General features: G+C 47.9%; 1 protein-coding gene and 1 long non-coding RNA gene across 4 annotated transcripts; both read left to right on the top strand.

Moving 5' to 3' along the window:
• Positions 1-17,642: 17,642 nt before the first annotated feature.
• Positions 17,643-21,519, top strand: MYC (MYC proto-oncogene, bHLH transcription factor). Its single transcript, XM_068396638.1, has 3 exons — positions 17,643-17,721; positions 18,626-19,328; positions 20,395-21,519. Exons 2-3 carry the CDS (start codon positions 18,641-18,643, stop codon positions 20,955-20,957), a joined length of 1,251 nt encoding a protein of 416 aa, XP_068252739.1. The 5' UTR covers positions 17,643-17,721; positions 18,626-18,640; the 3' UTR covers positions 20,958-21,519.
• Positions 21,520-38,512: 16,993 nt separating this feature from the next.
• LOC137661569 (uncharacterized) lies at positions 38,513-105,670 on the top strand. 3 transcript variants are annotated; one of them, XR_011047880.1, is made up of 6 exons: positions 38,513-38,640; positions 45,696-45,876; positions 77,837-78,206; positions 100,833-100,913; positions 101,057-101,396; positions 104,886-105,670. It is a non-coding gene; the product is annotated as an uncharacterized lncRNA (long non-coding RNA). The 3 variants fall into 3 exon arrangements; XR_011047882.1 differs by having other exon boundaries at positions 45,696-45,831; XR_011047881.1 differs by lacking the exon at positions 45,696-45,876.
• Positions 105,671-142,551: the final 36,881 nt, after the last annotated feature.

Here is a 142,551-nt window from a genome sequence, read left to right on the forward strand (position 1 = left end):
AGTCTCTTCTAAGTAACTGCACTTTCTGAAAGTAACTGCATGTTTTGCAGACAGTGTCTGCTTCTAGGACTGATAACGCTCGAAGTTTGTAGTTATCACTGAGGCACAGTAGGGATGTTGTGCAGAAAGGCTCTTGCTGTACTTATTCTTAGAGAAACCAAGGTCACTGCTAAATTCCTCACTGCTTACGAGTGAAGAGCCGAAGGGGGGTCGCACCTGCAGGGAGGAGCGGACAGGGCAGGTGACCCAAAATTGACCAACGAAGGTATTCCATCCCATACACGTCATTCTCAGTATAAAGCGGACAGATCACGAGGGTCTCGGCCCCTTCCCTTGCTTCTTCTGCTGGTTTTTGGGTGCCTCTGCCTGCTTGGGCTGTTTCTGCTGCTTCGGGCTGCTTCTGCAGCTTGAGCCTTTGGCCAGTGCCCAAGGAGGACTCTGTCCGTTTTCCTGCTGCCCCCGATCCCGATCCGTGCATCCCTGAATCCAGCTCTCGACCGTCACTGGGCCCAGCCTGGGCCTTCCCGGAGCCTGCCCTGCAGTGCCGGTGGTGACGTGGCCGACTTCGGGGGAGCTCGATCTTGGTTTTGTATATATATTTGTACATATTTGTATATATTTGTATATATTTGATTATTCCAATATTATTATTATACTCTTTTTCATTATTATAGTTTATTAAACTGTTTTAACTTTCCAACCCGTAAGTCTCTCTCCCTTTTCCCTTTCTCTTTCCCTTCGGGTGGGGGGGGAGGGTTAACAGAGAGCGTCTGCCACAGGTTTAATAACCTGCCCAGCTTTAAACCGTGACATCCCTCACACAACTTCACTATCCCTTCCCTCATTTCTCAGATTTTCACTTTCTTTCTTCATAGGTTGAAAAGGACAGAAGACAATTTATATATCTATATAATATTGGGTTTATGTAGAGTGCAGAACATTTTCAGACCACCCAACTGGGGTGTGAGAGACAAGGATTTATATGTTTTCATTTTTTCACAACTAAAACATTTCTTTTTTGTATTTGATGTGTTGCAGAGACTCAGTGAAACCTCAGAAATAAATAGTGATATAGTTGTTACTAATTCTTCTAAAATTAAGCGACCTACTTGGGAAAGCATTTTCCCTGTAACTTGATGCAAGAGTACAAATGGATATAATTATATAGGCATAACTTCCTATTCTGCCTTGGTTTCATTTATGTCATTTGGGAAGGGATTTAAGTTCAGCCAAAGCATTCCAATTTCTATTGAGAAAAAAAAGGTGAGATCCTTAAGATAAATGATAGTTATAATATGCAGTCTAATACATTGATATTAATGGTAACAGTATAATGCACCATATAAAAAAATTAAAATTCCTGTGTCTTCCATTACAGCTTACATCCTGATTTCATGCAAAATTGGAGTAAGCTATTAATAGCAGTGGACTTCCTAAAGATTTACTCTAAATTAAAAGATCTTCCTCTGCTCTTAGTGTGCAAACTGCAAATACTACTCTAGTACAAACACAACTGAACTGTAAATGAGCTCATTACATCTAGGATCTGTGCTAAATAGTGAGCATAGAATCATAGAATCACAGAATCATTCTGGTTGGAAAAGACCTTTAAGACCATCGAGTCCAACCATTAACCTAATACTGCCAAGTCCACCACTAAACCATGTCACTAAGTACCACATCTACACATCTTTTAAATACCTCCAGGGATGGTGACTCCACCACTTCCCTGGGCAGCCTGTTCCAACGTTTGACAACCCTTTCAGTGAAGAAATTTTTCCTGATATCCAATCTAAACCTCCCCTGGCACAGCTTGAGGCTGTTTCCTCTCGTCCTATCACTTGTTACTTATCACATGCTACGCTAAAAACATCAGTACAGGTAAGTTTTCCTTTAACAAGATTTCCTCAAGACTGGCCAGATAATGAATGGGGTTAAATCATGATACTGAAGCATTTTCCAGGAATTATTGAGATCTGCACTCAGGTACAGAAAGCATACATCAGACATAAGTCCCATGTGTCCCTACAGTTCACCAGGTCTTTGTGGTCCATATCCCCGTGAGATACCATGTTTATAACATATCTACTATAGTTGTATCTACTGGTGAAACCTAAACTATCTCCCTGTGACACAGCCTGGTGACAACACATTTGTAAGGACATTTCTGCTCAGCAATCCAAGCACAACATAGGTTCTCTGCTAAGATAACACTTTCCCTACCCCTGAAGCTAACTATAAATTATTGTACTGTGGCCCTTGTTTGTTCAATGCCAGTTGCTGTTGAGGCCAGGCCCAAATACAGCCCAAATTTAACCCTCCCTGACAGCTAAAGCAATGCCGCAGGGTCCTGATTGCTGCGCTGCTGGGACTGCTGTGCCCTGGTGGCACTGAGATGCCACCCATTGCCAGCTTGGTATTGACAGCCACCCTGTATGAAGTGCTGTGGGTGGGAGAGGAGTCCCAGCTCCTCCTTTGCTTGTGCTTTCATCCTGCAGAGATTGTGCATTTCACAGCTCAGTTATTAAGGCAGATGGCTGCCTGTAGAGCCCAAGGCAAATGGACAGATGGACTCTTCTCCCCTCAGAATTATGAGCAAGAACTTGCTGACCTTGCCTGTTTTCTTGGCTGGAATCAGACAAAAAAGCTTTACCGTAGCTGCCATTCTTGCTTCCAATTGGGGTAAACTGGGACCAATCCAAATCTTATATCTCCTTGTCTGCATGCAGAGACTCTACACCAGGTTGGGACTTGCCACTCGTAGATGAACATGAACTATTCCTAAACTCGATGGTGCTTCATCTTCTTCTGAACTCATATTGCTCCCCTGTTGCATTTGTTCCAGATCTGATCAGGGAAGGAAACATTCAGCACTTCACCTCTGTATACTCCAAGCAGCACATTACCTTTGTTCATATTAATGATTAGATGCACTGACGATACCATAAATACTTAGAAGAGCCTTCAGGATCTGTGTGGCTTGGCAGGAGGAAAGAAGAGGTAGTAGGGAATATAAAGGAAAAATTGATATGAGAACATGTTGACCTCAGAACAAATTTAAAGTGCTGTTGGTACAAGATCTCACATGGAAATAACTCTGACCCATCACCTGGTGACCAGCTCCATCTGATGCTGTTCCTCTGGAGGCAGACATGAGAAACTATGGAGGGCAGAAAAAATAAGGGTAATACAATAGTGCTGCAAAGCACTGAGAAGTTTCAACCCTTACCCTCCAAAGTCAAGATGGGTATACCTGTGTGGAAAGACAATATAGAGAAGTTCAGGGAAGGCTAGCTGACTTCTGGCTGTCCCTTCTGACCTAAACTTTTCTATAATTCAACTCATGAAAGCCGCAGGATGGGGAAAAAAAATCCCAAAATATCCTTAATGGTGAGAGATAAAGAATCAGTTTGATCCATTTGCAACCCATACAATCCCTTCCCCAACCTCTGCAACACAATTTCAAATGTTGATGCTGTGGGAGCCACAGCCAGAGCAAGGAGACAAACAGGTACATGGTGGGACATTGACGCCTTTGCATTTGGACCAGAAAGTGTTGCAACAATCTTAAAATTGCACCAGAGTTGCTGAAAAGAAGCCTGTAGAAACTTACTGAATATGACAGGCCTGCCCCAAAGGCTTGTGAGCTTTAGCAAACCCCTCAAGAAGCCTGGTTTGAAACAGGAATTCGTGACAGAATTCCAAGTCAACAGCTTTACTGTAAATATTTTACACTGAAGTTGATCTGCTTTGCTTCCCTCTCTTATAGTAATGTTGCCTCGTGTTCTTTCCCAAAAATCTGTTCTTTGCATTGCTTTGTTGTCCTATAATGTTCCACTCAAAGATGTCAAACCACCAAAAAGCAAGGAATATTGCATCCGGCAGAAACAGGAATGGAGGAGACAGGTGACCACATGGAGTGTAATTGCCCAGCAATACATTTTGGTGTCATGAAGCTGATGTTATGATTTCTCAGTAACGACAGGGCAGGGCTGCTGAGGTGAAAAGGAAAACTGATGGCTTTTAGCTCACAGAGCTCTTGACTCACTGTTGAGCAAAAATCCCGCACCTACTTGCTGAAGTCAATCCTGCCTCACTCCAGCTACAGGAATCACACAAGTGGTCTGTTACAAAGTGAAAGTTCTTCTCCAACTGCCTATTTGGTCTCCGTATCAGGAGATTGTAGGTGAAAATGGAATGCAGCCTTGCCTACAGGGCTTGCTCTAAAAAAGGGATTACTTTGGGAGTGGAAATCCAGCACAGAGACTGGGAACTTAAGAACCCCTCTTTAGCTCCCCATCAAGAGTAGAATCAACAGGTTGGACCGACAATGACATCAGTGTCCTTGCAGAGCTTACAAGCACCCTCAGGCATGCCTCTGAGCTCCCAGCTACCCACACTTCTATCTTATTCCCAGCAGACTCTGCTTAACGCAATGAGGGGGCACCAAAGTTTGCCCTCAGGAAGAATATCAAACCATTCCCGTGCCCCAAAATTTTCCCTTCCTGCTCCCCTTTGGACACTGGTCTAGCCCACAACCTTTCACCCTGCAACCTATTTTCATATTCTCTCCAGAGGAAGCAGCATTTACACCAGTCCAAACCCTCCAGCTCGCTCGTGTGCAGGCTGCTGGCCTCTATTTACACATCACCAAAGCTTTCATTTGGCAGGCAGTCAGGAAAATGCCAGCGTGCTACATTAACCTGCATTTCTCTCTTCATTCACCATTCTTAATCAGTGTTTGGGAATACATTAACATGGGGCTAAGCCACAAAGTTTGCATCTGGGCTTTTCTCATGTGCAGAGGAGCTGAGTTAGCATCAGAGCCTGGTGAAGAGTCACCCCTTCCTCACGTAGCACCTGAAAGCCAATGTATGGCAGTGACATCCTTTCACAGAATTCCCTCTTCTGCTTGAATATACAATCATTGTGATATTTTTCCCCTGCTTTCCAAACTCTAAGCCACTAATCATTTGGTCCAGATACTGAAGCTGTTCAGAAACTACCAGGATTTCTAGCTTAACCAAAGCCTTTGCCTTCAGGCAAAGATGTAACAAAAAGGGAGCAGTGATAGGGGATGAGTTGAGTTAAACAACATTGAATCTCTCTGTAGCCACTTTAGGAATGAATATATGAGCTCGTTATTACTGAGTTTCATGTGTATGTGTGATGGATAAAGCCTAAGTTTGAAGCAAGATAGTTATTCTGATACCACAGACTCTGAAATAGCTGCAAGGTCTAAGAGAGATGGCCGAGGAGACAAGATGACCTCCTCTGCTCTTCCTCAGGTGGCCTATCTCACCAGCAAGGTTCTAGGAGGCAAGCTGGGGTCTGAACTTCCAGTGTGTCTGCTTCCATGGTCCAGTCTCTCCTACATGCTGCTACGCTTGGGAGACAGATACGTTCATTACCACCTGTGGTTATGAAGGTGTAAAGGGGACACTGAGGTTCCTGGGGCAGTTGGAAGGGACACTGAGAAATCCATCCTAACCACTGCCCTCTCCCAGGGTCTTTGTGTGGCCATCAAAACATCCCCCCCCACACACACACAATGGCACAGGGAAACCTGTGAGTAACAGTCAGCATTGCCAAGCAAACAACCCTGCTAAGGATAACTACCAGAGGCAGCACTGTGCCAGGGAGAGAAGTTACTCAGACGAACTACCAGCACACATCTGTAGATGACCACCTCTCTTCTTCCCTCAGATCTTTCCCTTAGGTTTTCAGTAGTACCAACACTGTAGCTGTTGTGAAAACCATTGATGCACTGACTTATCTGAGGCATCTCAGAGCTACCCGGCTTATGGTACAGGCTCTCCTCCACCAACTGCAGATCTCAGAAGAGGCAGTAAAACCTGTATGGGCAAAGCAAGGTAAATGAATTTTGTCTAAGCTCTGAGCTGCCATGGGTATTGAGGTCTGCTGGTTTAAAGCTGCTCAGTATCTGTCTCGACCATAATATTGCAGGCATGTCACACACCTACACCCCTTCGGTTGTATCATCGTTTTAATTGAGTGAACTACAAATGTGTTCTCCAATTTTCCAAGTACAGAAAAGCTAAGGGCAGTTGGGAATCATGCAAAATAATCGAGGAGATTTTGAATTTTTGAACTTCTGGAGAGCCCTGTCTACTCAGTGTTTAGCAGACAGCAGCTTCTGGGACTCTGGGGTAGGTGTATAACATCTCTCACTTTGCCAGCAGAAGAGAATGACAGAGCATGTAAATATAAGAATGTAAGGATGATCTTGCATCTTCCGATTAGAAATATCATGACTAAATTCCACTGCCCACACACACAAAGCCTTTGGCTTCATAGACATAATATCATCAGGGATCGTTCTCTTTTTGTTTGGGGGGAAAAAATAAAAAGGGAAGCTGAGAAAAGCATAAACTGAAGGCAAAGATACCTTCTGGTTAAACATCAGAGCACTAAGAACATATTAGCTGTAGATACTAGCACATTGTTTGAGGGGGCTGGCATACATACCCACCTAAACTTCTGATCACATGTGTAGGTATAACTTGATATTCTGAAGCATTCAGTAGTCTCAGCTATTAACTCATATAATTTTTGTGGTGGTCTGCTAAAAAGAAAAGCAAAGAATGCAGTCCTTATTAAGCACAACTAGATGGTCCTAAAGGGTTATATTCTTATTTTTAATTTCTGTTCTCACCAAAAGCAGGATTCATCTCTCATCGCCCTTTCCCATGACACTCATGGGAGGGTACAGCTACAGTAGAACTAGACCAGAGCTGTATTGATACAGGAGGATTATCCTAGATCCTTTTAGGCGGTATGGTTTGGATCTGCAGATAAGTCCTAATGGAAGTGGATAAGAAGCAGAATGTTCCCTGCTTCCCAAACACACAGGCTGCAATAGGTTAGAGAAAATCTGGGGCTTCCCAGATTCCCTTGCTCTATTCCTATATGCAGTGTTGGACGTTGCACTTTGGTCCTCTAAATCTCCCTCCCCACTCCCTATTGCACATATTGCAAGCCCTTTCAGAGCTAAGGCAAGCAGCTCGGTCAGTAAAACATACTTGGCCCTACAAGATTGGGCCTGAACATGGTTAAGTGCCTTTGCAATACAAATGATAACAGTAACAATAGTGGTTGTAGCTCACTCAAGACCTCTTCTTTCCTTTCTAAGGCTGGGTGTAATTAATGTTCTTATCTTCTAAGAAATACCTCTGGCATCTCTGACTAGGTGATAAGTAGAAAGAAGAGAGACACTCTTAACTGCTGATGAAGAGGGAGGAGAATGATTAGCATCCTCTGGGGAACACCTTGTTGATGATGGCTGCTTTGCATTGTTGAGGGTGTAAGAAGCACCTAAATTCCTCCTCCACAGAGCTCTCAGCTGCTGATGAAGTCAGTTCTGCATTAATCCCTCAGCACACTTCTTGTCAGGCCGATTTCTGATCAAAGCTTGTCTTGCCACTGCAGTCATAATTGCAACCTTCTGTAACCATCCCCAGCTGGAGAAAGGGACATAGCCTGAATGTCAGTAGGAGACAGGACTGGACTTAGGCAACACCAAGAATCTTCTGAAGTAAGAAAATAAAACAAAAACACCCTGCAGAGGGACCAATTAGTAGCAAGGCTGAATCAATTTTTGGAGTTTTTACATCAAGGGTTATGGCCCTAGTTCCTTGGAGCTGGGTTTGATAGGCTGGGTCTCAGCAGTCCCTTGGAATTGCCCATCAATGCACAGTGCACAACCACTTCTGGAGATTTAGCCCAGTTTCTGCCATGCACAAACTTAACCAAGGCAAGGAGAAACATCTACAGTGAAGCAGAATTGTTCCTACAAGGTCAAAGCCTGGACTAGCAGCCAAGCTTTCTGAAGCTCAGACTTAAACTTGAGGAGCGGATCAATGCAGATGTGTGGGTACAACACACTGCATTGATTTGCATTGGTGAGTACCAACAGATCCAGGCTGTCTCTGTCCTCGTCACCCTCAGCAGTGGAAGTAAATGGTGTTCATGTGGCTCTGCGCCCACGCCGGGATCCTGTATTGACAGTCTGGCTCTGCTGCCAGACCTGAGATGGTTAGTCTGGGTAGTGCTGCAATGTTCCAACATCTCCTTGCTGAGGCTTCCCCAGCCTGGGCAACAAAATGCAGATATAAGCACATGCACATTTAAGGTCTTTCTGCACTGCAGGATCAAACTATGCTTTAAACATCTCAGAAAACAGCTGTGACAGAAGGTCCCTCTCTCCCAGACATGCTTGCACTCCTGGCAAATGTGGGCCCTAATGTTACAGAATCATAGAATGGTTTGGATTGGAAGGGACCTTAAAGATCATCTAGTTCCAACCCCCCTGCCATGGGCAGGGACACCTTCCACTAGACCAGGTTGCTCAAAGCCTCATCCAACCTGGCACTGAACACTGCCAGGGAGGGGGCATCCACAGCTTCTCTGGGCAACCTGTTCCAGTGTCTCACCACCCTCACAGGAAAAAATTTCTTCCTAATATCTAATCTAAATCTACCCTCTTGCAGTTTAAAACCATTCCCCCTCATCCTATCACTACTTGCCCTTGTAAAAAGGCCCTCTCCCGCTTTCCTGTAGGCCTCCTTCAGGTACTGGCAGGCTGCTATGAGGTCTCCCTGGAGCCTTCTCTTCTTCAGGCTGGAGAGCCCCAACTCGCTCAGCCTGTCTTCACAGGAGAGGTGCTCCAGCCCTCTCATCATCTTCATGGCCCTCCTCTGGACTTGCTCCAACAGCTCCATGACCTTCTTCTGTTGGGTTCCCCAGAGCTGGACGCAGCACTGCAGGTGGGATCTTACGATAGCGGAGTAGAGGGGCAGAATCACCTCCCTCAACCTGCTGACCACGCTGCTTTTGATGCAGCCCAGATCTTGTTACACAACGTGAAAAAATTGCCAACCAGACCAGAAATACATCTATATCTATCAACAGCCTGTGTTTGGATAGCATAGGAAAAAAATACAACCTCACACTTTCGATTACAGCCCACTTCTTAAAGTAAGCAATCCTAGCCCATAGCAATGATGTCCTTTCTCCCCTCTTTTTAAACTTTTTATCTCCCCATATTATTGCTCACAGGAAACATTCATTTTCAAGCATGGTATTTCCCTTTCTAATAAAATGCAGCAGGAGGTTCCACAGGTTAATTATAAATTGGTTTAAAAAGGATTTACCAAGAAGTGCTTTAAACCCATTTCCCGTAATTTCATTTGATGCAGCATATGACTTGCAGTGCAAAGGGGAGATGCGGCTTTATTGCCACTATCTGCCAGATGAACATGTTCATCATCAACAACGCAGGGAGTGATAACTCCCTTATCTGATACAGAGAGACAAAACACTCCCTCTTTCTTATCAACAAATTGAGTTATCAGTGAAGTGAAGTAGCCTTTCTGACTGCGTTGTTTTGCTTTTAAATCCACACTGGCAGCAAATGTTCATGGATGTATTTCCCTCTCTTATGCTCATTTCAAAATGCAGCAGCAGCCACAGATAAGAATGCTTCATCTCCCCAAGACGTCTGGTCTAAGCGTTGTTAAACAGTTCTCAATTTGCTCTGATTGCTGCTAAACTAAACTACACTGAAAGTAACCAAAATGATGCTAAAGCAGTCGTACAAAGAGCTTGGAAGAGCACAGAGGCTGTAACACTGCATAAGGAAGCCTGCTGATGCGACTATCACTGATGGCTTAGGCCACGCTTCTCAGTGTTACCCCTTACTTCTGGGTGCATGACTAGATGATTAGAATCCAGCAACCTTGGAAAGTGCAAGCTCTGATCTAACGAAGGTAATGGTTTTGCTATACCTGGCTACATATGCCCCAAATCATTCAGAATTTACTGCACAGTATAATAAAACTAGAGAGAAGTTAGGGTTATCAGCCATGTGTCATTATTAGGAGACTCTAACAGCTGAATGTATGAAAAAATTTTCAGGTGTGAAGAGTTAGAAACCATCTGATGCCTTTTAGGACTCAGTTGGGTGGTATGTTCCCCACGGGCGTGCTCTGTGCTGTGGGCAGCTACTCTGAAAGGCTTTGCGCAGAGTGCTACCCATGAGAAAGGTGTCAGCATCACACTGACAGGTGATGAATGCGCTGTGTCAACATCACACTAACTTGAGCAGAGGACAAAGGTGCTCACTTCTTAGTTTGTATTTTTCAGTGCTGGAGTCAGTATCATCTTGGTTGAGTACAGCTGGAAAGTTAACTTCATCGGGATAGCACTGAAAAGGATTTGTCCTTGACTGTAGAGGCCAACTATGCGCAGTTGTAGATCACCAACATAATTTTTAAATGTGACTCTTCTCTTCCATAAATCAGCCCTGAGAAAACATGGCTTGATAGAGGAAATTCATGGAGGGCAGGCACCTCAAGTCAGAAACATTTCTTGTTAATACCTACGAACTCCCAGCTGCAAGCTCATCTTCCTCCCTCCCGTAAAGACATGGTCAAACAGGAGCTCCGGGATTAATACAGGGGTTGACGACAAGAACATCATCATTTCACCTGCTGAGCAAGACAAGCAAAACTCATGAGTGTTCCTCAGCTTGCTCAGCACGGAGCCAGACAAGGGAGCTCAGACAATCTTCACTAACAGCTTGAACCAGAGCTTTGTATTGGTTCAGATGAGTAAATTGCATACATCCTTCCACCTGCCCAAAAAATCAAATACAACCACCTTAAGAGCTGCAACAATACCAGTAACACCTCCAATCTCCAGTGTTTTCCACAGCCCATACATATCTACTTTTTTAGAGGCTCCCCCTCTATGGGGCTACTTTCTTTCCCAGAACGTTTTCCTGTGGCTAAACCTGTTAATTTGGTGGCAGTCAGATGCCTCGCCTTTAAAGCAGCTATTCTGCAACCAACTGCATTATTCCTGGAAGGGTGATATACTCTCATCCGTTTGTAGATGGGACAGAATTGTTGAATACTAATTCTCGAAGAGAGAAGAGATAATTATAATAATGGCCCAGCTGACAATAGTTTCAATAGTTTCCAGCCTCGCTGTCAGCTGACACATTCCTTCCTCCTGATAACATCTGACACACTCAGATATTTCTGAAGCCGTGCCTCCGCAGGACGTGCCGTAAGAACTACAGCAAGCTCTGTGCTCCTCTGCTTTCATACCAAACCTGCAAGGAAGTTGCTACAGGAGGGTTTGTTTATTTTTTCTTGAACATTAGTAGGAAACCTGCCTAATAACTTCCAATCCTTCCCTCCCTTCCAGCTGCACTGGTGCTGTGGAGCTCCTTTCCACTGGGTGCACAGACTGCAGATCCCCTCGGCGTGCCAAGCAGAGGGGACCTTCTGCACTTGCAGGTGCAACATGAAAGTGGCTCCACATGCATGGGTAGGCAGAAAGACTCGTTCCTGTTGCCTCAGAAAGACTCATTCCTGCTGCCTCACGTGTGATGTTCAGTCCTGCATAGGGTGGAGAACCGGGAGCTTCATTCAGAAACTCTCTTGCCCACCAATGTGGAAGGGCTGGAGCAAGGCGGTGGGATGGGAGAGGCTTAAGATCCCGTTTTAGCTCTAAAGATCAAGGCTTTTAAAATTAAAGAAAGTTTTGACAGTGTTGGTACCTGAAAGATTCATTAAGTAGTTGTAAATAGCCTTAATACTTTAAAGAGGACTTAATCGAGCAGAGCTGAGACGTCTTGACAATCTGATAATTGCAGCATAAAATGCAGAGAATGCGGAGGCCGTGGGGATGCATGACCGGCCTTTCGGGGCCAATTGTTCTGAAACAGCTCTTCCTTTTCTTTTTGAAGAGAAATTTAAATTACTAAGACTTTCAAAAATAACTGTTTATCTTTCACAAGAGCCTTGAAGATCTTCTCATTTATCACGTACTTAAATCAGTGCAGATTTCCTGTAATTCACCTGTAATCCACGGCTGGACAAAACTCTCTTCTATCAAGGAATGCCAAAACTACTGGTATTAGCTTGGTCCCTCCCAGTTATCCATGTCAAAAGGTGATAATTTGTGTAGGAAGGGTATTTTTGGGGGTTGTTCAATGGGACTTAGATTAGTTTACAAGTAGTGTATTTAAACAGCAAAAATAGCTCCCATCACCTATCTGCTAAAAGTTGTATACACGTCTGAATATTTTTATTCTATATAGTTAAGAATAAACTAATCAAGGGCTGCCCTGTTTGAAAGCAAACTGAAATTCGATACCCAAGTAACTGAAGCAAAAAAGGTAAAGGCTGCACATGATCAAAAGACCAAAACTGGTAAAAAGGATTTTATTCTCTGTATTCAAAAAAGTTAGTTACATTACGATGAAGATATTTTCCTGTGTTTCACTCCTGATGCCGTCTTCTATTTCACAATCACATAGAATAGTATAAAGAAGGACAAAAATATACCGATACATACCTGTACGATGCCGGACTGCCTTTAAAAACAGCTAAGGTTTTAGTTTCACTAAAGACCTGATTTCATATGCACTGTCAGATTAAAAAATCAACAATGAAGCAGGTTCAACATCTAAATTGGTTTTAAGAATCAAAAAATGAAAAAAAAAAAAGGCCTCACTCTGGATCCTGGGCAGGATGGTTTCAAATTTCCTCAGGTTTGTGTTGAGGACTGGTGTTTGCAGCTCAAGCCAGAGGAGAAGTTCAGGCTTTGTCCTAATTCCCTTGATGACAAAGCTTACTTCTCTGGGATTTCAGTGGGTTTCTGTGAGGGATGTGGTACTCACTGCAGTGCTGGGGGAGTAATTTAATGTCAATACAACTCTTTCCCCAGCCCTCTCCCCATTTAGTTCTATTCTGTTTCCTTCTGTGCGTTTTCGTTTTCCTGTTGCGAATAAATGGTCTGAATTTTTCCGTAGCGAGTATCACAGGCTGGCAGATTACGAGAAGCATGGCGCAGAGGAAGAAGCTGCCATGTTTGCTGCAAGTACTCTTGGGCATGTAGCTGAAATCATGTGGGAAAGTGAAATAAATAAATTACACCAGAAGCCACTTTCACTGACCCCATGAAATCACTGTCTGAAGGTGGACATCCACAAGGTGAGGATGAAAACAGCCTTGGCTTCCAGCAGCGGGTGAGAGTTTAGTATTTGACACGTGCTACTTTGGTTTAAAACTAGCATTAATTATTTTTTATTTTATTTTATTTTATTTTATTTTATTTTACATTACGATACCATCGTGATCCTCTCATTCATATTTACTAATGCAAACCATCCACAAAACCCATCGCTTTCTTCTGCAAACTGTATTATTATTCTAAAGACTTGTAGCCCATGGCTGGGGCTGCTATACTGGGCTAGCAGTGATGGAACCTGCAGTGATACTCCTGCCTCTACATCTTCGAATGGAGGTGTATTTTGGTCTCTATTTTCACCACGGCACACAAACAAGGGGCAGTGGCCCTCCCAGACATCTGTATTTCTCCTTCTTGCTGGGGAAGTCCGTTGAGAAGGTGCTTGTTAGTGCAGAGGATGAGTCTTTCTCAGCCTGGAAGAGGGAGGTAGGAAGATGTTACTAATTTAGTCAATACCGTGCAGCTTGCAGAAACACTGTCGGCTTCTGCCTACACACATCTCACCTCCTATTGTTAAAGAGACTACAGTCACTGAAAGAGATGAAAAAGTAACACGTTTCTTTTCTGGCTTTTGTAGTAATAAGGTAAATTCGATTCTTCTTGACTCCGTAGTGTGGGCCTGCTTTTTGGACTGGGGTCATCTGGGGTAGCAGTGCAGGCGTGATTCCCTGCACAGGTACTATCAGCTATGCAAAGGTGTGCTAACCTCTTTTAACGGCTCTGAGTGCAAGGACCACATCTGTTTGGGCAAAGCTCTCATACAGGGAGTTAGGACTTTCCAGGACTAATTAATATCTAGTTAGTAATTTCCTGTTTCTCATTGGTGGAAGACCAGCAACCTGCAAAGCTGTGGAGAGCTCAAGTGAAAATTTCAGCAAAAATTTCTGAAGAAAGCTATGAGTTCATGGTGACCCTACAATTATTAGATGGCTTATTGTCCACTGAAAACGAAACTGCAGATGTCTCCTGACAATAAAGCATGCAGTAGGTGGCATAGGCACGCATGACATTACGATTTCTCTCAGGGGTTTGCAGAGAGGTGTGAGAGCTTTTTCCACCATCTCCACTTCTCTCTCAGATTTTGCTTTCGTTTCTGCTTCTCACAGGTTCCCACTCTGCCATCACACACAAATTCCACCCAGGCTCCCGGCTCAGCCCCCTCCCATTTCCTATTTATCACTAAACCCCTCGTGTCAAAACAATCACGCTGACTCTGCTGTCTCCTCAATGTTATATTTGTGTATTTATTCTTTCCATATAACAGCTATTTTGTCAAAATGGCCTTTTTACTGGAGATTTATACTTACTGATTTCTTACCTTGTTTGTGTTCTTTTACAGCTGAGGCTGGACATAAGAAATCAGAGCGAAATATCTTTCTTTATCCACGCTATAATGGCCACATAAGAGCTGTGTGGGTACACCCCAGAGTTGGCTCCCCAAGAAAGAGCGAACTTAAAGTCTGCATGAGACCTGAAGAAATCCTATAGAATATTGTAAAGACTGTTTCCTCTGAAGGCCATATTGTTTCAACAGCACATTTCTTCCAATCCTCCTTTCCTGTTTTTCCATTCACGTGAACACAGGGTATTTTAAGAGTCCATCTGCTCGTGTTACTTATTCCTCACTTCAAGTCATAATCCTCTGTGATACTACAGTTAATTGCTCTGCCTACGATTATATTGCAATTATGAATGGGAATATGATTTTCAACCCTATCTGTAGTAGAGTAATTTCAAAATATTTCTACTGTTACCAGCTCCAGCTGAACTTCAATGGCTTTTGCAATTTTGAGGACATTTATTGTGTATCTGGCTATTCTGATGCTGTTCTTAAATAGATAAAAGTGCCTCACTGTGTTTTACGCTAGTTGTAACTAGATTAATTCGGATCTTGCACCTTTCTTGCTAAGTTCAGGCCTGCCTTTAGTCACGTTATTTCCATTCACAGCAGCAAGGTCTACTATAGACAGAGTGTGATGTTATTTAAAAATAGCACAATGTATTTTAAGCCATCTCTGAGCTAGGGTAAATCCGATTCTGAAAATGTCAGTGGGTGAAGCATCTACATCATGACTATACAACGGTTCCTGGTTGTTTTATCTTCCTTTCTGCGTAAAATTGTCCCTCCTTTACCAACAGGACACAGGATGGGAGAAAATGGTCCAACTTTCTTCACCAGCCTCGAGGGAGGTGATTCTGCCCCTTTACTCTGCTCTCGTGAGACCCCACCTGCAGTACTGAGTCCAGCTCTGGGGCCCCCAACAGAAGAAGGACATGGAGCTGCTGGAACGAGTCCAGAGGAGGGCCACGAAGATGATGAGAGGGCTGGAGCACCTCTCCTATGGAGAGAGGCTGAGATAGTTGGGGCTGTTCAGCCTGAAGAAGAGAAGGCTCCAGGGAGACCTCATAGCAGCCTGCCAGTACCTGAAGGGGGCCTACAGGAAAGCGGGAGAGGGCCTTTTTACAAGAGCAAGTAGTGATAGGATGAGGGGGAATGGTTTTAAACTGCAAGAGGGTAGATTTAGATTAGATATTAGGAAGAAATTTTTTCCTGTGAGGGTGGTGAGACACTGGAACAGGTTGCCCAGAGAAGCTGTGGATGACCCCTCCCTGGCAGTGTTCAATGCCAGGTTGGACGGGGCTTTGAGCAACCTGGTCTAGTGGAAAGTGTCCCTGCCTGTGGCAGGGGGGCTGGAACTGGATGGTCTTTGAGGTCCCTTCCAACCCAAACCATTCTATGATTCTATGAACTCTCTCTCACCGCCCTCCGCTCCGTGAGGCCTTTGGTGTTTGGAAATGTTCTGCTTGGGACACGCTGCCCATCAGAAATGGTCGCCAAAACAAAAGGGGGGTGTTTTGGGGGGCGGTGTGCAGCCCACGGCGCCGCGGGGGAGCCGGGGGAGCCGCAGGTGCCCGGGGCGACGGGTGCGGGCGCGGTCCGGCCGCCAGGGGGCGCGATGGCCCCGCGGTAGCGGCGGCGGCGGCCGTGGGAACCCGGGGCCGCCCCTCCGCGCCGGCGGGCGCCTCCGGGGGGGGGGAGGTCCTCCCCCGCGCCCCCCATCAACCCCCGGGGCTTGTGCTTGCCGTGTGCTTCCCGGGTGGGGGGAATAAATAAATATAGGTATAGGAATAAAAAACCCCAGCGGGGATGCCCGCGGGGGGGGGGACGGGACAGCCACCTGAACGCGTTTGAGGGGGGGGGACACCCCGGGGTGTCCCTCAGTCTGCCGCGGGTGCGGAGCCCAGCGCGGCAGGGCGGGGCGGTAGGATGCGCGGGGCTCAGCTCGGCCGGGGCTGGCGGCGGCCCCAAGGGGCGGTGGAGGAACCGCAGGTGCGTGAGCTGCGCCTGCCCGGGCGGCGAGAGGGGGTCGGGGGTGTCCGTGCGGGTCACCGGCAGATAACGGTTTGGCGGGGCCGCGGTCCCGGTGGGACCCGATGGGGGGGCTGCCCCATCGGGGCTCTGCAGCCGCCGCGGCTCCGCGCCCCCTCGAGGATGGCCGAAAGGAAGGGGGTCACCCCGGGGCGGGGAAGGGGCCGTCGGGGGGGGTCAGAGCGGGGTCGGCACAAGCCGGGGTGGGGCACACCCGTGGATCCGTCAAAGGGAGCACGGCTGCAAGGTGACCCCCGTGGGGCTCTGCCTCCGCCCCCCCGCAGCCTCCTTCTCCCGCTTTAATCCTCTGCAGGCGCCGGCAGAGGCGGGATAATCAAGCGGCGACCGGGGCGGGGGGTGCCCAAGCCACACACGCTCCTTTGTGCCGGGAGCCAGCGCCTCCCCCGCCGCTCCTGGCCACCCCTCTCCCCCCGCGGGGCCAGCTCGCCCTCGGTGAAGCCTCTCTGAGGGGGCTGGAGAAGGTGGTGAAGCCCCTTCCCCTGCCGCTGCCATCGGGGGGCACCGCGCTCTGCCTGCTGGCAAGGCGGCGGGAGGAGGGGAACGGCGCGGAGCTGCCGTTTCATCCCTACTAGTATTTTTTTTTTTTTACTATGTTTACTTCCGACCTCTCCTTGCGCGGCTCGTAGTAAAAAGCGAAAACAAAAAAAATAGTAAAATAAATAGAAAGGGCCGCGGAGCGCTGCATCGCCTCCCCCCGCGGCTCCTCTCCCTCCCGGCGGAGCCAGGGAGAACAAGCGCCGGCGCGGATCCCCCCGCAATCGGGCGGAGGGGAGGGGGCCGGGGGGTAGTAAAGAAGCGCGGAGCAGCGCGGAGCAGCGCGGCCGCCCCCTGGCGGGGGGCGCGTATCCTGCGCGGCTGCCAGGGGAGGGCGGGCGGCGGCACGCACGGCCCCGCGGTGCTGCCCCCGCCCCCGCGGCACCTCCCGCCCGCCCCTCGCCGGCGCTTTAAAGGAGGAAAGCAACTAAACTTCTATTGTACCGGACAGAGCGCGCCGCGCCGCCTTGGACCCTACAATCTGCTGCACGCCGCGGACGCGGCTTCTCTCCGCTGCTCCCTGTGTGATATTATTTTTTCTAACCGTGGTGGGAAGAAGAGATCTACATTCTCCCGGCGTTTTGTCTTTTTTTTTTTTTCCTCGTCCTTTCCGGCGGTTCTTTTTTATTATTTTTTATTATATATATATTATTTTTTCCCTTGTTTCGTTGTTCCCCGCACCGCCCGCAGTAATTGCCTCTCTACGTTTCGCAGCTGGCGCGTTGGAGAAGCCGGTGAGTTGCGGGGCTCTGCTTTTCCCATCACTCGGTCTCCCGCGGTTGTGGCGTTTGGACTGACACGGGCTGGTGACACCCGGGCTGCCGGCGGGGCTGCGCTCCGCGGACGTGGATACCGACGGTCCCTCCCGAGGGACGCTCTCCTCTGCCGGGGCACCGGCCTTCCCCATCCTTTTTCTTGCGCTCGGATTTTAATTTTTTTTTTGGGGGGGAGGGGGGGGAGAGGATTTGCTTCTCCCGCGTATGCGCGGGCAGGTTATGGTTATTGCACGTATTGCTTATATACGTATATATACGCGTATATATATGTATGTATGACAAGATTTGGCAGAGTTTGCCAAGGTCCCTGCCCGCGCATTGCCAGCACGCCCAGGTGCGTGGCTGGGGAGCAGCCCTGGCTCTCGGCTGGAGGCTGCCGGCCGCCCGCCGTCCCTTCCCGCCCGGCTCCCGGGACGCGGGATGGGGATGGCGCTGCGGCCCCGGGAGGGAAGGGGCTCCGTGCCGGCGCCGTGCCCCGTGTGAGCGCGGCGGCTGCGGAGGGGCGACGGGCGGGGAGCCGAGCCGAGCCGGGCGGCCGAGCTGGGGGAGCCCCTCCGGGGGAGCCGCCGGGAGGGTGGTCCGGGAGCCGGCAGCCGACGCCCTCGGTAGATCAGGTCGCGCCGCCCGGTTGCCCTGCCGAGCTTGGAAGGGCGTGAAGGGAGCTCGTGCATTTATTATTACTATTATATTTTTTTAATAACTAAACGCCACTGCGCGTTTCCCCGCCAGCCCGGCGCGGGGAGCCGGGAGGGAGCGCTGCGCGCCGGGGGGGCCGGCGGCCCCGCCGAGGCCGGGGGGAGCCGATCCCCGCGGCGGAGCGCAGCTCACCCGGGCGCCCCCCTCTCCCCACTCCCGCCCGCAGGCACCAGCCGCCGCGATGCCGCTCAGCGCCGGCTTCCCCAGCAAGAACTACGACTACGACTACGACTCGGTGCAGCCTTACTTCTACTTCGAGGAGGAGGAGGAGAACTTCTACCTGGCGGCGCAGCAGCGAGGCAGCGAGCTGCAGCCCCCTGCCCCGTCCGAGGACATCTGGAAGAAGTTTGAATTGCTGCCCACGCCGCCCCTCTCCCCCAGCCGCCGCTCCAGCCTGGCCGCCGCCTCCTGCTTCCCCTCCACCGCCGACCAGCTGGAGATAGTGACCGAGCTCCTCGGGGGGGACATGGTCAACCAGAGCTTCATCTGCGACCCGGACGACGAGTCCTTCGTCAAGTCCATCATCATCCAGGACTGCATGTGGAGCGGCTTCTCCGCCGCCGCCAAGCTGGAGAAGGTGGTCTCCGAGAAGCTGGCTTCCTACCAGGCGGCCCGCCGGGAGGGGGGCCCGGCCGCCCGCCCCGGCCCGCCGCCCGCGGGGCCGCCGCCGCCCGGCCTCGCTGCCTCCCCCGCCGCCTCGGCCGGTCTCTACCTGCACGACCTGGGCGCCGCCGCCGCCGATTGCATCGACCCCTCGGTGGTCTTCCCCTACCCGCTCAGCGAGCGGGCCCCGCGGGCCGGACCGCCCGGCGCCAGCCCCGCGTCCCTGCTGGGAGACGACACGCCGCCCACCACCAGCAGCGACTCGGGTGAGCGGGGCCCACGCGTGTCCGGGGCAGGGCGTGGAAATCCGCGAGGCGCCGGGGGATGTGGGGGGAGCGGGGCCGGGACCCCCTCTCCAAGTATCCCTCCTCACCACACACCCCCCCCCCCCCCGCTCCCCGCGTGGGCTTTTTTAAATGCCACGTTAGCGAGGCACGGAGAGACTCCCAACCAGTTTATTTCCTGGAAAACCGGCCCAGTTTTCCCTCCAGGGGTGGAGGGAGGAAAGGGAGAGTAAAAAAAGAAAGGGGGGAGGGTGGAGAACGGGAGGGAGAAACTTTCATAACGGGGTCAGAGCCGGTCTGCGGCGCGGTGTCCGGGGAAGCCGGCTCCCGGTGCCAGCCGTGGGCCGGGAAGGGGTTAACCCCCGCCCGAGGGCCGCGGGGGGAATGTGCAGGCAGGGAGGTGCTAGCGAAAGTGACTGCAGAGGAGTGAATGGGGCTGGGAAAGTTTCAGAAAATGCTTCCTTGGGTATGTGACAGCGTGTGCCGCTCCCTCATAAATTTGGTTCGAAAGTGAGTTTCTGCTCCAAGCGCTACAGCCCTCCCTTTTTTTTTTTTTTTTTTTTTTAATTCCCTCCGCCTTGGATTTTCCACAAATTAGCAGATCAAGAGAGATTCAGAAAATGTCTCTGAATACACATGTGTGTTAAGTAAGCTTGCTTTTGAGGCGTGGCCAAAGCCTTCTAAATCCTTAATTAAGGGCAGCTTGAGTCTGGGAGCTTTATTGCGCTGTACTGCTGACAACCGAGGTTAAACTTCCCTATCTTTCATGCGCTCCTCGGAATTGCGCAAGATCTTTGCAACTTTTGAAATCAGGGAGCCCGGGTTTGGAGCGCGGTCCGTGTGTCCTATTGCACTTGAAGTGTTGCTTCCTTAAAGGAAAGGCTCTTGGGGAAAGTCCAGCAGCATCAAATGGGTTTAAGAAGGGTTTTTCAATGGGTTCCTTGCTGTGCAGCTCAGAGTAACCTTCCCTTATAATTACACTGATCTTGAGAGTATTTGCACAGATCAGCTTATAAATGTTTTGTTTGTTTTTTTTTTCTCCTTGCAGAAGAAGAACAAGAGGAAGATGAGGAAATTGATGTTGTTACATTAGCTGAGGCAAATGAATCTGAATCCAGCACAGAGTCCAGCACAGACACATCAGAAGAGCACAGTAAGCCCCACCACAGCCCGCTGGTTCTCAAACGGTGTCACGTCAACATCCATCAGCACAATTATGCCGCTCCTCCTTCCACCAAGGTCGAATACCCAGCTGCAAAAAGGCTAAAGTTGGACAGTGGCAGAGTTCTCAAACAGATCAGCAACAACCGAAAATGCTTGAGTCCCCGCACGTCAGATTCGGAAGAGAACGACAAGAGGCGAACGCACAATGTCTTGGAGCGCCAGAGGAGAAATGAGCTGAAGCTCAGTTTCTTTGCCTTGCGTGACCAGATACCTGAGGTGGCCAACAATGAAAAGGCGCCCAAGGTTGTCATCCTGAAAAAAGCAACAGAGTACGTTCTTTCCATCCAGTCAGATGAACACAGACTGATCGCAGAGAAAGAGCAGTTGAGGCGGAGGAGAGAACAGTTGAAACACAAACTCGAGCAGCTAAGGAACTCTTGTGCATAGGAAACTCTTGGGCATCGCTTAGAATCACCCAAACTAGACTGAAACTATGAGAAAATATTAATGTTTCTAATATCACTCATGAACTACACCAGTCCATCGAGTATGGAACAGTTGCAACTGCATGCTGTGCGATTTAACTTGAGACTACACAACCTTGGCTGAATCTCTCAAGGGTTTGGCCAGAACCTCAAAACTGCCTCATAATTGATACTTTGGGCATAAGGGATGATGGGACATTCTTCATGCTTGGGGATGAACTCGAATTCAACTTTTTTTCTTTTAAAATTTTGTATTTAAGGCATTTTTTCATATGAGAATCCAAAAAAAAGTTGTCCCCAGATCACTGTATATATTTACACATCTTATTGCCATGTAAATACCTTTAATAAAGTCTTTATAGAAAAATGTGCAACATTAATACACAACAGTGTGGCAACTGGATTTATACTTGTCTTGAACTTCTGTGCCATAGCATTTCACAATTTTGTTTTTTATTTAAATACAATTTTCTTTTAAAAATGATTTTTATTTTGTTTTTAGATAAATAAATATTTGCCCAAAATATAATTAGCTAAATCCTGTGTAAAGACTTTGCTTTGTCTCCCACTGTTGTCATTAGATGCTTATTTCTATGACCTTCTTTTTCCCGTCATCATGGCAGTGACCCAACAAAAGTCAAAGGGGAGTTAAGTGAGAGGAAATTATAATCGTTTTGCAGCTTAGTAGGGAGTTGGGTTTCTTCCTCCCCCCTTCTATTAATTCAAGTAGGTAAAAACGTTGGTCTAATGTGTTTTGTCATTCAACCACTGTTGCCACCAGTGCCTCCATGAAGGTGCTGGTAGCAACATCTTGGCCCTGGTCATCTGCTTGCTGAAAGTAAAGTTGAGGCATGGTGGTTTTACACCTGTTGCCCTAGAGTATGGGCTCTGTGTTCCTTCCACATACGTTTAACTACATTTTTGGGTCATGACCTTCATTCTGCTCTTGGGACCCAGCTATGTATTTTGAGGGCTGCTTTGTAGTAGGCTCATCTTAATTGCTTAGTGCTTGATTTTGAACAGAAGTTGAATGGGATAAAAAAATAAACTGAGATGGTGAGTGTTGAAGTGGTTAAAACAACAGAGCGGTTTCCCTTTTTAAGTGAAATCAGAGCCACTCTTCCTGGTCAAATACTTTAACACTTTATTAATGTGAACAGTTACTTGGGATTTCAAGGAATACAAAGTTCAAGGACATGAAAAAGCACAAGAGCTATTTCTCACCTGGAAAATACACTCAGACAGATTCCTAACATTTGCCAGACACATTAAATCATATTTACATTCAGGAATTGTTTCACGATCAGCTTCGGATGGGCCATAAAGTACTCACTTGGCACTGCTCCTAAGATTAGATTTGATCTTTTTCTCCCCTCCTTTTGCCCACTTAGCTCCACTTTGGTCAGAACTTCAGCAAGAAATCAATGAGCTCTTTGATGTGGGGGAAGAAGGTGCATTTCAAAAAGTTGAACCTTGTACTTTTTGATTTTCATAATTCCTGTTAAATACATATTTGCTTGGCTCCTAACCATTCGAGGAGCAGTGCTGCCAGATAACACCAGTGCCAGCCACCGAACTGGGACTGAGGGTTCAGGTTTTCTACTGCTTTTGAGTTTGGAGCGGGAAGAAGGGTTGAGTGTGGGTGTACATGGGATGGGGGGAGGTAGCATTTTATAGGCAGGGTAGATGCCAAAGGTCTCTGCCCTGCAAAGCCTGGGGTAACCATCCCAACAATTTTGCACATGGGGCTTCCAAAACAAGGTAAGTGTCTAAATCCCATTTGATGAAGTGCTTTAGGTGCTGGGCTGAAGGCTTCCTGGGAAAAAAAACCATTCTGTTAGAAAAACAGGATAAAGCAAGGCTTTTTTCTTCAATTTGTCTGCACCACCCGCTTGTAACTGGGTTTATAGAAGTCTGCAGCTGCTTTTTTCAGTGTGTGATTCAGATATTCATTTATGAGGAAAAAGAATGATGTGAAATGAAACCGTTAATTGTATCTGAACTATAAATCAGAACATCTTCCAGCTCTGAATAAGAAAAGTTCTACCTTTTATTAGATAGGATAACTTTAAAAGCACATGAATTTCACTTGCCTTTTGGCATGCACCCTATTTTAGATATTGCTTCGGAACAGAAGCAAGCCGTTGTTCAAGAATTTCTAACTGCATCCCCATCCTCCAAACCAAACCGAGAAGTGTAGATGCATCCACAAACTATGAAAAAACTCTGTCAGCTTTGGGTCCCACTTCCATGTATTAGCAAAACCCCTCTTCTTCCCGTTAAAGGAGGTTAGACCACAGTGATTAATAAAGCTCTCCTTATTTGTCGGCTTCTTAAATCATTTGGAGAATAGTTTTGTTTTTTTCTTCTGTCTTCAGAAGGTCCTCAGTCTTTTGATGAATAGGATGCTTGCAGTTATTTAATTTCTTACTCTCATCTTTTAACTGAGCATCAGTTCCACTTGCCACTTTTGTACTGCAAGAGCACAGCAGGTCATGAACATGATCCCAAATTGCCGCTCTAAGAGAGTGTGATTTTATGGGATGACACTTCATATTTATGACTTATCTTACTTTGTTGAAGGATTGCAAAGTACCTAAATAATGTAGTAAAAAATAAGTAAATAAAACACAGCCTATGGGTGAAGGGATAAACAACCTCTCCTGGTCTTTAAACTGCTGCTACAATAAAGAGGAAAGTGGCTTCCACTTCCCGACTCCACGTGAGAGGTTGGGACGTTCGGAAGACTCAGACATCCCACAGGAGTTTCCAGGCTGGATTCAGTTAGTAACGCATTGTATATGGACAGGGAAGTGTTGGGTTCTGCTGCTGTTTTGGAACAATAAAGGAGATAAGCTTATAAAAGGAGCCTCTGAGCCTTGAAATAAAATACAGTAAGTATTTACAGTGCCTGCCAAACAGCTGTACCAAAACACTACTTGAAATAGAAGGAGCGTTTTTAACTTCATCTCTCTGCTCCTTTACTTTCACAGGAGATTTCAAGGTACTTCACTTCCAGAAAAACATTAGGCAAAATACAGCATCAAAGGAAACTAGAAACAAACCATCATGGTGAAAAGAAAATTGCCTTTATTATATACCTTTATTGTTTTCATGGAATAATACTGATTTTTAGGGTTGCAGCTTAATTCTTTTTTCTTGCATATAAGTTCTGTCTCTCCAGCCAACTAATAATCTAAATGACTTCAATGTATCGATACAGAATATGCTGGGGGAGCATTGGGATGTATAAAAGCACCCATGTCTGCTTAATTCAGCTCCCATCAGAGCCTGTGGAAATTTCATGTTTCTTCCAGGGAAACAGATTTGTGCCAGTGGAGGATGCTCTTGAAAATGCTATCACTGCCTATAAAGAAATCACTTTACTTGCCCCTGCCATAACCACTCTTGCTCCTGTAGCACTTTGCAACCATTGCAGGCAGTTGAGAGAAGATGAACATTTCATCAGAGTTGTATTAAAAAGAGAATTTCAGGTAAGGGGAATAGAATTACTGTAAACTGGAAACAAGCCAGGCCACTTCAGTTAAAACCTGAATTTATTCAAAACGGAAGGTAGAGGTGGTTGTTTCATCTACAGATATGAACCATCTTCTAATACGCTGGATTTTTTTTAACTAGTTTTTTTTGAGTGATCTGTTTTAGAGTTATCTGTCAATGAATTATCAGAAAAATAGAACTGAACTATAGGGCATTCGAACACAAGCAGACAGCTTGGGAAGAGACTCAGGATTTACTTCCCAGCTTATGGGTTTGCTCTTTCTTCATTTTAAAAGGACATCTATGGGAGCTTCTGAAAAATTACTCTGCTGACTGAAAACTAACCCCTGGTTTCCCCTTGAGGTTTCCACGCAGACGAAGCCTAAACCTGCCTAGAAAAAAGAAAAATCAAGAAATGAGATAGATGAGCCGCAGAAGCCGGATTTAATTTCCAGTACAAACGTTTGACGTTCATCAGGTTTTACCTGCTTTCGTGCCATTTACTCATCTCAGGCATAGCTGTAGGGTCAGTGGGGACAGGCAACGGTGAGAACGTTATCCAAGATTCAGAATTACAGCTAGGAAGTCAAAGGGTTTTTTTCCTAATTCTGCCTTCTACAGAGATCTTGAGCGAAGGGAGGGTGCAAGCGTTTGGAGCGTCTTGCTGATGGCAGTGGACTCAGCGGTGTGAGTAACGCACATCATGGAAGAGCTGGAGTTACTGCACGTCCAGGTGGGAACAGGGGTGGGTGAGACACTGGCCAGGCAGAGACAATACCACCTCTTAATCAGTTCTTGACTGCATGACAGGGTAATTTTTCACATCTCTACAGAGGCCAAGGACCTTGTTGCTAAGTGTGCCCAGACTCCATCTTCCTAGGAAATGAGATAAGTTCATTTTTCTGGTAATAAAAAGTATGACCTTTGGTGCTAAACATTAGTGCATATGAAAAAGTTTCATTTGCCACTTGCCAAAACTATTTACTATTTGTAGTTGTGAGCAAAGTTTGCTTCAAGTTGCCACCAATGCATGGGAGCCCGAGCTACGAGGCACATCTGTATGCCTGAAGCCATGAGACATGAGGGAGAAGTCGTTGGCTGAGAGTGGAGCTGCACGACTCTGGCTGACTTTAATGGCAAAGTATCTTATTCCCACAACCACTTGTGGGATAATATTTGGAATAAGTTTCCAGTTTCCAGCTTGATGTATGAATTGTGGAGCTTTTCCTTGTTCTACACAAGTCTGAGAGAACGCAGCTAGGCAGGTTAGTTCCTGACATTATGTATTATGGTGATTACATTTTGTTGCTAAATTCACCCTTCATCTATGTCTCTCTACAGATCTTGCCATGGCTACTCTTCTGTTGAATACATTTCCATTCAAGGCAAAACCTTTCTTGCAACCATGTGTAATTTCCATCACAAGCTTCTATGTCCCAATTATGTGGAATTATGTTTTCCAGGATCAAAAAGGAAAAAAAAAAAAGAAGAAATAAAGGATTAGGTTCTATGAACAAAGCGGTTTTAAAATATAAGCTGCAAACATGGAGCAATCTGACTGGGTAACAGAGAGTTCCAAGCAGAGAAATTAACACTGCTTGGAACTAATTAGCCCCATCAGCTTCCCTCTTGCTAATTTATCCGTGATGAAAGAGAACAGAAATAGCAGGAGGAAAAAAAAATTACAGGAATTGTGCTTTATATACAACTACTATGAGCAGGCAACCCCCCCAAAATTCTGCAGGGTACAGTGTGAGCGTGCGTGATCAAACGCAAAGCCCTGCTGCCGCAGCCGCGTCCCCTGGGACATCTCTGGGGACGGCTGCAGGTTGCACTGCACAGCAGCGCTCCCGTTTCCCAGCACATTTTTCTTCCAGGCGCCACGCGTGTGCGAGGGGCTGCTCGTAGGGATGCAGCTGCCGGAGCAAAAGCTTCTTTCCACTCCTTTTTCTCCCATTAATCTGCTCCGTGACGACAGCAGAACCAAACAAAGCCTCTCGGTGCAGGTAGTTCCTGTGATCTAGTGCCTAGCTGAGTGTCTGACAAAGCACTTTTTGGCTTGTGACCAAGGCCGTGCTGTGCTACGGATGAATTAGGGGAAGAGGGATCAGCTCTGCAACTGTCCAGATACAGCAAACATGAACTAAACATTTGCACGCTTCCCCATGGTACGAAAATATCCCCACTGTTGCTCGCCTGCAGAAAAGTGGTGTCTGCAGTGCCAGGTGGGCTCCTACCCCGGCACTGGACAGACCCCACGTTGCTCAGCTTCCAAATCTATTCCCTCTGATTTATTTCATTTATTTAGGTTTATTCAGTCTGCTCTGGGCAATGCTGTTTTCTAGAATTTTTTGGGTTTTCTTTTGACTGCACTGCAATCATTCCTCAAATAATTTGTTTTTATTCACGTCATATATGTCCCAAGAAAGAAAACCTGCTCTATAATAACTGCTACCAGAACAAGGCTTTCCAACAAGAGTTCTTTTGGAAAGCCTGTGTTGAAGTACCTAAAAACAAATAAAAATGTAGAAAAACATAGTGAGGATGCTGGATCAGACAGCAAAGACGACCTTTCCACCCCCAGTTTCTGTCAGGGTTTTTCCACTATTCTGGACTTCACTAATTTACTTTTAGGCTACATGTTAAATGCAGGAATAGAGGAGTAACCAGAAGCTAAATTAAAATGATGTAACAAGGTATATTGCAAGCATTATGCTATAATCCATGTTCCATGCACATACAAATTTCAGAGAGAAATCAAATAAGATCCGTTAACTTCTGAGGAACCTGAACAAAGATACTTCTGCCTGGGACTAGGGTGGGTTTGCAACAGTAAACGGCATCGCTGTATAACAGCTGCAACCTAGCTTTCAAATATTAGACTTTTTATATCGTATAAGTGTGATGGACAAGAGTCGAAAAGGGAAATTTTTTTTTTTTACTTTTATCAACCAAGTATTTTTCACAGAGATTTTACAAAAAAATCCATCAGACTCTAATAGTTCACCACGTATTGGCTGCAGACAGTGTGATTTGCAATGGATTCAGAGAAGAAAAGACGTATTATTTTGATAAATTGTAGTGTTTTATAATATTAATTTGATCTGCAAAATTCCTCTCATCTGGGGTAAAGCAGATTTTTCTTTCGGCACAAGTAAAATCTTATTATGTGTTCTCATTATCGTTCATCTTTATGGTAAAGAGTAAGATAATATTGTATTGTGCCTAAACTTCTACACTTTGTGGGAATGTAAAAGGCTATATGAATATCTTATGAAGTGATTGCAAGATAAAATTGACATCAAAGTGATTCAACGAGGTAACATATTATTCCCTGCCTGTAAAATTGGATTCTTACCGAAAAATGCTTTCCTCCTTTTGCATTTGTGAAAGAGAGAAAAAAAATTACTCTCCTCCCTTTATGGAACAATATAGCTTTTTCCCATGTTTTACAAGGGCAAAAGTATTTCTCAGCATCTGTACTTTTATTTGAAACTTAATTTTTGCTGCTTGATTAAAATGAATCCACCCCTGCCCCATTCATTTCAGCATGCTGCCCTGAAACTGAGATCTGAGTGTGACACCCAAAACAGTGAACACAAGCTGCAAAAGCATTAACAGGGCTCCAGGGGCCAAAATAATCACCAGATATTTATGGACTGCTTAGCAGCTGGAGCAAAATACCTGGGCAGTGAGGTGACTGCCACGGAGGTCTGTGCAGCTGCATGGCATTGCCTGGCCTTCCCTCCAGCTCCTTTTCAAACTCCTTTTTCTTGAAATCGGTGGCCAAATTCCCATTAATGTCAATCACTACTGTACGGGAATGCTACGTGCCGCAAGATTTTAAGCTCAGCTACTGTTTCCATGAGGTTCCCGTATGAATGTGCCTGTTGCTGGCCTTCGGGGAGCTTGCTCAGAGCAACAGTAAGTCCCACCGAAGAGTGACAGCTCCTGGAACAGACACGCCACGTCCACATGATGCAAAGTGCTGATCCGGTGTGAACTCACTCTGCTGGTTCAAATCTGTTTAAAACGCTGTGAATACAAAGCTTTGTCCTACCAGACATTACAGCAAATCTGGTATAGTTCATCCCACCACAGCCAGTCTAAAACCAGCATGAACACCCTATAGTGTGCAGATCAGTGATGATGTTGATCATATCTATCCTGCTGGATGCTCCAGCCATGCGTGGGTTCGATTTTGTGACTATGAGGCCACCACAGCTTATTTATTCCTTAATTTACTTGGCTCTTTGTAAATTAGCTTTCAGTTCATACCTGCCTTTGTCTTGGTATGCATTGGGAGCAAAATCTCGGCCTTTTCACGAAGCACCACGCAAACCACAAAACACTTACTGAATCCAGTAGGTCCAGGATTACAACCTTAATTTTGCAATCTTTCTTTAATCTTCTCTTAATTAATTTAATTCTGATATCATTATCTAGATTACCCCATTAATTTAGCATCGCAGCATCTATCTCTTCATTCTCACTGGAAGGCTTTGGTAACTTTGCAAATGTTCCAGCTCTATCTCCCATTCCTACCTTTTGATCTTTACTAACAACCTTCCTTTAATGTCTGCTGAGCTCAGCCTTTTATCAGGTGAAGCACTCCACCCTCCCTGGTAGAGGGGGACACTGCTCCAATCAGCGTAGTCATGAGGAGCTGAATTTCTACCGTCTGCCTCTCGAGGTGATCCCACTGGCCCATCCTGGCTCTCCAGCCAATTTTAAAACTGGTTCAGCCTAATTCAATTTAAAACTGAAGGGCGGACAGGATTTTACAGCCCATTCCAGTTTTAGCTGATTTCAGGACCTGCATTGTCTCTGCTGAGGGGTTTCTTCTGGTAACCACCTCCGGTGGACAGTTCTGGTGTGGGTGGGAAAATGCAGTAACCCACAGCTTGCAGTGAGCAATTTAGGTTGGAAAGTGTGTAACCCATACTAAGCCGTTGTTCCATTTACTGCCGTTTATGATATGAGCTCAGCTGTTGTCTTATTTTTTTTGCCCAGCCACACAAAAATACCATGCTGCTGCCATACATACAGTTAATCTTAATGGCACCACCAAAGTACGGACAAGCTGTCCTCTCTTCTCCTTGGCCTCAGTGTGACTGTGGCTCAGCTGGTGTGAAGAAGGGACTCAGAGAAGAGGACAAGCATTGCAGCCGGGTCAGGGCAAGAGAAGCCCAGGGGTCAGCATGCAGACTGGCAGGACTTTGCACCAGGACCTCCCATTGGCCCCCAGTCCATCCCAGACCACTGGAGTAAAAATGCTTATTCTGGTATAATCTCTTCCTAGGTGGAAAAAATTCATATTAGCGTGACTATGCCCATACTACATCGCTGTAATTCATTGGATTTTTTAAAATGTGTAAATCTTGGGATAACGAGCTCATGGAAATGCTGAGGCAAGTTAGGCTGTGGAGTTACACAGTAATTTCCACTGTGCCACACACGATCCAGCCCTTTGGTCCCCACAGTAAACGCTTGGCGATTTATCTCTATATTGAGCTACCTCCTGCTGACAGTGGACCAGGGTGAATATCCAGGATATTCAGCTGGCATGCTGGATATCCTCATGCCCTTCATCACAGACTCACAGAGAGGTTGAAGTTGGAAGGGGCCTCTGGATGTCATCTGGTCCACCCCCCTGCTCAAGCAGGGCCACCTTGAGCAGGCTGCCTAGGACCACAACCTTTTGACTATGACCATGGCTTCTGAATATCTCCAAGGATGGAGACTCCACAACCTCCTTGAGCAACCTGGGCCAGTGCTCAGTGATCAACATCCTGCTCACGACTGCTTTGCAGGGTGGGTTTTGTCACACATGGAGTATGTAAAATTTCAGAGGTGCTGAGCAGGTCCCATTGCCTCCAGCCACAGCTGGGGATGTTCATTGCTTTTAAAGATCAGGAAAAAAAACCTGCTGCGGTTTTCCTCTCCTGAAGCAGTGACAATTTCTGGATGAAAAGATAGCAGAGAAAGGATAAATCTGGGGTACAGACAGATACAAGTGCACTGCTTGCCCTCTGCCATTTTTTTTCTGGGTAACTTTAACCTCTGATGCACTTTGGCTCCCAGAGGAGGTACATTTTTCAGAAGCTCTCAGATGTCAGTGGATGCAGAGCTCAGCTGAAACTGAGCACAAATAGAAAATTCTGTCCTTTGGTCTCTCCTGGCATGTAGAGGATTTGCTTTGACCTCTTCAAAATTTACCTGCTCTGCCCTCATTTTCTCACTTCCATTCACTTGTGCCTATCGGGATCATTTGGCTGTAAGAAAAACCAACCAAGCAGATCAGCGTGGCTTCACTGTCATGAGTTGAGAAAAAAAAAAACCCAACATCCCTAAATCCTGAGGGCAGAGATTGGACACTGGCAGGGGGGCAAATAACAGCATGCAGCATCTGCGTGGTGCTGGTTTTCTGGAGCGGTAGTCTATTTGTGTGACGCTTTTCATACAATGCCTGCTTTCCCCACCCATCATTGCCGAGGTGAAGCTATGCAGCATGACAACAAAATAAACTGCTCTGCCTAGTAGTGGAAAGGTCTTTTCCCAGCACATACTCCAGTTTGCTTAGATGGGTGGCTAAAAATGGCGTGTTGATTTTAACGAAGATTGATAGTCAACATGAATATGCAGCCTGCCTCGCTTCTCTGCTGGACGCTCAGCAGAGAGCCTGGCAAACCTTAAACAATGGGATCGCCTGTTGATTTGGGGATTAAAAGCTGTCTGTGGAAGAGTGCGCTGAGAAAATGTGCTGAGAGCTTCTGCTGAAGGGGCTAATTCATAGTCTAGTCAAGTAGCTTCATAACCATGTCTATCATGAAAAGTTGTTATCAGCATACCGTTTGAATCACAGATCAATGCACACTGATTTTGACAAATCTAATTAGATTTGATGGGGAAGAACATGTTTGCATCTTTTAGGCTCTGTAGTTCCCATCTCTTTACATGTAATTTCAGTTTTGATTTGTTTAACAGCGATTAAGGGTTGTGATAATGATACTGCGGAGATGTTAACCGTGGTTATCCCACTCACTTAGCCAACCTCTTCTATCCCCCAACGCTGAGAATGGGAGACTGGGAGTCAAGGCTCCAGTGCCTCCCAATTACATCAGCCAGAAGTGAATGTGTACTCCCAGTATGGCCACAGGCAAGGTATTTTACATATCTGTACCTCAGTTTATGTATCTGTGAACTCGGATATAGCATATATATGCATCTTAGGGCATTATAAGACTTCATTGATCACTACTGCTTCTAAAGTGTTTCAATTTCTTCTGCTTCCGTGGCACGACATGAAATTAATTATCATCATTTGAGATGTGGAAGGGGCACAGCCTGGTGCTTATCTACCTTTGTGAGTACTGTGGCTGCTCTGATTTCAATTTTTGCCTGTAATATGCATTTGCTTAAATCTCTTCTTGGTGCAGCGAGGATACCAGCTACACAGGTGTCCATCACGAGGTCAGGGCTTAAATGGGACACTCTCTGGGACTAAACCTGTGAGCTGATGAGCAGCTTATGACAGATGCTCACACCAGATACTTCTCCCTCCCTCCTTTGGTCTTTTCTCTGGTCCTGGTGGAGTTTATTTAGCAGCTGTTAACCAGTTTGCCTGTTTTCATATTCCCATCCCAGGGGGAATCCTGTGCCCTGTAGCATAGGAGTAGCAGCATCATGGCTACGAAATGGGCTCCTAAATCCCAGAACAGTGTCCTGCTCTGGTGCACACCTTTACCTCTGACACAGGAGTTGGAAGAAAGGGACCAACACAGGCCAAAGGCTGAGACAGCTCATTGCATCCAGGGTGCAGCCACTCTCCGGGTAGCAAAGAGATGCAAAGGAGGGTGTTGAACCAGGTCTCCCCCTTCTTAGGGTGGTGCTGGATTGTTTTATGAAACGTGGGCAGTGGTGCTACTGTCACCAGCTGTGCTAAAAAGAGCTCAAGTCTCTCAACTGCCTTTGAGGAAGATCTCAGCCCTGCAGCCACAAACCAGCCTGCCCGAACCCCCAGAGGACACAGCCCCAACGTTTGCCCCATATCTGCACCCACACTGGGAGTGTGGGACACATCCATAAACAAGCACTTTGGGAAGGTTAAACTTTAAATGTGAGTGCAGAGACAGCAACTGGGCTTCAGAGGAGAGGGACACCAGGTCCAGCGTGGGTTTCACACAGTCCCCCACTCCCATCCTGCTGCGGGAGAAGCACTGTGCATTGCCCCCGAGCACAAGTCGCGGCTTGGCTGTGTCAGCACACCTGTCGTGACACTTCATGCGCTGCCAGTGTCACTCTCCCTTGAAAATAGCTCATGTGAATGTTGTATATTTGTTATAGATGGAGAGATTAGTGTAAAGGCTAAAAAAAGAAAGTAATCAGAAAGGGAAGGACCCTGGGGATACTGTGGTGGCATATGCCAGCCTGGCTGGTCCGACCTGTTTATAATGTCTAACACAATCACAGGTGCCAAAGAATAACCGACAAGTTAAACAGTTTCCTCTTCGCAATTTAGCAACAGGATCTGTGTGTGAGGAGGGCAGGGCTCCTGCTGTTTTCCCACGAGGCGAGTCCTTCTGAAGCAGGGAAGCGGACACCAGGCTCTCCTCTGGAGGCTGGTGGCACTTTACCTGCTCTGTGTGTCCTCTGCTGCTGTGGAGATGCACAGTCCTCATGTGGGCACAGGGCTCTCCTGCGACCACACCTACGGCTTATCTCTCATCTGACGATGTCTTCTCGTCCTGGGTTTTCTATCCCTGCTGACAGCATCCCTTTCCACTTCCTCTCCCAGGCTTGCAACTTCTGTTGTGGTCTTTCACCCTTCACACCAGACAAACTCGACTCCTTCTCCCCGAGGACTCAGTCAGTCTCTTTCTCAGGGGCTTCCTTGGGAAATCTGGCTGGAACCCAAATGGTGCTGCCTCCCTCTCCAGAATTCTCTCTCCTTTCTCTCACAGTATTTGTTTTTTCACTACTGATGCTAACCTTCTGGCGCACAGTTTTTTTAGCTCTCCCCTGAACTGAAGAAAGCTCATCTCTGGATCTACTTTCCATTCCATCAGTCCCACACAAATTTAGTAATGCCGAGGTTTGGTTTCACTTTATTCTACTGCTTTCACGGAATCACAGAATCACAGAATCACAGGATGGTTAAGGGTTGGAAGGGACCTCCGGAGATCATTTAGTCCAATCCCCTGCCAAAGCAGGTTCCCCTAGAGCATGTTGCACAGGGTTGTGTCCAGGCAGGTCTTGAATATCTCCAGAGAAGGAGACTCCACAACCTCCCTGGGCAGCCTGTTCCAGTGCTCTGTCACCCTCACAGTAAATAAGTTTTTCCTCATATTGAGATGGAACTTCCCGTGTTTCAGTTTGTGCCCGTTGCCCCTTGTCCTGTCGCTGGGCACCACTAAGAAGAGTCTGGCCCCATCCTCTTGACACCCACCCCTAAGGTATTTGTAAGCATTGATAAGATCCTCCTCAGTCTTCTCTTCTCCAGGCTGAACAGACCCAGCGCCCTCAGCCTCTCCTCATAAGGGAGATGCTCCAGTCGTCTAATCATCTTTGTAGCCCTCAGCTGGACTCTCTCCAGTAGTTCCTGTTTGTGTTTCTGCTGCTGGAAGTTCACTGCTTTCTTGTTTCTTAAATCGCATTCAACCTAGTGATCTTAAATGCTCTCCATAATGTCAAAGGGAGTTTTTGCACCTCTCTGCCCTACTTGTTCAGTCTTGCTGCACCCTAAGAAAGGCATCACTTTAAAATGCCATTTTTTTTTTTTTTTTTTTCATTCTACAAACTTGGAGAATATATGGAGCATCTGAGTCACATGCTCCCATAGTTGGGCCATCAGTGACAAGTCTATTATTTCTGTGCTTCATATCAACTCTGCATATCTTCTTTCTCTGCTCTGGAGTCACAGCCAAGCTACCCTGAATCAGAGCCTTAAGAAATCTCCCACTCCTTGAAACATGCTCCCAATTATTTGTCAAACATCTTCCCTACAGTCTTGCAGAGAAAGATGCATCATGCAGTTTTGGGGTCCTAACAAAACTGAGCCCAGCTTCATCAACACAGCTGCATTGCAAAATGGATCATCACCGTTTCCTTTACCCATTATCTTTCTCTATGGTCAATATAGCCATCAAGAGAGGCACCAGCCTACGTTTATGGATAATCTGTATGAAGAAATGGACAGGTGGAAATCCAGCAACATAATTATATTGGAAAAATAATTACATAAATTCTGGGGAGTGGAACTGGCAATGACGATGGTGTAATCTGCTCCCACGACTCTGGATGGGGATATTTCTTATACTCCTGAGTAGCCACCATACTACACTAACACCTTCCCTCTCTCTATTATTCATCTTACATTCAACACTGAGAGCACACGGAAGGCAGTGCAAGTCTTTCCAGCAGCTACAGAAACTTTGCAGTCTTTGCTTCTGCTCTGTTATCACCACCTGCTCCTGGCTCTTTGAGCTTTGTCCCCACCAAAATCACGGGTGAGTCACCATTGCCTAGAGACAGATCACTGTTTGGGGACAGGAATGCATTTTGTTTAGATTAGTATGAGTACTTAAATTAACAGACCAGGGAGTAGAAATAAATTACGATAAGCACCGTTGCCTTATACCATTATTTTATCACAGAATGAACTTGATATTGGTAAATACAGCAGGGAGGTAGGTGTAAGGGTGAGGAGAGGAGCCAGTTGTCTCAAATCATAACACCCGCTGCAGAACAAATAGGGTGTACACTGGCTTTGAATACATTCAGGATGGAAATTAGGTGGTTTCTAACCCTTAGAGAAGAAGAGTTCAAAGATAATATCCAAGAAGGTGAAGTGAGGACAAGACACTGATGCTCAACTTGATGCCTTTATGGGCAGGCTGATGTGAAATGATGGCTTCCTTTAGGAGAGGAGCAGATGCAATGACCCAGCCCTTTCTTCTGAGCATCTAAGATGCCTTAGGTTTTTGGACAGTTCCAGAATTAACCTGGAACAGGCTTAATCCCTGGATAAGGGAAGGTATAATTATTGCAATGATTACACATTCTCAGATGTTTTTTCTGCTGCGTCTCTCCATGACCCATGTTTAGGGGGATGCGTGGTGGTTTGCCCCAGCTTCCACTGCACCTACCTGCCCTGGCTGAGGACACTTCACTTTCCAGCTGCTGGAGGCTGTCACCTCCGCACTGTGCTAACCCCAAGGACCACATCACGGCTCTCGTTGGCTCCACTGGTGCTTCAGCTTAACTTTGCCAGCTTTGCCTGATACAAATTAAGAAGCACTCGTGATCCCAGCAGCCAGCAAAGCTGGTGGGGCCATAGATAGGGAAGCAATAGCAGAGCGCTGGAGGGCAGAAGCCTCCAGCTGGCACAGCCTTGTTGCAGCCTGACCCCTGATCTTTGCCTCAGATCTTCTTTTGGCCTCGAAGGAGCGTGCTGCGTCATTTAGCCTTGACTTTGCCGTGTTTACCTTGCAAGGGGTGAACTTTGAGCAATGCAATTGCCTCGTGTAAGTGTGCTAAGCTGTCGTAAAGGTGATTATAATCAATGCTTTATTGACACCGACTGAGTATATTCAGGTTGTAATACTAGATGGAGTACAACCACTAGAAAGGCTGCAGGGCCGAGCGATATGAACACAAGACATATTCTACATGCCTGTGCAAAGAGGGTCTTTGTGTTACCTCCTGCACTGAGAGCCCCTGGGTGTGATGGAAACAGCAAGTCCCCCCATGACTGCTGAGGCTCCAGCCGTGCTGTCACTGGGGGAAACACTTGGTGGTCACCTGCCGCCCCCCTGCCAGCCTCCCTGGAAAGGGGTATGGTATAAAGGATGGTTTGTGCGTTTTTATGGGGTCTGGAGCCTGACTTCCAAACCCCAGGGCTGCCTCGCAGTGGATGGGGACAGCACGTCCTTCTGCCACAGGCAGCAGAGGTCCCTCCTGGACCCACATCTGGATAAGCTCATGTGCTTGTGGTCTGACGTCTCCGTGCATAAAGAGGCAGGCAAACGCCTTCACTCTCTTTTTCATGATGTTTTCCTGGCTTTGTCACACCGGGAATTGTACACGGAGGTACCTATCTGCCATCATGGCACACAGACCTGTGTTCACGGCTCTGCTGCTGGCGCTGGTAACACATAGGCAAGTCTGTGGTCTTGGGAAAAACAGTATTAGTTTGAGATGATGTTTAATAGCAGATTCTGCGTGCGTTTTGCTGAGGAAGGAAGGGAGTCCTATGGAGAAAGGAATGGAAACTAAATTTTCAGGGCTATTGGATACATATTTCTCTCCTGCTCTGGCAGCTGGGAGCTGTGAAGGAGCCATCAAGGCCCCATTTAAGGGCAATACCCGTGCAAAGGCAGGGTAACAGCTTTATGCCATCACTTCTCCCAAACTCCGGAGCCGGAACAGGGTTGGAGAAAAAAAGTGTGTCCGGCTGTTCCAGCACTCAGGCTCTTTTCAGCTGACAGAATGATCCTATGGTCTCATTTGGTCTTTCTCCCAAGTTCGCTGACCTCAGGAGGTCATTTATTTCGGACTTGGTCTCCAGCCAGCTGTAGGAGTATGGCCCAAAGCCATCCCCTCCACCTCTCTTGTGCTGCAGGAGGTTGCTGAAGGGTACGGCACAAAGATCTTCAATCTGCCCCATCAGGAGGACTCTCGCCTCTCTTACCACGAGCACGCAAAGCCTCTTTGTCCAGCCCGGTGCTGTATCTCGCTTAAACTGCAGCACCACTGAATTGTAGTTTGGATAAAGCCGCATTTTACACCATAATTTTGTACCTTTTGCACTAGAGGTTGCTTTTCCTGTAATGACTGGGTTGTTCTTGCAGATCAGCTTTTTATTGTGATATTCAAAGCATTATAGAGGAGTTGGAAGCATATTTACTAATTAAATGAAACAGCATGTGCCGTCTGCATTTTCGATACTGCTTTGCAAATCTCGCTGCGCTGGATGTGGACTTACTCAGCGCAGACGCTGATGAGCCGTCCGCGGCAGTGGCAGCTCCCAGGCTGGGCACCACAACCCACGCCAGTGCGAACAGGTTGTGCCCATGGCAGGAAAGACACACCGCAGCTCCCGTGTCGGCGCAAAGGTGCCGGCACAGCAGGACTTTAGGTTCCCTCCTGGACAGAGCAAAAATAGTGCTGGGGAAAAAAATCACGTGGTATTGAAGCTTCTACTTGGTTCCAGTTCCAGCCTGGAATGGAGGAGGATATATTTAATTTTTTCTTAGTTTGTTTAAAAAAAATAATAAAAAAGGGAAATAAAGTTTGTTTTGTCCATATACTTGATATTTGCTTTCGTTTCACAGTTTCATCACTCTGCAGCCTGTTCTGTGTTTTTGATGTTTCTTCCAGTACTTATGGGACCGTGAAGCTACCTTCTCTACCTGTATGTGGGATGCTTGTATCCTTCTCTCGTGTGATTCTTTGGAGACATTCATGATATTCCAGCACTTGAACTGGGGGAGGATGGGAGATTTTTTTTAATCCGTCATTTCTATTAGCCAGCAAACTCGTGGAGCTGAGGAGAAATGGGGCCGAAGGCGCCTTTCCAGGTTAAAAGCAGCAGACGACAAGCCGTAAGGGCTCCCATACTGCCCAGCCGCTTATGGTGAGGCCGACCCCGTTGTTCCGCGGCGTGTGCCGGCCCGACCGAGCCCTCCCGCACGAGCCGCGGCCCCGCACCCTCCCCGCGCACGCTGCGCGCACCATCGCCGGCTGCCGCCGCACCTGCGGAGCGCCGCGGCCGCGGGGTTTGATTCTTTTTTGTTTTTTTTTTTTTCCTTTACTTTTTTGTTTAATGCTGGGGTCGGGGCGGGGCGGTGCTGGGGGAGGGGGGGCGGCTCCGCGGGGGCAGGAGCGCGGGGGCGGGCGGCGCGCGCTGCCCCGGGCTGCGGCCGCCGGCGGCGGGGGGGGGGGGGGCGGTGACGTCACAGAGCCGCTCGCCAGCACAACGTTCCATTGAGGCGAGCGCGTGCTCGGGCGAGCACATGGCCAGCGGGGCCCGCGCCGCTCCTCCGCGCCCCTCCGCGCTCCTTCTCCGCGCAGCCCGGCCCTGCCTCGGCCCCCGGCCTGTGCCCCGCGGCCGGCCCGCCGGACCCCTTCCCGGAGAGGGGGGCGCGGTGAGTACCGGGGCTGCAGTTAACGGCGGTGGGGTGAGGGGAGGTTATTTGCATGTTTATGTTTGTTTTTTTTTATTTATTTATTCTTTTTTTTCCTTTTTTCTCTCACCCCCTCGCTGTATGATTTGTGTCCCCGGTGGGGCTTGCAGGTCGCGGCGGAGTTTACAGCGTAGGCTCGGGGGCTCGTGCAGATAGGAGGGGGGGAGGGAACTGCATTTCATTTTTTTTTTAAAGCGCTGAGTCGACGGTGGGCTAAAAATAGCGATCGCGAGCCGAAGCCCGCGGGGATGGCGAGGCTCAGGGCTCGGGATGTCTCCCCGCGTAAATAAACCGCGGCGGTAAGGGGCCGGCGGTGTTCGGGGTCCCGCTTTGCTCCGCGGTGATGACGGCTTGACGCGCCCATCCCCCCCGCGCCCCGGCGGCTCCGCCGGACCCGGGGCGGCCGGGGCGGGGGGAGAGGAGGACACGGATGCCCACCCACCCCTCCCGTGGCTAGGGGAGAGGCTCGGGGCACGGAGGTGATGGCGGGGGTCTGCGCGGCTCGGGGTTGGGGGGGGATGGTGGTGTGTTTGCTTGCGCTCCTCTGCAAGTGCGCGGAAAATGCGCGCTGTGCGCTGGCCGGGGCGCGGAGGTGTGCGCGGAGCCGGCCTGCTGCTGCCTTGCGTGGGTTTGCGGGGTGAATTAAGCTTTTAATCTGCAGAGCTGGGCTGTTTTCTCTCGGGCCGTCGTTAATATGGGCAGTCTAATTTAAGATGGGTAGCATGAGGGCCCGAGGAGTGAAAAGGGAAGGTTCTTTGTAGGCTCCAAGGACCGTTTTTACAAAGGGTTTTTTAGGCCGCCTTTTCCTTAAAAAAACTGTTGATTTTTAAAGTAGAACTTTAATAGGCCGCATTTTATTTTTATATATAAATAACATAAAAAATGTTTTCATTGACAGGGTGCTTTAGGACTTCGGTCTCGATCTATTAAACTGTTGATTGCTGCATCTTAAAATACCGTGCGCAGAAATCCCAGCAGAACCGATAATTGTGTCTGAAGGATGCTGGAGGCCTTCAGGGAGATCTTTTTAATCCCATTCATGTTGACAAGTTTAGACATGTTTGCCCGTCCACGTTATCAGGTCAGGCACAGTGAGTTGTGAACCCCACGCTAGTTCCTTTTTACTAATATGTTCAAAAATATGCGTTATTTAAGTCACTGATTTGGAACAAAAGAGCTTTTTGGGTATATTAGAATATATTTGCCATTGCTGAATACAAAGAGCACAATGCATTATGTACACATTATGGCTGTATGAAATGGGAGTATTTGTTTCTTCATTGAGCAGCAATACAGTCTCACCAATGTCAGTTTGTGGCAACTGGTCTGGATTATCGTAAGAGCACTTAGATGTGTTGCTGTAAAATATGAGGATATTAAAAAAAAAATCTACCTCTAAAGCATTGACATCACCGTAAGAAATATACAGTCTGATATTTAGTCGTGTGTTATAAACATCCCGTTTCCTTTCTATTGTGATTTTTAAAATTATTTAATAAATATGTATATTTTCCAAGCACGTGGACCAGTCGGATGCTCTTTTATGCTAGGTGCTGCATATCTCCCCCAGGGAGTTTCAGGTGATCTCATACATACTTTACATCATTTTAGAAATGCACCTCTAACTTTATTTTCTTTTCCTTTCTCTCTCTTCTGTCTCTCCTAGCATTAAGTTATGAGTCTGGCTTATGGCTAGTTTAGCATTGTTATAATTCTGATCCATCCGGCTGTGCCTTTGTGTATTTTAAGGTATATTGAGGTAATTAGTCGTACAGGTGCAGTTTGTCAGGTGATGGGAACGCCTCTATACCTGTTAGGAGTGAAATATACTGTGCATGTATACGTCTAGCATCCCTGGGAGAGGGGCTGTGCCGGTCTGACAGCACGGGGACGCCGAGCACAGTGCCAGCTCTCTGCCTCGGCAAGGCCTGGAGCATTTTGCATCCTTTGCGTCTGCACGCTGATGTCCACCCAACGTCAGAGCAGTTCTTCAGTAGCGAAAATAAGGAAGGGCTTAGGCCTGCCGCCGTCGAAAGGCCCATCTGTTGCAGAAACGAGTTGTGTGTTCGAATTAGTTTGTAAAATGGAATATGGGCATGCTTGGAATATAACCGTGGTGGGAGCTGACAGCGTTCGGAGGCGATGGCCAGTTGTGTGTCCCGACGGCGCAGCACGTTGTGCAGCTCTGCGGTCGTGGTGTTCTCCCTCTGTGCCCCCGCCGAACCAAAGCGTACATTTTGGTTTAATTAAGGGCTTTATCTGCTAAAATTGGGAGCTTATGCTTACTTCTGTGCAAGATTCGAAGGGTGTCTTCCTGTTTTTAATCAGAATGCTTTACAAAGACTTCCTGGCTGTATATATTTCACTAACTTTTATACGAGGAATTACTGGCAGGGGAAGCGTCTGATAGTGCTGATGTTGTGGAACAAGGCTAGGGAAGAAAAATGGTACATCTGTATACTTTTAAGATATTGGTGCATCTTGTGTTCGTTTGTCACCTTTCAGCTGAAGATGTGCTGTGTCACTATTTTTCTACAGGCCTCTTTCTTGAGGCTTTTTCTGTAATTATGCTGGTGCAGCTCTACTAGGAATTGCAAGACAGGGCTCACAAGTATGACCTCTTAATAAAAAAATATATGTTTGTATTTTTTTCCCCAGTGGTCTGCACAGACAGTAGCACTGGCAGGCCATGAGAAGGGGAGATGCTGGTGTTTGTGACCTGGGACGTGTTTCTGCTGCTTGCAGAAAAACTGGGGGTTCGTCTTTTGCTCCCTGTACATGAATTTGGCGAAGGCTGGTGTCAGGTACCCGTGGTGCAGTGCACTGCAGCTGTATATCCATCAGTTATGCAATGCAAGTGGGTCTGTCGGAGCCTCGGTGAAGCCTCTGTGCTGATCTTCTCGGTGTGTCACTGCTGGAGAGGCCGAGGTGGTGGGCACGCTGCTGGCCAAGGGGACGGGGGCATGGTCTGGGGTCCAGCTTTGTGAGCCGATAAGGGTGCAGGGCTGCAACCTGAACTAGAGGAGAGGAAGATGCATACCTGGCCAGGAAGCTTTTGCCCGTCAGCAAGGTGATACATATCTTATTTTGAAGCACGGTGTGTTCCGTCTCCTTGCTGGCGGGTAGCTCTAGTACTGAACACCTGCAGTAGTTCCTGGCAAGATGTATGAAGAGTGAGGAGGGAATAAAGACATAATCCGTCTCCTGGACCCATTAGCACTGTGTATGGGGCACATTTTCCCTCGTCACAGCTGCATCTGTTCCTGAGCTGGTCTGTCTTCTTATGCAGCAAAGTGCTTAGTGCCCTGGCAAGCAATACAGCAATACAGGTTTGTTTATACCCGGAGATGCAGTGCCTGCCCTTTGCTTGCCTTGTTGGTAAAGTTCAGTGGAGGACAGCATTTTTGTTGTGATAAAGCAGCGTTCCTGAGTCTTTCCTCAGTTCTCTCTCTGGCAAGTGCCAGAGGTCGTTTAGGATGGGGCTTGCTGGTGGTCCTTTTTTCCCTGTCGCTCCAAGGGTGACAGATGAGAAGCAGCGAGATGGTTACCTGGTGCATCAGGCTCTGCTCCGCTGAGACAGCAGTCTGCAGGGTGACACAAACACGGGGACCGGCCGGGCATACGGAGCGGTCTGGATGGTTTGCAAGCATCCAAATCTGTGTGATCAAAATGCCTTTTAATGCATCCGTGGGTGGTATAATTCTTTATGTGAATTCAAGGTATGGATGTGAGTATCGATGTGGAGCTGTATCCTGCAAATCAGGAGCTGCTTGAGTATCACCCAGGGTTTGCAGGTAGGTTTGTCCCACCTACTCTGATGCCTGTGCTGTCACATCTTCATTGCTATTGATGTCTTTTAGTTGTCAGCAGGTACTACGGTTGCATCCCCCATCACTTCAAAAGAAAAATGATCTGTGAATTGCTTCTGGTATAGTATATCAGGCAGTAAAGGGCTCTTGAATGCAGCAGTGACAGGCAGAGCTAGAACAAGTGACTGGTAGATAATTCAAATTAAAAATTGTAGCAGAGGTCTCTAATGGCAAAGGTGATTAGCCACTGGAACAAATTGCCAAGAGGAGGGGCATATTCTCTCTCTCAGTCATTTCTGCCTTAAAGCCCGAGTCAGTAAAAGTGGTAGAAGAAGTTTTGTATAAAAATTATTGGATAAGTTCCTGCAAATAAGCTCATTAGGAAGTCCCTTGATGGGAGAGAGGAGGTTGGACCATGCTCCCCCACTATGAGGTTGGGTTGTGTGGATGTTGGGAGCCAACCTGTGCTGCTGGAGAGCGGGCTGAGCTGAGATGGGGTGTGCGGAGCACCCTGGCGAGGAACAGCAGCCCAAAGCCCTGGAAGGACTGTGTGTTTGCACGGGAGAGTGTCATGGCAATTAGATGTTCGGGAAGACAGCGTTTTGTCACCTTTTGCGTGCCTCAGTCAGGAATACCCAGTGCCAAAACACGTGCATGGCCAAGAGCTGCAGGACACTGAGAGCTTCCCAAGGAGAGAGGATGGCATCACTGGGGTCCTCACCTGCAAACTGGGGGCTTCCCCAGGTATGGGTCACAGCATCGCTGCTGGAGGAAGGAAAGAACAGCAGAGAAACCTAAAGGAAGGCCCAAAAAGCTCTCCCTGTTTTGGGGAGAGGAGGTCCCTACCGCAAGAGCAGTGCCTGGAGCTGTAGGCTGCTTCCTTAGGGGCAGGTGGAGAGCGGAGGTAGGTGGGAGAAGCAAGACCACATCCCGTCACGTAGTTTATTAAGCAGCTTGTGGAGTCCCTCAGCACAATGCGGGTTGTGCTGGGAATCCCCAGGCTCTGAAGCAGGCCAGTGCAGGGGTTTGAAGGTGGAAAACTCTGGTCCAATCCTCCTAACCACCCACCATCGTCTTGCCTCTGTCCAGCTGGTACGGTCAGGTCTACTTCTCCCTGGCTTTCTCTGAACGCCCTTTCTGTGCTGCCTGTCTTCCCTGGGTAACTGCTGGTTGGATGCCCGGTCTGTGCTTTAGCTTTACTGGTGGAGTTGAGCTGGTTCAAGGGTACCTCATGCTGGTAACACGTTTGGTTTGGATGCAGCATCCCGGTTCCTTCTGTTGGTAGAAGCCATCATGTTAGTACTGCTGTAAGCTCTAATGCGTCAGGGGATTGTTGCAAGGTATCAAACCCTCCAGGTTCAAAGTCATCCAGAAGCAGGTATGGGCCAGCTGCTCTGCTGCCCGCTTACGTCCTTTGGTTTCAGGACATTTTGTGCCTTTCCTGAAGTTACCTCCTTACCTCCTAGCTTAGTGTGACAGGTGAATGTCAGTACTGGCTTTTCATCTTCATAGCATCGTTGACGGCCATTCTTCGTATGTGGGAGGAACAGGAGGAAAAGGGGAAGAGAGGAGAGGTTTGCAATTATTTTATAGTTTTAATTTTGAAGATAAGTGCATCAAGTACAATGTACAGGTTACTAGGTGTTAACCATCTTTCAGACAGGTGGTAGTAGCCTGTTCAGAGCTCAAGATGTTGTCCATTAGCATAAAGCATAACATTGTATTGCTTGGTGTTGTAGGCTGTATACTACTTTTGGTACCCAGTGTCCCTGCCTTCCTCATAAATCTTGTTAACCTAAGAGACTTTTATCTACGACCTTTTTTTTCAGGATGTTCTGAGTACCTTTTAGTGAATATTTTTCTTGGGTACTTTTGGGAGACAGATTACAGTAAATAGGATTTCAATTCTGTGCATCCCTCTGTTAATTAACTGCTAACACTGCCTCACAGAGCAAGGTGGTATGGGAGGGGAATGTATGTTAGGGATTAAACAACCTGCAGTCTCTTTGCTGATTCGCCATGACTGGGAGAGGTTACAGTTGGTCTTGCTAATGCATTTCACCTCCTTCTGGTAATATTAGGAGTGCTAATATTCATAGTGGCAAACACCTGTATCTTGTTCAGCTTAGAAAATCTGGATGCTGAGCAGGTAAAAATGCTATTGTCTCCACTATGGCAGCAGAAAGGCAGCTAAAGCTCATGAAGTTACGAGATACCATCAGGGACGGGGCCAGCGTGTGGATCCTGGGAGCCATGCTTTCTTGAAAGTCTTTAAGTCTGGGATAAATCTGCTTTAGGCCTCCCTGAGGCATGACAAAGCCTGTAGACCCATGAAATACTGCTTGTAACATTAATATTTCATTTGAAGATACTAAGGGATTTCGATGCCCATTAGAAGTTGGCAAGTGTTAAAGCTGAGCTCATGCAGCTGTGGTTTCACTGGAGGCTTGGCCAGCAGAGCAGGTCTGCCCGGAGAGGCTCCCGACCTCCCTCCACGATGGCAGGCCACCAGAAGAAGGAGCTTGAAGTCACGTCCGAGCCCTTTGGGGTAGCTGGTACCACAGGAGAAGCGATGAGATTGTCTCTTCCCACCAGTCTTCATGCTTGGAGCCCCACACTGGCCTTGCAGTGGGTGACCTGGCTGGGCAAGCCAGGCTCAAATGGCCATGACATGAAGATGATCCATACCTCTGTTTAACCTTTTTGCACCCAGCTGCTGCCAGGGAGCTGAGTTCTTGGACACCATTGGCTCATGGGTGAGGAGCAGCTCTCTGAAGCTGAGCTCCAGCAGTGGAGAAGAGCTGATCGGCATGAGGGAGGGGTGGAAGAGTCTGCCGCTGCCATACTGGCTCTGTTGGCTGACAGTGCACGTCCACAGCTGGTCAGTTGAGTTGGTGGGATAGGAGTGCTCTCGAATTTCTTCTGGTGATAAGCTCTTCTCTAGCAGTGCCTGTGTTTCTGTCATCTCTGGCTGATTAAGAGGTGCAACCCCATCTTCCTGGGGAGAGTCCTGGTCTTGGTCTTGACAATCATTGCATCTTGACTTGACAAGAGCAATGATATACCTGGGTAGGGAGCCTGCAAGTGAAGGAAGCTCCAACCAGTCCAGAAAGCTGCAGCCCATCTGCTGCAGCTTGTGGTGTCTTTCTGCACTGGCTTCTGTTGGAAATACAGATAAGGTTTTGAGGTCTTTTGTTCTCTTTTTAGGGTGCTCCCTGTATTGCCTCAGGTAGCAGAAAGACTACTTAAAGCTTTGTGCCAAAGACCATAGGAGCTTTCTGGAAGGAAGTGAAACTCTGCTTTGTGAGCGTCCAGTTTCACATGGACTGGGCAACCCCAGGAGGTAAGGACCACCACAGACCTCATGATACTCTGCTGCAAGTCCAAGGTATGTTCAACTGAAGGTCCTTTTTCTAAATATATAGCAACTTGTAGTATAATGTTTAAAGACAGTTGAGGAACACACAAGCAAAACAAGACCCTTCACTGAGTAGGAGGAAAGAGGAGAAATAACATGCATCAGATGTTAGTTCATCACTTAATACAGTACCTGAAAGATAGTCTGGTGCTGGCTGCAATGTTTAAACTGAGCATTGAGGAAAATACATTTGACTGTAGTCCCATTACCTGCAGTGATTTGTGCCTTTTCAGAATACAAAAAAATAGGAAATAGCAAGATTGAGGTACGTGCCCAGACATCCTTAACTCTGCTCTCCCTTTCCTCTCTTCACCCCTTTCAAACTAGGGTTAATTACCAGGAATTTTCTGCAGAGACAAGATTGTGTTGTAATACCCTGTCATATTAAGTGGTCAAAGCAAGCTGTTTTACCTAGCTGATGTGTTAAATGTTAATTTTCTTCTTTTTTAATTATGTTGCCTCCTTTATCATCATGTGGACAGGCTCATAGATTCCAAGTTAATGCATATACGACTCTTGGTCCCCATCTATTTTGCATGTCCCAAAATGTGATATTTAAACAAACAAGCAGGCAGAAGGAGAATTGTGAAGTCAAGATCACGATGGACGTTGTGGCCACGTTAGTTAGGGGTTGTTCTCTGTGTGGTTTGATGGATGTGGTGGTTCTGATGTGGGTTACTGCTTACTGCTGGTTGTTTCAGTAATGGGGGACCTTTACAGCATCTCCATTAGTGGTTTAAGTGGGATTTCGGAGAACAGGGAATGGGTGGGTCTTTTCTTGTGGTCTGTTGTGGTTGACCCCTTCCTGGCTTCCTGTCTAAAGCAAGATTGTTGGATGTCCCCATCCAGGATTGCCATGTATAGTAAGATGATGGTATCTCCTTTAGCATGTCTTTTGTTCCACTCTGGTCAGCCTGCCTTATTTGCTTGTACTTTCTATCTATATCTTGGTTTTACCCTAGGTCATTGGGTCTCTGGGACAGAGGCTGGTCTTTCTATTCTATTTTTATATAACATCCAGCACAGCCACATTTGGTATCTCAGGCTCTTGGTGGTGCAATATGTAATGCCAATAACTAACAGGAGTGATATCCCTCCTGGGCATCCGTGACTATCTGTGCACACGATGGAGATGTGACGGCCATAAATGTGCTGCTGTAGTGTGGATTTTCTTACATGGCTTCTGTGTTGTTTTAGCTGTGAATAGTGGCAAACGTGGGAGCCAGCTCGGTACAAGAAGTGTACAGAAAGCATCCCCGTGCAGGTGAAAACTGTCTGTGCTGACCTGTCAGAGCCAGCGGCTGGTGGTGAAGTCCTTGTTTTTATTCAGGGCAGCATAGATAAAGGACAGCACAGTTTTTCTGCTTCTGTATGTATATATATATATCTATATCCAAGTAACTTTTATATGTATTTTTATATATATACAAACATATGTGTGAAAGCGTCGTTGCCTGTTTAGCTCTAACTTTGCTTCCTCCTCCTAGTTACCCTCTGCTTCTCTTTTTCTGTTCCACTTCATGTTTGAGTTTTATGCCTGTGGTGTTTTTCATAGGCCTATTTCCCTTTTTTCTTACATTCTTTGCCCTTTCTTTCCTATTCTGGCTTTTCATTCTTCACCTTCTTTTCCACGTGTTTCTGCTCCAGGTTGTTTTATAATTTCTCTGCTGTGTGGCTCCTCCTTTCTCTCACCGGGGCAGGTCGGCCAACCACCTGAGTTAGTGTTTCTGCACACCCTGAGAGTTCGTGGCTCGAGGAGTGGCAGCAGCTGTGCCCCTTATTTCTTGAAAAAAAGGAATAAGGGAGTCGGAGCTTCTCTCGTTTCCCTTCTCTCTGAATGAGTCTCAACCTGACAGTTTTGGCTTCCCTTGCCCGCTCCGGATTGCAGCTGGCATGACCGAGTAGATGTTTCTCAGATCTGATGGTAAGAATAAAGTTGGGGTCAATGGCCTTAGTGCTTCTCCCCTGCACTCCGGGCTCAGTGATGCTCCTTCCTTGGCAGCTGCAGTCTGCCCTCCAAGCCCATGCTCTGCATTCCTGCTGTTACCTCTCTTACCTCTCTGCTTCTAACTTTAGTAGCCTTCTGGCTTGCTGCAAGCCCAGGGCTTTTCCACCTGGTTTCAGCCCTGTTTCTTTCCCCCTGAGGGATGTGGCCCCCGTTTGTGGTGGTCCTGCGAGGGCTGCCGTGCCCTGATGGCAGAGGGCTTTTGGGTGCGTGAGCAGGCGGGTTTGTGCACGTGTCGGTGATGGCTCGATCTGAGCAATCTGCATCCCCGTAAGCAAACGCTGCCTGGGGAGAGCAGGCGGGCGGTGCTGGGAGCAGGGGGATTGCAAGCGGAGTTGGGGGCACGTCCCCCACAGCGCTTCCCACGTCTGTGCGAGCAGTGGGCGCAGCAAAGCGTCTTTGAGAGGCTGCCCTGTAGACAATAAAGCCAAGTGTTTGGACTGGTTCCGATTATAGAAGCGGAAGGGTCTGAAATCAGGAAACACTTTGATGCTGGCCATCTGAAGAACGTGCTCAATATCACTTGACGGCAGAGGTTTTGTTCCTGGCCGCATCAGCCGTGCAGTGAGTGAGTTGGTTGGGTGGCTTTGCTTGCACAGCTGTTTTTTTTCCCCCAAAAAATCCCAGGACTCAGCACTACATTTCCCATGCTGGAAAGCCGACGCTTCCCAGCCCCAGTTTGCGGCATTGGTTTCTTCGACGGGTGGCAATTCCTGAACGTGCCCAGCCTGTGCTCTGCCGAGGTCAGGTCGGGTGAGCTCTGCTCAGCACCGTTCAGGCACGCGGATCTGTGGAGAGGGCTTTCCTTCAGACAGATGGAAAGTTTTTTTTTTTTCTTGGAAAGATGTAACCAGAGCAGAAAAATTTAAGGAATACCATTAAGGTGAATAAACAGAAACCAAACTCCAGACCTTCCCCTTCGTGTTGCTGATGATAATACGTGAGGCTTCTTAATGAAATGTGAACGCTCAGTGTTGTCTTTCGTTCAGGATGACTCTTCATTTTTTTTTTTTCCTTTTCCCTCCCCACCCCTCTGCAATGCAGACTGCTTTCGCAGGTGGTGCGAGTGTCCTGTGCCATCCATACCCTTCCCTCAGCCCCCCTTGGACAAGGGCCCATTTCAGGCCATGTTCATAACTTGATCTTGCTGATGACCCTTGCACCCAAGGATCGCTTAGGGCCAATTATTAGGGTGCTTTGCTATTTTGGAGACACTCAGGCCCGATCCTGTTTCCCTTGCATGCCCAAATGGGATTTTTTTTTGTCCTGGTTTAGTTTCATGGAATTATAGAATCGTTTTCGTTGGAAAGGACCTTTAAGATCGTCAAGTCCAACCATTAACCCAGCACTGCCAAGTCCACCACTAAACCATGTCCCTAAGCACCACATCTACTCGTCTTTTAAATACCTCCAGGGAGGGTGAGTCCACCACTTCCCTGGGCAGCCTGTTCCACTGCTTGATAACCCTTTCTGTGAAGAAATTTTTCCTGATATCCAATCTAAACCTCCCCTGGCACAACTTGAGGCCATTTCTTCTCGTCCTATCACTTGTTGCTTGGGAGAAGAGACCAACACCCACCTCGCTACAACCTCCTTAAACCTTATCCCAAGTTTGGCTCAGGAATGGGCTGTTTATCCACTCAGAAGTTTGGTGTTATCAGTCCACCGCACACAGTGATAGCACCTGAACTTCTGTAGTAGCTGCAGCCTTCTCGAAGGGACACTGAATGACACTGGTTGACTTGGGGGTTGCAGAGGACCTTGCCTTGGGAAGGATAAGGAACAGGTCATGGCTGAGGTAACCTGTCAGGCAGCTTGGAAAAACTGTTTTTAGAAGCCAGGTCTACTTCATGCGGAGCTGTCACCATGCATGTTGCCCCAGTTCGATGGCGAGGTTTGCACTGCTGCTGGCCCTGCGTTTTTGGGTTGAAGTGTGATAGACTTGCTGTACCAGGGCAGATGCTCTTGTTTTTCTTAGCCAGCATCCTGTCTCTGTCCAGGGTCAAAGCCAGATGTTTCAGAAAAAAAAAAGTGGGTGAAAGTGAAATAGATGGCTAAAAAGTAACCAGCTCATATGAGCGATTTTCTACCAAAACATTTCCAGCTCAGGCTGGCTTGTGCCCAAGTCACGCCTGCCCACTGGAGGGCTTGATGATGAGTTGTAGGTGGCAGATTTCAGCTAGCTGACAGCATCTAAACAAATAAATCTTTTTTTCTTTCTCCCCCCCCAGTATCTAAGTGTGTGGCCCTTGCTACTCGAGTGTCTCTTTTAAGCAGCTGAAAAGTTTTTCTAAGCGAAATATGTTTCTACGCTGCAGTTGGGAGATAAATATAGCTGGTGAATTGAAAGAAGGCCACAGTATGTGTTATGTTGCCTTACCCAGTATTTTTTTTTTCCCTTTTTGTGGTGATTCTGTGCTAACTTAAAATGGAAAAGCTCCTGAAAGATGTTATTTTTCCCGTCGAAAGAAATTATGTGCCTTACACTGCAAGCAGTGCAGGATTAAACTTCTTCAGCCTAGCGCCGTGTGTTTCGAAAGCAGGCGCGTTTGCAGCTGAGCCAGCTCTAATAATAATAATTCGAGTTGAGAAGCGCAGAGCAGCCTGTGATTAGCAAAATAATTATTGCACAGTGTATAAATTGAGAGGTGGGTTTTTGACATGGCGAGAGGAACGCATGCTGCAGCTGCCCAGGGAGGCCATTGGCTCATGTCACCTGGTTGACGTTCTCCATGTAAAACTGGGTGCCGGCACCGCACGGAGTAAAACGTGCTTGTAAACTGATGAATGCTTTTGAGTTTTTCCAGTAAATTCTGCTGATGAAAGAGCAGCCAGAAAACTTGTAAATAAGAGTTTTACACTCTGCTCTGCTCCCCAGGGTAATTTTTTTTTTCAAGTTTGGATGCAGTTGTTGGATATGTTCTTGCTGCTTGCCAGGGGACCAGACTTTGACTAGCTGTTGGCTTTAGGACCTAAAAAATGGGGTAGGAAACATTCCAAAACTTCTCCTTCATGGGTGGAGGTTCAGATCTGGGTCAGTGGGATTGAGAGAGATGTTTCTATTGTACCATGCTGCTCTGACATGTATAAAGCCAAGTTTGCAGGCTCGTGGCTGATGACTCGTTACCTTAAAATCTAATCTGCCATGCTGCATAATAGCGAGTAGGGCATTTTACACATGCTTTCCCCTCCATGCTTCATCAGCAAGGGCAAGGTTTCTCCGTGTCAGCGGACAGGCAGCTGTACTGGAGCTGCCTGCGTGGGGCAGGTTGGGAGGTGGCACTGTCAGCCGTCACCAGTACAAGGCTTTGGGGCAGAGCTCACGCCGGGGATGGCACAGGCAGACCTGGCATAAGGGGCTGATGGAACTGATCCAGCCCAAAAAAACGAGCGGAGCTTGGTAAGTGCTTCTTAAGGATGGAGCAGAGAATGGATTGAGAGCAGCCCTGAGGAGAAGGACTTGGGGGTGATGGTCAACGAGAAGCTCACCGTGAGCCGGCAATGTGCGCTTGCAGCCCAGAAAGCCAACCGTATCCTGGGCTGCATCAAAAGCAGCGTGGCCAGCAGGTCGAGGGAGGTGATTCTGCCCCTTTACTCCGCTCTCGTGAGACCCCACCTGCAGTACTGCGTCCAGCTCTGGGGCCCCCAACATAAGAAGGACATGGAGATGTTGGAACGAGTCCAGAGGAGGGCCACGAAGATGATGAGAGGGCTGGAGCACCTCTTCCATGAAGATAGATTGAGAGAGTTGGGGCTGTTCAGCCTGGAGAAGAGAAGGCTCCAGGGAGACCTTCTAGCAGCCTTCCAGTACCTGAAGGGGGCCTACAGGAAAGCTGGAGAGGGACTTTTTACAAGGGCATGGAATGACAGGACAAGAGGTAATGGTTTTAAACTGCAAGAGGGTAGATTTAGATTAGATATTAGAAAGAAATTCTTTCCTGTGAGGGTGGTGAGACACTGGACCAGGTTGCCCAGAGAAGCTGTGTCTGCCCCCTCCCTGTCAGTGTTCAAGGCCAGGTTGGATGGGGCTTTGAGCAACCTGGTGTAGTGGAAGGTGTCCCTGCCTGTGGCAGAAGGGTTGGAACCAGATGATCTTTAAGGTCCCTTCCAGCCCAAACCATTCTATGATTCTCTGATGGTGCCAGGACGGACATCCCCAGATCCGGGCTGTGGTCCTGCCTCCACCTGGGCTGCTGCCAGCCTACCTACCCTCCCCTTTTTTTTTAATAATTTATCTGCATATAAATATTTCACCAGTAGAAATACGTCTTTAAAACAAATAAGTTTAAGCTAAAATGAATATAGGGCACTCTTAGAGGTTTACATCCGTTTAACTGAAGTCTGGTAGACTGTAGATCTCTTCCAGGCTGCTTTACGCATTTGCATAGGACTCATACAAATAGGGCCCTGATTTTTCCCTATGATGCTTGCTACTGTAATAGACTAATAATAATAATGATAGTAATAAAGTGCCTTAATTAGGCTTGTCTTACTTGAGGCAAGGAGGTGGAGTGCATCCTTTGATCCTTTCCAACCTTTGTTTTTTTTGTGATTTTGTGTTTTTCTTTGCTATATCTCTTTTGTTGGCAATGATCAGAAGGATGTATGTGTTCGTGCACGTATGTGCGTATGTGGATCCACATACCACACATTCACACACCTGCTCTTTTTCTGTATTATAAAATACATATGTTTTTTTCCCTGTGTCAAAGACAACCGGTATCGCCTGCATGCAACTGAACAAGCCATTTAGTTAATACCACAGGGTAAAGTTCAGGAAAGTCCAGTGAACATTTTTCTAATAAGAGGATGTTCTGGTCCTCTTGATAATCAGCCCCCCATTGTAAACTCATTTTGAGTCACAGGTTTAAAACTTTGTTCCAGTGGAAAAGATTTTTATGGGTAGGCCAAACAGGCATTAAGTCCTGTTTTTTTATTTTTTTAGCGGACTTGCTTAAAATAGTACAGATTCTGAATCGGAAGAGTGACTCCAAGGGAAAAAAGAAAAGTTGAAACAATACAAATCGTGGTCTGGTGGCATAAACCTTTTGTCCCACCCCAACTCCTGACAGAAATTTGGCAGAGGCAGCAGACTGGGTTTCCTCGCTCTGAGACAATGCATGCTTGTGATTGCTCTGTGCAGGTGGGTTTCCATCTTCTCTGCTGGTGATCACCCCACTTTTGTTTTGGGGATGCGAGAATATGACTTTGGAAATCAAAACTATGCCAGTTTTATGCAGATATATTCCCCTGCTTCCTGCATCCCTCCTGTATTTGCAGGGAAAAGGCTTTTCTGGAAAGTGTGCCAGCACTTTTGAAACAAGATGTCCCCATGATTTTGGGTTTTGACCTCTTTTTCCTTTCCCTTCCATACCGTGAGTATGACATCCCCAAACAGGTCCATAGCTCTTCCCACTGGTCCTGCACAGCTTATCCATCGCCGTTGTTTTCAGTGGCTGGGATTGCTGTGGCAGCAGCGGCCCTTGGGATTATGAGCAACCTGGTCTAGAGGAAAGGTGTCCCTGCCTGTGGCAGGGGGGTTGGAACTAGATGATCTTTAAGGTCCCTTCCAACCCAAACCATTCTACGATTCTATGATTTCGTCACGACAGAGCATCATGTCGAGACAGTCCACACCTTGGGGAGAGTGTGACTTGTGTGTCCATGAGGTGGTGGGTGGCTCAGAGTTGTCAGTGCCCAGGTCAAGATGAGCTGGGAAACCTGTCCCGATTTTCTGGTGCTGTAGAGGATGCTCCTGGATGCATGGTGGGTTTTGCAGGCAGCATTGCAGCAATGAAGCTCAAAGCTCTTAAATCTCCTCTTACTCCTCATTCCTGAGGAATCTGATATTGAAAGGTGGCACGCATCATTGTCTCCTTCTCCTTCTTGTCCAGATGCTGGTCTCAGTGCTGGGGTAGCAGCTGGGTACCCCTCAGACGTGGCATCGCCCTTACGCCTGCTGTGCTGCAGGTGATGGATGCGCTGCCTCCGGTGCAGCCCCTTCCTTACCCTCGTGAGTCCTTGGTGGAGGACCTTCCCTGGCCAGTGGGAAGGGCTCTTCTCTTAACTGGCCCAAGCTATCTCGGTGCATACCTCTGCTTGTACGCCCTTCGCCTGGGTAAACACGAACTGCGCTTTCATCACTGCTTTATCACACGGGCATGGCAGCCGTGGTGTAAAGAGCTTTTACACCGCGCAGGGTGTGCATACGCTCGGGTTTCCATTCCTCGGTCTCTGGTACTTGCTTCATTCTCCCCACTCTGGTACTGAAGCGTATTTCCAAAATTAAAAAGTGACAGTGATCTTAGTCTTTTCCTTAAAGCAGTCCCTGAGCAGGGAGGAACGGTGAGGTTAGCATCTGGAGCTGACATATTCATTATTGGTGATGCCTTTAAATGATTAAACAAATTATCCGTACATTATTTAGGGGAATCATGATACTCATCGTTAATGGAATGATGTCTGGGGTAATGTGTGACTCACTCATAAATACCTTCTCTCCTCCTTTAGTTATTTGCTGTCTTCTCCCAGCTCTTGCCTGTCCTTTTGGAGTCGGTGTTTGTCCTTCTGTCAGTACCTCCTGCTGCCTTCCCCCGTGCTGTAGGTGACCCGTGGCTGTGTAAGGGTGAGGTGTCTTTTCTTCTAGACAGGTATCTTAACTTGCAGTGTCACCAGCACTTACATAAGGGACGTGGTAATCTGGGTAAGGGAATAAGGTTTAGAAACTCTTAAGTACATTTGAGAGCTCTTTCTAGCAAATATTAGTCGGATTAATGTTCTTTATTTTACTGTCAAGGATAACTGGAAGCACGAGCAACCCTGGCATTAGGTGTACTTATCTCCCCATGATATGATGCAATATTGCAGCTGGGTTTTATTGCAAACTGAGACAATGTTAACTGATAATTTGATTGTGACAGGGTAGGCTTCCCTCTGCAGAAGATGAGAGTGCTTCTGCACCAGGTAGTTTTACTGGATCCTTAAGCCATTAAAGCACATTTTTTTTTCCAAGCAGCAGGAACACTGTTTCCAGGGTGCGGTTTTAAACATGAGAATGGGTCTCTCAGTTTACCTGCTGCATTACGGGACATCAACATCCATCGGTGGAGCTTGGGTTGGCCTCCTTATAGTAAAATTCAGTCTTGGAAATTACTTGTCTTAATTCATTAATCTAAAAGCTATTTTTTAAAGAAGAGGGTTTTTAGATGGAATCTTAATTGTTGGTATTCGTTATTTTGGCTGAGCCTATATAACTGCCTCGTGCGGAGTCTGGCCCTGGGAGGTGAGTGGGGCAGGAGGAGTGTGAGGTGCCTCCACGGTAGGCTGTAGATATGACCCTCAGCTTCAAAGGGGTATGTGAAAAGGATGAAAACTGCACTTTGAATCAGTGGCTTCCTCTAAAGCATGCAGAACAGAAATAGCCTTAAGTAAAAAAAGTGAATCTAGATAAGAGATTCCCCCCCTTCATTCTTCTTCCTGCCTTTACTAATGTTTGTTTCTGGCTTTCAGACTCAAAAATCCCTCCTGTAGGAGCCTGGAAAAGGGTTAATGCTTTTGTAACCTCTCCATGTACGGCTCTATAAGGGAAAACAATTTCTTTGCTACCTCTTCACCCTGTTTTATTGATGCCCTGCTTGCCCAGCCTCTCGTGGTGGAGAAGGTGAGGTGCTTCTCACCTGGCATCTGCAGCTTGCTTGAGTGCCCTTGCATGGTCTTTCTGGGAAAAGTGGGGTAACGCAAGCGGGGACCTCACAGGTGCGTGGCAGCTTGGGAAGAGTGGATGCGGAGGAAGGTCACTTAGATATTTCTGTACTCCCATGTTTTGCAGCCCTCATCCTTTGGGCAAGCTGTTGGACCCCAGGGCACTTGGTTATGCAGGACACCGTGGTGGTATCTGGGGAAAGGAGACCCTGCTCCCTGGCTTTCACTGCCAATCGGTTCAGGTCCAAGAACATAAGGATTTATTGTTTTTTTTTATTCCACCTAATCTCTCTACAGAGGCTCTGTTTAATGTCTTACCCTTGTTTGAAATGTGGAATTTATCTGCTGCTATTATTATCCAAATGCGAAGGGGCCATGAGACTTTTTGTTTGGTTCAGCCCAGCCTGAATCTCTTTGTGCTCGGGGTCCTGACTGCGGGATGGGGCTGCCCAGGCCACATCCTCTGCAAAATAATGTTTTTCCCCCTGTTCTACAGCAGTCTGTCCTGTAACTACAGCTCCTTTTCCTCGAGCCGGGTCACAGGCTGTGTGGGATGCTTCTGGAGGTGAAGGACACGCAGTGAGGTGTCCGTCATCACCTGCGATGCTGAAGGTTCAGAGGAGGCAGCAGATGGTTTCCCTAGCTAAAAATCCCACGTGTACCCGCTGTCCTACTTCTGGATTCCTTCCTAGCAAACGTTAACCCATCCCGGGGGCTATACTGGGTCCTTTCGATAGGCACCGCTGCTGCGTGGGATGCTGTTTGTTGCTGTCGAGCGACTGCCGCCTCTCTGAAGGTGTACCCCCCTCCTGGCGTTTTCCTCCGTGCCTCCTGGGAAGCACTTTTGCAGCCAGCCATACCTTGCGCCGTGGATAACACCCCATTTATCTCTGCTTTCGGGCTGCGCCTGCGCTCACGGCCGGTCACGTGGCTCCCACGGGGCTGTGACAGCTTTGCCCGTGCTGAGCATCGATGCGAGTGCGTGGTCCGGGCAGGCAGCGCTCTCCCCTCTGGCCCCCGCTTCAGTAGAGAAAGAGGGAAAAAAACCCCCTGAATTCTTCACCGCTGACTGCAAAGGGCAATTATTTAGTGGGATTTTGGGCAGAGGGAGCTCAGAACGGTGAGGCTGCTCTGAATCTGAGCCGTGAGGCTGCACTGGATGAGTCACGAGGGGGAGGAAAAAAACATATCTCTGAGTCATAATCCCTAATACTACAGAGCGGATTTGCTTTGGGGTTTTATTTGTGTGTGTTCCTGCGTGCTGACTAATGCGCAGAGAAGCAGCGAGAGCCCTTTCTCTGCTATTTCATCCATAAAGAATGCAGCCCTGGCTGCCCCCTCCTCGTCTCCACGGCTTACCCGAGCGTGGTGTGTCCCCCCCCCACCTCCCACTGAGCCGGAGCCGTGCAAACCCCACACTGGCCAGCCCGGCACCGCTCCCCCTCCCCAGAACCCCCCAGATGCCAGCGGCAGCAGGGTGGGCACCGGTGCTTTCCCAGCAGAGGGGACGTGCCGGGGAGGACCACGTGCCGGCAGCTGTTTGTGCCTGTGTCTCTGCCACCACTGGGCAGCAGGGATGGGGGTCCTTAAAATACCCCTGTTTTGCAACCAGCACCTGCCCTTTGAGCATCTTGACATGATTTATGAAAGGGATTTAATGTGGTGATGGCCACCCAGCACCCACAGCTTGGTGATATAAATACCCTGAAGTGAACTAGTTGTCATCTCCCTGGAGATGTTCCTACAGCTACCTGAGCCCAAGACCCTGAGGAACTTGAAATCTATATATTTTTGCATGGTATCTGATTTTTGACATTGTGCTTTTAGATTCTGACTGCACAGTGACTCCTGCTCTGTTAAATTCCTTTTGATTAGATCTCCTTCCCCAAAATATATACGTAATATCAATACTCATTTAATAACATATACCTGCCCCTGGCCCTTTGCTTGCACTGTAGTAGAGCCAGGGATGGAGTATCAAACCAAGTCCCCGGGACTGGCCCCGTTCACAGAGGCAGCAGCATTAAGAGGCAGCAGATGTCCCTGAAGATGTGGCCAAGAGACCGTGGTGGCTGCAGGGGGTTGAGTTGTGGGTGGCAGAGCTGGTCCCCCTAGAAAGGGCAGCTTCTGCCTGGGGAGCCAAGGTTTCGCTGACTTGTTATTGATTTCCTGGATGAAGTAACTAAGTGGCGTTATTTATGTTATATTACTGATATGAGCTGCTGGTTTAGACTCTCTAAGTGTTAAGAAATATTTTTTAGTATTTCCTTTCCTTAAAGTGTGCAGAATTGAAAACTTAATGCATGGATGCACACGCAGAGAAGAGCGGTGCAAGTGATTTAAATTTCAGTGAGCAAAGTGTTTTGCTGGGATAGGAGACTGTTCTTTTTGCCTTACAATGTTGTTAATTAATTTTTCGTTGTTACAGGTATTGGTGATAGGATAAATATTCCTGCCCAGAGAAAAGCTGGTAGCTTCCCAGTGCAGGAGTGGCATCTCAGAGTTCCTGGTGCTGGATCTGAGTTTCACTGCCCCTTGGGTTTCCTACACCTAAAACTGCTCAGATGGAGCGATGATCCACAGTATGAACTTTCTGGGTTGTTTTGGTTTTTATTCCCTTTGTGTAAGGTTATTTTTCAGTTCACTGATGGCATTTGCTACCTCCCTGTAGGAAAAGAGGAGGCAGCGTCTTGGGGGGGCAACGCATGTCTGGGCGATGCAGATGTCACCTGTGGCGGGTGATGTTTTCCACTCCCCCACCACTGCATACAGTTCTTCTGCTGGGCAGCCAAAACCGGCTCCCAGAAAAAAATAAGCTGCTTTAGCAAAAAAAAAAGGCTTTTTTTCTTGTTTTCCTTCCCCTCTGCCTCCATAGAGCTATTTCTAAATTGATTGCATTTCATCGGCGTAACTACACTGGTTGGGGCTGTGGGTGTATTCTAAATTTTCTTTTAAATTTCTTTTCATCATTTTTGTGGCATCTGGCACATCTTGAATACGTGTGAAGCCAAGGCAAATGTGTGATGCCTTGGTTTCTTGTCTGCGGAAAGGGGCTAGTATGCCTTTGAGTGTGAGGATGGGGAATTTGCAAGTCTCTGGGTGTGGATTTTTTTTTTTTATTTCCTTGTGTGTATGAGATTTAGGGAGAAAGGAAGTCTTTGGACAGTAAAGTGAAATTTGTATTTTTTGGGTACTAAAGCATTTGTATGAAAAATCTTCACTGATTTGATATTTAATTCTTTATTTTTTATAGCCGTGTTACCTGTAGTGATGCAGATGTTGGAGTAAGTGCTCTTACTCTGCTTTGCTGACCTGGAATGCAGACAGACCTTTTTCCTAGTCAAATCCAGCACCGTAACATAGGATCGCTCCCCCAAACTGGCTTCATCCCAGCTGGTAACTGAGCACCACACAGCCTCTCGCTTGCTCCTCCTCCGCCCCGAGGAGAATCGATAAAAGATAAAACTTGTGAGATAAGAACAGTTTAATAATTGAAATAAAATAAACTACACTACTACTACTACTACTACTACTACTACTGCTACTACTACTAATTGTATGAAAAGGAAGATAACAAAAAGAGAGGGAAATAAAACCCAAGGAAGACAAGTGATGCCCAGTGCAATTGCTCACCACCTGCTGACTGATGCCCAGCTGGTCCCCGAGCAGCGATCGCCCCTCCCAGCCAGCTCCCCCCAGTTTATATACTGGGCATGACATCCTATGGTATGGAAAATCCCTTTGGCCAGTTTGGGTCAGCTGTCCTGGCTCTGTCTCCCCCCTGCTTCTTGTAGAGAAGAACCTGGAAGGACAGGGGCAGTATGAGAAACTGCAAAAAAAGGCTTAATGTAAGCATTGCTTGGCAACAAGGAAAACACCAGCATGTTATCAACATTATTCTCAGCACAAATTCAAAACATAGCCTCATACTGGCTACTATGAAGAAAATTAACACTATCCCAGCTAAAACCAGCGCAGCCTGCTTAGTCCAGCCTCGCCTCCTGGAGTAATGTGACCTGTGATGTTCTGATGATAGCAACCCCTGGCATGTTAGCAGGCAGGGAGGGTGGTCATGTTTTAAATAAATATCCATCCAGCAGAGCCTGGTCAAGGGTCTGAAATGAGAAGTGGATTCCCATCCCCTCCCCTTATACTAAATCTAAATAAAGTGGAGATGCTAATTAAATTCCTGAACTGCTGGCATGTAGAAGAGGCTAAAGACAAGTGCATTAAAGCAGGTGACACGATCCCAGCAGCTTTACTGGGGGATAACGCATTACCGCTGTGAGGCTTTGATAGAATGGGGGCAAGCATCTATGAGATGCCGATGTTTCCTTTTTGCTTTATATTTACATAATTCGCCGTGCTTTCACAGGGCTCCTTGCTTGCAAACGGTTCTCAAAATGTTAAGAAATCCTCAGCAGCTTGGGGCTGTTGGTGTCTGTAGTTTCTTGTCTTGAAGGGTGGGGAGGCTTTGTGCTAGGTGAGGTTTTGCTGAAGGTGGAGCTCCTCCAAGAGACTGGCACCAAGCCATCAGCACCTGGGACAACCTGGTCATGCACAGCAAGGCCTAACTAAGATCAGGCTTGTATTCCAGAGTAAACTTGGGTGCTACCTTAATCTGGATTAAAAGTAAAACTCCTGGTTATTCCTGAGCAGCTCCAGCTGGAGCATTTTAGAGGATGTACCCTGTGGTCTGTTGTGCTGGGGGGGCTTTGGATTTGTCCCCAGCTGGTTGCCCCCATACTTTATGAAGGCTGGAGAACTTGTGCTCAGGTTTTTCCCTGTGTCCTCAGTGCCAATAAGATATATTTTGGCCTAGGTAAACCTGTGCTTCAGCCATGCCTCTATACAGCCGAGCTTTCCTGTTTGCTTGGCTGAGAGTTTGAAGGCAAACTTGGGGTCCCAAGTTCACTGCACGCCGTGGAGCCCACGGGACCGCTCAGCAGACGTGCAAGTAGAGATCTCCCAGGTCTCATGAAAACCCTCGCAGCTCCCGAGTCAAGCCTTACATTAGAAGGCAGTGGAATACAAGAAATGAATCCATTTGCATATCGCTGTAGTTGTATTGGAGCCACTGGGGATGTCCAGAAGGAAATGGTGTCACGCGTTGGCAAGGCAGCGGCCGCATTTACTGGCTTAACTGAGATTTGGTCATTGAAAATCTGCAGCTGAAAGGCTGAACTATGAATCTTGGACTCGAAAGTAATTTTTATCTAAACATATGGATCTGAAAGCTGGAAACCTATTAAAGGTACAGGCAAAGTATCGAGTGCCTTTGAAAACAAATGCGTTAGAAGAACACTGAGCAGTAATCTCCAAAGATATCCCCAAAAAGTGATGGAAGTATTTGGGGGATAAGAAACCAGAGCATCTGCTGTAGCAGGGGGGCTGCTGGGCAGTGGGCTGGAGACATACTGGGAGGTGCTAGGGACAACCCCTGTCTTAAAACATAGTCATGTAGAGAAGATTATATGGGAGTTACTGTAGCATACACGTGAAAAGCGTTCAGTGACAGACAGGGGTTATGGAGCCTTGCTTGTCATTTAAGTGCTGACAGAGGGTAACAAAAATCAGGCAGAGCAAGCTTACTTGAAAGCTTTGGGAGCTCTTGTCCTTGGAGGAGTGGGGTAATCCTGACGATACATGGCACTCTCTGTCATGGTGTGGTTTTGTCCTTGCTGGTAGTTGTACTGGTTTAGGCTTGATGTGTAATTCATGCCAGTCATATGTAGCCCAGGGCTGAGAAGTGGTTCCCTGTGGTGTGGAAGCAGATTCTTCCTGTCCTCATTGCTGCACACGTAAAATTGGGTAAAGAATACTTTTTTTCTCTGTAGTAGCTGTTTAAATCTCTGGGTTTCCAGAGCATCCTGTTACATGTCCAGTGTGAGTTCCCATCAGAGAGGGTGATTGTAAGAGTTGTGGCATCTAGGTCATAGAGGATAAGCAGCAGCCAGTTAAGAAATGCTGCTAATGAGAGGAGGAACACAAGAGTGCCTAATGCTGCTGGGATCATGAAGGTCTCTTCCTTACCCTCACGAGCAGCTAAGGGGTGTAATCTCATTAATAAACTTACCAAGCTGCATCTTAAGACTGATTGGGCTGCCTGCCCCGCTACTTCTGGAAGGCATCCAGAGACGGGCATGGATTGAAACCTTCTTGCTCCAGCCTGAAGTCATTCATAGCCAGCTGATTCTCATTTGTTCTTGTGCCAGTGTTGTCCTTTAGCTTAAATCACACTTTCCATGATGCAGACAGCAGTCTCATCCCCTCGGAGCTGTGCAGGTCCAACACAGGCAGCTTGCTCTGTCCTCTCATCTAAGAGGGTCTCGTCATTCCCCACCTGCTCCTGGCAGCTCGCTCCTCTAATGGGCTCTGCTCAAATGCATCCTTCCTGAACATAAGCTCCCAGATGGGACACAGCATCTTGGAGGTGGGGCATCCTGCTCTTAGTGGTGTAGCCTTCCATTTTCTTCAGATCTACCAGCAATACTTTGCTCTCCAGCATTCACCAGAGTGGCGTTGCCCTTGAAGCCCTGCTGTGTTGATGTTCCTGGCTCTTACCTCCCAACGTTCAGCACTGGCTGAAGCGCTCAGTGGTAGGGATGTGATGGTGGTGATCTTAGTTCTGATGCCTTATGCTTGGAGAAACAGAGGGTTTGATCCCAGCCCACCTGCAGAGAGCGATGAAATTTCTAGTGGGAACAGCCTTAACTAAAACCGACCTTTGCCTCTGGCACCAAGCCCCCAGCTTGGCATCTTTGCAGAAAAGAATGCAATACTTCGAAGGAGCATCAATGAAAGCTGTTTGTTTTTCATGATTGAGTCTTCTTTACCAGGATTGTTTGGCAATATGGGGTATAAAAAGTACATGTAATATGATGGCATAGTTATTTTTGGTTATAATTGTGGCAGTAATGACTAAGAAGATACAGCTGTAATTCTGTGATGGTTTTGTTCATAATAGACTTTCTGCTGCTAAGGTGAAATTTCCACTTCCAATTTTCTGCAGACTTCCGGTGCTTCAGTTTAAACTATTTGCATCTTTTTAAGTGGAGGTCACAGGACCTGAAGTGAAACACCAAAGCTTGTAAGCAATGCCACGGTTCACCTGGCTTTCAGCAGGTCCTACTCTGTGCTGTGGGTTTGTTGCAACTCCGGCTACTCATGCAGCGAAGTCAGGACAAGTCCCTGCTGTAGATGGACCAAGATGCTTTTTGCAGTGGTGCAGTTGGAAGTAGAGGTGTACTCTGCTGTAAATAAGGGCTTTATCTCTCGAAGAGGTTTACCTATCCAGTTGTACTTGTGGTGGTTGTAATTTGAGGTCCATCTCCCTGGCTGGCCCTTAGGAGTGAACAGTTGATGCAGAACAGATGCTGACAGGGCCCTTGCTTTCCATGCTTCATGTAATTTGTGTGGAAGGGAAGGGGAAAAAAAGAGGAAAGCCAGCAAAAACAGAAGCAGAATTTCTTCTGCAGATATTTGAAACAATAAATGAACCACAATGTGGTGATGTGGGTGGTTTTTTTATTTTTCCCCTCATTTCCTCATCCAGCTTTTATTATTTCTCAGTCTTGGCAGTGGGAAGGACCATTCTCAAGACCTGGTGCTTTGCCTTGGTGACTCCCTGAAACCAGACGTACCCCCATTTACTAAAGCACAGAACCTGCTTGTGCTCACCGCTTCCCAGTGCACTGGGTGGCTCTGCCTTTACGGAGCGCTGTAGGTAAAAGATGATCATGGGAACCCATCTCTGTAGAGCCAGTACCTTAGCTACCAAATTGGAGAGTCCACAGTGGAGTTGAGGTCAGGATGCTACATAACCACAGTGACATAATACACAAGGTTTTGACTTGCAGGAGGTTCACCTGGGGTGGCTGAAGCACGTGAAGACCCAGCCACCCGTGCTGCCCTTCTTCTGGAGTTCGTTTGGGGACACACGGGAATGGAGACCACCACGTGAAGCAGCTCAGGCATTGCCATACCGTGTAATCTGGCACATTGAAGTCACCTGAAATGGGTTGCTGTTGGTGCTCTGTGATCTCTAGGAGAAAGGGTGAAGTGAAGAGTGGTGTGTAGCAAATGCCTGAGCTGTCTCGCTTCGACTCACCTGGGCTAGGGAGTCAGCACCCTCCTCTGCTGCCAGACATGAAGTTATAGCCTGGTGAGATTCAGAATAGGTCTGATGGGGCAAAAACACAAGCAGCAAGCTATCTGAGATGAAATATATATATCTACATGAAAATACATGGTTGGTTTAAGCAATGACCCTGTGGTTAAATGGACCTCCAGGGGTTCTGGCAGGTGATCTCCCAGCAATGCAACCACCATGGTAGATGTTGTCATCTCTGTCAGCTGTCTGCTCTGCTTCCTGGAGGCTGCTGTGCTTGCCATGGGTGGCAGAAGGGGAACTGTGTCAGCTCCTCAGCTGCTACCAGTCGCAGCTGAGAAATTAGTTTAAACTGTTGATTTAATTAAGCTGGAGAATACAGCAACTCATTTGTGCATGCAGGTGGTGGGTGCCGGCCGGGAGTGTCCTCTCATGCCTAGCTGTGTGGGTTTGCTCTCCAAAAGGTTTGAGGTTGGAGACCGGATGCTGAGCAAGAGCGGTGGTTGATTTTGATCCCCTCTGGTGATTGCTGTGTCACTATGTTTAAAAGCCATCCCTTTCACTGGATGGCCCATCACATGGTCTCTGGAGGGTTCACATTCTTCAGAGTTATTCCTGATCCCTTTAGATATGCAGGGCTGTGACCTTTAGGTATTAGGGCCTAACGTGCTTCAGGGCATTCTAATGAATAGGACTTCATTAATGCAACTGAACCACTTAAAAAAAAACATACAATAAACTACTGCAGGCTTCCCAGTTGTGCCTGTCCATGGCGATGCTTGAAGGTTTGGATTTAGAAGGCAATTTCACAGAGGTCCCTTTCTGGGGGGGCGCACGGAGGAGGAGGGTGGCAGGAAGTGGTGATGTTAAGGCAGTTGAGGATCACAAGGTCTCTCATCCCCCAGTGTCCCACAAGTGGGGCTATTTACACCGCTGTTACACTGCGTTAGGGTTGGAGAATGGGCTCCCACCATCCTTCCCAGTCCCACGTGTGTTCTTCAATGGCTTTATGCTGTCATGAATGCTTATGAGAAGACAGGAGGTAAGATGTCCTCATATTGGCTTGGGGGCATTCATGCAGACTTCTGCCAATGTGACTGCTTCCATTCAAGGAAAACCAGCAATTCCTCTCATTTTTGGGTCCTGACCAGTGGTGGTGCAGGTACGTGAACTGCATGGGGAACCGTGCGGCAGCTGTGCATGTTCCCAAACTTGGCTGAGAGTGCACAGACCTCAAATAAAGTAAAAACATTCTCAGAGTTGCTGAACATACTTACATCTTGCTTACAACAAGCCCTTTGCATCCAACTTGAGTAGCCAGGTGGACCAAGGTTGGCAGCTGTGAGAAAATACTGGCCTAAGAGAGTGAGTTCTTACACAGATTTGGCTCGTGTCAGTGAGAATAACAGTTACCAGCTAAACTGGGCTTTGTCGACTCAAGGCCAGAACTTTGGTGTAGCTGTGGAAAGAGCAGGCTGGCTTTGGCATGTCTGGATATCAATATGATGCATTTCCTGGTAGTAGGTGGTGGGAAAGCCTGCATCTGCTGTGAAACGAACACCGCTTTCCTTGGAAAACTACTTACCGAGATAGCGGTGATGGACAAGCCTCTCCTGATAAATGTGACTTCACAGATCGTGTTTTCAGCCTCCTGGAAAAAATGGAAAAGGTATCTAACGTGTCGAACTATTTAAAGGACAGGTCTGGAGGTTTGAAGGTAATGCATTCTAAAAATAAACATTAAAAATGATTCTTGAGCTTGGGCCAGGTTATTTCAAGATCAGAATCAAGGCCATAGCACTCCAGTATAGGTTTCCAGGTCGTTTTTATTGGCTTTGTTAATCCATGATGCTTTTGAGGTAGAAAAAAATGGCAATATCTACCAGGATCTTTCTACTTTCTTCCTAAAAGTATGTTCCTAAGGAGTCCTGAGTCTTCTGCCAGTCTTATGTTGGCAGCCCTGTTGCTGTATCATGTGAGGCTCTTTTCCTTTGATGTATTAGTTTACCCATCAGAACAAAACTTGTTTTCATGTTTTTTGTGTAATCAAGACTCTGGTAATTTTTTTTGGGGGGTATGGTGATGTGTATATAGTGACAGCATGTGGATGAATTGCAAGAGGTATAGAAAGACTTTAAAAAGATAGATACCAAAAAAAATAAATAAATTAAAAATTGCCATCAGCGTGAACCCAGACAGGCAGACCAAAAATGCAGCACCTAACAGCTAACATAACTTCTTGAGTTTTCTGATGTCTCACTGGCTGCCTTCAGCACTTCTGGTAGCCCAGAAGTCCATCCTGTGAGCACATCTGCTTAGCTGGAAAGAGACGGACTCGTCTGCCTAGCTGGGATCACCCTTGCTCTGCCCATGATGCCCAGGATGCTGCGTGCGGGAGCCAGAGGAGCCGAGCACCAGATCCAGCTGGGCACTGGGGAGGACGTGGAGGAGAGGGAAGCTGAGTTATGACCAGGTGTGAACAGCCTGGTCCAGCACGGGAGGCAGTGAAAGTATTTTGATGGAACCAGCATCAGATGAGGATCTAAACATCCTCTCAATGGTAGTTTCTGGCACGTTTCTGTGGGGCTGATGTACTTTTGATATGTTTTTCCTCTGTGAGTCTCCGAAGTTGGATCTCCCAGATCTCTATTGCTGGCTCTCAGGTCCTGAGTCCGTTGTGTTTTGCTCTCGGGCCAGAGAGCCAGGGGGATGGAGATGGAAAAGCCATCGGGGCTTTTCCACGTGCATCTCCAGTGATGTTGTAGCTGTGCTGATCCCTGGTGACTCTTTTTGGGAAGAGGGCGTCAGTCTTCTGCTTGAAGCTGCTGGGGCTTTTGCTTATAGCACGGTGTGGGGCAGCCTGTATGGAGGGACGGAGCGGGGCTGAGCCCTGGCAGGAGCCGCCAGGGATGGGGTGGGAACGGGCTTGGGAACGGGCTCCCTTTTCCTGCAACAGCCTATTCTGATCCCCCTGAGCTGGGGGACGGCTTTGGGCACGGAGTACCCCACTCCCCGCCCTTAGCTCGCCGTGTCCTACAAGGACATAGCTCTGATCCGGGGACCTGTTGGAGCAAGCAGCCGTGACAGGGCTTGTTTTTCCAAGATAATCTGTTATCGGGAAAGCAGCTCAGCAGATGTAGGCGAAAGGTGATGCCGGCACAGGTCGGCCGCCACTTTCCTGGCTGCGTCCTCGGCTTTTTATAGCCTTGCTGCATCGTGTCGCAGCTGCCACCCACCTCCCGGTGGCTGCGGGATCACGGGGCAGCGCTGGGACCGTGTGTGCCGTGCTGGAGCACGCGCTGGTTTGCTGGGTTGCATCAGCCACAAACGTGTCTAATCCAAAAGCCTGGCTCCCAAATAAGCAGCGCCGGATGGATCAGAGGAGAACAGGAGATGTCATCGTCTTGAGAAAAAAATGATTAAGTTTAATCTCCTATAATAAATTTTTTTTTTATTTTTTTTTTCCTCTTTGTTAGCCCTGAATCATGAAGTTCAGTTGTTAGTGTGCTGCTTACTATGATATCCTTGATGTGTTTAATTGTCCCCTCCTTCCTTCTTTTTCTTTAACCTTGGGAACTTCCTTCACCGAATACATCCTGCAGTCCAATGACGTACCGTGTGTATCAGCTTTGCATTTGTTATCTTAAGTAAATGGGGAAAGTGGTCTGGAAAGGCTACTGGCTTCTGCTCCAGCACCATCCCCAACAGAAATGAATTCAGCCTAGGAAGGAGACTGGCAAAAAGGGTGTCTTGATGAGCAGTCTTCAGAAGGAAGGTATTTCAGATATTTCAGCCAAATAGCCCTGAGGACTTAAGGACTGGGGCTAACATTGCTTCACTTAAGGAAAGGGAGTATCACCTGCAGTAATCTCCCTCCATCCTTTGTGATAAAGGATGGGCATCTACATGAAAACAAATTATTCCCCTACTCTGTCCCTGGAGCAGATTAGGACCATGAGAGAGAAATCCTGACTCTATTGAAATTAATGGAAAGGCTGAAGTGGGACTGTTTGCTCCCGGCAAGGGTTAAGTCAGATGCTTAGGAAAGGCTGATCTTCTTCTTAAGCAGCTCTTGGGAAGGAGAGGAGAGAAGCTCTGAGCACAGGCAGCAGCCTTGCGCAGGCACAGCTCGGGTGCTTCAGGCCGGTCGTGGCAGATGGATCTGCTTTTGGTGTTGTGTATTTGCACAGTAGGTTAGAGACATCCCTGACTTTACATGTGGCCCTGGTAGATGTGCTGGTGGGCCATTGTCCTGCCGAGAAGCCCATGTGGAGGCTTTAGCTGAGCCTGGGGCAGGGCACCCGTGGAAGCGGTGGGTGGGTGGTCAGTGCTGCAGGAGCAGTGGTGCAGGCTCCAGGCATTTTCCCTCCCCATCCAGTGAGCTCAAATTGGTGTTGAAACAGCTTCATCCAACCCTGTCTTTTCTTTTTCTTTTTTTTTTTTTTCTTTTTTTCTGGAGCAAATCAAAGAGCACTCACCTGCATCACTGTCTTGGCACGGTGGCAGAGGCAGTGCTTCCAGGAATGTGGCCGTGGCAAAGAGGGCACTAACGCCTAACCGTGAGATGCGTTGGCAGGGTGAACCCTGCACCATCATCCCTGCGAGAGAAAAGGGACCTTCTGGACTGGAAACATTCAACGTCAGGTTGGACGGGATCAGAGCAACCTTATCTAGGTGCAGATGTCCCTGCTTACTGCAGGGGGGTTGGACTAGATGACCTTTAAAGGTCCCTTCCAACCCGAACTAATCTATGACTGTAAGTTCTGCTGAGACTCACGGAGCAGGCTTTGTATGTAAATACAGTATTTTAACTGCATTCACATACAGCAAGTGGTATGTAGCTAGGAATTCCTTTGATGCCTTTAGATGATAATGTAGTGATAAAATAATCCCATTTTTTCCTTATTTTTCTCTTTTTTTTTCTCGCAGCATGCAGGCTCTTCAGAAAACCTGGTCATTAATCATTTGAGAGCCTGGACATGACTGAAAGAAAAACAGTAGTAACAATAAATGAGTGAGAAGAGGTGCAATGCATCGTCAGTCTTGGAATAGAAATTGAAAAACCTCCTCTTTGGGTTGCAGGAAGATTAGCTGGTTTTGTGCGCACATTCAGGCATCATAATGATGGGGATGCCAATGTGGGGAGGTCATCCGTGTGCCCAGCTGAGCTGGAGCCTGACCACTGCCCTGTTTGTGCGTGGTGCAGGGTTGGTGGGAGGCAGCTCCAGGGGTGAGGAGCAAACAGCTGGTTCCCTGCAGCTCCCTGCAGGCTTTTATATTTATTTGGCAAACACAGAGAAGGTTACACAGGAGCCAGGGGTCTTGGGTTTTGTGGTTTTGTTTTTGTCCTTCTCTTGATGTGGCTACAATAATCTTCACAAAGGATAGAGGCGATGGAGGCGAAAGCAGGGTGATGGGAACGGAGACTTGGTAGGACTGACTCAGTTTTGGTGAGGAGGATTAGAACTGTGGTGCATGGCAGGGAGTGCTCTGCAGGTACGAGACAGTGAGCAAAACATCCTTTCACAAACACATGGGATGGGGCAGGTAGAGATGGAGCCCAGTCCTTAATGGGAATCTTTGCCTCAGCAGAAAAGGGATTTGCTCTTGGATGTCAGCAGAAAAATGAGTCCTGGGCTGTAACTTCATCATGTAACTGTATGATGCAATGAATAAAACTTTTCCATGCTAGATTTAGTTAAACCGGTGCAACATCTATGTTTGGATGAAGCCTAATCCTACGCTGTTATGAAATCTTTCCTAATAATAATATTTTCTTTCACCTCAAGAAGATCCTGAGCTCGTGCCTGTTGACTTCACTGAGCTGCACATTAAAGCCGCCTGTAATAGCGGGACAGGCGTGTATTTGGGTTTGCCAGCTGAAATGAGTCAAATTATTCCATGGGCTTCGGTTTAATGGCAAACACTTTCTGTTATTATTTACGGAATATTGAACATGTGCCCTTAATAAGTGGGAGCTTTAAAAAAAGTAACAGGAAGACAGAGCCTAATCTGCCAAAACGCCTCTCTGTGCTGCTATTCCCAGAGATGTTTTGAAATCTTCACCTCAGTTGCCTTTGCGGAGCTGTGTGCCAGACCCAGAGCACGTGGGGCTTCTCCTGGGCTCCGCAGGGATGCTCGGACCTCAAGCCAAGTGTGACAGTGCACAGGGAAAGTCATTACCACTGGGCTCCTGTCTGGTTCTTGGAGGAGGAGGCAGCCACTGAGAATTCAGCTTTAAAAGGAGCCAAATATTAAGCTCGAAACGAGTCAGCTGTGCAAGGGGTGATTTACACTCATTAAAAAATGCCTTTTTCCTTCTTGGCCCTTACCCCCTTGCTGCTTCTCAACTAGCTTTGGACTGGTTTGCTTCACCCACACAAAACACTCCCAGCAAGAGCAGTGTGTGGTTTCCTTTGGATTCATAAGTTGAGCTGGTCCAGAGGAGCACCAGGAGGGCTCAGAAATGTCCCCTTTTGGCCTTATTGGACCAGCAAATCAATTTGGTGTTTGTGGGGCTGGAGCTGAGTTGGTCCAGTGCTGCAGTGGTCAAACTTTGCCAGCACTGAGGTCTTCTGCTGAGTCTTTGTCCCATTGGTGCCTTCAGAGGACCAACCTCACCATCCCAGCTCTGGTAGCTGGCACATCTCTACCTTCTTGGAGTTGAAGTAGTGGCAGTATGGATGGTTTAACAGGGAGAATTGCAAATACAGTTTAACAGAGGGGTTTCAGGAGGCTGCGGTGGTGGGTTGATGAAAGCAAACAATTGTGAAGGAGATGCCTCGAGTTAATTGATTTTATCTTTGAAAAGTAAGGTGCTGGTGTCGTCTTTTTTTTTTTTTTTTTTTTTAATAGCATCTAATTAATCTCTCTGTTAGCCACTTCTATAATTTTAGCACAACTCCTTTGCTCCTGGAGTGGTGCAGTCTTGTGAGAATTTCAGCATTTGTTTGACTATAAAGCATGTTTTTAGCCTTCATGGTGACAGCCTAGATCCTGAAGGCTTAAAGAATAGGTCTAAGATAAAGAACTGAAAGTGTAACGAGCAGGAGGATTATTTTTTTAGCTGGCTTAGTGATTTTTTTTCCTTTTATTGTAAGCTAGTAACTAATGCTGTAGACTAAAAATCAAATAAAAGGCAGCAAAAAGTGACTGCAAGTTTCAGACCGAGCCCTACTCTGGGAAGCTGGGATGGTTCATGGTGACCAAGCTGGGCGTGGGAAGCCGCGGTTCATTTTGGCCGAGGCAAGAAGTGAGTTTGCAGCGAAGTTTCCCAGTTTCCCTTGAATCCCGCAGTGGTGCCCAGCACCAGGCTATGCACTGGGCTGCAGCTGAGCAGCTCTGGCAGGCACTGCTCTCCCTGGTGGGTTTTCAGAGGGGTGCTGCGAAAGGCATACGCTGACTCTCACTCCTCCTAAAACTAAATGTGATGGGATGAGGTGTGTGAGGTACCCTTGCATGGCCTTCTCCACTGCCACCATCCCACAGTGCCGTACAACCCACAACTGGTTATGTTCCCTCCTCCATCTCTCGTGGCCCATGTGAAGCAGAGAAGATTAGATAGATGTAGCTTGGACTGGTGTGGCTTTGCTTCTTGCAGGGTGGAGACCCATCCGTACCTCCTTCCAGGCTGGTGCAGAGGGGCAGGAGAGGCCCCGATAGGTGTGAAATATCTCATCTGCTGAAGACAGAGCTGAAGCATCTGCAATAACTCTTGCAGTGTGGCCGGGTACCATGTTGGGGTGGTGACATTGGTCCTTCCTGGGCTGATTGATGTGCTTCACTCAACAAAACTGTCAGGAAGGGCCATTTCTCCATCCGGGTATAGGAACCTGCCTTTCGTTTTGATGCACAGATCTTGACTTTTGATACTTGGAAGTTGATGAGTAGAGGTTATTGATTTAAATGAGAGTCTGTTTAAAAAAAGCAAGCAAGCAAAACAAAAATCCATTTCCTCCTGCCCTTGAAGGGGCACAGCTTATCTCTGCAAGCTTAGCCTGGGGGGCAGCATTTCTGTAAACCAGCTTTGAAGCCAGGATCCACAGTCCTGAGAGAGCAGGAGGCGTGAAGTGCCGTCCCTTGCTTTACATCCCTCTACATCAGGTCTGCAACTCTGATTTTCCCCTCATGCGCATCCCATGCTGGCAGTGTTTGGGGGATCAGCAATGGGTACCCCACCCTGCGGTGCCCTGTGCTGCTGCATGGTGGGAATGGGCAGCTGGAGGGAGAGCGCAGGGGTTACAGCTGCTCTGGTCTCACCCACACCCAGCTAAAGTTATAATTGCAAGACAGGGGCAGTTTGTGCGGGGGTCTTGCACAGATGTTCTGAAATGAAAGAAGGAAAAAAAAAAAAGGCTAGGCTTTTTTTAATGAGTGAGCTTGTTATTGAGTGACCCACACTCTTGGAGCATCACTGAGCAGTCATATGTACATTCCTCCTATCCAAGGAGCCTGATTGCATCTCAGAGGGAGCGTAGCCATTGTCTGAGCTCGAAGTGGTTCAGGGCTGAAATGGTCATTCTTGATAGACTTAGTTTTTCTGTGACCTTTCAATTTTTCCAGGTAAGGCAACTCCGTGTCTCTTGAGAAAGACACTCTAATTCATTGTAAGGCATCTTTTGCGAAGAGGAGGATCTATGGAATACTCTATTCCATGTTAGAGGTGATTTTGATAGCATGAAATCAAATGATTTTTCCTGGTACTGTCACCTACTAAGTTGGGGAACATTCCTGTCTCGAATACTATAAAAAGGCTAGTTAATATTTACCTTACAGTTTGTTCCTTTGGTCTTTTCTATGCAAGTCTTCCATTTATTAGGAGAGTGTCTCCCTCCACTCATTAGGCAAGATTTAAAAGTTTTTTTCTCTTAGTGTAACTATGTCAGCTAGTGCAGATGGAGCATAAGATTATTAAATCTTACTTTGAAAATGATCCAAGGTGACATTAGGTGCTTAAAATGTCAGATTGTGGGACATTTGCTTAAAATTTTGCTTTTTGTCTTAAAAAAAAAAAAAGGGTTAGAAGAACAGCGTTCATTGTAAGGCATCTCAGCAGTGTTTTAAATAGTAGCATCCCTGCTCATGATCCTCATTTGGAATAATTTTGTGAAGACAAAATAGCATAGTCATGACCTACATTTTGTATGAGAACTTGAGCTGTAAAAATACAGCCCCTTGGCTTCTTGTGTGTTGGTTGAGGTTGGTTGGCAGATCCATGCCAAGTGTGGGTGAAGAGTCCTGGATGGATGTGAGGAGAATTTGTGTGATGATACCTTCAATGGAATATCTAGGCTTATATTTTAAAAAGTGCACTTTCTCATGGAACTGTTCCAAGAGTCAGTAGTTCTTGGAAGCATTTTCATGTTGCACATTACGCATTATCAAACAACTCATCTTTGGGTGGAGTGTAGGTTGGAGTTCCCAATCTACCGGGCCATCCTTCTGTGCTTGTCTTTCTCCTTCAAACATCTTTTGGTTGGAGTTCGCAGGAAGGAATTGACTTTTAGGATGAAAAATGGTAGGGTGGGACATGATAAATGGGTCTTGCCTCCGCCTTGTTTTCCTAAAATACTCTCTAATACAAACAGTGGGTTGTATTACAGACCTTATCTCAGACTGTTTCAAGTTTACCAACCCTGGGGAATTAATGAGCAAACTGTCTCCTCCTGATTTGCACTGCTAATTGGGCGTGCATGTGTCTTCACCTGGTCACAGGCTGGTGGAGCATCTGTGAAGTGCCCTCCCCTCATAAATCATGTCCCAGCCATAGCTGCTTTTTCTGATCTAGGAGCAAAAAGCCCCAGCTCTAAAAACTGCCTGGGATGTGGCTGTTGGCCAAGCTTGTAAAGCCCTCAAAAGCAGTCAGGTTACTCCAAGAACTTGGTCTTGCTGAGTGAGGAGGAAAAGGAGCAGCAGCCTTCACATTTTTTTGGGGGGCAGAAAAAAACCCTGGTTTCAGGCTTTTGTTTATTTCTCTGTTATAAGGACGTAAATATTACAGGCACATGGTAGAAGAGACTGTTACTGGTGTCCTTCCATGACTCCATAAAGTAAAGAGGTTCATGTTTCCTCACTGATACAAAACACAAGTCCCGTCGACCTGAAAACCCCCTGATTTTGCCACTCTGACTGCTATGCCAGGTTCAGTCTATAGCTCTGTTAAAATTACATGCCTACGAACAGGGAGGTGACGGCCAAGGAGAGGTTTTGGAGATGGCTTGAGCTGATTCACCACCTGGATGTTATTGCAGGGGACAGTCTGGGCTTGATCCTGCCCTCTTCCTTCCACCAGCACTGATGCTGAGCCTACTTTGTCTGACTAAACCAGGAGAAAACCATTCCCCCGTAGCAACCGGGGTGCCCACTATACGGAACTGCTGCCTTTCAGCAAATACACTTGCAACCGTTCGCTTAAAACAAAATGGAAAATTTGTAGAAAAATAGAAAAGTTGGATTTTTTTCTTATTTTTTTTCTTCCTCTGCTGGGTATCATTGACTTTGATAAGCAGTCTCTGCACCTGGAAATGTTCTTCTGCATGGGGACGTAACTAAACCCTTTTGGGATGTTCACCTGGTGTTTAGGAGGGGATTTTGGTGTGGGTGAACCGAGTGCTTGCTGCCGGCAGTGCCTGGTGCATGGAGCGGCGGAGACGAATGCCCCTGTTTGCATTCTTGCACATAATAAAGTCACTGCTGGAGCTTACTACAGCGCATCATGAGTTTTAACAGGTCCCTTACTGCACTTAACTCACACGGCTGGGTTGTAATAAGCATGCTGAAGTGGAAAAACAGCCCTTTCTTTAAAACAAAAAACACAGGCACAGAAAACACCCTTTGTTTTTTAAAATTAGCTGTCAAAATTTAAGAGATGGAACTCTGTATTCTTCTCTCTTTCCCCCTCTATTTCTTAACTAATTAGCAACGAGTCTCTTAACTTTTTTCATGTGGCTATTAATCATCCGGGGGCTCTCCATCGAAGGGCATGCTTTGCTCGCTGCTGGTTTCCTTCAGCTCATGGTGACTTGTTCTTGCTGCCCTTGGAGAGGAGCTGTGGGCTCAAAGCTCTGCTCTCCACATTGAGGCTGATGCCTTATTTGCTTGGAGCTGGACACGTGCTCAGTACATCATGTTTCTTTGTGTGGGTGATTAAATCCTTGTTTTGTACGAGTAATGGAGTTATCCCTCATCAAGGGATGGGGGAGGATGAATGTGTTTTTCAAGGGATGAGGAGGAGGAATGTGTTTTTCAAGGGATGGAGAGGATGGACCTGTTTTTCAGGGGATGGAGAAGATAGATGTGTTTTTCAAGTGCTGGCCTATGACTTGCGAAATCTGGATGTTCTGCAGGGGTTTGCTGCTAACCTACTGCAAGACCTTCAGTAAGTTATTTGGGGCAAGACCTAAACTTGGTGTTAGGCAATACTCATAGGCAGTCTGCAAGGAAGACACTCTGATTTGAGGGGGAAGCAGAAGGCTGCTGAGAGCCTGGAGTGCAGTGAGCTGGAGAGGGAGGTAGGATCTTCATAGCAGGCAGAGTGCTTAGCCTTAACGACCTGGTGCATTTTAAGGGCAGAGTCCAAGGAACCGGGAAGTTGACTTCTCAGGCATCTCTGCTGAGCACAAGAGTTTGAGCTTCATCTGCGTCTCAAACTGGGAAGCACTGAGACAGTATCTTCTCCTTACATCCACGGATGGAAGGTGCTGAGGATCCTTCATACCATGAAGAAAGATGCTTAAAATGAACATTAATCATCTGACATTGGTTCATCAGTTGTCCCAACCCTTACAACCACACTAGAAAAACTCATGTTTATGTAAAAACACAGCATACGTGGGTGCTGGTCACTGAGCTCTTCCATAGCCCTCAGCTCCTGCTTCCACCCATCTGGGCTTGAAGGCAGATGATGGGATTGATGTGAGTGGTGGTGTATGTGGCAGGGGGGAGAAGTAGAAGGAAGAAAACAAGAAAATGACATTTTTGCTTATTGGGCAGTGAGGACCGTTGGGCTTGTCTCCCAGGAGAAGTGAGCAAAGTACATATTGACACACCTGTGGTGGAGCCGGGACAAAAAGCCCTGCTGCTGCTCCAGGCACTGCACAACGAGGGGCTGGGTCTACGGGGCGAGTCTCATTTCTCTGGTGACAGAGATTTATCTCTGTTTGCATGCTCATGTTTCACAGGTAATTGGTTTACAGAGAAAACCGTTACCTGAAGGATTTTAGGCAGGTGTTCTTGCAGTGGAGAAGTAGGTTTTACAGGCATTCTGAGTGTCATGTAGTCATCAAAGTGGCTGAGGTTCGCAGTGTGATTGGTGGGATGGGAGTTATTTGGGGGGATTCAGATCCTTTTCCAAAAGGTTTTCATCAGCTCAGGGGTTTGGGTCAGACCTTCTCCAGCTTCGGTTCGTTTAATGGGTTAGGGGATGTTTTATTTCCTAACTTTCCCCATCACTGGCAAAAAACTAGAAGCAAGGGCAAGGCAATTCAGATTTATTTTTCCATGAATTAGCAGACTTCAACCTCAGCTCCATCTGCGAGCCTGTCTACAGACTGATGGGTGCCTTGGACTGACTCACGTGCTGGGTTTAGTAGGTAACAACCGAAACACATTGCAGAGGCACCAGATTTTCATGGGCTACGATGTCATCCGGTCCCAGTGGTGTCATCGTTCCCAGGCTTGTGGCAAAGCTGCATCTTTACTGCAGAGAAGGCCATTTTCATTGTTTTCCCTAGGGAGGAAGAAGTTTTGATTCAAAGCAGGTTTTGTACTCGAGGTGATTTAAACGTGATCAAAGTCAGTGGAATTTTATTCAAAGTAAACACGTGATTCTCCTAATCAACCCTGTAAAGAGAGCATCTGGGGAAAAAGTGATGGGGTTTTGTCCGTTTATTTATTCACTTGATTTTTTTTTTTAAATATCTGGTGACGTTTCTGCTGTTTGAGGATAGATAGGACTTTATTGACACAATTAGCGAAACAAATGATTATCACCCCTTTTATTTAACCCTGTGCTATTTGATCTATTTGCTTGCACTTTCATTACTCCTTTGCTAGGTTACGTTACACAATGATATCACCTTCCTGTGCTGCTGCAGCTAAAACAAAGCGGAAAAAAAACCCCCTTTTGGCTCTCAGCTGTTTTTATTACAGATGAACTAGAAAGCAATGTCGGGCAAAGAGTTATTTGAGTTTCCTTTCAGTTCTTGCTAGGCATTATTTCCGGGCCTGGCAATCTCCTGTGTTTGTGCGACAGTTTTCATATCTTAAAATAACAAACAAAAATCCCAGCAACTCTATTCCCAGAACAATTAGTAAAATCAGATTAAAAAAAAAAAACAAACCACAAAAAAAACCCAGATTATGATGGTTTTATATACATCAAATACTAGAATCTTTATGACTAATTCCCTGGGTATTTTGAGCCACTTTGCTGGGATGTGTTTATTTTCTTTGAAAGTAGAGGTGGGAAGCGTGGCTCTGCCTGGTAGGAGGTCAAAGAGGGTGGTTGTACTCAAGAGCCGCATGTTTCTGAGATGTCAGGAGTAGGATCCTGCTGATGGATTGGGCCAGACCTTGGCACGGACTCCTGACAGCGTGATACTCCTGATGGTGTGATGCTCCTGACGGTGGAGGGACATTTTCCTCTGAAATCAGGAAGGCAGGTGGTCCTGCTGACCTGCTGCCTTACAACCCTTTCCATCCTTCCCTTCCCTGGTGGAGAAAACACCTCAGTAGGTTTAGAAGGGGTGGAAAAAAAGGAGAGGAGGAAAACTGTCTCCTTTCCTCTGATAAAAAAAAAAAAGAGGGTTTTGGAAGGATCTATTGATTAGGTGAGAACTTCTTTTCAGTTGCTGGCTTGTTGTTCTCCTCTCATATCACCTGGCACCTGTGAGACATCTGGAGGTGGTGGCCCCATGGTGTGCCTATGCTCAGTGTGACATTCATTTAAATAAACCACACAAATTAAAAAAAAAAAGAAAGAAAAAAGGAAAAAAACCCTAAAAACTTCCTACTGTGCAAAAATAAATCAAAAGATACAAGTTTGCATGGGAATAAGCCTCATCCAGTGTGGTAAGAGCTGTCATGTAACGCCTGTCCCTTTCATCTCTCTGAAGGTTCCAGCCCCATGCTTCCCACCGGTCCGGAGTAACGTTTGGAGGAGCCCAGCAGTGTGGTCCTCTCGGTAGCTCCCAAGGATTTTTAGGAGCATGGGATGTTTGGACCCCCAAAACCCTCTGGAGAATGTTGGCTGCGGATAAAAGCACTTGGAAGTTCCTGCCGTCTTTTAACCCTGTTTTTTCCTGGGTCACCTCGTGTCATTTGGGAAGGAAGCCTCTTTGTCCTGAGGATTATAGCAAACTGATCACTCACTGGAATACCTCCCTTTGCGGTTTTTTTCAAGATGGAGCCATTGCTTTACCCAGCAGAAGGATATTTTTTCTTCTCCCAGAGCTTTTCCAGTGCAGCAGTGCTCAAGTCCAGCAGGTATGTAGATGGTTTTCTCATTCACTAGCCAGTTTGCTTTCCTGATCTTTATTTAGGAGTTCAGTCATTTTGTTTCCTTACTAGCTTCTCCTAAAGATAAGACCTTTCAAAGTCCTTGGTGCTGTGCTCTGAAGGTGGCTTTTCCTCGTTAGGACACAGACCCAGTTTTGAGATGTAGCTTTGTGTGGAGCGGTGGGGTCAGTTTCTCCCGAAGGTTTTGATGCCCAGCCTGAGCCTTGCATCTGAGGGGAGGATGGAGGTGCTCGTTTCTGCTGCTCCTTATTCCTCCTCCTGGATCACCCTGGACTCTCGGGCAGCTGCCCGCTGTGTTTGTAACCCACAGCCGGCACCAGCCCTGTGCAGATCAGCTTATCGGGTTTCATCATCTGGTTTCAAAGGGAATGACACGAGTGTTTAATCCATTTTTCCTCTTCTTAATTTAACAGTATTTCTTCTGAAAAACATTTTGAAGATGATTTATCCCATAAAAAAGGAGATGACTTTAAATTTTAAAATTAAAACTATTCCTATTCAATATAGACATGGATAACTCAATCGCTGTAGCGATAACAATCAAATTTGCATTTTTATAGTCCTTTACAATGAGTTAGATGTTTTTGTGAAGGTGACAAGCTTTTTTCCCATTTTCTCTAATACCAGAACCAGATGATTGTGTTGGTCTCTATGGGTATCAGTTTGCTGCGAAAATCGTTCTTTTTGGCAGTTGCGCTGGTTTGGGTTGAGTCTGCTCGTGTGTGCTGGCGAATAGATCGCTCCTTCTGCAGGGTAGAGAAGTTAGCTCTTTGGATCTTATTTATTTTTACCATACAAATAAGAGGTGCTGAAGGGAGGAGGCTGAAAATGCTTTGCTATACATTTATTCTGCATTCCCATCAGCACTTGTGAGGCATTAAAAGTTTCATCTTCTTGCTTTGTAAGCGTGATTTCGCATCAGATGAAAGGAAGGAAGTGAGGGGGTAGAGCGTGTGCGGGAGGAAACAAAATTGGTCGCCTCACTCTTGAATTTTGACTGCGACCTGTAGGCCAAAGAGAGATGGTAGACAAAGATTGAGGATAAAAAGGTTCTTTGCTTTAACTAGCAGGAAAGTCAAGCTCTTGCTGTGCCTGTAAGAGAGGCTGGAATTAACCACAGGGATTTGGACACGGTAGGTGAAAAGCAGCATCGTGCCGGGTTGGTGGGGATGGTTGGTGATCAAGCCCTGTGCAATGTGGTCATGTGCTGAGACAGAACCTTCTCCAGGAAGACTGCTTGGAGGCTCAGCCCGGCAGCGTCTGCAGGCTCCCACCCCTCAGGGAAGATGGAGATCCGTGGCGTTGGTAGTTGGTAGGCACGGTAGATATACCCCAGATCTTGCGATCAGCGTTGCCCCTTGTAAAGGGAGTCACACGAGGCCTTGCAGGCACACGAGAGCCTGCCAGTAGCTGGAGGCAGCCTGAGAACTAGAGCTTGGCAAAGAATGATGTTTCAGTTGCAAATCTTTTATGGGGAAGAGAAATCACCTTGCGTTTTGTTCAGAGTCGGTCTCATCCTGCACAGACGTGGGGCAGCTTTAAAAGGAGTGTGACTTAAGGGCTTTCCCCTCGGTCAGCGCGAGGACGCGGGCTGGGAGGGCTGCCGCTGGGGGCTGGTTAAAAGATGGACTCCATCAGCATTTGAAATGCTTGCTGGTAAAATAGCAAAAGCCTTTCAGTCAGGGTGCGGAGCGCTGGGTCAAAAAGTTCTTTACGGGGTAGGTCTGTGGACGGATGCATGTTATTAATTAAGAAAAAAAAATACAAAAAGCTACGGTTTGGCTGCTTGTGAGGATAATGTATTTGGGTGTGTGTTTCAAAAGCACATAACTGATTGTAAAAATCACGGATGGGCTAAGTCGGTATTAGCGATGGTTGGATGACAGTGAAAAGCAGCCGTGGCACATTGCAGCGATGTTCTCGTCATGACTAACCCCTCTCACTCTCACCCGAGAGGAATTTTTCAGCATCCAGCACAGACAAGCACTAAAAGTGCAGGTTTGCAGAAGTTTTCAAATCTCTCCCCAGCTGGCAGCAAATAAAGGAATTGAGAGTATTTATTGGTTTAAGGGGAAAAAAAAAATAACCTCAAAGCTATAAAATAAATTTGACAATGAAGCTTTTTTTAGGGAGTCTTACTTTATGGTTTTGTGAGGCGAATGTATCGAAGCCTGGCAGAGGAAGAGGATTTAATCTACAGATGCTGTCTCTTGCTTGATGGTTTCCTGCTTCTAAAATTACTCTCGGTTCTCTGGAATTGGGGCTGAAATTAATTTCAGCTTTCAGTTTGTGGGCAACCTACCTTACCACTTCAGCAGGCTGGATTTGCAAGGATTGGGGGCAGCAAATGCAAATAAGTGCTTTTAAAGGTTCTTGGCTGCCAGAAGTCCATTTGCCACTTTTAAAATATTTACAGCTGAATCTTTGGATTCGCTTATTCCTCTGCTTAGTGGAAGGGCTGAAGCTGCTGATGCCGAAATTTTGCTTTGCTTTTTTTTTTTTTTTAATTTTGCTTTCTTTCCCTGTCCTGCCTGGGGGGGTTTGGAGGAGAGTGTGCCCAGGGCGAGGGGTGCTGATGGACCTGTGCTCATCCTGCTGCTGTTGACCCCAGGACCATGGTTTGGAGGATGTTGGCTTTTGCTTGCTGGGCAGTTAATTGTGGATCTTAGTCCTCAGGTTATGCTAAAACCTTCAGCCTTGTTGCAGCATGCATTTTCACTCCGTAGGGTCTGTTCCTCTCTTGGGGCACTTGCTAACAGCATCTCGGCGTATGCCATTTGTGCCCAAACTTCATGCCCTCGTTGCAGGGCATCTAATTGGCAATGCACAAGGCTGTATTCCTATTTATTTTATTTCTATAAGTAAATAAATAATTATATATTTTTAAAGGTCTGGAATAATCCTGCTAGTGTGTGTTGAATGGTCCTCTATTGTTTCGAGATGTTGCTCGGTGCTTTGTATTGACTAAAGCATCATAGTCATGACTTTCAGAATAAAGATCTTTCTTAATGTGTGATCTTTGCTTTTTCCATGACTTACTATGCACAGTAAATACTTAACTATCTGCTGACTGACTGTGCTGCTTCAGGTTGCAAAGGAGCAGTGAACTATCACAAGACGTATCATTGCTAAAGCCAACAAAGCAAGAGTGTCTGCTCGGCTCCCAAAGCCTTTGCATTGCTTTGAGGGGCTCTGCAGAGCCGAAGGTGTCGACAGGCTGTTTTCCTGGGCTCCCATCTGCTGAGCAGCATTACGTGGATTAATATTGAGGAACTTGTAGTGAAATTTGTCTCACGCCACGAAAATGTAAAGCCTCCAAAGCTGGCTGGCATCCCAAGGCTGCGAGAGGCCCTTGGAGGGGCCGTTGGTGAAGGTGGCAGGATTTGCGCTGTCCCAAAGCCACAAATGGGACATGATCTGAAGAGTTTGTAATTAATTTTTAATCATCTCCAAGCCGATCCTGTTGCTGATTTCGGGCAGCAGACAAAAACTGTCAGTCAGGAATGGCTGCCATGGGGCCAGCCTGCCACCAAGGGAGGGCATCTGCCCAATCTTCTGGTCCTGTGGCATGGAGCCCAGTTCAGAAACACAAAATACTGTTTTGGGCAGTTTTTTATTCTGAGGGTGTTTCTGGAGCTGGAAGCAAATCTTGCACCCATCCTCCTGGTTTTTCCCTGGCAGTTTTTTGGGGATCCTGTGGTTTCGCTGGCCCTGCTTTTGCAGGACACCATCATTGTGCCACCTCCTTTTTACCTTTGCAGTGTCAAAGCCAGGAGGTCAAACCCAAGGCTCCATCAGCAAAAAGGAGACCCGCTGTTAAGCAATAAAAAAATTATATATTTTTATATAAATTATCATAGACAAGTTGTGAGAAGAGGCACTGAGGTGTCCCAGCCCTGGTGCCCCTGGAAGGTGGATCCCTGCCCACTGCCCAGGTGAGAGGTCCAGCTCCAGCCTGGGCTCAACACCCCAGTTTGCCTGGCCGAAAGGGAGTGCTGGGGGCATTCAGTGGGGTGCTGAGCGATGCTGGGACCCCCACGCTGCCCCCAGCTCCCTGTGGGCTATGGGGGCTTTTGCTGCCTTTTGGCTTGGCCACCTCGACAGTGTGGATGTGCCCTCCTGCCAGCTGACAGCATCCTTGTGGCAAAGGGATGCTGAAGTGCCATCGCCCTCCCCGCTGGCACCCTCGGTTTTCATTAAGCTTATTGCAAGGAGCAGCTCTTTCTGCTAGGGTCCCTGTGCAGTTTTATCCAGGGCTGCGTTTATATCAGCATCAGGTGGTTTTCGTTTGACCTTTGCCCTGCTTAAAAATTAAATACCAAGGTACTAGGAAGAAAAGTAATCTCCCAGATAAGCATTTTTCCCCCTGCCCTTCTGTAATTCATGGGGGAGCTGGCTTACGCTGCCTGTGGATGACTAAGGAGGAAATTCTTTTTTGGTTAGGATAATGCTGAAAGTTCACTGGAATTTTTTTTATCATGGGTTTATCACTTCCTCCCTTCGAATTCCTAACTCTTACTCTGCAAGGCAGGAAAAAAAATAACAGTGACCGCAAGTTGTGGAATTTGCCTTCTGTGGAAAAGATGCTGAACACCTAAATAGTGCTCTCGCGTTTGCTATGGTTTGCATGGGGGATTTGCTCCCTATCCAGTTATATAAACAGGCTGGGTAAGTCATGAATATTCTAGCAGCTACCATCTTTCAACTGTGTTTTTTTTAATGTTGGAGTTAATTAATGTTCGTATCTTTTGAATATAGGTGAGAGTAAGCCTGCTCATTGTACAGATGGGGAGGAGGTTTGGATTTATTGCAAGTGTCTGAGAGATGGCAGGGTCAGAGTCAAGTTTATGTGTAAAGAGTTTCTGGTTCATCTTGTTAATCTCCATACCTCCCCTTTTTTATGGAGGGGATCTGGATGCGTGTCTCTAGAGAAGACAAATGGAGTTTGGCCAGAGAGACCCTGCCTTCCGGCTAAACGCCTGTTTATTCTCGCAGCGTTTGCTTCCCGGTGGTGGTACGGTGATGGCACGGTCGATCCTTCTGCAAAGGCTTGACAGTGCTGCTGAAAAGCTTTGACACTGCAAAGCGTTGTTTACTCGTGAAAGTATGATTATATTTTGAATATCTATTATTCATTTCTTGTGCTAAAAGTGACATTATGTCATGAGATTGCTCTTAGATTTCAGAGCTTTGAGGAAAAGCTGTTTTTTGTCCCTCGCTCCCTGTGACAGTGCTGGGAAGTGCTTTACCCTTTGTATCTCTGTAGTCCCCTTTTATCAATTGTGAGTGACAGCAGGAAAGTATAAAAGAGCGCAGAGGAGCTGGTTTTGATGTTCATAAAAGGCTTTGATAAAAGATGCAGCACATAGACTTGATATTATTTCGTTATAAGACCATAAAGCGCTCAGATCCAATATTTATGTACAAAGGGAAAGAGGGGGCTGTATTTTTTCTTTTTTTTTTTTCTTCTTTATTTTTCTTTTTTAGGACCAGGTGAATTAAAATAGAAAAGAGTCTCTCTCCTGTGCCCCAGTAAAAGTTTGCTTTCTTCCATGAAGCATCTATGTCTGTCTTCCATGAAGCATTGTTTTTGAAGGCTCCTTGGTTGTATGCTTGTGCCTTCAACCTCCCGGTTATGGCTGGCTCCATTAGACCCACCAGCCGTGGTGATGTGTGTGGTGAGGTGTGCGCTTCCAATAGTGGATCTCTCCCCTGAGACCCGGAGAAATAAAACATGGGAAAGCCAGGGCAGCTCCTCTCCTTTCTCTGGAAGTCAGGTCACAGTAAAGGCATCTCTTTAATAAGTAGCTTTGCTTGCTCTGTAGAGATGAGAGGCTGTGTGCAGGCTGGGTAATTGGGGTTTTACTGATGAAAGCACTTGTCACTATTTCCAGCTTCCATGTTGCAGTCTCCTCTTTAATCTCTGCAAGCATGGCTTGCTTGCGGTGGGCCTGTGTACTCATGCATATTCATGTGCATGTGCATGTGAGCACATCCATAAAACTTCATCAGGTGCCTTCCTGTGTGCATGTGCGTAGGCACACCCGGATAGAAAATACGTGTGAGGAGGAGTGCGGGTAGTACATGCACGTATGGCATTGACACGGCCATTTGCACGATTGGGTTCTTCATCCATGCAAGGGCCTTCAAGCTGATATCGACACTGCTAATGATGGCAGCGTACAAACCTAACCTTGAGATCCACCTGATGACAAAAGTCATCCTCTTGCTCGACACCACATTTCCTATTTTATTGGGGTGAAATGCCTGACACCCTGTGCAGGGGAGAACAGGTCCTGTTGTCCCCTGGAGAATGCCACGACAGAGCAGCGTTGCCAAGTCCAACCTTGCTGCAGTGGTGATGAAGAGTTTATCTCAATGGGATGAGCACAGCGATAGCTGTCAGTGGGGGTTTTGAGTTCTTCAGCAACATGCAGCCATCCAAGGGGCTGTTCATACCAGGTGCTGGATTTGAAGTAGCTGGACTTGGGCAAAGACATCCCAACCTCTTACCCATCTGAGGTGTATGAGCACCTGCTCAGTTCCTCATGCAGGAACTTATGTGAAACCATAAAAACGAAGGGAATTACCAGCCTTGGGCAGTCATTGGAAGATGCTGAGAAGCTTGGGTGGTGTCTCCCTGCCTCCGCTGTTCCTCTGGGAGCTTGCAAAGCTGGACACTGAGCATCTACAGGGTGAGATGCTCCTTTGGGAATTGCTGTAGCACTATGGCTGCTTGATAGCCTCGCCTCTTGTGTGCACCTTCTTGGTGGTGAGTCCCCAGTTATATCCCAAATGGAAGAGTTCAGGAGTGTTTAACGGGGCCACACATAACTTTATGGGATGAATAGATTGAAGTCACCACATCTGAAGTACAGTCTAATTTTTTCCTTGGCCGACCCATGAAACTGTGTAACATCACATGCCAGAAGGTGCTGTCATCCTCTGCTGCGTGACTTGTTGGACTTGGCTAGCTTATAGCAGAAGTGTGTCAGCACATACAGGTGTCTTTTCGACTCTTGACAGGTTATCCAGTTAGCCAAGAAGTTTGGATATCCTCAGTTATTCTGTAAGGTATGGGAGGACTTTGTAATTTCATTGGAGTGGACACTGTGGTAAGTTGGAAAAGCTATTGGTGAATTCAGGAGAGACAGAAGGGCCAGGTCAGGGTAGGACTTGTTGAGCCAGAGTGACATAATGCCCTGCCCCACCTGCGGCTGGTGGGTTGCATGGGCTTGGACACTCAGAGGTGTTTGCACACTGCCTTGGTGCACGCTGTGAAGCAGCTCAGGTGCTTCAGTTGCATTTCCAGAAGCAATCCAGCCACCTCGCTGTGAGTCGGGGAGGAGCAGGCTCCGGAGCACGTCGGGGGCTCCCCAAAACCTGGGGCTCTGTGAGCTCATTGAGCAGAGCTGTGCCAAAGCATCTGATGAAACGTGGCCCTTGGCTGGCGAGAGCTGCAGTTCCTCTTCTTTTGAAGGAAGCTGGGAAAGGCGCCCCAAAACACCCACTGGAGAAAGTGTCCAGATGAAAGGTCTGGTAAGCGTCAGGGTCCCCTCTGTCATGTTTTCAGGCTCTTCTGTAATCAGCTGTCGTTTCGGGATCTGGGCATATTGGACCTCAGTGAGTATGGATTGAAACTTAAACAAACAGTGACTCTTCTATAAACATTTAGCTCGCACTGTTTAGGAGCTGCTGGGAGCAGGAGACAAAATAAATTCAAAGTTCATGGCTGTCTAAAAAAGCTATCGGAGGATGGCACTCTGTCACTGGGTCAACTGTCACGTAGGTTTTGAATAGTTATACCTCTTCTTTCTTTTTTTCATGAAGGATGTATTTAAGCATCCTTTGCAGAGACATAAGGTTGCACTCTTCCAGTGTTTACATGGCTGCATTGGGGATTCAAATCAATGCAAAGGTCTTCTTCAGCTTGACCGGTTGAGCTGGGTGCCCAAGAGGAGCCATGGTACAGAGTAAATAGGTGATGTTCCCTGGCCCCACACATCTTTCTTTGCAAATTTGGACTGATCATCTAAAGTACATATATCTGGGATGTGTCTCTGAGTGTGTGCTTTTATCTGGCCACCTTGATACCAGGACAGCGGCTTGCGCCTGGGCTGGCTGCTGATGAAGGAGCTGGGGTCCCTGGTGGGGCTTGTGTAGACAGCAGTAAATCTTGGGCTGCCACATTGCTCCTGCTCTTGCAAGAGCCTCGATAGCGAGGTAGACCTATCCCTGTCAGCCTTTTTTTGCCTCTTAAATACAAAGATAATATCCTTTTTTTGCTTTGCAGAGCTCTTGCAAGAATGGGAAAGAATGAAACGTGCTGATAAGAAATGGTATCAGTAGCCGAGATGGGCAGAGGCACGTGTGCTTTGTATAAGGAGGGAGACTTCACCATGCACAAGAGTCTGGGATTATTGATTAAAAAGAAGCAAAAAGATCATTCATTGATTATTTTTTTTCTTTCTCCCCTTGCGCTTCTGATACGAAGTACTTGCAGTTGGACTAGATAATGGTTGTGGGTCCCTTCAAACTGAACTATCCTATCCTATCCTATCCTATCCTATCCTATCCTATCCTATCCTATCCTATCCTACTAATACAACAATAAACACAAAATATTTGGCTTTGCAACTGCTCGCACCACCCCTGCCCCTGGTTGCAGCATTCTGGGGCATTCTGTACCGGGATGCTCCATCTTCCCTGTCCCCAAGGTCAGCTGCTTTGCCTGGAAGATTAATCTTGGAAGATTAATGGCAGAGGAGCACATGCTGGGGAAGGATGGGTAAGAAGGTAAATTCCTCCTTTGCCAGCTTGTTGAAACCACTTTTGGGGTTTGAGAGAAAATGTCAGTGTTTGAGTTGGAGGTGGCGGCGAGCATGATGGTTTTTCTCTTTCAATAGCTTCTTTTAGAGCCCTTCCTAATTTAAAAGGAGGGGTTTAAATTATTAATGGTTTGCCTCCGAAGCAGAGGGATTCCAAAGCCTTTGGCAAATCTGTGCTAAAGCATCTAACATAGAAAAGAGCCTCGTGCTTTTTCCCAACTCCGTCTCTGACAGAAGCCCCTCCTTGTGTCCACGAGAAGCACTAAATCTGCGGAGGTGGACAAAGAGCTTGATTTATGTAGAAGGTAATTTTCTCCAATGGTGTTTGGCCAGAAAACATAAAGATGATAATGATTTTTATTTTTTGGCGTAGCCTTTGCCAATCTCTGTGTTTCTGCCTGTTACTGAAGCAACACTCTGCCATGGATGAGTGCCAGCTCTGGGTCTGGGATGCTCGGGTGCTGCCTGTGAGGGATGGGTGCCCTTATTTGGCCTCAGTCCCTGCAGCATCCTGGAGGTGAGAGGCAACTGAGGCTTCAGACATTGATACTCACCAAAGCTCTAGTTAGAGCTCAAGCCTCCAGTTAGATTTATGACATATTTGCCCGCTAAACCTCCCCATTCACTTCAGGTATTTGTCCTGATTTTGTCCCAGATCTCCTTCTTGCTACTTGAACTGAAGAATAAAGTATTATAACTTTGGCTCGGGGCAGCTGTCCAAGGGATATATTGGGATACACTTGGCCTTTGAAAAGAAGGACTTCAGTCTCCAGCCCTGTCAGTCCCTCTGGCTCCTGGAAGTTTCCCTTCCAAATGGTTACTTCAAACCTCAGAGAAGTAGTTTGTGTTTTTTCAGAGCTATGATTAATACGGTTTTTACACGTCGTTGCAAAATGCCACACAATGAATGAGACTGGCAGGGTGGTGGTTTATGGCAGGGGAGGGAAAAAAATCATCAAACAAATGCTTTCAGATGCTGTTTTGGAAGAGTGATGTGTGTGTGTGTGTGTGTGTGTTTTATAATCTCCTGCGAACTGTGGGGTGGCGTTCCTATTAAAAGGAAGAGGAAAAAAAACGGCTTAAACCTCGTCTATGGAAAGAATGTCAGAAATAGTTGAGAAGTTGAGTAATTACAGTCTTTTTTGCACCAGGTCAGTGAAAGCTAATTTCACGTGGAGGATTGCAAGTACATTTTTGCAATTACAGAATCACAGGATGGTTTGAAGCTGGAAGGCACCTCCAGAGGTAATCTGGTCCAACCTCCCCGCCCAAGGTGGGCTACCTATAGCCAGTTGCCCGGGGCCACGTCCAGTAGCTTTGGAATATCTCCAGGGATGGAAACTCCACAACCTCCCTGGGCAAGCTGGGCCAGTGCTCGGTCACCCTCACAGTAAAATTAGGCATAGTGCGTTGTATTTCAGCGAGCCGGTCATAGGTTCTTGCTCATTCCTGGTGCAGCTTGGAAAGTTTGGGGGTGCGCGTGTTGTTTTGATTCGGAGTTGGCTTGAGTGTGCGGGGGATGTGGGTCTGCAGCTGAACCCTCTGGCTCGGGCTCTGCAATGCTTGGTTAGGGCTTGAGAACCCATTGGGCTTGGTGCAAGGTGCCAGAAATGGTCCCCTTGCTAGGAGGCTTGCTGCATGATGTCCGAGAGCTTGTGGTCCCTCTGGCTTGGTTTTGAGGCTGTGCCTGTAGCTGACCCTCCAGCTAGTTCCAATGACTTTTGCTTCCCTTCCCTCGACACCGTGTGCCTGTTCCCAGTCGGTGAGTCACTTTGCCACAGGAATCTGTGACTCATTTATCAGCATAAAAGTCAGGCGAATTACACCTTTGAAGTGCTCAGCATCAGCGGAGCTGTAGCATCAGGTGCTTCCCCAGAAAGCCCTGTCTTGGTGGCAGACCCCGAGGAGAAGAGGCCGAGGAGTTTATTGTGGCTGCGTGCCCAACGTGTCCCCATCTTGGGGACACAGAGGATGCTAGTGCACATGGGAGGTCACCTAAACCTGTGTGAGGACTTTGGAGTCAGCACAGATTTGCTTCCTGGTGGCTTCTTGTGGAAGGGGAGACCTTGTCACTCTCTACAACTACCTGAAAGGAGGTTGTAGCGAGGTGGGTGTCAGTCTCTTTCCCCAGGTAACAAGTGATAGAACAAGAGGAAATGGCCACAAGTTGTGCCAGGGGAGGTTTAGATTGGATATCAGGAAAAATTTTGTCATGGAAAGGGTTATCAAGCATTGGAACAGGCTGCCCAGGGAAGTGGTGGGGTCACCATCCCTGGAGGTATTTAAAAGACATGTAGATGTGGTGCTTAGGGACATGGTTTAGTGGTGGACTTGGTAGTGTTAGGTTAATGGTTGGACTTGATGATCTTAAAGGTCCTTTCCAACCGAAACGATTCTGTGATTCTATGATCCCTCACACGTGGAAAACAAAAGCAAAGCCTAAGACTATGCTCGGGATCTGGTTCCTCTGCGTGGTCTCTAGTGTTTCCTCCTGTCCTTCCCCCATGGAAACAGTAGCCGATGTTTGTTGTCCTGGGTGCATTTTTTTTTCTCTAAGCCACTTTCTTTTCATGCCGTTTTGGGTGCTGATAAGTGAAGGGAATGGCAGGAATGAGATGGTGGCTCCCAGTGAATGCTCCCGCTGTCCACAGATGAGTCCCATCAGCATGTTCAGCCCTCGTGCCAGTGACAGGGGTGTTTTCTCATTAAAAATAGACCACAGACAATGCCACTTCCCGAGGACTGTGATTTATCATTTAATAACAAGTGGTTACTCATTTCCTTCGGAAAACTTTCTGGAAGTGTTATTTTGCTTTCTCCCCTTGCTTCCTTTTTTTTTAATTTCCTTCAAAGCCCTTCAGAGCCACCTCGTCTGTTAAATGAAGTGTTCCCTTTTCAAGTGGAAATCATATTTATGGTTTAAAGATCATGAGTCTTAACCCTTTGGGCATGAGCTTTTCTTTGTAAGCTTCTGCAGCCCTGAAGTCCTAGCTCAGCCAAGAGAAATAGCAACGGAGGGACAGCTGGGTAGGTGAAACTTGAAGAAAAACGGTGATGCTGATCCTGAATGTGGATGATCTGACTTTAAAGAAAATTTCAAATAACTGCAGAACTCATATCGTCTGAGTTGCCAGATACCTGTGATACCTCCTGGTGTAGCAAGTTCTCCTGAAGGATGGAGAGCTTGCAGCAATACTAGGCAAACTCATACAAAGTCTGGTATTTTAGTGACTTTACCAAAAAGCATGCTGAAAGCTGTTGAGTAGTTCTTGAGGAAATCCTGACAGCTCGATAAACAAACTTGGGAAATGTGCTGAAGATGAAATCATCGTAAGTGGGTACTTAAGAATCTAAAAGAAATGGTTCGCTGTTGGGTCAGGAAGGCATTTTGAGGGTAAGGAGCAGATTAGATGGTAGACTGCAGAGGATACAGAAGATGAAATGCAAAGAGAGACATTGCAAGTGCTTTAGGTGGTAGCAACTTCTCTTACAGTTGTCTTAATGAGCTGCAGAGGTAGTTTGAAAACAAGAAAAATAAATTCAGGAAAGACAAGTGCAAAACAGCGCTCTTGGAAATTGGATGCACGTAGCCAAAATGAGCAGTAACAGGTTAACTGCAGAAAGGGATCCGCGAGCTGCAGTGAATCACAAGCTGGTTGTGAATCAACAGTCAGATGCTGTTACAACAAAGGCTGATCTTGAATAGCCCACAGAAAAATGGCAAAGGTAATAATTAAATCTCGGTTGTCATATAAAACCTCACTTGAAATACAGCACCCAGTCTCAGCTCCTCTATTTTTAATATGAAAGCAGGTGGCTTGGGAAGATGAAGCTTCTGTTTGGGAAACTTCATTTATGAGGAATAGCTGGAAGATTTGCATATGTTAAACCTAGGGGAAAAAAAAAAACCCAACCCACAGGTGTCAGGCTGTGGTTTGATGGGATGCTGTCTTCAGCAGTAATTTTGGAGCCAGCTGCCTCTGCTGTCCTAGTGTTGGCTGTACTGCAGCTCGTCATGTGGTCAGTTGTGTAGCGACAGCCTGTATGTCTCCATTATGAGCTGGGACAAGGAACTTCTGTTAGTATAGAAAAAGCTGAAAAGCATCCCCAGAATTATTTCAAAGTATGGCTATGCAGTTTTGGCCAGTCAACAGACAGCTTGTAGGAGGAAGGGAGGAGGGCAGGGAGGGAAGAGGTGGTTGAGCACCTGGTAGAGCTAGAGCTCTCCATGTCTGAGGACAGGACTAGAAGAAATTTACGTACAGGGAAGTGCTTCTCTGGATGCTGTCTTCCAGTGCATCATCTCCGTTGTGCCTGGTAGCAGCGGGGTAGGCTGGCATTTCTCAAAGCGTAGGTTCCAGCTCCTGGTGGTGGTGTTGAAGGAGAATGAACGATGCTGGAGCTGGCCCAAAAAGCGTTAGAAACCACTTTGTTAGCAGCACAGCAGCCCTTCCCGGATGGTGGGGCGAGCAGTGCTCATCTCTGGGAGCTGCAGCCGAGTCCTGCGACCTTCTTGGCAGAGCTGCGTCAGTGTTGCCTTGGAGAGCGGCATGAAGACAAACAAGCCAAGAGAGGGTTCGGAGCTGGGTGGCGGTTTGAGGTCCCTTCTGGCCCAGTGTTTCTGCAGTCCTTGCATCCAGATTTTGGCATGGCTTCTGCCCCCGTCAGTCCTGCTGAGGCCAAGTGTCCCAACACCTCCTGCTGTTCTCAATCCAAATTTCTGACGTTACTGCATCACACTTGTTTTTTTGGCTCTTGGGAGTAGTTTGGTTGACCACAAATTGGTCACTGTGCTCTGATGCAAGCTGATGATTTCCTCCCCTGCGGATGCTAAACCAAATACCCCTGCAACTGCCGTCTGACGGTGATGTTACTCGGCTGGTGTTCGCAGCCGGTGGGAATGCTCTGGAGCCACGCAAGCCTAGATGATTCGAGCTGATACTTACGATTAAACGCTAAATGCCTGGTCTGTTCTGCCCTACCAGCTGTGCCCCCCAGGGAAAAGGGGGATTTTATTGCAAGAAGAAAGGATATTCAGGTATTGGTTGGTTGATAATAAGAATGCATAGCATCAAAGCTGAAACAGCATGTGCCGGGTTCTAAAATCACAGGAGGATATAAAAGTGCCTTGAAGAGGAAGATCATAGATAGGCAGACGTCCTGGATACACCTGGTCTTTTTTGTAGGCTGCAGAGCTTTCCCCTGTGGTTTGCAGGCTTCCCTTACCTTGCTGCATCCTGCACAGCGCAGAGCACAGCGGCTGTGCCTGCTGTCTCAGAGGGTGTAGATGTGAGACTTGCTAGGAAGACGTAGGCTTCAGTTCTAGGGATGTTGATGCTAAAATTCACCTAAAAAATGCATAAATGCTTGCTATGCTTACTGGTGACATGTGTGACATGCTGGTGCTGAATCTGACTGGGGCTTACACTGGGAATTAGCCAAATCCCCAGGCGGTTCCTACTCACCACATAATATCAAAAGGAGTGACCACCAAATGAAGTCTGCTGGATGGCGAGCTTGTGGCAGGGCTGGGGTGGCAGGACAGCGGATAGCAGACTTCAGAGCCCTTCAGTATGGTCAGTCGAGTTGTAGTGGCATCTTGGGGACGTGTCTTTGGGCATGCGGAAAACCCACCTTCTGCAAAACGCGGTGGGTTGTTTGGGCAGTGCTGGAGGTCTTTATTTTCTCGAATGCTTGGAAGGGGCAGGGAGAACCTCAAGCACTGGGGATCAGCTTTTTTTTTTCCCAAGTTTGCACTTCTGGAGCATGCAAAATAATGTCTCTGGGCTTGCTGTCCCTTCCTTGGTTTGCTTCTGCTCACTTTCGTTTGGCCACTTGCTTCCCCAGCTGCCCGATGGATTTTGGACTGGGATTGCCTTCTGCTCCTTTTCCCACCTGTTACCCTTCTCAGTGCTCTGTTACTTCCCAAAAATGAGAGCGAAGGAGCGTAAGCAGAGGTGGGAAAGCCCTGCTTCCCTCCCTGGAGGGCACCAAGCCCGGTTCTGAGGAGGTGATGGGCGGCTGGGGGGGAGCGTGCTGGCCCTGAGATGCAGGGCAGACTCACTGCAGGGAGCCTGCGTCCTCCTGGTCACTCCTTCCATGCACGTGCTGCTCTTTGCTAGCATCACCCTTGCCCTGCGTTTTCCAGGTGTTTCTCTGTGCAATAACACGTGTGTTATTTAAAAAAAATTAATAAAATGGGACTAGCAGGAGCTGTGAGGTTTCTGGGTTGGGTTGGGTCACTGCCTCTGCCCAGCATGGGAAGGAGAAACTCCTCGTGCAGAGCTGCAGTGACCGGGTCCCCGCGGGGCAGCACCGGCTCCGGGTCTGCGCTGAACCTTGCTCTTCCCAACGCGCCATCGCGGCTGCGAGTCCTGCTCCCAGTGCTCGCGTGGGGACCTTGCTTGGGGATGTCTGTGGAACACGGGGTCGTAACGCCCTGGCACACTGCTGTGCTTGTATTAACGGGCTCGTGGGGCAGTCCTGATGGCTGTGTCTGCTGAAATCTCTGGCCACTCACAGCCCTTTTGCCCAGCTCTTGCAAGTGTCAGGGTTGTCGCTGGCTCCTCTCGCCTGTTGGTGTGTTTTGGCTGCTCTCTGTTGCTGCCTGTGTTTCGCCTCCTTCCTGCTGTAGATTTGCACCCCATAATCGTCATTATCAGCGTGTTTCAGCAGGGCTGGCATGTGCGCTCTTCCCCTCTCTGCCTGGGTTTGAAATGCCACGTGGAAGAGTCTGTTCACGCTTGGTCCAGGAGCCATCCTGTGTCTGCATCTGTCCTTCCACCCACCCACGTCTAGTGGGCAGAGGGAGGTGTCAGAGGAGAGGAGCTGGTTGCAAGTGGGTCCCTGGGTTTTCCTCTCACGTCACCCTCCACCTGCGCTGCGGATGGAGAAGAGCCGTTACGGTTTCACCCCGGCCAGCCCCGGGCGATGGCAGTGGTGGTGGTGGGGCACGTGAGCCTGAAGACGTGCCCGTGCTTGGAGCTGCCACGACCGAGGAGCCCCTGAGCTCTTTGGGGGAAACTGGTGATGAAAGTAGCATTTTGTGCTTTGATATGGGTGAAGGGGGGTCTTGTGTTAATCGCTAAATGGTTCATTTTAGGAGCATGGAGGTGGAAGGGGCTGACGGTGGTGCAAGCCACGTGTTTCACAGCCCCCATCCGCGGGTACCAGGTAGCTTTCCCCCGATCTAAGCAAGGAAGCTGCTCATCTGGGGACAGCATCCATCCTGCTTCACCACCATCCATCTCGCCTCTGCCTTCCTGCTCCAAAAATCATTCCCCAAAGCTGACCTGGAGGCACAGCGATGGCAGGAGTAGTAGGATGCAGGATCCTCGGTGGGACTCTGTGGGTATCTGCCAGGAGATGTTTAATGTCTTCGTTCTTCCCTTTAGGGCTGCAGGGTGTGCTGAGCAGGTGTATACCAAACAGCATTTGTACCCAAGTGGATCATCCATCCTGTGTTCCTTTCTTCTGTGAAAGCATCTCTCAGGCTGGGTCTGCGCCTCGCCTGGCGGTACCCGCATGGGGCATCCCGGCTGCGGAGAGCTCTGTGCCCTCCTCCCAGGATGGATGCTTGTGTGTGCAGGTCTGCCACGGCTTCGCTTTCACCTGCTCGTTTCCTGGCATGCTTGCTGGGGGCAAGGCATCAGTGTGCCGAAAGCAGGGAGTCTCTGCCAGTGGCTGCCAAACGGTGATGGACCAGGCACTTCTCTCCCCCTTGGCTCCCTCTCCCCATTCCTGTCCCCATTTTTCCACTTGCCTCCCTCCAGCTCCGTGGCTGGGGGCTGCTGGTGACCGTCCCCGCAGTGAAGCCTTGCCCCAATGACTTTCTCCGCTCTTCCACCCTGCCTTTCCCTCCCTCTCTGGCTGCTGGGTTGCTCTAATCACCTTTGGCTCCTGTCCCAGGAACAGCCTCTCAACACACACAAACCAAGAAGGCTAAAATAACACTTCAAAATTGTTAAATAAATAGCGATCGGGCTCTGCTAAATGGGAAACACAGCTTAATTTGTTAAAGGTCTTTTTTGTCCTCCCTCTGATGGGGGATTTGGGCATGTGTGTGGTGTGCGTGTGTGTGAAACGTTTCTTGCAGCTTGTAATCTGCGTGTCGTGGCCCCAAGTGGGCAGAGAAGGGTTATGCGACTCCGAGTTACTAAACACTTACAGTAAAAGTGTAGTCATCCTGAATCTCGTCCAAAGAGCTTTTTTTTTTTACTTTTTTCCCTCTCTCCTGGCAGGACGCTGCTGTGTCACTTGCGTTCTTCACCCCGGCCGCCTTGTTGGGAAGGCAGAAATCCTCCGAGCCGGGCGGTAACTCTTTCCAGGCTGCCAGAAGTGTTCCAGGCAGTTACATCCCGCTCCAAGAGCATCCCCTCTTCCCCAGCAAAGGAGCAGCTACCTGCATGGGCAGAGGTGCCAGTCTTCCTGAAACATGAAAAACACTCGTTTCTCTCTTGTATCTTTTCAGGTCTTGAGCAAAACCAAAAAAAAAACGGTTATTGTTTTGCGAGAGAGTGGGGATGGGAAGCTCTGGATAGCGTTCGGAAAACACCTGGGGAAAACGAGTGCCAGCAAAGGTTCTGCCACGCGGGAGCAGGGATTGACTTAGGTACCAAAATGCGTGTGTCGGGGTGAGAAATGTGCTTCTCTGGAAGGACACAGAGAACCAGCTGCTTCCCAGCACACACCTCCCTCCTGGGGCTCATCCTACAGGAGCCCAGGGAGGTGGCACGGGGCAGGAGGGAAGGCAGCGGTGGCGGCACTGGGGCTGGTTGTGTTCTGTGCCTCGGTGCTGAACAGGCTGTCCTTGCCAGTTCCTGCGTTTTATTCTTTCTGTCATCTCTCAGAAGATGCGTCCCTGCCTGCGTGTCCAGCTGGGTTTGGTGCCTGTCGCCCCGCTGCCCACGTGCCGAATACATTAGGAGAACTTTCCCAGGCACCTCTGAAGATATCCCAAGGCTTGGTCCATTGAAAAGTGAGATGCTCTCCAAGGTTGTGCTGGCAGTCGCCTCTCCTCAGCATCAAAAGGCACCCTATTACATTATTTTAGCAAGAGAGGAGTACAGAAATCTCTGTCGTGGCTGGGGCAGCAGGACTCTGTGCCGTGGAAGGCTGGGCAGGCGTGTGAGTGGCAAAGCATCCGCACCCTGCAGAGCTGTGCACCGAGGGTCGTGTTCTGCTGCTCTTTGTGAGGCAAGAAAAAGAGTAACAGCAAGTGGGTTTCTTTATAGGTCATTAATTGTACGGTCAGGTCTCTGCTGGCTTTTGAAGGGACTGTTCCTGATGAGTGGTTTCCGTGCCAGCTTCACGGAGGTGCCAGGGCTCCGTAGCGCGGGAGTGAGCTGCGGTCCTGCCGGGTGCCAGGGCATCCGCACTGTCTGTGCAGAGCCGCAGGGATCCAGCTCTTTGGTTTTTCTGGGTTACACCTTCCCCCTTGCCCTCCCACACCCGTGGTGTGGGTGAGGGCTTTGCCCCCCTGCCACAGTAGCTGAGGGGGCTGTCTGTCTGTCTGAGTGCGTGATGCGAGCAGAGTAAAACTGCAGTCGTGGCCTGAGCAGGGATACCAAAATTAACTTCAAAACGAAAGGAAGGAGTTGTCTCGATACAACCTGCAAGCCTTTAATTCTTTGTGACAGTGATACCCTGAGCCTGGTTATCTCCAGCATCAGTGTTGCTGTGGTGATGGAAGCAGCTGGTTCTACATGGGAAGAGGAAGGTTTGATAGAAGGTATAATAATCTCTCTTACATGTTTTAATTTCCCCCTTTTCATCCCAAACTGGAAGCACAGAGCTTCCTCTACTTTGAACAGGTCTTTTTATGTTGGCCTGCCTTTCAGATTGGGTAGAATCATGTTCCTTCAATATATAAAATTACTCTGGCAGCCTGGTGTTGTAGTTCAGCCTCCCAAAGAGACATGCAAGCATAAAGCAAAAAGATTCACTGCGTACTAAAACGCTCCACATATTAAAAAAAATACAATAAAAATCCTCTGGGAACATCCGGTTTCAACCCTTCAGTAAAACTCACCGGTCAGTAAACGGTGGATCTCCTGTTCCCATGGAGAAAGGCAGTTGCAGACTTAAGAGCTTGCTGTGGGAAAGGAGGGGAAAAAGAAAACCAAAAAGATCCACTCTTGGTCTTGGAAACAAAGGTTGCCTTGGATTGTGGTCACATGTTGCAGTTCAGCTGATCTCCCTCGTGCCAAAAGGGGAAAGATTTCTAGTACTTGCCTGAACCCCACTGAACTGGTTTAGGGAAATAATGAGAAGAAAATTATTCACCTTTTTTTTTTTCCCCCCCTAGCTAGTTTTTCCTTAGACCTGATTGCCCTGCATTGACTCACCGGGTCAGGGGAGCCAGGGGGAGCTGGGACAGGACCACCTCCTTCGTGATATATGGCCACTGTGTGAATTTAACTGTGATTTAAAACTGCACCATTGACAAGTGTCTTCTGGCTTTTCCCTGTTGAGGATGAAGGAGTCTCTCAGGTACCCAGATCTGAGATGCTGCCGAGCTTTGTACATCATACCCAGTGGCTGAGTTGCATCAAGAATATCAGGGCAGAAGCACCTGAAGGGACATTTGGGGGTTAATTGCAACGCCCAGGCACATCAAATGAACTGATAAGCTGGTGTTGCTGGAAACCACACTGCGCATGTGTCTGTATTCAGGGAATACTGTGGCCAGGTCCAGCTCCTTCCCTCAGGCACACCCCTCTGTTCACACTGCAGGGAGATGTTCAGGAGACCCTCGTACAGCTGGAGATCATGTGAAATTACACGAAATCCACTGCTTTAGCTTCACAGATTTGGTATTTAGGTAGGTATGTACGTTGCATGTATTATACATGGATTTTTGGGGTAAAGCCAGCGTAACAGGTTTAGCTCTCCCCCCGGGCGGTTTTCTCAGGGCTTAGGGCTTACTTCTAATCTTTACAAAGCATGTCAGGTCCCTGGGCTTCAGAGGGGTACTTTGTCCGAGGGGTACAGTCTCAGCAGAGCCAGGTATTGAAATGCTTTCCAGGATTTTGTCGCCTTGCCCAGGTGTGTGCTGGGTCTGGCTGGGTCTGGCGAGCTGCTGGGCTCGCAGTCCCCGGGAGGGCCACCACCCAGCTCAAGCCAGGCTCCTGCCTCTGTGGTACCCCACGTATCTTTAATTACTGGGGGAAAAAGTCAAGTACTCGTAAGACCTCCAGACCTATTTGTTTTGTATGGGTTGGTGGTTATTTTCCTTTTTTTTAAAGCAAAAACTTTATGGATTAGAGCTGCTGAATTAAAAAGAAGAGGCGAAAATGATTTTTTTTTTTAAATTTTACAGTGAAAAAAAGCGTGTATCTGTTTCTTGGCTGAGGCAAAATGAAGTGCTTGCCACTTCCCAAGTTCCCTGTGCTCCGTTGTGGCATCGTACGCTTTGTTCGCAGTACCCCGTGCCGGAGATGAAAAGGTTTGGTGCGTGCTCCCTCTGGGGCAATGTGGATTTCCCCTCAAAAACCTCCATTCCAGCGACCGGTTTTATAAATGCCTAAAAAATGAGGCTTGTACCTTATCTCTTGGGAGATCGTTGATGGATCCATTTCTCAGAAAGATATTTTATTCAGTCCTTTAATGCCATGCCACTCCCTTCATTCAGATGCCTGGAGTCTTTTATCACATCTCCTCTTACTCATTGCTTAGCCAAGTTGGGCATATTTAGTTCTTTTAATCTTTCCTCGTAACTCAACTGTCTTTAATCATCCTTCTTGATGTCAGAGTGTTTAATGCCCACTTTTACAGCAAACAAGCCTAGATTTTTTTTTTTGGGTGTGCATGTGAATTGCTTGGGAAAGGTCCCCGGAGAGCAGCCCTAGCTCCACGGCCCGTTGCCCACGCTTACGCCTGGATTCCTCAAAAGCTCCCTCAAATGTCTCAGTGTGGGCACCGGGGAAGATTTCTGTGTCACCTTGTACGCCATCGGACTTAGCACCCTCTGGGATTAATTAATGTGTTTATTTGTTGGATGTGGGCAGCAACGCCCACCCCAAGATGTTTCATGGGGCAGATTTCTCTGGACATCTGCAGGAGGGTGCAGGTGCTCATGGTGTTTATGGAAAACGGGTCCAAAAATGTTGCCATAACCTGCGTTTCCTTCCCATACCCGCCAGCAACAAGAGCAAAATAGAGGTTTAATTTCCTTCTATGATCTCAAAAGCAAAGCTCGGTGATCTGTTGTTTTTAGGTGCCTGTGCTGCAGGTCAGGACAATGTTTCTACGTGCTGCCAGGGATGGTGGTCTTCTCGTGCTGCTGGTATTGATGCTGTCTTTCCTGAGTAGTTCATCTGTTTTGTACCCAAAAATAGTCATTCACAACTTCTTAAATCAGTTTGAATGTAAGGATTGCTGCTAGCTGTTAACAAGCTGAGCACTGCATCTGTTTAGGGAAGGGTCTTCAAACTTGGCTGTGTGAGGGCCTCCTTTCCTGCATGGAAATGTCCTGAATTCCCTCCACTTGCCTCCTGGAAACCTGTTACTTCAGAGGGAGCTGTTTCTCTGTTTCAGAAAGCCTGACTATCATTTTCTTAAAATAGCCAAGCTTAGATGCTAACTCGAAGGGGTTAAGGCACTGGATCTCCAGGTTTGCTGGGTCTGAGCCATTGCTGTGCAGCTTGGAGTGGCATCCCTGACATGGACTTTGAATTACAGAGTGCTTGGCAGGGAGTTAAAGGAGGCCAAAAGCCTGCCTGTCCCTCCCCCACCTCCCAAATGCTTCTCATACTCTCCCAAATTTAGCAGTGCAAATGTGGCTGGGTTAAGTAGGCTGAGTGATGAAGCTATTCTGATGGTAATAAAGGTCCCCTTACCCTGCTCTGCCTCAAGCTCACACTGCCAGAGCGGCTCTGTATATACGGCTGTGTGATGTATGACTGCCCCGACAAGAGGTCCTGTGGCCTGAGAGGAAAGAGAAGACGACCCTAGTCGGTGGGAGAACACAGACCGCTGGGACCACTGTCCAGCACAGTGGTGGGGACCAGAGCAAAGAGAGGAGGGGACCCTAGTTGGTAGGAGAAAACAGACCACCGGGACCACCGCCCAGCACAGTGGTGGGGACCAGAGCAACAGCCTGATGTCCCTGTGGCTGTCCTGTGCAACCCTTGGGCTGTAACGTGGGGTGCCAGCAAGGCCTGAAGGCCACCTCTAGGAAAAGCCTGCCGCCTCTCATGATGCTGCTGGGATGCTCTGGGTCATGGAACAGGGGTCTGCTGCCTCCACCCCTTTTCCTTGCAGCTTTTGGCTAGCCCCGGGCGAGCACCACAAAAAGGGCATCTCTTCACCATCCTGAGCTCCCTGGCACCCCTGACTGTGTTTCCTTTACTCTTTAGGAGTGTTTGAGGGATTGCTTTAGAGCTGACAATAAACATCTCAGCAGAACCTCGTCATGCTCGCTTTGGTGCCCCGTTGCTGGGTCATCATGGGTGTTCATTGTGGGGCAGAACGTAGGGCTTCATCCCTGATGCCAGTGTATTCACTGATGCAGAAGAACGTGCTGCCACTTCGGCTGCTCATGGGGTTCTCCTGTCCCTTCCCCAATCTATATAGCTATTTAAATAGATAATATATATTAAATAAATATATATAAATATTTAAATAGATACATAAGCTGCAGTTTGTATATAATTGCTTTCCAGTGCAGCTTTATTTTGAAGAACTGAGGAAATGAAGCTTTTTGGTTGGCAGGAGGGGACAAGGTTGGGCTTGCTGACATTTCTTTTGTTGTAATGTCCTATAGGTCTCAGTTGACTGAGAAAAGGAGAGAGGAGGAGTGTGTGGAAGAGAGGTCAGATCCTGCCAGGTTTTCCTGGGAAATCAGGTGAGTGGTGACAGCTTTCAGCAGTTGTAAGCCCAGAGATACAAGCCCTCCTGGGCTTCTCTGCACCCCTTGGGTGAGACTTTTTCTGATAAACCTCCAGACTTTGGTTTTCTTATGGGTTTCCCTGTATTTTGCCTTTTCAGGACTGATGGGATGATTTTAGACTACTGATGTGCGCAGGGGTCTCAGAAGGGCTGGAGACTATCTCGAGTATGCTGAGGTCTGTGCATCACACAGACCTTGTTCCTGGCTGTGTTTGGGGTTCACAGAAGGGCACTTTGCTCCTCTAGATCGAGAGGCCTCTCCTGCAATTACCGGCAACTGAACCAGTTCCCAGCCTCCTTTTACAGTCGCTGGAGGGAAATGGGTATTTTTAGGAAGTGCCTGACCCTGACCTGCTGTAGGCATCTGCATGGGATGAATCATTCCCTACAATACCTGCTTCTCTGCACTGTCAGCGCAGCCGGGATGGCTTGTTTGGAGGTAGGGTCTTCAAGACGTGTGTAGTGTCAGCACGCTGCGTAGGAGGACTTGAGTTCAGAATGCTTGCTTGTGGCTTGGGGTGTCCAAACCCACTGCGTGAAAGCTTGGGCCTTTCCTAAGCTGCCCTTAAATTTTCTTGAAGGTTTGGACACAACTTAAGTCTGTGAGCCACTTGTCTGAGCCTGCTCTCCGTGTTTATACACCCTGACTGGCAGCGTAAGTTCCTGAAGGATAGGGTGTCATCGCTGAGGAGGTTTCAGTCCAACTGGGTCATCTCACGCTGGCCCTTGCAGTCCCAATAGGGACCGGCAAGACGACTCCAGCCCCACGAGATGACTCCAGCCCCAGGAGATGACTCCAGCCCCAGGAGCCGCTGCACTGGTGAGCCTGCTGGGGCTGCCCATGAACCTCCTGGGAACCAGCCTTGGAGCTGCTCTGGCCTCTGGCTTTTTGAGTAGTGCGGCTTGTGGCTTCTCAGCTGTGGGAAGGGTTGGAGCGATGTTCACCCTGTCCCTATGGCAGCCTTGACACCTGTAGCAGGAGCATACACATCCAATAACTCGGCTACGGGGCAGCAGCCTGCAGGTGTGGTAACGTGTAGAGCTGAGACCTGCGTGTCAGGGCTCTGGTGATTAGCATCTCCCTCGAGAGCTTTTGTGCACTTCACTTCATCTCCCATGCAGGGGAAATTCCCCCCCAAATATCCGCCTGCCTTTGCTGGGCTGCCTCCTCCACTTCACCTCCTCACCGTAAGCTTTTGTTTTGAGGGACAGGAACATTGTTTTCTGCGTGTGTTTGCACAGTTCTCAGCCTGCGCTGGCTAGTCCCTGTTGCAGTGTGGATAAATATCGAGTAGAAAAGGTTAAAATTTAGATGTACAAGCTGTTGTACCTAAGCAGATGCAACTCTGGAAGATTTTTGGTGTGCTTTTGCTTCTGCTGATGCCCTCAATATGTTCTCAGACGTGCAGCCCATTGAGAAAGTGGGATTGATGGTCCATCGTCAAGATTGTCACCTTAAATCAAGGAACAAATATAATTTGCTGTAGTACATCACTCTTGTTTAGTTTTAAGTGGGCAAAGAGAATGTGTATGTGTGTTTTTCTTATATAGAGAGTTTCTTCTGCAATTTGCTGTTAACTTTTCTGTGTTACTAGTCATTGGAGTATTTTCACTGCAGCCCTGGAGAGGAAATGCTCCCTTTTATAGTGAGGGAAACACTGTCACAATGGAATTGTGTGGTCACTGCCCTTTGCCTGAGCCCTGGCCATGTCCAGGTGGGGGACATGTACATCTTCTGCCTTCCATCTGTCTACCTTGGGGACCAGAAGATGTTGCAGGGACTCATGGTGTCCTTGGGTTTGATGCTCGCTTCTGCCACTGGTCTCTTTGCTCTCAGGTCATGCCTCGATTCTCCATCCAGAGAATAGGGATAAACTGAATCTTTGGAGTTGTGGTGAGAATTGAGGATGAGCGACGTAACATGAGATCCTAGTGCTGTGTCTAAGCAGGGGTGGAGCTTTCTGCAGTATCAGTGATTCCCAGCAAAGAGCCTCATCTTTACTTGGCTGCTGGCCGTCTGGCTGGCTTTTCCGTGATAAAGTTCACTCCAGCTGGCTTCCCTTCTCCATCCCTCCTTTTTTTGGAAGCATCTTTGTGCTGGGCTGACACCTCGGACATCAGCGAGAGCGTTCGGGGATCAGAGATGTGGAGCCACCGAGCCCATGACCTGGTGAGGCTCTCAGCTTTCCTTGGGTTTGGTTTGCTGGGCTGCTTTGGAATTCTGGGACACAATAAGCGAGAGAATGTGCTCATCTCCCTCTTGACCAAGATAAAATAAGCAGCCTGCCTGAAGTGAGGAGGGTTTTGCAAATCTTGGTGACGCTGGCTAAAGGGGTGTGAATTGGGGCTGGGTGGAGATGGAGGTTTGTTATCTGCTTCCCAGCAGCTAAAAGCAGGTGTTCAGTCAACCCGGAGTTGCCCTAAAGGCAGAGAATAAGGATGCAAATGACCTGTGAAACATAAAAGGAACCATCTGAATGCCCCTTTCTGCCACTAAGGAAGTTTACCTCCACCCTGGGTAATTTGCATGAAGCAAGTAGATCAGCCCTGAGAAGAGGCAGTTGAGTCCAACGTGACAAGATAACTCTGTCAAGCCTAAGGATCTGGCAAAGAGGCAAAAAACAGGGCAAAGCCGAGATGCCAGGCCAGGAGATAGAAAACACGAGCAGGGCACTCAGGCATGGGCAGCGTTTTCATCAGCAATGAATTGCTAACAGCGGCTGGTTGGCACTTGTGAGGTCCCTGCAGTGAAGCTTCCTCCAGGTTTTGCAGCATTTCAGCGAAATCAGCGCCGATCCCCGTTATGACATTAGACCGGTTAGTTTAAACCTACCTGGAAGGGCTTTTAGGCTGTGCATTGCCTCGTGTTCACTGCGGTAGCAGTACACAAATCCAGCCAGCTGCTGCAGCTCAAAGGGTAACTGGTTAAGTGGTGACATCCCTTAGCTCGAAACTGCTGTGGATTTAGGACCGTTCTTGGCCAGCATGGTGATGCTGAGTGCGGAGGGGAGCAGTGCTGAGCTGTTGCTCTTCCCATCCTGCCCCAATTCTGCTGCGGACAAATTTTATACCCAACCTGGGCTTGCACCCAACCAGGGCTTTTAATGAAGTTAATTTTTTTGCTGTGATTTTGACCTGCACATGTGTCCCATCAGCTCAGCTGTGGCTGCAGATGGCCGGCCGGTCCCCCCCATCTCTCGCCTCTGCTCTCCTGCAACACATCATGTCCCACTTCATTTCATTGATAGCTTCACTGATTTTCCCGATGTTAATGAACGCTTCCTCAGCTCCCTCCCCCCGAAAGCCAAGACACTGACTCTTTCACCGTGAGAGTTAAACGCTCATTTATTTTGTGGTCTGCTCCTCCCCCTTTCTGATTTCACTTGATATGTGCAGGATGCGATGATAAAAATCCTTTTCCGGCCTTTTACTTCTTTAAAGTAGCTTCGTGGGGTGATGAGTGTGTGCGTGGATGCCTGGATGGGGAGGTGGGGAGGGAGCAGCAGGCTGGGCAGCCCCATGTTCTCTGCACACTCCATCCTTGCCCATGTGGGCCCCCAGACGTTTGATCAAAGGTTTCGAGGCATTACATCCTCTCAGAGACATTGCTATAAATCTGGAAAAAAAAATGGTGACGTTGTTCAGTCTGGTCTTCCCTCAGCTCCTTGCATTTTCCTCGTCAGGATTCAGCTGCTCCTCATCAGCGGCTCCCAGCATCATCTGGGCCAGCCGGCGACGTGCTGCGTTTGGTGGTTACGCATGTCTGTGCCTAGAGAGAATGTGGCATCCGTACAGATTCGTACAATCTCCTTTGCAAGTCGCATGGTGTGTATGGCCGTGTGGGTCTTGTGTGTTCATGGGAGGTGTCTGGAGGCAGACTGCATATATTTAGTTGAACCAGGTGTTTTCTGGTCTTTTTTTTTTTCAGGTTTTGCATCGATGGGTTGTTCAGTTCTGCTGCTTCCTATTAAAGTTAACGGTGTCTATGGATGGTTAAATCACACGCATATGAAAAGCTGCTCTCAGAGGTGGTTTGTATCATCTGTTTGTATTTCTTTAGTGTCTTCTCAACCCCCCTGCCATGCCTTTGCCTTCCTCACCATGCACAGAGCCCCCCTGACCTTGGTGTCTCCCCAGGGTGTGCACTGTGTTTCCTGGGAAGCTTGGGGGTGTAATGAGGGGAGCTGAGGGAGATCATCCAGATGTGGTCCACGCTGGGGACCTGGAGGCAGCAAAGCTGGGGGGGAGGCAGGGAAGTCCTGGGGGAGCAGCCAGACCAGTGGTGTCTCCTACAAAACAGCAGGACCCAAGGGAGAGCCCCCAACACGCTGGCTGGGAGGTCTTGAGTGCCACTAGCACTGGAGAAGGGCAGCCGGCACCTCCAGGGATGGAGAAGTCCCCAGCTCTCCAGGTGACTCCGTTCAACACTGCACCACCTTGCTCATAGGAAAGCTTTCCACACGTCCTGCGTGGCCACAACTTGGGGATGTTGCTTTTCATTATATAGTCCATCTCAGCTGTGATGGGGTGGGTGTTGAAGGGTTCGGGAGGAAGCAGGGAGAGGTCTCCTCTAGGCCACTTGTGGGCAACTGGTGATGGCACTGGTGGGCAGCGAATGCATCTGCAGCATGTCCTGCAGAGATGTGTGCTTTGGGGAGATGCTGTCCTTGTGTGGATGTTTTTCCTTAATAAATTTGACCCTTTTGAAGAAAACCGTGTTGATTTTCTGAATTATGAAGTTGCGTATTGAAAACTAATATGGAGTAAAGGGGACCGAGGTCAAGAAGGATTAATTATTAGAACTGGGGTGAATTCTGCCAACATCCAAGTGCTCCAGGGGTAATGTTTCTTAACCATAACCCGGAGTCATAACTGCCCACTCTATTGCAACTTGCAACCAGACCAGTATCACCTTGGAAAAGGTGGCACACAGGCTGGAGCCAGGAGGCTTGAGAGGGTCCGTGTTGACGGTTCTGGTGGTACGTGGTGCCAATGCACCTTCATGGAAGGGGGATTAAAAATTGGGCAGGAAAACCCGTGAACCAAACTGCCAAATGGCTACGTGTGTTGGGTTTGCATTTTTTTTTTTTTTTTTTTTTTTTTTTGGTTCAAGTGTGTTTGCCTGAATTTGTCAATCAACTGGATTCCCAAAACAAGAGGAACGGAGAGGTCTTTAACAGTAGTAGATGGAGCTCAGCTGTGGAGGAAAGGGTTGCCCTTGTGAGAGGGGGGATTTATTGCTCCAAGCAGGCATACTGGGAGCTGCTGACTTGGAACGAGATGGGTGGTGGTTTTCCATCTTGTCGTTCCTTGTGGTCACGACAGGGAGAGATGATGTTCCTGCAAATTGGCCATGTGGAGTGACATGCCAGGAATACCTCCTTATGGGGTTGCATCTTCCGTGGGAAGGCATCAGATATATGTTGTGATGGGGATTAACTCATTAGACCCTACCGTATAGATAATGCTTTACAAATGATCTTTTCCTGGGAAGATTTCCGATCTGGGCATAGACCCAAAGAGCATAAAGTGGATGGTTCTGGCTATTTTGTGTTACTACCCAATGCCTTGGTATTTTGGATAAACAGCAGAAGCTGCAACCCTTTCCCTGTGCTCTTGCCCCTGGGGATGCTGCTGGTGCAGGCAGGGCTCCCAGACCGTTGAGCAGAACCAGGTGGGAACGGGGCAGAATGGGCATTCCTCACATCTGACTGCGAGGCAGTCGTGTACCACATAGGTTATCCGGGAACAGATGTCTTGGCGATGGGGGAAAATGGATTGTCTTGCAGAATTGAATTTACATATTTTTCTAACAGTTGTGCTAATAGAAAAAAAAAACTTGATGCTTCGTGGGATTCATTTTTGTGCATTTTCTGGGAGCACAAATGGAGGCTTTTAAAGCAGTTTAATTTTCCAAAAGGGGGAAGAGCCCAAGCTTGAGCATGGGGCACCCCGATCCTGGAGTTGCCACATACTTCCCCTGTGACCTTGGGCAGGTCACACAGCTGGACCAAAAGTGTCCAGAAGTGTGACTTGGCAGGCAATGTGCTGGCCCATTTGGAGATGTGCCAGCATGACTGTGCCAGTTGGAGATGGTGTTTGGTGGACTTCACTGCTCCTGAATGGCTGTGGGTAGGAGTCAGGTGAGGTTAGGTGAGAAATCTAAAAAAACCTGATTTCTAATGTCAGCTCCGCTTACATTCAGTGGGAAGAGGGGGAAAAAATGATGCTTTGGAGCAGCCTGTTCCTTCATGGACCATGGAAAGTTGCCAGACAGTTGCCTTACATGAGATGCCTAACTTATAGACAGCTAAGGTTAGGGAGAGACCAGTCCCACCTTTTAATTTCTTGATGTCTCTGTTGCCTGTATGTAAAGTGAGTTTAATATTAAGTCCTTGTTTCCCTGAAACAGAGGATAAATATAAAATTTGGAGCTGGTGCCTGGCTACAGCAGCAGATGGGTGACTGCGTTTGGGATAACAGGCTGATCTTGGCCATGGGCAGCATCATTGAAACTGCCAGCAGCATGCCAGGGGTTAATGAACATGCTTGGATGAACTGATTCGTTAAGGCTTTGAAAGCAAAGAAACCACCACAAACCTTTTTATTTAAGATGTTCCTTTCACGAAGCTTCAAATAGCACCCACGTTTGACTGAAATCAAAATCTCCAGGAGAGATTAGGACAGTTTCGCGTGAGGTTTCTGTTGTGGTCGCTTACCAGGAGGAAAAAAAAGAGGGTGAGATAACCAAGGTCAGCACCTCGCTTCAAGCTGCCAGTAGAGCTTCTCCAGGGGAGAGGGGGATTGAGTTACCCCACACCGGTAATTCATCCCTTGTGCCCACAACCAAATAATCCAGCGAGACGGCATCGAAAAGGATGGGAAACTTTTTGCTGTAAACTGAGCTGGGCAAACGATGCTCAGAGCCTGCGTTGGTGTCTCGGGTACAGATTTATCTTCGGAAAGCGCTGGGGAGGGATTTTACCCAAGGTTTTGCAATAAAAGTTGTGACGTCCATGTAGCATGGAGCGGAGCGTAGCTCCTCAGGTGCACAATGCTTGCCCCTGTCTTGGTGGTAGGTCTTCATTTTTGGGTGCAGTGATTCTAATTATGTTTTACACTTACTCTTGCCCAATATAAGTATTGCCTTTATTTGAATTTGATTGATTATTGTTTAATATTATAGTAGACTTTATTACAGATTAGTACTACCTTGTATTTATTAGTCTTACCTTTCTAGAGGAGTTGTTAAATGCTTCCCAGCCCTGGGATGCTCGTGTGCCCCCTTCAGTGCCCTTGGGCACATTATCCAATTGTGATAAAAACTCTCCATCCCATTTTCATTCATTTTCAGTCTCGTTTTGCACTGTAACTTGATTGTTACGAAGTCACTGAGCTAGCTACAGTATTACTCTATTCTAATTTATATACATTTGACATTTTTGATGTTTTTGCCTTATCTGGGTTAAGTCTCAAGGATGGCATCCTGGCATTCCCTGCCAACATTATTTTTTGTCTAGTTAATGTTGGACTAGCCTTCAAGGAGTGGATTTTGAAAAGTTATTTCTGAGGTTCTGCTGATTTTTGCCATGTCAGGGCGACGTAATTTTACAAAAATCACATTTCAGCAGCAGGCTGGCTTAGACAGCACACTGATGCACTCCATGATGCCAAGGAGGTAATTTGTTGCTGCGCCCTAATGCGTGCAATTGTTGTTTTTCCTGGGATATCTCCCGTGGACTTTCTGGTTGATTTTTCTCTTTTGAGATCTGACTTGGTCGTTGTCTGTTGTGGTATGTAGGGCTCCAAGCCAAGAATATCCACTATTTTTGACATGTGATCATTAATGTTCAAAATAGGCCTTTTTTTCCATGATCCTGTAAGATTTTGCCACTTCTGTAATAAGCTAATTTTATCCCTGCTTTGACATGTGTACTCCTTGATGTAATTTTGGCGTGTACTTTATATATATCTTATATATAGCTCTGTGCATGTACGTGTTACTATATGTGATTTATGCACAGCCTGTCTTGCTGTCACGGGGAAATCATTCTCACTTTTATGGTGGGATCTCAGATTGTATGTAATCAGGTCCAACCAGTTCATTGCCAGACCTCTCTGTGACCTGTCTCTGTTCACAGAATCACGGAATTGACTAGGTTGGAAGAGACCTCTGGGATCATCGAGTCCAACCTTTGACCTAACACCACTGTGTCAACTAGACCATGGCACTAAGTGCCACATCTAGTCGTCTCTTAAACACCTCCAGGGATCGTGACTCCACCACCTCCCTGGGTAGCCCATTCCAATGCCTAATAACCCTTTCTGTGAAGAAATTTTTCCTAATGTCTAACCTCAACCTCCCCTGGTGAAGCTTGAGGCTATGCCCTCTAGTCCTGTTGCTGGGAAGAGGGCGACCCCCACCTCACTACAACCTCCTTTCAGGTAGTTGTATACAGCAATAAGGTCTCTCCTCAGCCTCCTCTTCTCCAGGCTAAACAATCCCAGTTCACTTCCCTTCATCCCCAAATAAGACCATTGCTCCACCTTGGCAAGAGGGGACACAGACCATCCAGCACCATTTCAGTTGCCTGTAGGTGTGGAGTGTGTGGGCTTTGTAGCTGCTGGGTGTAAGCCCCCAAATCTCCCAGTTACAGATGCTCGTTGGCTGCATGTGTGCAAATGGGCATGGGTCCACAAATGTGTCAAAGCATATATGGGGAAAATGGCTTTAAAACCAGGGATAAAACTGACCTGGAAGAGGAGGGGAAACATGCTGGACTGTGACTAGGATGTCACGGGCATGGATGAAGCCTGGAGACGGCAGCTGAGGCAGAGGTGGAGTGCATGGTGGTGGGTGGAGGAGGAGGTCGGGGGTGGGGGAAACTCTACACTGGATGGGAAACTTGAAAGGAAAATCGTGATTTGGATATGGACATCATTAATAGGGGAAGCTGGTTCCCCTGTTGTTTCTTACACACCTTACTTCACTACTTTGCTCACCTTGCTTTCCTAGTGTGCCTGCTAGTGTCACGTACATGGACTTGATAACTGGGCAGAAGGACTCCGACAGTGCCAGCATGCTTTTGGAGCAGAAGAGGATCTGGAATTAACCATAGTTGAAGTCACAGAGAAGTGGAGCCCACTTAATGTGCCCATCTTTTCATCCTGCGTGGAAGAGGATGTTCTCGTTGCATGGACATTCATGGCCCTTATTACAGTGCCATCCCTTTAAGGCCCCTGCACAGTCATGATGGTGTCTACCAAGGAGATGGAGACCTGGTCTGTTGTGTCTTTTGTCAGTTTTATTCATTTGCCTGATGTGAATCACAGTCCAGCTGAATTGTGACGGGCTTTGTTGTAAGCAAGTAAAGGTTTCCAAGAAGATCTGGAGTTCCTAGATTGATGACCTGAAAACAGGCGCATAAAAACGTGTGTGTTGGAGAGTCGGGAGGACGACTTGTTCCTTTGATACAGTTGAGGTTTGACTAGGAGGAGAATGAGAGGCTGAAATTATTACAGGTAAATGTGCTATGTACCTTGACTGCTGGTTTTGAGGTCATCAGCTGAGACAGGCATTACACTAGGGCAGAGCATCTCCACCTCCAGCAAAGGTCTTGGTGGGTCTGGTATGACAGGGCAGGCTGCAAACTGGATTTCAGCTTGATTTTGTGGCAGGTTGCTGGGCTGAAGGAGAAGGCAGCTCTTGCTCTATGGAGCACTGCAGCTTGCGACCGAGAGGGCTGTGACTGATCAGCGCTGGTGGTCCTCCATCCTTTCTGCTGGGGTTGTTACTGGTGGTTGGATCAAAAATACCGTTTTCCTGCAAAGGAGGAGTCCTTACCGTTTGATAGAGGCTACAAAGGTGTTAAAACATTGAGCCTGAGTTTTGTCACTAATGTCACCTTCAATCAGTGAGAGCTCTGAAGATAGAAAGGTTTTGTCAGTGTGAAGTCACTGAAGAAGGGAAAACACTCAATGTGATTAGCTTAATATTCACTCAAGCCATGGGGAGTTTAGGATGGGTCAGTGAGTGTATGGGCATCACCAAGCCTCCTGAAATCAGCGTGTGTCGTTTCAGCCAAAGGGGTTTTTTTCCCAGGTTAGACCTTAGATTCTCCAAGCAAGACAGGTTGAATGTCAGCATAGCTGCCTCTGCAGGAAGCCTCTGGCTGACACTGGCAACAACACTCGAAAATGTGTATTATTCCTTTCACAGAGGAAGCTAGAACAAGAAAAATGTCTTGTGTCAGCCTGGCCTTTGAAATACAAATGAGTAAGACCAGCCTCACTTGTAAATGTCATGGTGTGCTTTGTGAGCTCGCTTCATAATGTGGTTGCTTTTCTTTCCTGGTTAATGTGTTTTCAGGCTTTTGCTTCAAGTGAGGCTTGGACAAAAGGGAAAGAAGAGACGAGAGTCACCGTGCTGGGTGTGGAGTCCCGCCGGGCTGTTTCCCCACTGGGGAGCTGCACTGACCCTGGGTCAGCTTGAAACCGTCAGCACGAGCACTGTGCTCCTGGGAAAGCCCAGCTGACGGTGGAGGTACCTGCAGCCTCATTTCCTTATGTTGTCAAATTTGGGGGAACGGTGCGTGAAGGGGCACTGCGCAGCTCTTCAGCTTGACAGCCTTGGCACTACAGGCTGGGGGAAGAGTGGCTGGAAAGCTGCCTAGTGGAAAAGGACCTAGGGGTGTTCATCGATGGCTGTCTGAATATGAGCCAGCAGTGTGCCCAGGTGGCCAAGAAGGCCAACAGCATCCTGGTTTGTATCAGCAATAGCGTGGCCAGCAGGACCAGGGAAGTGATCATCCCCCGGTACTTGGTACTGGTGAGGCTGCACCTTGAATACTGTGTTCAGTTTTGGGCCCCTCACTACAAGAAAGACATTGAGGTGCTGGAGAGAGTCCAGAGAAGGGCAACGAAGCTGGTGAAGGGTCTGGAGAGCAAGTCTTATGAGGAGTGGCTGAGGGAACTAGGGTTGTTTAGCCTGGAGAAAAGGAGGCTGAGGGGAGACCTTATCGCTGTCTACAACTACCTGAAAGGAGGTTGTAGCGAGGTGGAGGTCGGTCTCTTCTCCCAGGTAACAAGTGATAGGACGAAAGGAAACGGCCTCAAGTCGTGCCAGGGGAGGTTTAGATTGGATATCAGAAAAAATTTCTTCATGGAAAGGCTTATCAAGCATCGGAACAGGCTGCCCAGGGAAGTGGTGGAGTCATTATCCCTGGAGGTATTTAAAAGACGAGTAGATGTGGTGCTTAGGGACATGGTTCAGTGGTGGTGGTGGACTTGGCAGTGTTAGGTTAATGGTTCGACTTGATCTTAAAGGTCCTTTTCAGTCAAGGCGGTTCTATGGTTCTATATGCACTAAGTCCCGCTTAGGGTCTTTTTGTGTCTGTCTGTCAGGTCGTGTGTGCTTACTTGCTGAAACCCATTGCTCCTGTCGTAAGGATGAGTTATCCTGTACGGGACCACCAGCAAGTGACCGTGCCTGGCCAGCCGGGCAAGGTTGCTGCAAGCCAACGTGCCACGCTTGCCGGATCACCTTTGGGGTCAGCTCTTTGCTGCCTTTTGTGTGATGCAGCTTTGGGGTTTGCACTGACTTCTTTGTGGACTTCTTCCCCTCAAAACTGAATCACGAGGCACGTACAGAGCCAAGACTGGAATAGGATAAGTTGCTTCTGCAGAGAAGCTGGTTATGGAAACTAATTGTGTTATTTTCGGTTATACCACGATGGGCTGGCTGGTTTTGATGATGTTTCTGTTCTGTCTGTGATTAACCTGATGGTGACAGTAAAACAAAAAAAAAAACCAAAACATTAAAAGTGAATAAAAACCTCAGAATGATATTTTGGATGCCAAAGGATGCTCATCCTCAACACGTAATTGTTTTAAACTAATTTGATGATTAGTTCAAGCCAGCTTTACAGACTCTGTCTGAGTAATGGACATTTCTGTGGAGTTAATCAGAAAGAACTGCAGTTTCTTTTACCATGAGCAAAAATAGCTCTTAGGCTGAGGACAATGTGTAACAGCTATGACTGGATCTGTTGACTTAGCCAGAAATACGCAGCCAGTAAAAAAAAAAAAAATGTCTGGAACTATCTCTGAATCTGTGCTGAAAAATGCTCTCCAGAGCTTTTACTTGCAGTTGGTGATTATTGTTGTTGAGAGAAGTAGCTGCAGGAGATGCTCTCTTGGTTCAAGTGTACCAGGGGAATGCTCATCCTCTTCATCTCTCGCTCTGCCCGTCTGCAAGGGCTGGGCATCCCATCCTGAACTTAACGCCGTGCCTTTTTGCTTCAGTCTGAGAGAGGAGGAAAGAAGCCTGTGGGCAAAAAGTAGAGTCCTGGACCAAATTTTTGCCTGATGAGTTTTGCTCGATCAGAGCTGTTTTCTGAGCGTGATAGAGCCTAAAGAGGGCTCATCCATCCCAGCCTGGATGCTGCAGGGCTGCAGTTCAAACGCTCGTAGCCAGCGCTGTGGGTAAGTGAAGCGACCCGGCTGACACAGAGGGGCTTGGGTGCCCCGGTGAGGGGCTTCCCAGGACACCCCATCAAACCTGCGTTATCCAGCATTTGAGGGCCGGGAGGTGGACTGTGCTTTCCCCAAATCCATGACCATCTGATGGCAGGCGAGGGCTGGGAGCGGGGATGCTCTTCCCCTTCTCTGCCGTGCTCAAGGGGAGCACCGTGTCCCGCCTGCATCCCAAACTGGGGCTGTTTCACCAGAGGATGCATCACTAATCCAAACCATGTGGGTTTGGCAGAATATTGGGGTACTGTGTGGTGTGGAGGGGGCAGCCATCATAGGCATCCTTTCTGGCTGGTTGATATGCTAACTTGCAATGAATTTTCCCCCTCCCTCTGTTTTCAGCATTTTAGTTAAAAGCATGAACAGCCTGGTGTTGTGTAACAGGCCGCTGGGGCTGTTGGTCATCCCCACGATGCTCAACCACGGAGGATACACTCAGGAGCCGATGCTCCAGCCCTGTTTCTGGGTGCCTCCCTGTGCATGACTGAGATTTAAAAAAATGTGGTGGGAGGCTTCCGAGAACGAAACAGGCTTCGCCTTCCCCAGATGAGCTCAGCTTTTTTTACAGCGCTCTGCTTATACGGGTTAATGTCTTTCCAGGAGCCTGGAGTCGGGATAGAGACCCACGGCCAGAGCATCTGCCGGAGCTCCCTGACTAAGCGCTGAGCCTGCTGCTCCCTGGGCAGGAGCCTGCCAGGCAGTTTGCCCATAAACTGCTGGTGTTTAGTATGGTAAAGCAGGGGTTTATAAAAAGGTTTAGTGATGGCAGGGCCATGCCAGTTTACTAGGTCATAAAATAAATAGTGTTGTCGTTTGAAGGAAGGTGCTGAAATATTCCCCGTAGCCCCTCGCAAACTGCTGGTGCGATCGGTGAAGATTTACTGTCCCCTCTCTCCATTTCTGTTTCCTCTCCATCTCTGTTGATAATTTTGAGTCTTTCTGCTTCGTGTTTCTTTAACTTTCTGTTCACTTAAAAACTTCCAAGGCGTGCTGTTAACTTTATTGAGTTTAAACGCTTTTGCCTTCGCTGTGCTGAGCGGTGCATGCCGGTTGGATCATTGCTGTTACCTCAGGTTTCCCCGTGTCTTCCTGCAGGCTGCTTTTGATTTCAAAGATACATTTGTGGAAAAAAGGAAGATTTCCACAAAAAAACCCAGCGCACCTCCAACGCTTTCAAGCGTGACTCCTGTAGAGCATCGATCTGGTTTTACCTTAGCAGATAAAAGCTGATTAAAGAGGCAGGAATCCTGATTTTTCTTGCACATGTGTGACTTTGCGTGCACGCTACTTTTGCGGTTGGACGTCCAGCAGACTGGTTGGTGATGGTTGCAGGCACTTTTGGGCGTGCAAACGGGCCCGCAGCATCACTGCCTGTCACAGGCACTGCAGTGGAGAAGCAGCAGCCCCTCGGGGGGGTCTGCAGCGGGGGCTGGGGGGTTTGGGGAAGCTCTGCAGGGGAAACGTGTGCTTCGTCTGGCTGAGCCCCCTCCTTTGGAAACGGGGAATAGGTCAAAATCTACCACTTGCTGCACCTTTCCTCCCTGTGCGATCGCTTCCCTTCTCCTCCTGGATTACTTTCCATTTCCCAGCCCTGCAGCTGGCATGGTCTGGGTAGGAGCATCACGGGCTTCACACGCATTAGCCTTGTGCTACCATGCTGACTTCCCTCAGTGATACCCCGAGGCATAGCAATAGCAATAGATACCCCCTCTCAGCCCAACCCTTCTTCACTGGGTGTGTTGCCCACCCTGCATGGAGACAGCGAGCAGAGTCCTTCGAAGCCTGAGCATTACCTCATCCAGGTGGAACCTCTTTTGGATGTGAATTTGCACGTGGTTGGTTGAGTTTAGGTCCGAAGCTTTTCCAAATTGTCGTGTTTGGAAAGCGTGCCTGCTTTATGGAAGCTGCAGGGAGTCACAGCTTGAAGGCTGCTGCTGTAGGCAAGGTCAGCAGGTATTGAGTGGGTGGTGTGCGGGGGCTGCCAGTGCTGCTGGCGGAGGCTCCCCGACCGAGGTGGCTGGGGTGGGTCACCTCCAGCGTCTCCTCCCTTACATGTAGGGGCTTGGTGGCTCTTTGCGTGCTGCCGTGTGAAATGCTCAGGGCCCTGCTGGTGAGAGGGTCTCCAGAGATGCCCCAAGTGCATCGGTGGGTTCAGAGAGGAGAGGTGCTTTTTTGGGTGGGTGAAGCAGTGAACAGGCTAACTGTGACTCCACTGAAATAATTCCTGAAGAAAATTCTATTTTGAAAAAAAAAAGAGAAAAATCAAACGTTGAAGTGTTTTGAGATCTTGCAGCTGCTCCTGCCTAAGGATGAGCCTCCGGTGGTTTGCAGTGCCTATGGGAAAGGGAGCTGGGGAGAGGAGGAGTTCGGATGGGTTCAAGTCCAGAGAAGGACACTGAGACAGAGGAGTTATCCTTGGGAAAGGTGGGTGTAAAGCCATTTGGTGAAAGAGCAAGAGGAAGGAGTGGATTGGGTGGGCGCGTTGTTTCACAAAATGGTTTATTTCTTTGATTGCAGATGCTATATTAGCATCGAAATGGCTCCAGCTGGTCTTTGGAGTCAGCGTCTTGTTGAAAAGCAAAGAGCAAAAGAGATGTAGGGAATACGGCATTTCTTTTATCTTTTGATTGCTGAATGTATTTCTCCGCAAGGTTGAGTTAGTGGGGGACTGTACGTGGCTTATTTTGGGAGCACTGTTTCTTTGAAACACAAAGCATTTATCATTTTTGCTGTTTTTTTATTTTTTTCTCTGTTCTTTCTTAATGCTCAAACTTGGTTTATGCAGAAAACAATAAAAAGCGACAACACTGTAACCTGATTTCGTTTACACCCTCCATTCCCCAGTGCTCTGGATTGTAAGCCAGCAGCAGCAGCTACCGTCTTGTCTCGTTCCTCCTCTGTGTGAACCTGCTCTCAGGCAGCAAAACGGTGCTGTGCTGTTTTCCGCTCCCATGCCCTTCTCAGGAGCTGTTTTCCTGACGGTTACAACCCATTGCTGGCTCCACTGGGTGCGCCAGCAGCGTGGCTTGGAGCCAGATCAGCCCTGGGCATTCAATTGCCTCTCCGTGGGATCGGGCTGAACTCGCCGCATGAAGGTTACGTTGGCTTGCGGTGTTTGAGCTGGCTTCACGCCGGCCGCGGGAGGACAGTTGATACGGGATCGGGTGCGAAATCAGTGGGACACGTGGAAGATGCCTGACATGGCTTTACCCAGCACCGTTTTTGAGCAGACCTGGACAGGCTGAGCATCACCACCTCGTGCCACCTCACCGATGTCCTGCAGTGGCAGCAGGGGCTGCAGAGCCCGTGCCGGCATCCTGCTGAACTGCGGCCTCGGGTCTTGTGTCAGCCACAGATGACATTATTATGCACAAATTACACAGTATTTTTTTTTAAATGACTGAGTGGATTTTGCTGTGTCATTTACCGAGATGTTTTAATCCCAGCTCAGATCGTTAATCCAATGAATTGTGGCTGCATGCTGCCCGATTTGCCCCCATGGTACTCACTTTATCTGCCTTCCCCTGTCTCTAACGTCCCCACGCTGCAATGAGACTCCTTCATACCCTTCCCATTTATCCCTGTGTTTTAATTCTCACCGCTCTTGCACATTTTGTAGGATTCTGCCATCCTCGCTCTGTTTTCTGATGGTGCGGAAACTTACTTGCTTTTTCTTTTACTGATTGGTTTTCTGCAAGTCTCTTGTTCTGCGATGTTTCCTTCTGTGTTTGAAGCATCCTCGGCACGCTCATAATGTCTTGAAGCCAAAATACCGAGGACCACCAAAACTTGCCTAAAAGAATGAGAGATCTGGAGATCTTTTCAACCAGAAATCTTCCAGAGTCTTCAATATCTGAATTCACGTGGACCACGGGACAAAGACCTTTAGGGAGCAGGACCTGTATGTGGGACATGGTGGGGACACGCTGGGCCATGAGGTCCTGTGTGCTGCAGGTTGGTGTATCCAGCTTTGCTTCCTGCGCAGTGCTTGTGCTCTCCCACCGATGCCTAGTCCTCCCTCCGCCACCCAGGGCCACTGGCATAGCTTCTTCTCCTGTTGAGCACTTGCCGTTTGCCTCCAGCCCCTCTGTCCTTCCCTTTAATTTTGGCTCCTTGCCTGCAGTGTCATGGCACAGAACTGTGTGTCAGCCTCTGCCCTGCCTCAGCCCTGCTGAAACATCCCTCCTCCCTCGCCCGGGGCTGCAAATTTCTGGGTGCCCATTCAGGGCCATTTCCGATGCCTGGTGAAGTCTTTCCACCAAACTCATCACTTCTGACTCGGTCCTTGCATCCCTACACCCCAACACGGAGCATGGTCTGCCTGTGCCATCGCTGGTACTGTCTGTGGCCTACAGCTGCAGCCACCACATTGTCCCTTGGCGCCTGGCCGTGCAAGGAACACGTGGTCTAGCTTGACTGGGGGTGGGATGCACGGCACCATCGTGCCAGCTTTACAGGTGATGGCTGACCTGAAATAAAGCCTGGTCGTATAGAGTGGGTTTTTTTGCAAATGCATGTTACTGCTGATAGACAGGTTGTGATGAATGTAGTTCAAGTAAAAGCGACCTTAATGAAATTATATATATTTTAAAAAAATAAAATAAGAGAAGGTTGGAGAAGGTGGGTTGCAGAGCTGGGTTGTGGCTGTGCTGCTCACAGGCAGCAGCACTGGTGCCGGGAGGCAAAGCGTGGCCCAGAGGGCAGCATCCCTAATTCAGATCAACGGAGCGGCGGTGGAGCCACACCTCAAATCCGTCAGAGCCCTTTCTGGCAAACCACTTCAAAAAGGGCGTTTCCTCGTGGTTGAATGAACAGAAGAGAAAGCCCAGCGTGGGTCACGCACAGGTTGCAAGGCAGGAGTTACCAGCTGCAGGCATCTGTAGGAGTGACCAGAGCTCCCTGCTCCTGTACCCAGTACTGTGACATGAAGGGCACCAGGGGCGAGAGCAACTTCCCTGTCCTCTCACTTGCTTTTCTTTCCCACTTGAGTGTTTTGTGCAATTTTCAAAGCATTGTGTGCATATTCTGTTTCTCTTCTCCTGGACTAAGCAGTTGTCTTCTCCTTTTTCTTACCTGGTTTCTTCACGCAGAGGTAGCGAGTGGCAAAATGTTTTTTAAGAGATAAAATAAATGTGTTTGTCTGGTCAGGGAATCTAGGTGTGGGTGATACCTGAGAATGGTTTTTGTTGGTGGTTGGAAGCAGCTTGGAATTCTTAAGCAAAATCAGAGGTATTTCCCTTAGGATGAGCTACTTGCAAGTATGCTACCAACCAGGCTGAGAAACCCCAAGCAAAACCAAAACAGAACCCAGCACCGTTCTCTTCAGCTGCCAAATTTGCATCTGATTTGGGGTTTTAATTATAGGCAGTTTCCTAAAAACAAAATGATTCTTTTATATATTATTGTCTTCCCTTCCCTGTCCCCTGTGTCCTCCGCTCCCTTCTGCTGCTCGTTGGCCGTGTGATGGGCTGTTCTGGGATGTGCTGGGCTGTCACCATTCCTGCCACTGAAGGGGAACGGTATCACCGACTTCTCCAGCCCTCGGCCCTTGTGCTGGCTCCAGCACTGATCCATCCGCAGCTCGCTGTGCCATTAGAAAGTGATCTTGTGTCCATGCTGGGTGAGCTTTTTGCTGGTCAGTGAGCTGCACCAGCTTCTGGAGAGCTTTGGTGAGCACCAGGGCCAGCCGTGGCTCTGGGGAAGTGGGGACAGGGTACCTGGTTTTTGGTAGTGAGGAGGTGTTAGACTCATGCCACGTTGTGGAGCTGAACAGTGAGTTTCAGCCCAGTCCACCTCACCCTTTGAGGCTTCATCCGCATGATTTATAAGATGAAAAAGTTCGTGTTTTTTTTCGTCTCTCCAAAAAGGTAAAATGCTTCCAGGAGTCCTGAAAGTGCCGAGGTGTAGAAAGTCATTGATTTTTTTCCCTCTGAACTATCTTGAAACTGATCCAAGCCTGCCATAGATAAACAGAGCATAGGGTTTAATTTTATTTCAACAGAAGGGAAAAGTCTAGTACACCATCAGCTCCTTTTATTTCAGTATATGGTTGTCTTGTCACCCATGTACATCTAGAAATACGATTTCTTCTCATGTGTTTACTGAGTCATTAAAGCTAAATGTGATTGAGCCTGGTGGCTGCTTGGATGGTTCATTGGGCACTTCCAGGTGCCATCTGTACAGAAGGCCATTGGCGATGCTGCAGATGGCTATTTACCAACCTTTAAGGGACACACGTTATTGGAGGTGCCTTTTGGTGATCATTCAGGATCTTAAAGCCTTTCTTTGTACATTCACATTTATCTTTGTATTGACTAAATTTCAACTTACTTTCTTCCCTGTGAACATTTCCTTTTTATTGAATAAACTGTTCTTCACAAACCATAGCAATGAGGTCACTGCTATTGTGGGGGTTTTGTTTGGTTGGGTTGGGTTTTCAGCAGCTGTTTCAACCCAAGGGTAGATTTCCCTTCATTGTGCACCTTCTAACTGGTTCTCCAAACCTTTCTCACCTTGTGGGTTCCTAAATATTTTTTTTATGGAGGTGTGGGATCCTTTCAAGGAAATTTAAGTCTTCTGACAGTAGAGTTGTGTTTCTTGTATTGTTTTCCACAGTCCCATGCAATATGGTACGTGGTTCCCGAAGGACCAAACGGCTTGAAAGCCACCATCCGACCAGGGCAGAGTAGTACACGTGTTCACTTAAATCTGTTCTTTCTAATAGTTACTAGTTATGGTTGTTAGGAATTTTCTGGATCGTTGATGATTTATAACCCTTCCATTCTCATGTAACTGTTGTGGAGGACAAAATCAAAGGGCTGGTTAGCATTTGCCCAGGGCACCTACTTTGGGCATATGAGCTTGGGCAGAGTGCAGTACTAATGCGGCTCCGTGGCTTTTGTCTTAAGCTGGATTGAGTCCCAGTTAGCTTTGGGCACAAGCGGAGCAAGCCCAGGTCTGTCTGCACATGTCTAGGTAGACACATCCCGCTTGGATCATGTGAAATCCCTGCTCATCGGAGCCTCAGAGGGACCTTCTCGCCTTTGGCTGTACCTGTGAACTGTGTAGCACTGGATGTACAAAATAATCAAAGTGAGCCTGAAAATGCCTGTAATGTGAAATTGTTACGTTAATAAAAACAAAGGGAGTTGTTTGTGTTCAGCCAAGCAGAATCTTGCTGTTTCTCAGAGAACGGTGTTTACAGCCTTGCACTCCTTGGAGAAACCCTGCTCAAAAATGTTGGTAGCAGGTGATTGCAAAGTGGTAGCCGCAAGCTTTAGCGCAAGAAACATTTTCTTGTGCATATGTGCAAAATGTCTGGTGTGAGCCATGGGAAATGCTTCCCACTGGGGATGGCAGAGCATGCCTCCTGCAGTGCAGATGCTGTGGGGTCCCTCTGCGTGGGGCAAATCAATCCCCAATCTGCAGAGATGTGGCTCAGCCCCAGTGAGAAGCACTAAAAGAGGTAGGAGAGCTTTCACTTTATCCCTAACGTCTGTAAGGCCTGTGGTTTATGCCTGGCTTCTCTCATTACGGCGTCAGTTCTGGCCAAGTTCAAATAAAGGATGAGTGAGAAAGAGGGGAAAAAAGCCCAGCCCTGCTGTGTGTGCATCTCCTTTTTGTGCTACGATGCACAGGTCTCATGTGGCTATTGGATTTTCATCAGTCAACGAGCCAGCGGCGCCGTGCTGCGTGTCCAGCCCTGGAGCCTGGTGGAAGAACTTGCCTTGCAAGGATCTGGACAGTGGAGGGAAAGTAACCTCCACGTGGGCATGCTTTTATTTATTTTTCAATATGTTTCAATCTGCTAGTAGCATCCACAGAGCTGTGCAAAGCTGTGACTCTGTGTCAGAGCTGCCCGGGGTGCAAGCTGTGATATTCGCAGGTTGTGGTCTGGCTGATTGGGTATGTCCTTGGTTTGATCGCAGAGATGCCAGTGCACACATAGGGGCCAGAGCTGCAGGCAGAGGTTGGACTGGAGTGCTCTGAGGTCTTGCTCAGGGTTGCTCCCACGCCTGGGGCTGAACGACAGCAGGGGCTGCTTGGTAGCGGTCACCTTTGGATGCCAAAAGTGGAGGAATGGCCAAGATTCAGAGATCCGGACAAGCTTATCTGGTCCCTGGGAGCACAGTGAACCTGATGAGGAAAGGCTGAAGGAGTTGGGGTCGTTCAGCCTGGAGAAGGCTCTGGGGAGACCTTATTGGGGCCTTTCAATGCTTAAAGGGGGCTTATAAGAAAGATGGGGACAGACTTTTTAGTAGGGCTTGTTGTGATAGGACAAGACATAGTGGTTTTAAACTAAAAGAGGGTAGATTCAGCCTAGATATAAGGAAGAAATTTTTTATGGTGAGGGTGGTGAAACCTTGGACCAGGGTGCCCAGAGGGGTGGTAGATGCCACATCCCTGGAAACATTCAAGGTCAGGTTGGACAGAGCAGGAGGGTTGGACTAGATGACCTTTAAAGGTCCCTCCCAACCCAACCTATTCTATGATTTCCAGTCTAGTAGAGAGAATGTCACTGAAGGTTGAGCAGTCACGGTGGAGTAGTCAGTGTGGAGCTTGTGCTTGCAAGCAAGGGCAATGCTGTGTTCTTCCACACGTACAAAAAATTATAATGGGATGCCTTCCATGCTACCAAAAGTGGTGTGTCAAGAGATGTTAGTAGTAACCAATGGGAACGCTTTGTGCTGTGATTTGTTTGGAACAAACAGGATGTTGTTGTAACTAGATGCAACAACAGGACACCTGGATCTTGGTGCACTGTGAAATGCCCTTGGGGAACTTCATGGCAACGTTACACGAGTGGACTTCTTGGCCATGTTCTGTGCTTTAAATCTGAGGATCATATCTAGTACAAATGGATATCTCCACCTTGATGGGTGTTTAAATGTGTTATTTACACCATGGTGACACTAGGAGCACTAACTGTGCCCCCAGAGCCTATCGTTCTTTGTACAAATGTTGAATCAAAGGCTGTCCATCCCCCAACGAGCTTACGGTCTGGATCAATGACGGAAGGTTGTGGTTGGATACATGCAGATGGGGGAGTAAAATGAAAATGCTTGGGCACTATTGATCATCTTGACAGGTGTGTTTCAGGACACCAGCAGCCTCACAGTGATTGAGTTTTCTTGTAAATGTCAAAGCAAAGGAGAGTTTCGATGAGGTCGATGAGGGTTTGGCAGACATTAGAGAGGAATTCCTACCAGGCAAGAAAGGGGCAGGAAGGGAGAAAATATCATTCGGTATCAAAGATGCTTTCCACTGACTGGCCCAGGGGACCAACTTCCTAAGTAGAAGTCAACACTGTAAGAGTCAACAGCAGATAGTGGGTACTGTAGGGCATGGGTTATGCCTTGAAAGTTAGGGAGCTCTTGTGTGATGAGACAGGGAAAGGGCGGAGCCTTGAGAAGGTGAAGTGGGATAGAAAACATGACCTATGTGGTGGCATACCCTTTGGTCAGGAAAAGTTAGGTTTCTCAGGGAAGGGAAGTTGTGTTGGCTGTGATGTGGGAAAATAAGAGCTTTGATGGCAACAGCAGATTTGGATGCTGGACGAAAGAGCATCCAAAAGATGGTCCTGAGACGTAATTTTGAACATAAGGACCACAATCTGGAGCAGAGGAGAGTCTGTGAGGAGCAGGGCTAGATGGCTGTTTCTTGTGGAGGTAAAGGGGAGGTAGAGAAGGACCATGGCCAGAGACACAGGGCCCATGGGGAGGGAAGCCTGAAGTTGAACTGGAGGATGGTGAAGAGGTAGGAAAGGAGAGTTTTTGGAGTTTCTGAAGAGATGAGAGGTGGTGCAGTCAGAGACAGGTTTGAGGAGCCAAGGCCCAAGCAGAGGCTCCTTTGGATTCTCACCTTTGGCTAAGGAGCCACTAATTTTTTCAGTAAAAACATGAATAAATATTATTGCTTCCAGATCCTCTGCAGATAAACCGGTGCAGATAGTGAGAAGCTTTGGATGTAACATCATCAGAAGTGACTTTGTGTGTGTGCCTTGGACAGGGACCTGTGCTGCACCCCTGCCCAGCGAGGTGTCTGCCTGGCTCCATGCACTTTCTATCCCATCTCTGCACGCTCGTGGTGGGGATGCTATTCCCATAAAACAGGCATGTGCTGACGTGTCTCGGCCTCGTTACACAAGGCAGCTCTGGAAAACCTCAGCTCCTAGATGACCAACATAGCAAGGCTCTGTCTGCGGAGGTGTAAGGTTACAAAACACACACCCGCACGCTCGCACGGCTTAACCAAAACCGCCTCGTTTTTAGCAGTTTGTGTGGATTTATTCACTACATGGCAGCAGAGGAATGCAGGAATGCGAGCAGCGTTAAACCTATTCATTTGGCGGGGAGGCACCTCCTCTCCCCTGCTCCAGCCTGCTTGGCTTTAATGATAATTGCACCTCTTGAGCTGTTGAGTTGGCTCTCTGCCACGCCGGCCCTCCCCACGCAGATGTGTGTGGCACAGGCTGGGAAGGAAGCTGGAGCTGGGAAAGAGCTGAGGCTGATGCTGTAGAGCAAGGCTGTCCTTCCCCGTGGGATACACCCTGCATCCCACCCCGCATCCCACCCCGCATCCCACCCTGCATCCCACCCTGCATCCCACCCCTTCCCAGGCTCCTTTGCCATGGGCAGCTGCCTGCTTCCAAAAAGGCTTTTGTGCTCCTCCTGGTACTGGCTCTGCCAGAGAGGGAAAACCTGCCGGTGCCTCCTCACCGGCGAGCCCTCAGCCCTGCAAGTGGCCTCAGCTGCGGTTTGAATGGCTCCCACCTCCTTCCCATAGAGCCTGTCCTGCAAGTCCTGGGCCACCCTGCCCGTACAGCCCTGCGCCACTGCCGGCATGGGCAGCGAGACGGGTGGATGCTCTTTTGCTCTTGAATCTGGGCAGGGAGGAGGACAGTCACTCCCTAACTCTCGTGTATCCTGCTGAGGAATTTATTTTGCCTTTTTATTATAGTTATTATTTCTTTAGTGCCTCTGATTAACCGCCCCCAGACTCATCTAACAATATGCTGGCATTTAAAAATTAACTATTGATTTTGAAAGCCTTGTCACTTTAAAAATGGGAAATAAAAAAAAAAAACGAAGGCAGCAGTAATTTTTGTTGGCTTGTTAAGAATTTGAAAGATGCAATAAAATCGGATTTTAGGTTTATTCGCGCTGCCCGTTCCCAGGGGAGGAATGCGGTGCTCTGCGTGACCCGGCTGCTCGCGGCAGCTGCTGCTGGAGTTTCACATAAAGGGCCTGGGAAGTTGGGGAAACCGGTAACGCTGGATCTGTAATAAGAAGGCTAGTACTACGTGTTAGCTGCGGGGTGGCTGGAGAGTTTGCCAGCAGAAGTGAGCGGTGCGGGTACGATAGCACTGTCGACCTCATAGAAGAAGCTGGTACAGTTGAATTTGAGCCACAGAGACATGTAGAGATTCTTACTGAAGGTAGTGTTAAGGTCTGTGTTTAAAGGACACCGTTTTTAAGGGTCTGCAGTGAGGATGGAAGCAGCCTAATTCAGTCAGTTAGCAGGGACCAGCGATTAGCTGGGGAGGCCAAGGTTTCTCATGCTACACAGTGCCAAAGAGAAGCCAGTCTGTGCCTAAAAGGCTAGATAAAATTAGTCCTGACTAGATAAAATTAGTCCTGCTTCAACAGCTGGGATGCATTTGGACAGAGTCTATCAATTGCACTTACGGTACTGTGAAATTTTAGTTAAAGCCTCTTTCCCGGCAGGACTGGGTGATGGAGAGTTGAGCAGTAAAGAGGTTTCATAGAATCATAGAATGTCCTGAGTTGGAAGGGACCCACAAGGATCATCGAGTCCAACTCCTGTCCCAGCATAGGACAGCCCCAGAATTCACACCATGTGTCTGAGGACATTGTCCAAATGCTTCTTGAATGATGTCAGGCTTGGTGCCATGACTGCTTCCCTGGGGAGCCTGTACCAGTGCTCCACCACCCTCTGGGTGAAGAACCTTTTCCTAAGAGCCAACCTAAACCTCCCCTGGCATATCTTCCTGCCATTCCCTCGAGTTCTGTCACTGGTCGCCAGGGTGAAGAGGTCAGCGCCTACTCCTCCACTTCTCCCTGTGAGGAAGTTGTAGACTACAGTGAGGTCTCCCCTCAGTCTTCTCTTCCCCAAGCTGAACAGACCCAGTGACTTCAGCCGCTCCTCGTACGGCTTCCCCTCTAAACCCTTCACCATCTTTGTGGCTCTCTTCTGGACACTCTCTAGTATCTTCATATCCTTTTTATACTGTGGCGCCCAAAACTGCACACAGTACTCAAGGTGAGAGTAGTGCAGAGTAGAGCGGGAGGTTTGCGTAGCAGCCCTGGGTTTGGGATGCTCAGGTGCAGCGCTTTGGTACGCAACCTCTGGATTTTAGGCCAAGCCACTAAGCTGCTTCGTGCCTGTGGTCCATAGCTGTACAGCGAGAGCTGGGGCAGAGGTGGTCCTCCATGCTCTGTATCAGGCTCATTTTTGGTCATGAGTATCACTGGTACTGTGCTCCTATCCAGTTTCCTCTTGGTCAAGTTGGTGGACTTTTCTGGAGGCGTGACCTTTGGACACAGCATCCTCAGTCGCTATGATGATAATCCTTTAATTGTTCATTTGTGTGGTAATTTAATTTAAGAGGTTTTGAGAAGGCCGAATTAATTAATATGAGGAAAGTAAGGGGATGGGATGGACAAGATGGGGGTCACTAGAGCAAGTGGAAAATTGAAAGAAGAGCAAATAAGTCTATGGAAATGTGAGATAGATACTTTTATGGCTTCTCTCCCCACCTGGCACGTTCACTGCCCTGGACTGAGAAGTGTTTGCTTCACAGCACCCTGGAGAATACATTTGGCAAATAGAAATACTTTGCTTCATCTTATATCTTGGTGGTCCTCCAGTCAGAGTGGTGTTCCTTGGTGATCCTCCAGACTGTGGGGTGTTCTCCACGGTCACCTGTGCTGGTGGCTCAAACAGTTGAGCACCATCACAGCCACAGCCCCTGTTTCCGTGTCTGCTGCTGCTGGAAGGGTCCACCTTTGCAACCTTTGGGCAACTCTAAGGTCCTGTTTGCTTTGATAGGGACTCTGTATGGTGAGGTCCACTCCACACTGTGTCTCCTGTTTCTCTGAAATGCCCTCTCCGGGTCACCCTGGTGCATAGTTGTTTAACCCGGCCCTCGGACACAGAAGATTTGGGACTGGACAGTGGTAACACAACAGAAATCCTCAGTGCTTTTTGGTGATCTTTGCTTGCAAACACCTGCAGGCATCAATCTTATTTCATGGATGGGGAAAATGAGGCACGCCTGCCACCTCCTCTGACAGCCCTTGCTCTCTCTAGAAAGTCAACATTCCTAAGCTTTAAAAACAGCTCATTTCTGATAGGGGGGAAAAAAAAAGAAGAAAAGAAACAAGTTGCGTATTGTGGACTGTCCTCTTAACAAGGACAGTGGCCACCACTTTCCACCCCGTGTGACGGTGGGGCACACCCCACCCTGGGAAATACGGCGGTGCCGCGTAACCACCCCGGCTCGCCTGCCGGTAACTTGTACCCTGCAGCAAGGCAGCGTGGTGGGGCGGATAGACTTGTGCTGAACCAGTCCTGCCTTCTCTGCTCCCAGCGGGTTGTTGGGCAACGTTGGATGGGTTGCTCAACCTCTCTGAATTGCAGTTTCTCCGTCGGGATGATGATGCTAACAGCACTTAAGTAGTCTTTTAAGTGCTTTGAGATCTATGGAAGTGAATTAAAAGAGAGGTGAGAGGGGGTGGGGGAAGGGAAGGGGTGCAAGCGTCAGGAGTTTAATTGGGAAATCTTTTTCATCGTATCACCTTCATATTTGTTCTGATCCCGTCGCGACTGTTGACTTCTAGAGCTGGATCAAGACCGCGGTTCATGCAAGGCTGTGAATGCTGCTGTTGCTGCTGGGTGATGCTTGACATCATTACTGTGCTAACAGCAGCAGCAAGGCTGATAAAAAATACTCGTATCTCCTGAAACGTAACCTCTCGGGATGAGAAGAGGCACTGGCGCTGCGCTCTGCCCAGATTTAGCGGCAGATAATGGAGTTTTTCCTACTGACGTCTTAGGGCGATGCATGGTCGTACGACGCGGTCCTTCCACAGCATCCTGGCTGTGCCAGCCCTCCTCCGCGGGCTGTCCTGTCGAGTGTCGGGTGGTCAGCTGCCATTTCGGGGCTCAGGCCGTGCCCCCCGCGCATTGCCCGGTCAGGCAGGGCACAGCCGATGACTCCGCGCTTGCTCAGCGGTTGTTGCATCCCTCTCCCGGGATCTCCCATTGAGCTCAGCCCCGCGTGTACGCACACGCAAGGCAGCAGGGCGAGCGCCGGCAATCCTTCCTCCTCCTCCCTGGTGCCGGGGCTGGCTGGCAAGCCGGCATCAAAGCAAAATTTCCAACTCATGTCTCTTTTCTTGGAGGCGGCCTGGCTCCGGCGTTGGCTCTCGGTGGCGTTGAAGCCTGCCTGGGAATGGGCGCGACTCCCGCATCGCTCCTGGGTCGACTCTCATTAGGAAGGGCGTATGCTTCGGAGGGGTGAGCTGCGCCTCTCGGTTTGTTTCGCCACGTAGCAGCCGGGCTGCAGAGCCAGGACCCAGAGCTGAGTTTCTTCCCCAGGGCTTGCGCTCACCATGGCTGGCAGCCCTGGGTGGCACAGAACGATGATGAACGCCGGCACGGCGGCGATGCCCTGGATGGCCCAGCCCATCCTGCATGTGCTGGGCTGTTCTGCTGAACCCCTGGGTGGGTACCCGCGGAGCTGCGCTGTGGTTTGGGGTGAGCGTCTCACCCCTCGCCCTGATTTCCCCACATGCTCTGTGGCAGTGAAAGACACCTCCAGGGCAGAAGTCGTGGCCCCCCTGCGTTCTGGTGCTGCGGTCCTGCAGGTCCCTTCCAGAGCTCGTGGCCCCAGGGTAGCTCAAAAACCCAAAGTGGGTACTTAGCTAGGAAAAGAGGAGTGGCGATGAGTGCCAGAGCCAAGGAGTGAGTCATTGTGCCCTCTCCAAACCAAGCGGAGAGAGCCAGGCTTCAGAAGCTCCCAGGGATGGTTCCCAGCTTGTCAACGCCCAGCATTACTGAGGTTACTGAGGTTACTGGGTGAAACGCCGCAGTCTTGTCCCCGCGTCTTCCCACTGACCTGCGTCATCGTCACTCATGCTTCGGGTCCATCAGAGCGCAGCAACTGGAGCAGCTTGGGTGCTTTTAGGAGGTCGGGTGTGTGCGTTGCTTACTTGTCTCCTTTGAGGAGGAGGGACAGGTTGCCCAGACAGGTGGTAGACGCTCCATCCCTGGAAACACTCAAGGTCAAGTTGGATGGAGCTCTGAGCAACCTGATGGAGTTGGAAGATGTCCCTGCTCACTGCAGGAGGGTTGGACTAGATGACCTTTAAAGGTCCCTTCCAGCCCAAACCATTCTATGATTCTATGAGGGCAACCCCCATCTCATCTAACCCAGAGGGGCAAGCGGGGTGCAGAGCATCTCCCCAGCCTTGGCACGGAGCGGTGGGAGCTGCGGGAGTGGAGGATCGAGGCTGACCTAGCACGCGGTGGTGTGGGCAGCAAAGGGATGGTTGTGTGCGTGGAGAGGAGGTCTGAGCACTCACGTCACTCTGTTACAAATTCCTCCCAAAGTGGGTGGCTCAGGGCCTTTTTAAAGGCCATCGCTAGTTGACGCAGACTCTGCCTATGCCTGCTCTGCGATAGCAGGGTGCATCAGCATCAGTGCCGGTTTCAGAGGCAAAGCACAGGGGTTTTTTTGCGTCTTCCTGCAGGACGTGCCTTTCTGGGCACCGAAGGATGTCTTTGCATTTTTGGGGACATAGAGTGAATACTTTCAGCAAATAATAAAATAAATACACATATCTGTCCCACATGAGTATATACAAGGCTGTGTAAGGTAACTGCACTTGAAGGGATCAGCATCTTATTACCCCTGCACTGCTTGTTGCTCAGGGAAACTGGTGAAGTCGTCGTGTCCTTTGGTGGTGTTTTAGTTCGTGCCTGCGTTGTCCCCGGTATATACCAAGCTTCAGCCGTGGGTTTCACTCGTTAGCACCTGGTCAGAAATAGCTTACCTGGGGTTCGCAGCCGATATGTCTAGCTGGTTCCTCCAGTGCTGCGGGATCATACGGGTAAGCCACTCAGCTGAGAAGCGGGGTCACTTAGCTGAATTCAGTCCAGGTTTTGGATAGCACACATAAATATGGATAGTTGCTAAAAATAAAAGCCCACGGCCAGGCGGTGGCTCATCCCTTCGGCAGCCGAGCAGCATTACCGTGAAATCCAGACATCCTTCTGCACTGCTGCAGCCGAAGCCATTTCAGGCTGCCAACAGCAAAGGATGTCACTGAACCCGCTCGCAACGGGGAACCCGTCCAGCTGACGTGACTCTATGTTTTCTCTTCTCCGCGTTGTTATTCTGTAGATTCGGTTCCCCAATCCAGTTCACAGTCTTGCATGGCAAACCTGCATGTGCTGGCATGGCTGAGAGGGAGGAACGAATGGAAACAATATCATGGGTTGGTCCCGGTGCCAAAAATCTTGAGAGGGAGAGTCACAGGCGTAATCACATCGAAACCTCGGGAGTTGCAGCTAAATCGGGAACCTCCTTGGGCTTTCTGCCTCTCCACTCTGCCCCGCTCCCTGAGGTGGTTTGGTTGATGATGAGAAATGGAAAAGTCTCCGCACCCAAGTACCTGCACACGCAGTTTGTTCCTTTGCACTCTCACTTTTAGAGTTTACAGCACAAAGTGGTGGAGGTTGGGAGAGTTTTTGATATTTCTTTTCACATCCTCATCTTCTTCTGTATTTGCGTCCCATCCTGATACTCTCCATCAGCATCTGTCCAGAGCAAGACCACCCCTGGTAGGTGTGAGGTTGGGAGGAGCTGCACTGAGTGCCAGGCTCGAGGCTGGATGCCCACACTGGCCTTTTTTGTCCTTCTTGCCCCAGATGAGCCAAAATCCCCCTCCCAGCAGCCGTGTTTCTGTATGATTTGAGTGGAGCTGGGTTTTGAACCTTTTGCTGTCTGTTTTCTCAGCAGTGGGTTGCTTGACAGCATCCTCACTGCAGTGCGGAGATGGAGCCACAGATGTCCCTGCCCATGGCAGGGGGGTTGGACTAGATGACATGTAAAGTCAAACTATTCTATGATTCTGTGATCCCCAATACTGTGGTCCAGCAGGTGATTATTTCTAACCGGCCCAAGGAAGCCCCTTTTGGGAAAGGGGAGTGGGGGCACATCTTTCCCCTCCACGGCCTTCTTCCAGCGCATGGCATTTCTGAGATGCACCATTTTCCCCGGATGAGTGTGCAGTAACACCAAACCTTCTCTCTTCTTTGACCCAGGGCTTTTAATGGAGCAGCGTGATGCTCCTGCTCTAGCTGAACGGCTTTGATTCTGCCATGCAATGTGGTGTGCATGTGTCCAGGTTGGCAAGGGTTATAAACACCCATTTCCTTGCAAAGTTTCCCTTGCAGAAGTTGAGAGTAGATGAAACCAAAGCGCTCTATTGCAGCTGGGTGCATTTTTTTTTAATTTTACCTAATGGCCCATGTGTTTTTAGCACTTACTACTGGATGCAAGGGGATGCTGCATCCAAGGGGATGTCCCTTGCTAGCTCACAGCTCTCATCTGAAGTGCAAGAGAGGATGCTAACAACAGCTAGGTCCCAAAAAGGTGTTTTCCTGTAAATCCTGGAGACAAATCGCTTTAATGGGAGGTGACTCGCTGCAAACTTGTGGCCAGAGGAAGAGGGATGGTTTTGAGCAGGGGTGTTGTGACCCGAAACTTAAGCCTGTGGCTGGGTCACTGCCTTTCTTTCGAGTTGTTTTCAGTGGGCTGGAAGCTTTCTTGTTATGCATGGAGTTGCATCCAGGGAGGATCTGAAAGTCGCTTAACCCTTTGGTGTGCAGTGAAAGCAGAAAGGAATGATAATACAGTAAATCCAGAGCAAGGCAGCCAGCCCCCAATAAAAGACCCTGAAAGGCTGAAAAAGAACCATAAAAGTGGATGCTGCGTTTGTATTCCCTGTTCAGCAAACAACCTGATTCTGGGCTGGGGTTGCACCAAAGGTTTATACAGAAATTCAGTGCCATTCGGGATGTAACACAGGTAACTTGCTTTTTTCCTCTCCTCTGTACTCCCTTCGTCTTTGCTCTAATGCATTTGACCAAATTACAGTGCAAATCCATGGCTGTATAAATGCCAACTGGGGGGAAAAAAAAAACAAAGCAGCAGAAACCACAGGCATTGTATAGGCGGTTCTTTGATGTAGTTCACCCGTGCATATAAACTCTGTGAGCCTTGTGGGATGGTTTTGGGCTAAAAGGTGCTTGAGAATGGTTTGTTGGGTGCCTTATAAAAACACTTCACAGACATTTCCCTTCCCATCCTTTCTTTCTTAATGCGCGTGCTCTGAAGAAAAAGTGCTTGTACTCTTGGCTCCCAAGGTTAAGCCCCTTTTACTGCATGAATACTGCTTGGGATCCACAATTCGTACATACATTGAACAGCTCCAAGGAGATAAGTCCAGGTCCAGGCACTGCCAGACCCATCTTCTGCGTTAGCATCTTGGCTTTCGCCAGGCTCGCCAGGAACAACAGGTCGGAGTCAGGAGTGGGACCACGCTGGCAGTGTGGGGTCTGCGGCGAGGGAGGACAGGACGGGGCGATTTGGCAGCTGGGCTGTTTATTTGTTTGAGAGTGCGTGGGGAGGACTAGTCTGTGATGCTCAGGAATAAATTTGGCCTGATACTTAAGTACCAGTTCCCAGGAAATTGCCATCAGAGTAATTAGCGTGTGCTGACTTATTTGTACAGTGATAACAGCAGGAAAGTATTGAAGCAGGAAAACCAAACAGATTATTCATCTGAACCTTCAATCCGCAGCCTTTACCTGACAGTTCACCATTTGTGATATGCAGGTCTACTTTTAGGCTTCCAAGTCAGGCAGGCTCTTTTTTCTTTGTTTGTTTTGCTTTTCATTTTTTTATTTTGCTGACATAAATTAGAAATGAATCTGTGCTTAGAGATAAACAAACGCATTTTTAAAATAAACCTTTTGAATACCAAAGTGTGTTTTCTGTGGAAGAGCTGAAGTGTTGGTACAAGGCTCTCGAAACGTGTGCCTTTGCAAGTGGGATGAAAATGCTGCAGAGAGCAGATGCGGCCGCACGCTCCGGCTCCGGAGACTGGAACGAGATCTCTGTTTCTATCAGAAATATTTGGTGTGACCATGAGCATCTTCTTCAGCCCAGGTTTCCCTGCTCGGTGATGAGTACTGCTTAGGCAGCCAGGTTGGAGTTGCCCTTTGAGATGTGGGCACCAAGGAGAAGGTTTAGTAACTTGGGTAGTAATTATTATTAATGAGAGGCTGAGGGAAAAGAATGACACAGGGTCGGGGTCACAGGAGTTTGTGGTCGTGAAGCATCCGAGTAGGATGTTTGGGGAAGGGCATCCTTCTGTGTGTGAGTGTATAGAAGAGCTGGTAGAGAGCAGGAGGCATTTGGAAACTGGGAAAAAATGTGGGTGTGGAGAAATGCGTGGATTTACCTTGGAATGGAAAAAATGGGGATGAAGGTGTTTGCTCTGCCCTTTCTTTCCATCCCTCCCCTCTCCTTATGGTGGTGTCATCCCCAGCCACACACAGCAACGATTCCCTGGCAGGCACTTGTGCTAAATCCTTTGAAAGCTCTTCTCCTTTGGCCATTAGAAATAAATAAAAAGGGTGGGGGCAGAAGACAGGCTGTCTGCAGAGGAAGAGAGCTGAGGGGCCCCAGGGTTTCTCCTGTAGGTGGGTTTTGTGAACAGCTGAGGAAATCACCGGGCAAAGCACCTCCCACAGCCAGCAGCTATATCACAGGCACCCCTGGCTGCAAATGCAATACAGATAAATCGGCGTTAAAGCGCCTTTTTTAAATACCAAAGGCTTTTAAGTATTCGAGTCAGCCATCAAAAAGGTGAGTTACCATCTCTATATCTTGAGATCTTTGCATGGAGCCTGCATGCCTCCCTGGAAGGTGGGGCTTAGGCAAACACAGCAATACAGCTCAGATCAAAGGTAAATGAGTGAAACTTGTGACCTCCCTTATGCAAGATTCAGCCTGGGTGACCCCGTGGTCCTTAAAGTCTTAGGAAGTTATTCCCATGCTTTGCAGCCCCAAAAGTTCATCCCCATCCCTAGATCCCCCCATATTTTCCAGCCACGACATGCAGGTCCAGGGCTTGAGGAGGCTGGATTTTGACTGCAGCCTCCAGGTTCCTTAGGGAGCGATAGCAGCTCCTTGATTTTTGTGCCACAGGTTAGTTTATTCTCTTGTTACTATCGCTGTCACAGTGTGGCCGCACATTTTAAGCTCTGAAGGAAGGAGAGACAGGGGTAAGGGAAGGTATTACAAATGCACAACCATGACTCAACACCATGATGATGAAAACTTCATACAAACCAGCCAGAAGCTGGGATTCACTTTATGTTTGTAGGAAGGGCTGGACCAGGGCATTTACATCCTCAGGGCTTTTCAGCTCTCTGAGAAGGGATGCAGTGAGGGACCGCATCCTGGGACATGGTTTTGAGGCTTAGAGGAACCTCATGGAGCTGTTGGAGCGAGTCCAGAGGAGGCCCACGAAGATGACCAGAGGGCTAGAGCACCTCTCCTATGAAGACAGGCTGAGAGAGTTGGGGCTGTTCAGCCTGGAGAAGAGAAGGCTCCAGGGAGACCTAGCAGCCTTCCAGTACCTGAAGAGGCTACAGGAAAGCTGGAGAGGGGTTTTTTACAAGGGTGTGTACTGATAGGACAGGGGAGGATGGTTTTAAACTGCAAGAGGGTAGATTTAGTTTAGATATTAGGAAGAAATTCTTTCCTGTGAGGGTGGTGAGACACTGGACCAGGTTGCCCAGAGAAGTTGTAGCTGCCCCCTCCCTCTCAGTGTTCAAGGATGGGGCTTTGAGCAATGTGGTCTAGTGGAAGGTGTCCCTGCCCATGGCAGGGGGTTGGAACTAGATGTTCTTTAAGATCCCTTCCAACCCAAACCATTCTATGATTCTAACCTGGCAGATGTGAAAATCCTGGAGTCAAGAAGCACAAAGGGAACCTGAAGCCTAAATACGATTAACATCAATGGGCGTTTTGGAGCGTCAGGGTTGGAAACTTTGTTCTTTTAGCCCAAGTGCCTTTAGTCCGTGGGCATGGACCTCCTTATGCTCATTCAGCCTGTGTGAATAGAGAAATTAAGGTGTGACAATAATAGAAGCCAAGCAAAATCATCAGCAAAGTATAAAAAGACAACAGATTTAAAAAGTATGTGTGTGCATAATATGCATATGTGTATAAAGCTGGGTATTTAAGACTACTTTTACATATCTGTAACTTTTAAATATTTTTTGTTATTTATAAACACTTCCCAGTCTATAAAATTTAGATACTCTCCCCTGTTTACAAAGAAAGGGTAAATTTTGATGTTTATATTTTCATGTGACTCCAGAAGCTACAGCTTTTGAGAAGGGCACCAAACGTTGAGAGACTGGGTGTCTTGAGAGACGGTGTGGGTCTGGATGAAGCTGCGTGGTGTTATATGGTGAGGTTCATGTTAAAGAAAGAAAGAAACCCAGGACAACACAGCTCTCTTCACCAGCAGAGCTGGTGAAGCTCTATGTGCTATGCGTCGTGCTAACAACTTTTTAAGTAGAGCTGTGCCCTCTCTTCAGGGGGAGAGTAGGTTCTTTTCCTCCTCCAAAACAGTTGTTGGTGGGGATCAGGTCAACGTGATTGTCTGCATCGTTCAGATCCTAAACTGGCCTCCTGCCAGCCTTATCATAACATTGACGGGGATTGTGGTGGTTTGCCTTTTCATAATGATGATGATGATGTGTCATTATTACTGCTGCTGGAGACAGTTTTGGCAGGCCTCCATTCCTGGTATAGGTTAATTAGCCCTCCCATTTCCACCTTTTCTTCTCCACCCTCTTCCTAAGCCATTCAGACCAAGCGTGGTCAGAAGTAAATCTCCTTATTAAAATACTTAGAGCCTTTCTAATGCCAGATGCCGCAGCAGTTCTGTAATCCTGTGAGCTTCACAGCATTTGAGCTGAGTGACTTCAAAACACCTGTATTAATGTAATGTAAAACTAGCTTGGAGGAACATGGGTCAGCAGAAATTAATGAGTTTTCTTTAACAGCTGCTTTTACAAATGTACCCAGCTCTGATTCGTATCTCAGTCATCGCTGGCAGTGTTCCTCAGACTTGCTCTGCTGACCCCTGATTTAGGGGCATCAGAGATGCCAATTCGGGATCCCCAAACTGTCCCCTTGCCATCTCTGAATTTTAGGGAGCCACAGATTTGCTGAGAAGATGTGGTTCTGCTAACCAGTTTTTGAGCGATGGGCTGTCTGCCGTGTTGCCCGTACTCTTCTATATGATCCTCCTGAATGTCGTCTCCACCCCACAGGCATAATTTGATATTTATCCTCGTGGCCTCTGCGTGAGAGAGCAAACCATTAGCAGATGGGGCACAGAGGCACAGGCTAATTGAATTGATACTGCCATAAGCTGGACCACAGGGAAGAAGAGAAAAAGGCTTCTGGTCCAGTTGATCGTACATGAGGTTGCAGTGCCAGTCTGCAGGCATTGTAGCTCCGGGCTAAATCACAGCTGTGGCTGGGAAAACACATTAGCTACATCCAAAGTAGAGAAGCCCAGCAGCCCTCAGGTAACTTTTCTGGAAAAACTACCAATAACCGGTGAAATCTCAAAAGCAGGAATTAAGGAACAATGTCAAAACACAGCTGGTCTCGACTGGTTTTAACTGTGGTTTTAACAAGCTCAGAAAGTCACCCTGCTTTGATAAATGACCGTCCTCTTGCCTGCTGTGGTGTGACATCTGCAGAGGCATCCCTGGCTTGTTCCCACCACCCCGGATGGGAGAACTGTGCTTCATGACGGGGATTTCTGGCGTAAGCATCTGGGTAAAGTGATTCCTTTCTCAAGTTTATTTCCATTTCCGCATCCACTGGTAAATCTGGCTGCCAAATGTCTGGGCCAGCTCTGCCAGAAAGCTAATTGAAGGGACATCCCTCCAAATGATGGCTAGCCCTGGACAGCTGCGATTATCCCATCTCCTCAGGTCCCAGAGAGGGGAAGGGAATACATGTGCTGGGAAACCATTTGAGAAGAAATCTGACTATGAAGGAGAATCTAAACCCCCTTCTCTCTGAGTTAAAAAAAAAAAAACAGGGAAGTTTTGTGTGCCTTTCACAGAGTCACAGACAAGCCCAGGTTGGAAAGGACCTTGAAGGATCATCTGGTCCAACCTTGCATGGGAAAGGGAGCCTAGATGAGATTATCTAGCACCTTGTCCAGTGGCATCTTGAAAATCTCCAATGATGGGGACTCCACCACGGCCCTGGGGAGGTTATTCCAGTGAATGATTGTTCTCACTGTAAAAAAAATATTTCTTATATCGTGTTTTGTTTCTGCCACCTTGGTGTAATTTTTTTACTTGCTTTTGTCCAGTTGTGGTTTTTCCCATTTTCTTAGCTGGAAAAAAAAATCGGTGTGGGTTTCTTGATTTAACGGCATCTCACTTAGCTGCTCGTAGTGGTGATCTGGTGCTTTTGCTGCTCTTCGGCAAAATCCACATCTTGGTAGTGATGGGGTGCAGAGGACCTGTGGATGGGGCAGGAACCTCTGGGGCTAGAGGGGCCCAACCACAGATAATTGTGCCTCTTGTTCTTTGTACCTCTTTTATTTCTAGGTTTTAAGGTCATGGTGCTTATTTCGTCTGACCCATCGTATAACAGAGATACCCTGAACTGGTTTCCACTCTGAGTTCAGCAGCTGTGGATGGACCCAGACATGCATTTTTGGCGGAGCAAGAGACACAATCCCATCTTGTTTTAAAAATTGCCAGTACTGGATCGTTGGCCGTACCAGTTGGAGGACTTTTCCCTCTGTTAATTACCTGCAGTGTTGAAAATCGTTGGCCATGCCAGTTGGAGGACTTTTCCCTCTGTTAATTACCTGCAGTGTTGAAAAATGGTATCTTTGTTTCTGGTTTGTTTTCTGTCGAGCTTCAACTTTCAACCTTTCCTCTTGTTATGCCTGTGTCTGGTGGACTGAAGAGCACTCTTCCTGACAGGTACTTACAGGCTGTGAGGCACCTTTTAACTTTCTCTTTGATTGACTTCCTTGAGCTCCTTGGTACAAGCCTGGTTTTGTTCTTGTGGCTGTCCTCTGAACTCTCTCCAGTTTTTCCAACATTATTCTTGAATTGTGGGTACAAGTATTAAACCTCACACTCCCATCAACTGTGCCAACCCAAGGCCCAAAGATAACAGGGCCTCTCTGCCGGTACGTGACAACCCTCATTTGTGCATCCAAGTGTTGTGGACCTGCCTTGCGAGCTCACATTGGGCTAATTACACTTCTTACCTCATGCAGTCCTGTAGGTCTCGTATGTTTGAAAATTTCCATGTAGCCATTCCTTTAATATGCCAAGCGTCTCATTAGTCTTTTTGATGTATTTTTTTCTTGGTTTTTATTCTGAAAGGAGTTTTAGTCCAACCTTTCTCACTTTACCAGCCACATGTCAAAAATCTTTACATAGCTGAGAGCTGCTAGGAATGTATTTTACAGAGCTGGGGGAGGAAAGTGGTTTGGAAGAGGGAGATAACACGGAGATGTATCTCCAGTGCGTGATGGGACAGGACAGACTGCGTGCCACTGGGCTCCAGAGTCCCGCAGGATTTTTTGACCTCTTCAGCTCCTGATGGATCACTTTCTCCTGTGGAGGTTAACCATGGAGATGGTTAACCTGCAAACCCTGTGCCAGCCAAACCTGTCGTTGCTGGCTACGGAATGTAGCACCAAGCTCCTTGCTTGGGAGTCATAGGTTGGCTGCCCCCGTTGAGGGTTTGGGTCAGTGCTAGGGTAGATGTTAGACACAGAGGGCTGACTGTATTGCCAATTGAGGCGCTTTTATTATCAGTTTTATGTTTCTTATGTATAATGACTCAGAGGAAACAGAGGTGTTGATCTGATGGGGAACCTAGAAAGCCTTTTGGTAATAACATCCAGATGTTTCCTTAGCACATCTGCTTAAGCCACTGTTGAAGCCGGTGCCTTCAGCAGCCCTGCTGCTTCATTTTACTGCCTGCTGCTATGTGTGATGCTAATTTATTAGTAATGCAGGAATAGAGGAGGGGGAAATTTAGGCAGCAGCAGAAGCAGGGACAACCAGCTGCCGAGGAAACGTGGGAGAGGAAGGCAGTCCAGACTGTAACCCAAATTATTCTTGCTTTTACCATTCGGGTAGGGTGTTTGGAGGTAGCCTTGCATGTAATTGTTGTAAGTGCTGTGCTCCAGGTTTGCCTCGTTACAGATCACTGTATACCTGTGCTGTTGCAGCTCAGCCGTGTGAGCAAGACCTTTGTCCATCTGAACATTGACTTCAGCTGAGAACAGGGCAAGCTCTGCTCGTGCAGTGACCGATGTGTGAAAAGGTAGTCCTGCCTGTCCCCTTATTTGCAGGAAACTGTTTTGCTCCCTGGTTGTATCTGTGTTTAGCACTTCAACACTGCCTTGCTAATCCCCATGCCAGGATTGTTGGCATGCGGTGTTCCTCCCGGCAAGGGTCAGCTTTGGGACAGCTCAGCTGCCTCGTGCCAGGGCTTTGGGTGGCCAGGATGCTACTGGAAGCTGTGCTTTTAACGTCACTGTGTCAGCGTCATGCCCTGCCCAGGGGAATATTGCTGGCAGCCTGAGGATAACGCTATGTAATTCCAGATGCCCTGAGCCATGCAGTCTCTAGCCTGCACATTGCAAACCCTCAATTTATGGTCACAGCCCTTCCGATATGTACCCGGCTCTCGTGTGCACTGGAGCTCCTCACACCACACTGCTCTTTCTCCCTCTTCCTTGATGACTTCTGCTGGTGGCTAATTTTCAACATCACAGAGAGTGTGTCTTCAGAGCAGACCAGTTTGTGGTGCTCATTGGAAAGCACTGATATGGACACCTGGTCTTGAAAGGTGCTCATCAGCCACAAGATCTTTGAATTAAAAAAGAATCTCATCACCCAAAATTAGGGCTAGTGTGTCACCTCCTTCCAGGAGTGGTGAGGTGATGTTGGAGGTTGTGCTGGTTAAAATGGAGGAAGAAGGTAGAAGCATGTGGTTGGGGTGTGGCAAAGCACTTCAGTGGGGAGGAGACGTTGATGTGGTAGGAGCGTGTGAGATGGATGACCCAAAGGTGTAGATCTCATCCTATTTGTGTTTCTTCCTCTCTAATGCATGACACAGCATCATGACCTGGCCAAGGATGGGCCATCAGGTGCGTTTGGTTACACGGCAGGGAGCAGGCCTGGACCAGTGATTCACGGGATGGAGATGGACGCGATGAATAGCATTGTACAACCCAAGAGGAGCCTGCAGCAGCTTGGGGTGTATGTATGGGGGCCCTTAGGGAGCCAAGCCCCAAAAACAACGCAGCAGGTCTTGGAGCAAGAGAGACAGTGTGGCATGTAAACGCTTGGCGTGTAAATACAGAAAGCAGCAAGAGACACTTTTCTCTGGAGCTGTGGATTGTATTGCCACGGGCTTAAGCCCTGTTTTCAATTCCTGTCTTCCTCGCTGTCCTTCCAGTGCTCCCAGGGAGTGCCAGAGCCATTCGGTTCCACCACACTAGTTATGACCTTGTTTCCTTTGGCAATGAGGTGATCCATCTCCCTCAGCTTCCCTGACCCACCTCTCTCAGTTTTCCCAGCAAAAATGAGTTTGAGCTTTGGTGGCTTTGTACCTCCTCTGCCACATTCTGCGCCCAAGGGAGGGATTTCTTCAGCAGTATAGACCAGCCCTCTTGCTTCTCCTGCCAGCCTGTCATTTCACTGTGGGTCTCCCTAACTAAAAACATTAAAACTGGGTAAGAACAGAAGTCCATTGATAGAAGAGATCTCTTCTTTTATGAGGCTAAATTACAAGTTATTCCCAGGTACATCCTAAACCTGAACTAGTTTCTGTGTCTCCCACTCTGGCAGTCCTCATTGGTTGCTGGGTTGGAGTTTGGCTGGAGTTCATTCCCAGTGAGCTGGGGCTGCTGGTTTCTTCTTCTGCAGCTCTTGGCATCCAAAGAAGCCTTGTAGACCTCTCCATTGTGTTGATTCCCCATCTCTTTCAAATGTCCTCTGAAAGCAGACGAAGGCTTGTTATTTCTTTCTTAGGACCATTACGTTGGACTGCTTGTGTCTGGCCGGTGTCCATGGGAGGAGCTCCTTGGACATTCTGAAAATCTTTAGTTCCCAATAAAGTTCCCTAGATACTGTGTTTGTTTCTGTCTGTACACAAAAAAATGCTATTTTTGACAAAACTTACAATTTAATCTAGATCTGATTTTTGACGTTTTTCCTCCCTCTTCATTGGGCCAGTATTTTATACCCAGTGGAGCACTGTCTGCAGTGGTATTAAATCAACACGCAGTGTAGTCATTTTACTAGTCTATATGGATCTGTAGTTGAGCACTGAAATTGTTTTAGGATAGAATTTACATGTAAAACTAACTGCGTTGCATTGTATATTAATTATATTATCAATTCAATTTGATTAAAGTAGCTCAGTGTTTCCTTTGTCGGCATTGGAGCTGACTGGGAATTTTTCACTAATTATGCCACCGCGTTGAAGTTGAATGCACCCTCAGGAGAGAGTCGGCTTCAATAAATCCTCCTTTTTGGGAAAAGTATAGCAAAATTTTGGAGAGTGAGGGCTACTGACAGTATATCTAAACTTTCCGTCTGTGTTTGTGTTTTGGTTTGTATTTGAAATGACTCTTTGTTTCTAACGCAAGTTACAATGAAAAGCATGAAATTTTTTGATGCCGAAGGGAAAATTTTCAACTGTTGAAACAAAGTGCTTCAAATTAAAAGGAGTTTGAATTTAGCAACCTTCAAAATTTCAAGGTTTTTATCTTTTTTTTTTTTTTTTTCCCCCACTCATTTAGAATGGTAAAAAATCAAGATCTTGAAACCCTCTAAGGGTGATAGAATTTGTTTTTTTCGGCTTTCTTTGACATCCCGTGTTCATCTCAGAGTAGAACCTTCTGTTGGGTGAATTTACAGGCAAGAACAAGGTGTTCTTCCATCAGTACTGCAAGGTCAGGGTATCCCTTGAAGGATGAACCAGACATTATTCTCCCACGGGGGTAAACATTTAATCTCTTTTAATGCTAACAGAAATGATGTATAAAACCTGAAAGTTTGTCAGTCTGTCCCGATCCCGATATTAAAATTGTATTTTCTTTACAGGTGCATCCACTGTTTGGATGATGAAGCTTGACAAGCTGCGATTTGGTGTGGATTACAGTATTTCAAAGACTTTCTGAACTCTCCAGGCTACCCTTCCCAGCTTCAGGGACAGGTGGGATTAAGTTTGTATCTCCAGTATCACACAAGGAGGAAGAAGGGAGTTGGCTGCTTCGCAGAAGTAACTAAAATCAATGCTGTTGGGAGTGCTCAAAAGGAGAAAAGCCTGGAGGACAGCTCTCATTTGAGAGACAGATTTTTGCCCGGGAGGAGGGTGCATAAGGGAAGATACAGGAGGAAGGAGGAGAGGTGATGCTACAAGCCAGCTTCCTGACCTCCAGAGTGGGACTGAAGCTTCATAACAAGGTAAAAAAAAAACCCAAACCAGCCAAACATTTCCTCTACTTCCCACCTCACTCGAATTTCCATCAGGCAAGAAGTGGGATGAGTCCAGGCATTGATTTTTGATTGAGTAGTTTCTCCTACTGCCCCAACCTCCCTCCTGTTCCTTTGCCCACTTCCCATGTCCTGTGTCAGCCGTGCCTGCTTCTGCAGAGCCCGTCGCAGAGGCCAGCAGACACTTGAGCAGGCTTCATGTAAAAAATGATCAGCAAATCTCTACAGTCTTACTTGTCCACATATCTAAGACTTAATTTTTCAAGCATCTCTGCTCACACACTCACATTAAATATATCGCTTCTGGAGGAAGCTTTGTGCCTTTCCTTTATGCCAGAGGAACTTGCTGCCTTAATTTTGGAAGTGAGGATGACAAG

The sequence above is a fragment of the Nyctibius grandis genome, chromosome 3, assembly GCF_013368605.1.
Source record: "Nyctibius grandis isolate bNycGra1 chromosome 3, bNycGra1.pri, whole genome shotgun sequence".
NCBI classification, from domain to species: Eukaryota; Metazoa; Chordata; class Aves; order Nyctibiiformes; family Nyctibiidae; genus Nyctibius; species Nyctibius grandis.

What these genes read in the sequence shown, in the direction of transcription:
- MYC (XM_068396638.1), top strand. Translation starts at nt 18,641, where the DNA reads ATGCCGCTCAGCGCCGGCTTCCCCAGCAAGAACTACGACTACGACTAC. An exon ending in CACCACCAGCAGCGACTCGG is followed by an intron (nt 19,329 to 20,394) that starts GTGAGCGGGGCC and finishes TTCTCCTTGCAG; the next exon opens with AAGAAGAACAAGAGGAAGAT.